At 41.9% G+C, this 144,179-nt stretch overlaps 1 protein-coding gene and 1 long non-coding RNA gene across 4 annotated transcripts; one reads left to right on the top strand and one right to left on the bottom strand.

Annotated features, from left to right (window-relative positions):
- Positions 1-77,971: 77,971 nt before the first annotated feature.
- LOC122174675 (uncharacterized) lies at positions 77,972-123,591 on the bottom strand. 2 transcript variants are annotated; one of them, XR_010590998.1, is made up of 5 exons: positions 123,355-123,591; positions 90,025-90,142; positions 84,002-84,079; positions 79,196-79,286; positions 77,972-78,254 (listed from the first exon to the last, which is right to left on the bottom strand). It is a non-coding gene; the product is annotated as an uncharacterized LOC122174675 (long non-coding RNA). The 2 variants fall into 2 exon arrangements; XR_010591005.1 differs by lacking the exon at positions 90,025-90,142 and having other exon boundaries at positions 123,355-123,464.
- On the top strand, positions 114,807-143,749 carry E2F7 (E2F transcription factor 7). 2 transcript variants are annotated; one of them, XM_024102257.3, is made up of 13 exons: positions 114,807-115,118; positions 115,798-115,890; positions 119,998-120,276; positions 124,020-124,188; positions 127,337-127,624; positions 128,486-128,644; positions 129,542-129,679; positions 131,416-131,568; positions 132,042-132,126; positions 134,050-134,590; positions 135,579-135,852; positions 138,386-138,810; positions 140,488-143,749. In XM_024102257.3, the coding sequence occupies exons 2-13, from the start codon at positions 115,798-115,800 to the stop codon at positions 140,662-140,664; spliced, it is 2,781 nt and encodes a 926-aa protein (XP_023958025.1). In that variant the 5' UTR covers positions 114,807-115,118; the 3' UTR covers positions 140,665-143,749. The 2 variants fall into 2 exon arrangements, with proteins under 2 accessions (XP_023958025.1, XP_008162820.1); XM_008164598.4 differs by having other exon boundaries at positions 114,809-115,118; positions 131,374-131,568.
- The last annotated feature ends 430 nt before the right edge of the window (positions 143,750-144,179 follow it).

Genomic DNA, 144,179 nt, shown 5'->3' with positions numbered 1-144,179 from the left:
GCCTGATGGAAGATACATAACAAGTGCCTGAGGTGCAGTAGCACATAAAGCATGCCAGAAATGCTGGAGAAAGAGCTACAGGCTGTTTCATCAGGTCCACCACAGGTGGTCCTTGTGGGTCACATCAGTTGACCAGCGTTGTCAGCAAACTGTGATCTCTTTGATGAATTATTATGACAGCATGATAAACTTCCAGCTAAATGGATAATACACACAACCTTCAGCAAACCAAACCTGTCTGGGTAATTAATGTGCTTTTCTAAACATAAAAAAAAGGCTTTTGATCTTTTAAGAACCAGCAAACAGAGTAGAAAATGTAGCAGCAGATCAAAATGGGACAGAGAAGGAGTCCTCACATAACTGAGGACACAGTGGTAACACAAAGCTGGAAAATGGTCATTTACTCCCTGGCATCATCTTAACTTGAAGGACCACAAACTGCAAATGAAACCATCCTAAAAATGCCCCAGCACCAATTCAAGACAAAGAATGAGCTGGCAAAGCAATTGCCACCCCCTTGCAGCTTCTGCCAATAAGGAATCTTATTGCCAATAAGGAAATGTATGAATTTCAAGTAAATATATCACAGTACGGGGGGTCTGGAATTACAGTAGTGTAGGACTAGAATTGTAACCCAATGCTGCTTTGTAGGAAGATTTCAGAATCTGTAAAATGTGTCAGATGTAACAACCTGATGGTGGAAGCATGTGCAGTGGGTTGCCAGTTCAAATGACTGGTATGGGAACTCTGTGCTAATGTTTGGGAGCAAGTCGGGTCCTTTTTATAGGCTTTTCAAATTAAATTAGTTCTTGTGAAAGGCATTGGATTTGTGACATTGTTTTTTAGTCATTCGCAAAACAAACACATCACAGGTCATGCCTGCTAACACTTCTCAAATGTCAGTAATGAGGATCCCCAGTCAAGCTTCAGGCCAGAGCATGTTATTGAGACACTTGTTGTTCTCCTGCTGTCCATATACAAGGGAAAGACACCCATGCTCTGTGTAGCATTTGATTCCACTGATCACTAAATATTCCCATCCAATCTCCAACAGGCAGTAGAACAGTGGTACCCGTATAGTGGAACATTCAGGGGGGCATGTGGTGAGGCCTGGGCCAGCTCCCATGGGGGGTGGGGAGGAAGCACCATCCAGCCCTACTTTGCCTCCAGACCAGCTCTGACCCCAGCTGCAGCTCCACTCTGCCCTCAGTCCAGCTCTGCCCTCATTTCCTCTCAGACCCCCAGGCCAGCTCTGCATCTAGCCCCAGCTCCATCCCTATTCCCAGTTCTTCCCCCAGCTCCGCCTTCAAACCAATCTCCTCTGCTGAGGAAGCTTTGGCTGTGCAGTAATGGGGGTGGGGTTGACAGATTCCATTACTGGTAAGAGATGGGAGTGACAGGAAAAGTTTGGGCCCCACTACTGTAGAGATTAACAGAAATGCCCTGAGATGGTTTGGGTTCTTCCTCTTAGACCAAATCCAGAAAGTTATTAAGGGGAACTGTTCCTCCACCACCAGAGTCATCCCCTGTAGAGGTATCACAAGGCTCAGTCCTCTTCCCACATTATACCATGTCTATATGCAGGGCCGGTGATGTGTGTGTTGGGTCCCATTTCTGGACAACTGGTGAGCGCCTGCAGCCTGTAGAGGGGCAGGGCAAGGAGATGATGGGGGAAAGAGGCAGTACCAGAGCGGTAGGGTGGGAAGCTTGCACAGAACCTGCACACACTCTATCCACCGCCAGGCAGAACTACTGCCCCTCCCATGTATAAGGAACGAATTCCCATACATTTGTAGGAAAAACAAAAAAAAACATCCCATTCTAGATACCAGTACTCTAAATTTTACAGTACCTTCCATCGAGGGGCTTCAGAGTTATGATGCACGGTGTTCAATACTGTACTGAACTGTACTAAAATTCAAAGAAATCCAATTATTTCCTTTGATGTATTTTTCTGTACTGGGATGCACAGGCAACCAAGTTCTTTCCTTATGCTCAGCCTAGTTCCACAGGCCAACGCATCTTTGTACTTTTAAGGGATTGCAAAAGCACTGAAGGAAACTCACACATAATGTTGCAGGTTTCTCCCTCCCCTCTCCCTCAAGGATTTTAAATCCACTTCTTAGCAGGCGATGATAGAAAGACTGGCTGAATAGGCTAAAGGCAGGTTCTGTCCACTTGCTGTCTCTCTAGCAGTTCAATCAATCATAAAAGTACCTCACACTTTATTAAACTTAAAGCTAAATAAACCTGAAGTTAGTCCTCATTTTTCTCCCCCAACTCAAACTAACTTCTTTCCCAAGTGGAAAATGTTGGGTAAGCCTGGAATGTGATTTGAGAAGGGAATGAGAACACAGGCCAGTTCCTGCTGACAGTTACACCTGTGTAGCATTATTGACTTCAGGGAGAACAGATTTTTGCACAAGAATAGATTTTGGTCCCTTCTGCTTTTTCACACCTGGCATAAGCAGAATCTTTCATTCACTTTCCTCCCCTAAACTCTGAGCACTTTAAGGAAAAAAATAAGCAAGGTCTGCTTGATTTACACACGCAAACGAAACAGGAAGCTCTCCCTTCATTCTACACCAGCCTTAAACAAACACCAGACCTGATGTAACAAGGGTGTCACTACAGCAGCCTTGGCTGGACTGTTCTTTTGAAAGATCTTTAATGCTTCTTTTAAGATGCTGATTTTCAGTGAAGTCTTTTTGTTCAGGGGGACAGAGAACACAACAGGGAATAGCTCTGTTTTGTCAATGCCTTGTCATTCAAAAGCTGAAAGCTTTTAGATTAAGTTTGTTTAATGTTTGTACCATGATTTTGAAGAGCTAACATAGTACAGAAGTGCTAAATATTATGACTGGGCAACCATCTAAAGATCTGTGTCCCTTCTAGCTCTTACCTAGAGAAAGCTTAAAACAAACAAATGCAAACCGTGGGGGGGGGGGTGCACACAGAACTCATGCTTTAAAAACCTCGTGTCAGAGCTGCTAATCACACATTCTAGAATAGATAATACTTAGTCCTGCCATGAGTGCAGGACTCTGGACTAGATGACCTCTCGAGGTCCCTTCCGGTCCTATGATTCTATTCTATGATTCTAATTGTGGAAGAGCTTGGTGACAGAATGACCTGATGTCATGAATCACTGGAGATTAACTACATAAACTGGGTAACATCCCACAAAAAATATTTGGGTTCAATGTGAAAACAGTAATTCATTGTCCTCAGTCAGTGCAACACTGGGAGGCAGCTTTCAGCACCCACCAGCAGCCCTGCTGATCAGCTCCTCCCAGTGCCTCCTGCCCACCGCGGATCAGCTGTTCAGCGATGTGCAGGAGGTGCTGGGAGGAGGAGGCAGAACAAGGACAGGGTATGCTCAGAGGAGGGGTGGAACGGGGCGGGAAAAGGCAGGGCGGGACGGAGCAGGGGTGGGAAGAGGCGGGTGGGGTTTGAGGCAGAGCGGGGGGTCAAGCACCCCTGGGAAAATTAGAAAGTTGGCACCTATGTCTAGGGATTAGCAAGCTTCCCCATCAATACACTGTCACTGTGAGCTGTGGAGACCTGCACATGTTACTCTACAGAACCTGAGATCAAGTGTCAATCAGAAAGAGTCACTTGAGAGTGAAGTATCAGAGGGGTAGCCGTCTTAGTCTGGATCTGTAAAAAGCAACAGAGAATACAGGTATTCACCCATGAAAGCTTGTGCTCCAATACATCTGTTAGTCTTAAAGGTGCCACAGGACTCTCTGTTGCACTTGAGAGTGAGTTGCTGTCTCTCCTTCATTGGTTGAGCCTTCTGCTTCTGTTCTGTGATTATCCCCTACTGACCTAAGGGCAAAGTATCCCAAACTCAAAGTCAATAGTGGGTGATGATACAGCCCCTAGGATGTTTTGCAAAGTTACCCAGGCACAGCCAAGGCACTGGGGATGGAATTTCTGCTGAAATCAGCATATGCTGCCTTTGTGGTTTGACTGTATGATTTATACAATAATTAACAATTCTGGTCACAGCAAATTGTAATGGAAAGCAAGAAGAAAAACAAATATGATCACGTTGAGGTGAATGTGTGGTTACTAGGGAAAGGGAAACTGCAATTGGGTTAAATAAGGGCACTTTAGAAAAGTAAACAGAGAAGCCTGTTTCCAAAACCAGCAGTTTCTTGTTTTGGTTGTTGCACAAACCCTAAAGATGTCACCTTGTAATATAATTTCTGCAATGATCAAAAATAAATAAATAATACAACTAATATTTTGAGAGACAAGGTGGGTGAGGTAATATCTTTAATTGGACCAACTTCTAATTATTACTATTCTAAATATTACCTCACCCAGAAGATGGTCCAATAAAAGATATTACCTCACTCACCTTCTCTCTCTAATATCCTGGGACGGACTGCATATGCTAATATTTTGGACATATGTACTGTACACTTATCCAAGGATCCTTAAGCATTCTACAGACCATAGTGGATTAAGCCTCAAAGTAAGGAGGTAAGGAAGTATTATAATCTCATTTTACAAAAGGAAAAAATGGGGCACATAGTGGGGATGTAACATGGCCGACACTACTCAGGAAGTGTATAGTAGAATGAGGCTGTGACCATGAAGAAGATATTGGGGGGGAGGGTTAAAATCCATTCTGCTGAGTATTCCATAGCAGCGTGAGGAACCATGGTAGGAATGAAAAGACGGAAACAGTGTAGACTGAAGGTTTAATAATAACTTATTACGCTGTTTGTATTTTATGAACATGTCCCAGAATTAATATTTTTACCATGTTAGTGAAAAGAATAAAAGAACCATGCCCACAAACTAAGCTACAATATAACTTGAAATATACATAAAGAGTGAAATACCACTTAAGTTGAAGCTTATATACTATGTAAATTATTATTTGTATTATGGTAGCAGCTAGAGACTCCAACTGATATTGGGGCAAGGCACTGTACAAACACATGATGACACTCCCTGCCTCAGAAAGCTTGCAATATAAATAGAAAAGACAAACACGAATGAACAGAGGCACTAAGAAGTGAAGTGGTCACACAGCAGATCAGTGCCTGAACCAGGTATGAACCCAGGTCTCCTGAGTCTTGGTCCTAACCATAAATCCATAAAATTTGTAACTTGAAATTGGCAGGCAGGCTATATATGGTTCTTGAGAACCATTTGTATGGTTCTTGAGACTGGATATAATGATCTATACCTCTTATTGTGATCAAGATACCACACTCTGACACACAAAAGACAACATCGTTCATTTTCAGAAAAAAGCCTGGCATATTTAAAGAATTGCTCAGAGGTCATTTCATGAATGGAAAAATGTATTCATTATTATTTTAAGGTCTGAGCCATTTCTATTGATCTAACTAAACCAATCCTGAGTTACACAAAATATGGACATCCATTTTAAATGGTTAAGTCTAGGTAAGGAAGCGAAGCCAAAAGGAAGCAGAGTGCAAAAGACTAGAAAATTTTTCTTCTTTGGGATCTTTGGAACCTAGTTAGAAGATTATCATCTCTCAGGCTCTCGCACTGAGTTCTAAGAGAAATTCTGGCTGAAAATGATCAGAGTGGACTGTGTCTAGATATTGATGCATATTTTATTGTACCAAATACATGCCAGTCCATGATATGTTCAAAGATCTTTGAAATACTCTATGCAGAATACACAGAAAGATTATGTTTATAAAACATGGTTAGAGGAGAGCATACAGTTATTTTTGAGAAAACTAAAGATGAGTCATCTAATACGTTTATTTGATTTCCAGGACTAAGCACTTGCAGTCTAGACTTACAGCTGTCATTTTTTAAAATACTTAATCAGTCTGTCTATAGACTGTTATATTCTTATATCGGGGGAGGTTTCCAACTTTGGATCACAAGAAGATGAAACAGAGCAGGAGATACCAATATTTCAGAGATTTTCTTTTAGGGGAAGAGATGCAATGTGTCTCCAAGGCAAAGATGGGCTGCACCAACCCCCATTCTTTGGCTCTGTCACAGGAGGGTGAAATGAAGAGTTGATATTCCCTCATTCCTTCATGCAAAGTGAAGGAAGTACCTTCTCCCTCCAGAAAAGAGCAAGTTGTAACAAGTGCATATTAAAATATACACCTGGACCAAAGGGCAGTCAGTTCATACAACTGAATGTGTGCAGGGGTGTATGAATTTGTCTTGTCACTTTTCAACTCATTCATGATCCCCAGATATAGGGAAGAATTAATCAAGGTATCCAATCAACAACGATGTCCCAACATGGAGAGAGGGAGCATGGGATCATTCAGTCCCTTTTGATGGTGCTTAAGAGGGAGAATTCCTTCCCTCTTCCCCATAAACCAGAGGAGGTAAAACAAGTCATCTTCCAGCATGTACAAGAGAGCTAATTGTGACTTGAGGAGCTGCTTCTCCGGTCGGTAAAAAATATAGTCCAGCACTTCCTCAAAGATTTGCCTGTGTCTTTGTAATTTGTGTTAGCTGGTGCTGAAGGTTACAGTCACTCCACAGCAGACTCTATGAAACAGACCAAAAAGAGTTATTTTGACAAAGTTAGAAGGTGGTCATAAATAAGGTTAAAAATGGAAATTAGCTGAAAGCTTAAAGCTGCAAACAGATTTATTTTAAAAGTCACCTGCAGTCACCAGTTGCCTTACCTGGCTGGGTTGGTTAGATTAGTTCTCATGCTGCCTCTTGAACAGAACAGAGGCCACAGAATGCATTATTCACCTCCATGATATTCTGTTTTGAGCCTAATATGGTGTGTTATGGGGTAGGTGGCCTGTGAAGGACAGGCATCTGTTGACACCATCCAGTCATCATGTTTTAGATCTTCCAAGGGGGTCTTTTCCATCCAGCTTCCATTGGGTCAAAGTCAAAGATGATTCTTGCAGGGAAGCTGGAAGGCATGTGGAGAAGATGACCATACCACCTTGGAGAGCATTCGGTGACCATTTGAGAGAGAGGGACCTGTTTAGTTTAAAAACAGATCTTTTCATTGACTTGAATTCATATCTTTTTATGTTTTCGATCATTCAGAGATGCTTCATCTGAATGGTGTCCATTCAGGTCCTTATCTGGCAGGACTAGAATTCAGGCTTCTGTGTCTCCAACAAGAATTGATTATGATGCAGGAAAGCAGATCTCGAATCCTCACAGATACAGTAATTAAAAAGAGGAAATGCTTTTTCAAACATTTTGATTCTTTGTAAAACTAGCCAACTGTTCTGTTAATGATTTGGGATGTTAAACAGTAGGGATGGTAAAAGTTGCATAACAGTGGAGATTCTCTACCTCTCAAGACAAACATGGTCTTGATAATATGAATAAAGTAGCAGGTGCCTCCTAGAAAGCCATCTGCTTTCCATCCATGTTCTCACAGCTAGCCACAGGAGCTAGCCACAGGAGCAGCTCACATATATAGGGCTGCAGATTCAGGCAGTTGCTCACGTGCCCAAGCTTCTCTCCTTTGTGCCCATCATAGGCGTGCGCAGCACATTTCATTAGGGTGTGCACCCAGGGAGCCCCGCCCCAGCCCCCATCCACTCCCTCCTACTTCCCACCCCCTGACTACCCCCTTCTGGGACCCCTGCCCCTAACTGCCTCCCAGGACCCCACCCTCTATCTAAGGCTCCTTGCTCCTTGTCCCCTGACTGCCACCCTAGGACCCAACCCCCTACCTGTCCCCTGACTGCCCCGACCCTTATCCACACCCCCGCCCCCAGACAGACCCCCGGGACTCCCACGCCTATCCAACCTAGGGTTACCATTTGTCCGGATTCTCCCGGACATGTCCGGCTTTTTGAGTTAAAAATAGCATCCGGGGGGGAATTTGTAAATGTCTAAAAATGTCCGGGATTTCCCCCCCAAGTGGAGCGGGGCACAGCTGACAGGGCAGCCAGCCGGATCCTGCCACTCGCATGGGGCTCCGCCAGCCAATTTGTCTATGGTCGTACTTGTAAATATTTACATAATCCACCATTTCTTTAGATATCTTCCCTGTATAATAAATTCTGGAGCACGGAAGTTTATTTCTGCTTTTAATTTTATCATGCTCACTGCAGCAAAGATGGAGAATGATACCAGAGTAAGGAAAAACATTTTCTAGACTATCCAGCTATTTTTTCCCGACAATTTTTAATGAATTTTAAGGCCAGCCAATTTTCAGTTTAGTCTCCTCAAAGCCCCTTTACTAATTGTTGGCAAATGAGGTGCCCATGTTAGGAAGCACCTGTAGGTGTTCATGACTTGGCAAAATGGCAGATTTGCAAGGCCTTGTTTAACTAAGTCATTACCCTCTCATAACGATTTCTTAGAACATCTTAAGAAAAAAATGGGCCTGACGTAAAAGTAAATTGAGATAAACGTTTCTATCCTCTTTTTTTTAAAAAAGGCTTATCTGTAATGGCACAACTCACTAACACCAATTTGCTGGTAGATTTGCTGGCATTTCCACCATGAATCCTGTTTTTCCAGAGTTTAGAGAGTAAAAATTCCCTTTGGTTTGTAACTTGGCTATAATGTTGAGGTATAAGCACTTGCAAAAAATCAGTTTGGTCTTTAAGTGATCTGAGTCATAACTATTCTGTGGCCTCATAAAATTCACAGTGATCAGTTATTACACTCACTATACTTATTATAACAATATACATTTCACAGACATCAACAGTAGAAATTAGGATCAAAATCACAAACTACTACTACTTGTGCTAAAGAAAAATCTCACTAGCTGTAGTATTTAGGCATAAGTCTTTTGTGGGCTCATCACTGCTGGTCACAAACATAGAACTGGTCGAAAAATGGCAGAAGATTCTGCAAACTCTCTGGACAGATTACTTCTCCCATGACGCACCATGGTCTCTCGTCTTGGAGATGGGAAGCAGTGCATCCTGGGAGTCCCTGGGCATGATTTACAATGGGAAATGTAGTCCTATATGGGAGCCTGGTTCACACAGGAAAATGGAGACATGACACAACTGAACTACAGCTCTCATGCGGCACCACAGCAGCATTTCCAAATGGAAATATTTTGGTTTGGGGACAATCATTTTTTCAATGAAAAAAATCAAAATTTTCCACAGAAAGCAGACTTTCTCATGATTAAATTGTATTTTGTCAAAAACCTAATTTTTGGTCAAAAAAGAGTTTAGATAGAAATTTTTCAACCAGCACTGCAAATATTTGAGCAAATCTAGTGAGGCAATTACAAAGTGACAAAAGAAATATCATGGGATACCTGGCTTCGATTCCCTGTCCTGGTCTCACAGTTTCTGGTCTGGGCATTGTGCAGGAAGTGACCCAGCCTTTGGAGGGAAGCCGCCTCTTCAGCTGATTAGTACTAGTGCTGACAGGATCTAAAGAGAGCCCTATTCTGCCTTTCTCAGGAAGGAAGGTGGCTGCAACATGATCATAGAGAGTGGGTGTATATTGAAAGCATGGACTATGGAACTGCTCTCCAAGAAAGATAAAGAATTCCTGGAGGAAAAAGAGGAGTTTGCTAAGTTAAGATGCTTTCTGTTCTCACATAACTGAAGTTGCTTTGATCTGAATTTGACAAGTGATGTGTGTATTATACAACTGCAAGCACTTTGGTTTCTTACTTTAAAAAACAAAACAAAAACCAACTAGCCCAAGGGCCAAAATCTGCTCTCAGATATGTGCACGAAACTCCCACTGTCTTCAAATTATTAACTATGAAAAGTGGGAATGGACCATGAACATAAATTACCTGCATTTTCAGGATTTTAAGAGTGTCTATGTGGTTCAGATAGTAGGACTTTCCTATCTGGGCCAGGAGATTCTGGGTTCACATTCCACACCAGGGTTTTGGTTCATACCCAGTGCAGTGTTAGAATGAGCTGTTAAACTAAACTAATTGATGTTTGAATGAGCTGTTAAACTAAGGCTCATCCTTCCCCAGGGGTCCAGTGAAGTCAATGATTTTTTTTCTGTTGATTTCAGTGGAGCCAGGAATTTATCCCAGCTCCTAAAATTAGTCTTAGCTACATAACTGGTATTCTACCTAACAGCCACTTTCTTAGTGAAACTGATTGTAACATCAAATGCTCCGAATGACTTATCAATGAAATGGCTGCTATACAATCACTGTACTACTGGACTTTGTCTTGTAAATGAAAAATACTGTGTACTGTAAAACCAAATTATATCCTCTGTGCATAACATTATCCTCTCTAAATATTGTCTGAACAAATACTTACAGTACTTACGTTACAAATATAGTATTTGTAGCTCCAACAATCACATTGTAAAGTACTTAAATACATATTTACATGATCCATGTATCAGATGCCATAATCGTCCTTGGTAGTGTCGGCTCTCAGACTTCTGTAAGGAATGTTTATATTTATACACATTGCTATAACTTCCATATATCTTGTTGCTTTGATGAATTGACTTGCTCCTTGATGACCACTTTAAATTTAGAATCTTGACTTTTAGCTGAAATCTAAGCTGAAAATATAACATTAGTCCAAAAATATTATGTTTAACATAGCAATTTATTAAATCCTTTTTCAGGGATATCTTTCATCAATTGTAAAAGTCCTTCCAGTACATACAAAACCAAACCCTAATAATCCCATAGGAAGCCCCATTCAAGTCAATGGAGACCTATCTGTGTAGAGCAATTTGCAGCATCAGGGTCCAAAACATTTAGTGCTTGTAATCTGTTTGGTATATGCTAGAAATATAACAGTTCAAATTACTTATTAGAAACTTTCCTTTACTTGTGCATCTGACATATAATTAGTATGAATGAGTTTCAGAACACTGCTAGGCACACCTGAGTCTTTTGGTCATCTAGCAGTACCCACCCTATGGGGTGTACTGTATAAGATTTCACAGTCTTTTCAACTTGCATATAATTGGCTCTGGTACATGAGAGCAGATGCAGGGCTATTGTCACAGCTTTCCATTTATATGTTTAGGGTGAAATTCAGAACAGAGGACCAAGAAACCCTACTATAAGCCCTGGGTGAATTTCTCTCCACAACATTAAGCTCTCCTTTCTGCCCTGGTGATGTTAAACCTGTTCACAAAAAATAGTTCATCAAAAAAAAGGAAAGCTGGTTTTATCTTATCTTTACCCAGACAATGTACACAAGGCCCAAGATTCCATGTGCCACCTCCTCCACCTCACCTGCTACAAACTCCTATACTCTGCCAGCTGTGGGGGATTCAGCCACACAGAGGTGAGTATAGAAAATATACTCAGAACTGCTGCCTGTGTTTGTAGAAGTTCAGAAAGTAGTAGGCGGAAGTTCTCTGTCATACTGAAAGAGGGGAAAACCTGAAATATGTCTCAACAGGGGTCATGATAAAAGGGACATGTGGCTCCAATTCTTATCATAGAGCTCTGTCATGATAAAACCAGCCCCTACACAACAACAGCAGTGAAGCAATACACATTAGATTACCATTTCAACCTGAACCTAGTTTTATACCCACCTCCATCCATGAACCAGGGAACCGTGCAAATGGTGGGTTTGGCAGCATTGTCTAAGCTGGTCCTCATTCCCCCACCCTAATGATTTACACCAATGTGGTTAGAGCAATAGCAATGATTGACTACTAATCTTCCACTAAGACAACAAGAGATGGTTACCATTAATAATAGGTAGATTCCTATCCTGTACTTCCTATTTCTGTAAGGCAATCTCTGCCCCGCAACATATTTAAAAAACCCTCTTAGCTCTTCTCTTGTTGGGTGGAAGAAGAGGCAAAGTTGCTGCATTATCAGTAGAAAAAAGCATGTGTGTTTGCTGTTTTTATTCCTGTGCAATAGGACGGGGATAAAAATCTGTATTTTGTTTAACATTTAAGGAAATAATGGGTAAAACTTGAAGACATGTACCTTGTTTAGGGCAGGAGATACTCCAGCGCAGATTCCCACTCAGGAAAGTGTTCATTAAGCCTAGTGTATATGCATTTTTGTACTGATAGAACTATTTCGGGTAGGTTTGTGATTTTTTAACCAAAATAATTTTACTAGCACAACCCCTTCCGTGGATGCAGTTATATTGGTATAACTGTTACTTTGTCCTCTAAATATGTATAGTTTTGTTATAACAAAGAATTCCTAGAAATGAATCAGAGAAATTAGAGATGGTTTAGGTCATCTAGTCCATTCCTCTGCCAGCACAATATTATTTCTTACATTATGGTCCATCTAGCCCATTGTCCCATCTTCTGACAGTGGCCAATGCCAGATACTTCAGAGAGCAGGAACAGAAGAGGGACATTAAGAATGATCCATCCCCTGTTGCCCAGTCCCAACTTCTGGCAGTTGGACATTTAGGGACAGCTAGAGCATGGGTTGCATCCCTGATGGACCTCTCCTCCATGAACGTATCTAATTCTTTTTTTAACCGAGTTATACTTTTGGCCTTCACAACATACCAATGAGCTCCTTAGGATGACTGTATGCTGTGTGAAGAAGTACTTCCTTCCATTTGTTTTAAACCTGCTGTTACCCAGGGTTTTCAGAACCCAAAGAAGGAGTAATTTTACTGTCTTTCTCCAGGCAGTGTCACGAATAAAACAATGGGGACACAGTTCCTCTGTCTGATACATGATTGATACAAAACAGAGTGCTTTTACCTAAAACTACTTTTTTATTAGATCTTAAACATGCACACACACATATGCTGTTGCTGTAGGTTTCAAGGTATCTTAAACCTTTATATTTAACAAAGTTAAGATGGTTTCAAGGGATCAACAATTGATCTTCCGGGGGCCCTTCCTTCCATCCAACTGATGGGAAATTTTAGGTGTCAGATCCTTGCCGAAAGAAAATTTCCTCCAACTGCTCCAAAGCACAGTTTCTGACTAAACTTTTCTATAAATTTTCTCCAAACAAAGCGCATAACTCATAAAAGCCTCTAATAGGCTAACAATTTCCCTAACAACAGCCAATAACAATGCTTATTCTCCTTATCAGCAAAGGATTTCTAATCATAACAACAATAAACCGTACATGTCAGGGGCGCCTAAAACCAAGGTCAGCTGTCCAAACATTCCTTCTATTTTCATCGATTCTTAATTCCCTGTCCAACCTCCCATTCTGATTAGTAGAGCTGCAAACATGCAGTTGCATGGCCTTGCCTCTCAGGGCCTAAGATTATCCCTAGCTATGTGATATTTGTGTTTTAGCTGGCACTGGTTGAACATACAAAATGGCTGACTGCAGTACTGTCAAATTCTGGGGTACACTCAGGAATGTCAAATTCGGGGGCTACCCTACTGCCTATTAATTTCATTGGGTGAACCCCTGGTTCTTGTGTTATGTGAAGGAGTAAATAACACTTCCATATTCACTTTCTCCACACTATTCTTGATTTTATAGACCTCTATTATATCCCCCTGTCACCTCTTTTCAAAACAGAACAGTCATTGTCTGTTTAATCTCTACCACTAATCATTCTTGCCCTTCTCTGTACCTTTTCCAATTCTAATATATCTTTTTTGAGATGGGACAACCAGAACTGCATGCAGTATTCAAGGTGTAGTCATACTACAGACTAACACGGCTGCTACTCTGAAACCTGTCATACTATGGAGTTATATAGTGGCATTATGATATTTTCTGATTTATTATCTCTCTCTTTCCTAGTAGCTCCTAATATACTGTGAGCTTTTTTGACTCCCTCTGCACATTGAGAGGATGTTTTCAAAGCACTATCAACAATGATTCCAAGATCTCTTTCTTGAGTGGTAACAGCTAGTTTAGATGCCATCATTTTGTATATGTAGTTGGGATTATTTTTTCCAATGTGCAATACTTTGCACTTTTTAACATTGAATTTCATCTGCCATTTTGTTGCCCAGGCTCCCAATTTAGTGAGCTCCCTTTGTAATCTTCACAGTGAGCTTTGAACTTAACTACCTTGAGTAATTTTGTACTGTTTGCAAATTTTACAACCTCACTGTTCACCCCATTTGTCCAGATCATATATGAATATATTGAACTGCACAGGTCCCACTACAGATCTTTAGGGGACCCCACTATTTACAATTATCCATTGTGAAAACTGACCATTTATTCCTACTCTTTGCTTCCTATCTTTTAACCAGTTATTGATCCACGAGAGGACCTTCCCTCTTCGCCCATGACTGCTTGCTTTGCTTAAGAGCCTTTGGTGAAGGACCTCATTGAAGGCTTTCTGAAAGTCCAAGTACACTATATGGAATCACCCTTGTCCACATGTTGGTTGACATGCTCAGAGAATTCTGATAGATTGGTGAGGTGTGATTTCCCTTTACAAAAGCCATGTTGACTCTTCCCCAACATACCATATTTATCTATGTGCCTGATAGTTCTATTCCTGCTATAATGTCAACCAATTTGCCTGGTACAGAAATTAGGCTTACCAGCCTGTAATTGCCAGTATCGCCTCTGGAAACTTTTAAAAAAAATTGGCGTTACATTAGCCACCCTTAAGTCATGTGGTACAGAGGCTAATTTAAGCAATCGGTTACATACCACAGTTAGTAGTGCTGCAATTTCATATTTGAATTCCTTCAGAACTCTTGGATGAATAATACCTGGTCCTGCTGACTTATTACTGTTTAATTTCTCAATTTGTTCCAAAACCTCCTCTATTGACATCTTAACCTGGGACAGTTTCTCAGATCTGTCACCTAAAAAGAATGGCTCAGATATGGGGATCTCCTCCACATTCTCTGAAGACTACAAAGAAATCATTTAGCTTCTCCGTAATGGCCTTGTCTTCCTGGAGTGCTCCTTTAGCAACTCAATCATCCAGTGGCCCCACTGTTTGGCAGACTTCCTGCTTCTGATGTACTTTAAAAAATGTTATTGTTAGTCTTTGTGTCTTTAGTTAGTTGTTCTTCAAGTTCTTTTTTGGCCTTTAACCTTTATTATTCTTTGACACTTGACTTACCAGAGTTTATGCTCCTTTATATTTTCCTCCCTAGAATGTTTAAAGATTGCCTTTTTGCCTCTAACCACCTCTTTTGCTCAGCTGGGTTTGTGTGTGTGTGTGTGTGTGTGTGTGTGTGTGTGTGTGTTTGTTTGTTTTATTTGGGGTATACCTGGAGTATGAGCCTCTATTATGGTGTTTTTACATAGTCTCCATGCAGTTTGCTTGTGACGGTTCCTCTTAATTTCCGTTTAACTAGCGTCCTCATTTTTGTGTAGTTCTCCTTTTTAAAGTTAAATGTTACTGTGGTGGGTTGCTTTTGCATTTTCCTCCCTACAAGTAGGTTAAAGTTAATTACATTATGTTCATCATTATCAAATGGTTCAGTTATATTCACCTCTTGGACCAGATCTTGTGGTCCATTTAGGACTAAATCAAGAATTGCCTCTACCTCTGTGGGCTGCAGGACTAGCTGCTCCAAGAAACAGTCATTTATAGTTTCTAGACATTTTCTCTGCATCCCTTCCTGAGGTGACATATCAGTATGGAGATAGTTGAAACCCCCCCTTATTATTGTGCTCCCCCGTCAGGTGGTCAGTAGTATATTCTTACTGCTATTCTCTTATTGTTCAAACATAGAATTTCTATCCATAAAGAGTTTATGGTACAATTTGATTCATTTAAGGTTTTTACCTTATTTGACTCTATGCTTTCTTTCACATATTGTACCACTCAGTCATTCCTATATATTTTATACTGTATCCCATTGATTATCCTCTTTCTACCAAGTTTCTGCAATGCTTATTATATCAATATCCTCATTTAATGCCAGGCACTCTAGTTCACCCAACTTAGTATTTAGACTTCTAGCATTTGTACATAAGCACTTGTACATATTGTCAATACTAAGTTGCTTGCCTTCATGTATTATATTTAAATGGGACTCTACATTTCACTGTTCCTCACTAGCTACTACCTGTATTTTACTAGCTTTTTTCCTATCATCTTTACTAGGATATAGACTTTTCCCTTTCCCTTTTGTAGTCAGGAAGGCCAAAGCACAATTGGAGTTGCAGCTAGCAAGGGATGTGAAGGGTAACAAGAAGGGTTTCTACAGATATGTTAGCAACAAGAAGAAGGTCAGGGATGTGGAAAAAGCTGAAGTACTCAATGCTTTTTTTGCCTCGGTCTTCACCAACAAGGTCAGCTCCCAGACTGCTGCTGTGGGCAGCACAGTATGGGGAGGAGGTGAGCAGCCCTCAGTGGTGAAAGAACAGGTTAAGAACTATTTAGAAAAGCTGGACATGCACAAGTCTATGGGGCAAGCTACAATGCATCTGAGGGTGCTGAGAGAGTTGGCTGATGTGATTGCAGAGCCATTGGCCATTATCTTTGAAAACTTGCAGCGATTGGGGGAGGTCCTGGACAATTGGAAAAAGGCCAATATAGTGCCCATCTTTAAAAAAGGGGAACTACAGACTAGTCAGCCTCAACTCAGTTCCTGGAAAAATCATGGAGCAGGTCCTTAAGGAATCTATTTTGAAGCACTTGGAGGAGAGAAATGTGATCAGGAATAGTCAGCATGGATTCACAAAGGGCAAGTCATGCCTAACCAACCTGATTGCCTTTTATGATACCTACCTATTGCTATCTTTGATAACTGGATCTGTGGATATGGGGAAAGCAGTGGATGTGATATACCTTGACTTTAGCAAAGCTTTTGATATGGTCTCCCACAGTATTCTTGCCAGCAAGTTAAAGAAGTATGGATTGGATGAATGGACTATAAAGTGGATAGAAAGCTGGCTAGATTGTTGGGCTCAGCAGGTAGTGATCAATGACTCAATGTCTAGTTGGCAGCCTGTATCAAGCAGAGTGCCCCAGAGGTCGGTCATGGGGCCGATTTTGTTCAACATCTTCATTAATGATCTGGATGATGGGATGGATTGCATCCTCAGCAAGTTTGCAGATGATACTAAGCTAGGAGGAGAGGTAGATATGCTGGAGGGTATGGATAGGGTCCAGAGTGACCTAGACAAATTGGAGGATTGGGCCAAAAGAAATCTGATGAGGTTCAACAAGGACAAGCGCAGAGTCCTGCACTTAAGACGAAGGAATCACATGCACTTCTACAGGCTGGGGACCGACTGGCTAAGCGGCAGTTCTGTAGAAAAGGACCTTGGGATTACAGTGGATGAGAAGCTGGATATGAGTCAACAGTGTGTCCTTGTTACCAAGAAGGCTAACGGCATATTGGGATGCATTAGTAGGAGCGTTGCCAGCAGATAGAGAAGTGATTATTCCCCTCTAGTCGGCAGTGATGAGGCCACATCTGGAGTATTGTGTCCAATTTTGGGTCCCCCACCACAGAAGGGATGTGGAAAAATTGGAGAGGGTCCAGCGGAGGGCAACGAAAATGATTAGGGGGCTGAGGTACATGACTTATGAGGAGATGCTGAGGGAACTGGGCTTATTTAGTCTGCAGAAGAGAAGAGTGAGGGGGGATTTGATATCAGTGTTCAACTACCTGAAAGGGGGATCCAAAGAGGATGGAGGTAGGCTGTTCTCAGTGGTGGCAGATGACAGGACAAGGAGCAAGGGTTTCAAGTTGCAGTGGGAGATGTCTAGGTTAGATATTAGGAAACACTATTTCACTAGGAGGGTGGTGAAGCACTGGAATGGGTTACCTAGGGAGGTGGTGGAATCTCCACCCTTAGAGATTTTTAAGGCCTGGCTGGGATGATTTAGTTGGGGTTGGTCCTGCTTTGAGCAGGGGGTTAGACTAGATGACCTCATGAGATCTCTTCTAACCCAAATCTTCTATGATTCTATAGTTCTATGGTCGCTAAGGAATGGTCTCCACCCAAATTGTGTGCTCCTCCACACCTGTCAGCCCTCAGTCTAAGAAATCCTCTACATCCTTTTTAATTGTACATGCCATTAGTCTGGTTCTGTTTTTGTGTAGGTGGAGCCCATCCTTCCTGTATGGACTCCTCCTTTCTCAAAAGATTATCAAGTTCCTAATAAACCTAAAACTCTCCTTCCGACACCATGGTTTCATCCACACTTTGACCTTGCAGTTCTGCCTCTTTTTCTGGCCCTGTGTGTGGAATTGGAAAAATTTAAAAGAATGATACCATGGATGTTCTGGACTTTAATCTCTTACTTTGCAGCCTAATTTTGGCCTCCTTGACCTCCACTTTTCCCTATGTCGCTTATACCTACATGTGCCACAACCACTGGCTTCTCCCCAGCACTGCATATAAATCTGTCTAGATGTCTCGTGAGATCTGCGCCCTTCACATCTGGCAGGCAATTCACCATGTGTTTCTCCTGGTCACCACAAACCCAACTATCTATGTTTTTAATAATTGAATCCCCTATTATATTCACTAGAGCTTTGACTACATGATGAGCAAAACTGAAAATCATTTTTGTGGTTTTGGGAAAGAGTACAGAAGCAATAAATAGAATTAGGGAGAACATTGGATGGAACGTTTTCCCTTATGGTGTGGAATTATATATTACCATTTATCCTCTTTACATAAGCAATAAACAAATTAAAAACTGTTTATCTGTATTATCATGTTCTCATTCAGGGTGACAACACTGTTGCTTAGCCTGTTAACATGGCAGCCAGAAGTATCATTGAGGGTGAAATTCAGCCCTGTGCAGAGGGCCAGGCCAAAGAAGTACTATTTTGAGTGCTTAAGTGGGAATTAAGTGGTACATAACTCTTGGATGGAATTCCACCTCTTAGGTGTATGTGGACATATTATCCAGACAGAGCTTTGGAAGAAGTTTTTTTTTCTGTGACTAACGGGAAACAATTACTCAGGAGATGTAGTGTAGGCCAAAATAAAGGCAGACAGATGCAGCTACATCACTGCTCTGCTCTTACATATTGAAAAATCAGGAGACTTCCCAGGTTTGAGGTAAATGTTAATTGGCAGCTTTGGGAAAGTTCCTTTCATTACAAACACTAATTCCTTCTCCCCATATTTTCATGAATTATTAGACAGTTGTGATGACAGTGCTCTAGAAAGAGAAAAATGGGAAATGTAAAATAGTTTAGGGAATTAAAAGGCCTCCCAAAAGTGATCTGGAATCAGGGCCAGATTAAGGTTATGAGGGGCCTAAGGTTAATGAGAGCAAAGGACCTAAGTATGCAAAAAAAATTATGAAGTCATCAAACATTTATCTATATACATATTTATGTAAAATTAACAAGTTTATTCTACACTCACACACTCAATTCCTCAAACAGATACTTCTGAGTAAGAGGTAGCACAAGGGATGCTACGCTGTCCTTCTCTCAGGCCTCCTCCATCCTAGGTAGTGGAGTGCTCATCTGTATGAGGATGAACACAGCAACATTCCCCATCCTGCTCACCTCTTTCAACCTTGTGCTTCTACCCTCAACTCTCCACAGGGCACAGTGCAAAGCCAAGCCCTGTAGGTGTTTCCCCCAAGCTATGGATTCTACACCACATACCCTATCTCACTCTGACTGCAGTCTGGGAGGCAGCCAGCTTTTATTATGTACAAGAAAACCACTCAGGTGTAAAATCCACTGGAGTAGAGGAAGTAATAGTGGGGAAATTACATTGGATGGCATTGTATTTTAGACCATCTTGCTCTGAAAGCTGCCTCCCATAGCGTTGGGACAATATCTGCTTAAACTACACCCACGGCTGGCATGGGTTCCCGTGGTAACTGGATTTTTAGTGTCTGGTCACCAGTGTTAACCAGATACCTGACAGTGTGTTCCTGCAGCACGGGGAGATGCAGCAGGTTGCCAGTTGAGCTGAGCTCCTTCCAAGCCACAGGGCGCTGCTTTGCCTTTCCTGCTGGCAGGAGCGCTCCAGCAGGGCCACCTGAGCAAGCTCGCTTCCCCCTCCCACTCATTCGGCCCCGGACGCATCCCCTGCCCAACCAGTAGGGCCTAAAAATAGGAGGGCCTATGGTTATAGCCATATTAGCCTAATGGTTAATCCAGCCCTGCCCAGAATGCACGTAAATCAGCATTTTAAAAACACTTTGCCTTCTTGGGGACAGAGGCAGCCCTCAGAACTCCAGCCACTAATTCTGAATTTCAGACTTTTGGTCCTTAGTCAGTCTCGTGTGCACATGTATGCAGTACTCCGTGCAGTGGCCACCTGCCACATCAGATTGGAGTACTGACCAACAGGCCCCAAGTCCTTGGCCTGACGGTGGTGATTCAGGAGGCCGGGGAGGGGGGTTATTATTTAATAACAAATGTAATAATTCCTTCATTCCCAATGTTTGTTTTCAGTCAGGGTTGGAGGGAAATCAGTGGTACAGCAGCTGAAGAGGACTTTAAAGACAACCTCATCTCCAATGGGGATTGGGTGAGCAGGAACCACTGTGAGGGAAGTTGTGAGCAGCAGATTGGGAACCAGAGCCTATGGAGTGAAGTGAGAGCATCTGGCAGGACTGGAAAAGCCGGCTGGGTGGAGAGTGGAGGAGCAGCAAGCAGAGGAACTTGGCAACCAGGACCCTGAACAGCAGCTAGCCAGCCAGCACACGTTTAGCAGCTACGTCTGAATCTAGAAGAGGAATAACAGCCAGCTTGCCATGGGGAGGTGAGTGCAGGAGAAAGGCTGGGAAGGCAGAAAGGAGCTTCTGTGGTGAAGAGCCAATTCTCTTAAAAAATTATTGGTGAGATGCACACAGCCTCTTGGCAGCTAAACTGTTCCCAAGGCACCACTTTAGTGACATAGCAGGACTAGAGGGTTAAAAATGTAGGAAAGTTGCACACACTGGTAGTGGCTATGTGCACTCATTGGGTGGTTCCAGCCTCATTCACTCAGATCTGTTCATTTCCAGAGTCTTGTCAAAGATTCCCTCGCACTCCAAACTATCGTCCTTCCTTCTCCTTCAAACAGCACGGCCGGGGGATTACAGAGAAACCCTAGCTTGTTTTCACTCAGCAACAGCAAGTCGATCTCAGTATTGCAATCTACGAGCTTCATCTTCTGAGCTTATTCAACTCCTGTTACCTTTAATGAGGGTTTCAAGCCGCCCTGTGCATCAGTGAAAAACACTACCCCTGTGTGTCTAAGAGGCAGACAGTATGTGGCCCCATTCATTGTTTAATCTTTTCTCCATGGCACACAGATCAATACAGTTTAATATATGGATGTAGATCCTCCAGCATATTAGACAGTTCAGGCTGTCTTTACACTATTTTAATGCAATCTCCGGCATCAGTCCATTGGGTACACAGTATTACACTATTCAAAGTATTTTCTTAAACTCCAGATGAATAATAAAAAGAATTTAAGAGGTACTTCCACTGATAACCTTGAGCCCTAATGGCTGGTAAAAGGAATCTTTTTGTAGGGCTAGGTTTATACTATGTTTAAATGATTTCCAGAAAATGGCCATTCACTACTCTGAGAGACAGCAATAGCTAGGGAAAGAAACTGCCTTGACAGGCTTTGTCCTTATGTGTATGTCTTGTCCTGCCTGTGTCTTATCTATTATTCTGCTCTAGTTTTATTCAGTCCAGGTTTATGCCAGTGTAAACTCTGGAATAGAGCCCCATTTGAACAAAGTCTTTCAGGGAAGAAGGTTGGACTGGCAAATGGTAGCTACAGCCTCCCTTAAGATGATGGTTCCAAAAAGGATAAGGTTACTTACAAAGCGGGCAGGGTTGGATGAGAAGTGGTCATGGCCAAGATGGCAGGTTTCCCTCAGCAGCTTCCACCCATCAAGCTCCTATACAGGCCCATCATAAACTATAACATTTGCCCAACAAAATCCCTGCACAAAGGTAGAGGACAGTATTCATGGTCTGTGGATGACATCATAAGTGTTTACTGGATTTCAGGCCAACAATGTTTCTTTTCCTTCAGACCACAGTCCCTGTTGTCAGAGTGTGCTGTCATGTCAGCACCAAGTATCTATTAATACATTCTTCACACTATAGCAGGATCATATCAGCACGCTTCTCTTTAGTGCCCTACTGCTTTCTTGCTGACTTTGCCTCCTCAATGCGTGTTCCTAGCTCTGCCACTGACCTGCTGTGTGACTTTGGGCAAGTCACTTAACCTCTGTTTGCCCTACTGCCTTTTATTTGATTTGTCCATTTAGACTGTAAACTCTTTGGTACAGGGACTATCTCTATGTAGCTGTAGCACAATAGAGCCCCAATCACGGCTGGGGGCGATACATCGCATCTAGGCACTGCTTTAATTCAAATAAAAAAAAATTTAAATGAAGGAATTGTTCCTATTTTTGAATACTTCTTTCATCTAAGCTGTCCAACGTTTTCAGGCAATGTACATACTTATGAGACTTAAAGGGACTTTAACTAGAGGCCTAGCAAAGAAAACTACAATGTATCCATGAAAATTACTTTGAATTACTACTACAAGGAAGCTTAGGTAGAAGCCATAATGCAATAAGGTTAACCTCTCCTTTTTTGTTGGGGGGAAATTCTGGACAGAAAAATTATTCACTCTTCTGAATAACTTAAAATGTCAGTCTTTCATTTAACCTGCTTTATTTCAAATTAACAAGGAAAGAGGTTTCCATTTCGTGATCACAGTTGTTTAATGGGTTATTTTGTTTGCCTTCCTATCAGGTGGTGGCAAAAACAGCATTTCACAGCAAAACAAATCTGCATCTGCAGTTGTTTAGCAAACACTTTTGGAACCCAGGGGAAATGTTTAATATGCATTTGAAAATATGACCCTTTTCTTGCATTATTTCAGGATCTACTTCACGCTTTCATGTCAAAGATCTATTTATGCATAACACTGCTAATGCAATTTTCCAAATTGTGCCATAAATACTGATACATTTTGTTCAAAAGGAGGCAAATTTAATTTCCTGGCCCTATTCCCTAATTCCCACAGGAAAATTAGGTAAAGTTAGCTTTCTGCAGTCACAATTCTTCGTATTACCACACAAAAGAGAATGCTAACAAAAGGTCAAACTTGTACTATAGAAAGATCAAGAATTTTATTTCATGCCAATGTCAAAGTGATGAAAAAGGGCAGTGGACAAAGGAATTGAGCATTGCCTTTTACAGTTCCTGGTGATCCAGGAAATATTGAATGTGAATATAACTAGTTGTATTAATTATTAATTAAAAAATTTTAATAGAGAGATTTTGCTATGCAAGTGAACCATTTACCATTCAAGACAAGAAAAAAAATAAAGATAGAATACATTTAGCTCTTACACAGCATTTGATATTTTTCACAATAGCATACAAATATTAACTTCATTAGTCTTGCAGCATCTTTGTGACTAAGCATGATATTAATTCATATTCCATTATTTTACAGATGAAGAAATAGACACCGGGAACTTACCAGAGGTGGCCAAGCCCATACAGCAAGTGAATTAAACAGGTGGCATTAAAACTCAAAGAGTTCCTGGTTCCCAGCTTTATGCTTAGTCCAATAGATATTCCTTTATTAGCAGAAAAGCCAGCTAAGTTTTCTTTCTTTTGTTAAATTAGATTTTGCCACCCCACCATTTCCTCCTGCAATTAAACATGGGCTCCTCATCACCTTGTTTCCACCCATCTCCCACTCAATGATGACTAGGAAGAGCTTTCATCCTTTCATTTCTGGTACCATCATGTTGCTTCTTTGCATACAGAAATCTGTTTGCTGTGATGGTCAGAATAGCAGTGCATGGGTGGGTATGACAAGCAATAGTGTCCATGAGGGTAAAAGCAGGTAAACAGAGTTTACTCATTGCTCATTTGGGGAAAATGGATTTGAGTTTAGGTTAGTTTACCCACTCTTTTTAAAAAAAAAAAAGAAAAGAAAAAAAAACCACCACACCACTGACAGGTAACTTCTGCTTCCAGCACAACAACCTGCTGAAATACCAGCTCATGCTGATTTCAGCAGATCTTGTAATATAAGGACCTGACCCAATGCCCACTCAAGTTAGTAGAAGTCTTTATCCTAAGTAAAAGCAAGCCTGGTTAGTACTTGGATGGGAAGCCTCTAAAGGCTTGTCTGCACAAGCACACTGTTAATCCAATTTAACTAACCATGTGAATTTAAAGTGGATTAATTAACCTCACTAAACCCCTGTTTGGACATACCATTCAGTGCCTTAATTTGGTTTAATGTAATTAAGATTAATTCACATCTTTAGTTAATTTTGGATTCATTTTTCTAAGTGTCCCTGGGTAGACATGCCTTAAGGAAACCCAAGTGTTGAAGAAAGCAGGGTCAGCTTTTACGTAGTTGATACTGTTCCTCATTGAGACAGTCTGGGGCTAGGGAACAGTAGAAGGGCTGTCTTTTGGATAAGATATAAAGCTGAGGTTCTCTCTACTGTTGCAATGATGCAGTTGTAATTCTTAACTGTGAACTGAACATGGAAGCATATATTTCAGCAGTGTCAGGATTGCTGGGTTATTTTTTTCATTTTTAAACTATTCATAAGTGGTAACCTTTGTCTCCCCAAACACCCCTGAAATGAACCTTGCCATTGTGAGCCTTTCCTGCCTGGTCTTTATGCTGGCTACTCAAATGTGCTATTCACAGGTGGTAGCTTTTAAACAACATAGAAGAATGACTTCTTAAAGGCTTTTGTCTGCGAGTGTGGTGGTGCCAATGTATTGTTAACAAAATTGGCTCCCAAAAAAAAATCTATGAGGTTCAATTCAAGGGCTTACTATTCATATTTAAAGGCTTTAATAGTATGAAATTGTGCTTAAAGGAATGTTTATGAGTTTATATGTCATCACAAGATTTGGGGTTGGAGTTGCTTGCCATCCTTCATTACAATCTTGAGACAATAGAAGACAGTCTTCATTAGGGGCTCTTGACTCTAAAATGATCTCCCCTGCCACTTCAGCACATTGAACCAGGTCTCAAGACTTTCTGTTCACTTTTTGTTTTGTGGGTATGGATTATTTTTAAGTCTTTAATTTCTTGCATATATAAAGTTTAGAAAGAGCTGTGGGCTACTCCAGGATGTAAGATGCTGCATAAATATTAATTATGACTGAAACCGAATTAATTTTAAAATTTGGATCTTTCTACCTGGTGGCAGGGTGCCACTCTTAATCAATGGCGTACCCTGCTAGAATGCTCTCTCATCCACATACACCTTATTTAAAAGGCTTGAGAATACAATGCTCATCTTGCAAATGTGAAAAGAATCCACTAATCTCTTCTAGGGCAGACATAGGAATTAAATGGATAAATCTAGGAGGTGCTCCTGTGATTATCCATCTTGCACTTGGGACCCATACATATCATCTCCAAAATATCCCTGATCTCCACCAGTCCAAAAAGCCAAGGATCTTGACAAGATAACTTGCAGGATCAGTGCCCCATTCAAAGTTAGTTGCAGGGAATATGGACTCATGATCCTTTCTTCTCAGTACAAAACACAGCAAACTGAAGTCATCAAAAGCATATTGGATGGATGATCTGCAGCTTTGAAACTTTAAGAAACATGTTCATTACCGCTTGAAATTAGAGGAAGTATTAATGCAGAAGCTGTGATGATTACACTGCTCTACAGCCAAAATGCTTCTGAAATAAATGTAGTCAAACTTTACTAATTCTGGGTCACTGAGAATGAAAATGATGCTTAAAATTGTCGATTGGCTCCGGTTTTCAAGATATGCTATTGGGTCAGTATATACGACCCTTGACTTGGGAAATGGCGGAGGATAAGGGAGTTATAAAGGGAAGGGATCTCAATTTAAACCAGAAATGACTAAAATACATCTATGACTGGGTTTGGACAGTACTTGCTTTTTAGGCAAAACTATGAATGATGCAATCTGAAGCTGGTATTGCATCATACACGATATGAATTGCATCATGTAATTCTTAGAAGTCATGGATAATGCAATCATAACGAAGCTCACATCACTCTGCTGAACAAATTGCCCTATATCAGCTCTAGAAATCATACAGTGTCGTGCTCTTATTTGTCAGTGTTTGATTTTGCAAAGGGACGCATTTCTGTTTAGCCAAAGTGAGCAGAGATGCCTCGTACTTGTGTGAACAGTGCAGATAACTTCTGCTATGTTTGTGGTGAAGTGACTTTTGCATCACTAAAGCGCAGTATAACCACTATCGTTAAGAAAGCCTATCACCTTTATTTTGGCTGCAAAATTGGAGATCAGGACAAGAGGTGGGCCCCACACATATGCTTCAACACTTGTGCAACAAATCTTCGCCAGTGATTGAACAGGAAAAGGAAATCTATGCCTTTTGCAGTGCCAATGATTTGGAGAGAGCCAACAGATCAGACCAGCAATTGTTACTTCTGCATGGTGCCTCCAGTTGGGAAAGGTGTGTCAAAGAAGAAAAAGTGGACTGTGCATTCTCCAAACATTCCATCAGCTATACGCCCAGTACCCCACGGAGAAGGGCTGCCGATTCCTGATGCACCAGAATCACTCTCACTTGAGTCAGATGAGGAAGAAGATGAAACTTCTGGTCCTGAACCATCAATGTCACAGGACCCACATTTTCTCCCATCCTCCTCCTCTGAACCACACCTCATAACACAAGGTGAACTGAATGACTTTGTCAGGGATTTAGAACTACCCAAGAGTAAGGCAGAGCTGTTGGGCTCCAGACTACAGCAGTGGAATCTCCTGGCAGGTGATGTTAGGGTTTCCATGTTCCGTGACCGTCAAAAGGATCTTGTCCCATTCTTCTTCATGGAAGGTGATCTTGTAGCCTGCAACAACATCGATGGTGTGATGGCAGCCCTCAACATCGTTCACGATCCAGATGAGTGGAGACTGTTCATGGATTCATCGAAGACGAGTCTTAAAGCTGTTTTACTGCATAATGGCAATGTTTTGCCATCAATTTCAGGTGGTCATGCAGTCCATATGAAGGAAACCTATGACAACATAAAACAACTTTTGAGGTGCATAAACTAGGACCAACATCAGTGGCAGCTTTGTGGCGATTTGAAGGTTGTTGCTCTCTTGCTTGGTCTGCAGACTGGATACACAAAGTACTGCTGTTTTCTCTGCGAATGGGATAGTCGTGCAAGAGATTCCCACTACATCAAGAAAGATTGGCCACTCCGATAGTCATTGGAGCCTGGGAGGAAAAGTGTTCAGCATCCACCACTTGTTGAATCAAGGAAGATTTTGTTACCACCCTTACACATCAAGCTGGGTCTGATGAAGAACTTTGTCAAGGCCATTGACAAAACACAAGCAGCTTTCAAGTACCTCCGTGGAAAATTTCCAAGGTTAAGTGAAGCTAAGATAAAGGAAGGTGTCTTTGTTGGTCCTCAGATTCGTGAACTTCTTCGAGATGATGCATTTGACCATGCACTGCGTGGCAAGGAAAAGACGGCATGGAAAGCCTTCCAGTTAGTGGCAATAAATTTTCTCGGAAACAAGGCAGACAACTACAGGTTGTTGGTGGACAACCTCCTCAAGGCATACAAAAGCCTTGGTTGCAACATGTCACTAAAGAGACATTTTTTGCACTCTCATCTAGATATTTTTTCACCGAACCGTGGAGCAGTGAGCGATGAGCACGGCAAGCGATTTCACCAGGACATTGCAACAATGGAGAAACACTATCAGGGCAAATGGAGCCCATCAGTGCTTGCAGACTATTGCTGGACAGTGACAAGAGATGCTCCATTTAATGAATACAAGAGACAAGCCAAGAAGCGCCGAGTAGACACTGAATAGGACTAAAACTATGTACAGAATAGTGTTTTGCCTTTTGTTTCATAATAAATTTTATTTATATAACCCTTTTGCTGATTTTTAAAGTGTTACATAAACAGGACAGGTGAAATATCATGTAAAGCAACCATAAACACATGAAAAGACCTAGGTTTACAATTTATGATTAAAACGCTACTATCTACACAATATACATAGACATAAAATGTAAAAACTTAAATATCTTAGAAACAGTAGCCAGTTGTTTTAATTGTCATTTGACTTCAGCACATCAAAATACATAATAAATAGCACATTTTATCTCTGAAGCAGACGACTTCTCAAAAATTGTAGACCAGTATTATTGAATGTTGATATTTATGAAAACACTCTTCATTAATATTGAATTGTGTCATTAGCTCTGTACATTATGGTTTCCTATGAATATTGACATTCTATAATCAGCTACCTGGCTGCAACCTTGAGGAGTCTGAGAATGAAAATGGCCATTAACAGAGCTCTGATAAGCATAAGCAAAAAATGTGCGCTCCTCCTTGTAAACTCAGTGCAAAGAAACTTCAAAAAGGGTGCTGTCATTTGCATAGGGAGAGCATTACCCTTAGTACTGGTGTCTCTGTTCTCATGGTACACATTCAATCAACAGTATATTATGGCCCACATTTCCAAATCTGCCCACACAAAAGTGCACGTTCACTTTTCCACACCAATCTCTCAGTGCACACATGTTAATGCAGAAGTGCTCGAATGCTTTTGGGTTTGTTTTCAAAGCCTGGGCTTACAAGTGTGTGGGAGCATCTTAGGGCCTGTGTGACATGAGGACAAATGTTCACATCATAAAACCCAGGATTGACAATCTTGATGTCAATTTTAACAGAGATGCCCAGGTGTGAATGGGCACTAAACCATCCTCTGGTTTATGATCTCTCTCTGTGTCAGGGTTGAAGCACCGTAGCATTGCACTGTCGGGAAGCTTGCGCTGCTGTGGCCCACGTTATAAACGTTCTATGGATAATTAGAAGAATTCAGCCAATCTGGCACCTTTCAGGTGAACCACATTCTCAGGGCTTTTAAAGATATTTTATTAAATTAACTCAAATCGACTTAAATTATTTTCATGAAGGAAATTAAAGTGTGTGGGGTCAGATGCCACATATACATTAGACAAAGGGATGTCATCTTTAGCTAATTCCAAGAGAGTGGAGGGAAAGGGTTGCCAGCAGCTAGATGCTGTAGCCAATGCACAAAGACACTATCAGCTCCTGAATTTCATTCACTTCAGCCCTTTGGCAGGCGATTTAGAAAAAACCCACAGGAGCTGGGCCACCCAAACAGCAGACTAAGTTTAGCTGAATAAATGTAGCCCCTCCGTTATTATCATTAACTCTGCTTCTCCACTGTTCTTTTTGATAAGGGCCAGTGCCAATAAGCATTACAACTGGATTATTGTTTTATACGCTGCATGAAAGATGTGTTTAATGAGAAGAAATAAGATTAATCTAACTAAAATCAGTTTAAGGGAATGACTGCAATTGAAATTATTTGTAACAGTGAGTCTGAAGATTAATGCTATCTAGACATTGGGTGGTAGGGATGTTTAAATGCAGTATTCCAGTGAGATGTATATTTACTGTGGTTTTAAATGTTGTAAGAAATTATGCTTTTCCCTCCAAGCAATGTATACAGTTTCAAATGTGGTAGCTTATCTTACTTCAAAATGGAGACAGAGATGATCCTGTTCGGAATAAAACAGTGGTTCTCAAACTTCATTGCACCGTGACCCCCCCCCTTCTGACAACAAAAATTACTACATGACCCCAGGAGAGGGGACTGAAGCTCAAGCTTTCTGCCCTGGGTTGAGGGACCAAGTCCCAAGCCTAGGGGCTTCAGCCCTGGGCAGAGGGCATGTAACCTGAGCCCTGCTGCCCAGGCTGAAGCCCTTGGGCTTTGGCTTCAGTCCCAGGCAGTGGGGCTCAGGCTTCAGCTTTGGCCCTGGGCCCCAGCAAGTCTAATGACAGCCCTGGTGACCCCATTAAAACAGGGTCGCAACTCACTTTGGGGTCCTGGACCACAGTTTGAGAATCCCTAGAATAAAATACTGTGTTCTTTAATCAGGTTGTTTTTATCAGTTAGCCATTCTGCAGGATTTCCCCACAGATCCCAGAATGCACCTGCAATTAGAGGGCCATACCCTCTGCCTCTGTTTGTGGGTCTGCAAACTTGCATGCATTGGAGCCACTGCACATTTCTACTGAAATTACTTAGGGAAGTCAATGAATGGGGATTTAGCCTTCTATTAATTCTTCTGAATGTTCCAAGATACAATATCGTTTTCCAGCAATAATATAATGTAGAGTATGTGACAGGAAATACTGGGACCCAATGACAATGAAAAACAGTTTTGTTCCAGCTATAACAATCACCTGAACCATTAGGAAAAACAACACATAATGGGCTAAATTCCTTCCTGGCATAACTCCCGCGGGGCTTCCACACTGAATTAGATGACTGAAGTTCTTTTTCAGATTGTGAAACCAATTAAAAGGGGATATATAACGTATCTCGGTGCTACTAAAACTGATCCCCATATTTCCATCACATAGTAAATATAACAGCACCTTTCAGATAGATGATTGGAATTGATGGGAGTTTCAAAAGTTTAATAGCAAATGAAATTTAAAATTATATATGGGTGAAAACTGCTTCTCACCATGTGATCTTTCAAAATGCTACACTGAGAAAGGTGGGTTAGGTTTTCTTTAAAAGTCCTGCAGTAGTCGAAGAGTTAAATTCCACACTGATTTAAACTATTCTATTCCACTGACTTCAATCAGTAAGAGTGAATCCAAAGGGATTGTCTAGTATGTAATTTGGCCCTTCATGTTTAGGGCTAGCAATATTTGGCACAAGTAAGCTCCTGACAGCTAATGCATGCAGTGGTGACCTGTTTAGGGGATGACAAATAGATCAGCTGAACTCTCTGCATATTTTACAAGTTGATGCTTCTAGTCTCAGTTGTTTCCAATGGAAACCACAGACTTCAATTCCCCTGGGTTGGGGAAGCAGGGTGCCTGAAATCACATGCCACATTTTAGCAATTTGGAAAGTGACCTAGGTCTCACAATTAATGTTCCATAACTGGCAGTTGTGTTCTGATCTGACAAAATAAGGTTTCTTTAGTGCTTGTTATAAAACATATTCAGGTTGACAAGAAAAGGGAAAAGTGTGTCCCCTGTGCAGCAGCAGGGGACTGGCAGTCTGGACTCCTGGGTTCTTGGCCAATCTGTGCCACTCATTGAGTGACCTGAGGCAAGTCATTCAGCTTTTCTCTTTCTCCATTTACTGTACTATTGTAATAATCACCTGCCCAGAGCAGTGCTGTGAGATTTAATTAATGTGTGTAAAGTGCTTTGATGTCTTTGGATGAAAGGCACTCTGTACATGAAAAAGAGTAACAAAAATTAGCTATGACTATTTATATTACTACTAACCAACCACCAGCAACTATTTCTTCTCTGTTATTGAATATTTGCAAAAAATAGCCAACTTTGTTTGCTGCATGGTCACCTGCACTGGACCAACCCATTTTAGAACCTGTTTCCTGGACTTGTTTTTCTGTCCACAATAAGCGAAGAGCAGCGATCTGTTTACTTTTCTCACGATATTGCACATGACCTCCTTTTCCCTTAAAACAATGTACAAATTCCCTACCCCTCTTTCACCGCTAACTTTCCATAGAGAACAGTGATTTCTATTGTTTGTGAATTATATTTGCAAAAACAAATGGAGGAAGACATAATGCAAAGTTTCCTTACCATGATAAAGTATTATAAACACTTTAAGGGTAGCTCGGTAATCTCAGCTAACACTGAAGCAAGGTAAACTCAGAGGGATATTCATCAGTTATTAGTAAGAGCTGACTGAGGCTATCCAATTAAAACTTGGTGAGACTTGATGGATATGTCAGTCCAATCTGCAGTGAGTCTTTTCACTTATGCACCTTTTGCATCACAGACTGTATCACCAGAACTACTGTGATTGCCATTACTTATTTGGTGCAGCATAGATGCTCAAAAGAGGTCATGACTCAATGACTATGAAAGCTAAAATACTCTCTTCACCTGATAGGTTGGACTGAGAGTCCAACCTGAGTGTCACAGGGCCATCAACCCCATCTGGCTGCTGCCTCAATTTCCCTCAGTTTCAGGGCTGATCACCTGCCCACATTCCCCACCATATGTGGGCAACTGGCCTGAACTCCACCCACCCAGGAAGCACTCACTGCCACATTCCAGTCTTTTTCCAGGCAGTTTTATTCTTCAAATATAAATCTTAGGCAAAAACATCAAACAAAAATAAATTCTTCTGCCCACCCTGCGCTACAGCTCCCAGAGACTTTTCCCTTTACTTCTCTTAGTGCTGGAAGGAGGACAGACCCTTCCCTTTCCCTCTAGTGCTTCAGGGCCTACTGCAGGACCCCATCTCCCTCCCATCACCGATCTCCAGTCTCAGCCCTTTATAGCTCTTCCTTGCTGGGTCTGATAAATTTGACAGGCCTAGCCAGACAGACCCTTGGGAAAGGCTAGCTACCTTTAAAGGGGCACATCACCCTGTTACCCTGAGATCAGAGTACAGATTACAAAACCTGCCATTAGTAGACACTACTATCACTACAATATATTTTAATTAAGATTAAAGAAAAAAGGAGAGAGGGGATTGACACATCTGTAGAGAGTGGAAATATGACTTCAACCTGAAAAACAGAGAAACTGGATTTCTGACTATTTCACTCAGTTTGTTTTATCAGTCATCAGGCTATTTTATTTGGGGAACATCACTGCATTCTACCTATCTTGTAAAACCAGTAGGTCCTATTGCATGTTTTAGAATAGTGCATGCTACTGGTAAGTGGGCTTTTCTGCACGTTGAATTAAGCATTTGACACTATGTCGCTAATAGATTTGCTGGGCAGGCTTTATTAGCTTTTCAGTCCCAGACCCCTGGCTTGAGCTGATTTGGGTGTGTTAGATTGTTTACTTTTTTTTTATTTAAAAAGTGGTAAACCCTCATTCCCCACATGCCTTTGTCCTGAGCCCTGGGTAGTTCTTGGTCTACAGAATTCTAATGGCAGCTATCACCACACATCCTAACCTTGGATATTGTTATGCAGATGTTACATGGTATTCTTGATGTCCCTCCAGGCCTGATTATGCATGTATTCTCACAGAGCGTTTATGTGCTGTGGATATATTACATCAGTTGACCTCCTAGGTCACTATAAAAAACTCCAAACAACAAGAGGTTTGGTGGTAGACTATAGCTCCCATACAAAAATGTATTGTGACTGACTCATTTTCTTCAGCTATGAATCAGCGGTAAAGGGAGAGTATGAAAACTTTATATATAGCAAATTAGCCAGAATACAAGGCAAATAGGTGAGATTTCTCTTCTCCACTTACAGCAATTATATTAAATCTATACTTCACAAGATCTTGATACTGCAGCTGCTTTAATTAATGCTTTTGCCACTGCTTGTATTGATTATTACAATTCTCTGTTTGCAGGTCTCAAAATGTAGCCTTTAAAAGCTTTTCAGTACTTTAAAAATGCTGCTGCTGTCTCTACTGCTGGTGCATATGATCTCATCAAAGCTTAAAAAATTGTCTATTTTTCTGTTATATAGTCTGGTTAATTTTCAGGTTTCAGGGTAGCAGCCGTGTTAGTCTGTATCCTCAAAAAGAACAGGAGTACTTGTGGCACCTTAGAGACTAACAAATTTATTAGAGCATAAGCTTTCGTGGACTACAGCCCACTTCTTCGGATGCTGTAGTCCACGAAAGCTTATGCTCTAATAAATTTGTTAGTCTCTAAGGTGCCACAAGTACTCCTGTTCTTTTTGTAGTAATTGTTGTTGTCAGAAGGGGGTGGCGGTGCAATGAAGTTTGAGAACCCCTGCATTAGAATGTGCTCAGCATAACTTTCCTGACTGTAATTTGTAAACCACTGAGATTTTTCTAAGGATATAATAAATTATAAATAAAGACTCCTTGGGACAAAAATTTGATATTTAGCTAAAGGAAAATTGGATATGAAGCTTTGCTCTATTTCTATCCATGTTATAAACATGTTACTGTACTTGATGCTATATGAATATACATTTTAAACATTAGTGCCCTCCCTAGCAATCATTTATCAGTCCAATAAAAACCAGTAGTTCATTATGTTACCTTATGCACTTAATGGATGCCTAGCCAAGGCCCTTATCTGGCAGCTGGCTCAGCACGGATGAGCTCCTGCAGGTAGCTGCATTAAAGTCAGTTAGGCTCTGTGTGGACATGGGAATCCACCAGCTCGCTGCTGGACTGGGGCCCAGCACACAACTGGTCTGGAAAGCCCACATCCACAAAGGGACTCAGGCATCCAGCCACTGTGATCCACAAAACCACTTCTTAGCTGCTGCGTAACAGGAGGGTGACTATGTGCATTGCTACCTTTCTCTAGGCATCTGGATGCCTATCTCCTGCCTAAGGCTCAGTGCAATCCACAACCTGGGGGAAGCCAGGCAGAGGAGCACCTGTCCAGTAGGTTTGCTCTGGAAGGGGGGCAGGACTTAGCATACACCTCTGATGTTGGCATCTCCCATTGGCTAGCTTAGGCAGCTCCTTGCCTAGCAGACTGGCTTTTGGGGCTCTCATTCTTCAGCGCCTGTCTCTCCTCAAAGATTGTATAGGGAACCCAGTCACCTAACCCAGGCTTTGTGGATCCACTGCTGTTCCAGTGATTTCCTAGCTGCCTATAATGCTAGGCATCACTACGCCTAAGGGCTTGTCTACACAGCAGGGTAATGTGCTCTATGGGAGTGTGATTTCTAAAAGCACTAATGCATTGCGCATTATTTGGTCTGTGCAGACCCTTCTGGTGTGCACTAAATGTTCCCCACTGCGCTTTTACACAGTACTGTTTCAAACAGCACTATGTTAAAGTGTACCAGCAGGGTCTACACAGATCAATTAATGTGCAGCATATCAGTGAGCTTTAGAAATCGCACCCCTGTAGTGCGCATTACCCCACCATGTAGACAATCTCTAAGTCCTTTGTGGATCCAGGCCTAAATAACTAAGGTGACTTAACTATCAGTCTTTTATAGATTGATAAAGAACTGCGATGAAGAGCTATATTATAGATTGGCAGTGGCCACTATATAGTTAATTCTAAGTCACATCTTTAAATCCCAGTGCTAGCTTCCACACACAAAAACCCAACTCCATTAATTTTCATATGCCATGTCTCATTGAAGGTTCAATTTTTCTGGAGAGTTTGGGAAAAAAATCAAAAAAGAAACTTTAAAATCATGTTTAAAAATGTCCCTAAAGGTTTTGTCCTGCTGCCTCCAAGTATGGTTTGCTTTACTGGCCTTGCTGAGAGGAAATGCTGTTTAGTTGTTAATGGGTGTTGCAGAGAACTAATTTAACTATCTTGTACATAGACCACATTTAGAACCTCAATTCTCTGTGCGTGGAGATTCTCTGAGATAGGTGCTGGAACCAGGACCTGGCTTGAAGTGGTTTCCATCATATACAGGGTTTACAGTTTGGTTCAATGGCTCTCAGTGCCCCCACTATACAAATTATTCCAGCACCCCTGCTCTCTGAAGTCAATGCACTTCCATGGGGCACAGTGTTGTGTCAACACAGAGTGAATTTCAGGATCAGGGCCTGAGATAGGCAGAAAGTAGTCAGAAGTAATAGGAAAATATGGGGGAAACAAGGAAAAGAAAATGCTGCATCCTTCCAGTTTAAGGCACAGTCACCTCTGCACAGATAATTTCTCTCTTCTGGCCTAATCAGGACAGAATTTGAGGGTGGCTTTCTTCAGCCTGTTCTGAAAACAAAGGATGCTTTGCTGCCTCTGGGGGAAAACCCTAGCAGTCCTTAGCTTACAAAGATGCTTTTAAGCAGTATACTAAAATGATCAGTTTTCCAATTCCTCCTTCCTGCTAAAGTCTAGGGCTAAAGTTAAGAGTTTCCTGACCCAGTTTCATAGCTGCACTGGCTAGAGCAGATATATAAAGAAGCAGCACAGAGATGGGCTTTCTGATTCCACCCAGCATTATGAACCTGGGAAATAGGCTCAGGAAACTTCTAGGTCTAGTCCAAAGTGGCTTCAAATCAGGATCATTGGAGTGGGGTATGATACCGTTTAGACAGCTAGACCTTCTCCCACGTAGGAGGGGTGGAGAGCTGCATGTGGATCTGAAAAACAAAAAACCCCACAGTCCAGGTCAGCATGGGCAATGGTATCATAGGCTGGAGGAGGCTGTGCCTCCCCAAACAGCCTGGTGTGGCTCTGCCCATGCTCCCCTCCCCAGCAGTTCCCTGTGCTCTGCCCTGGCCCAGGTTGGCTGGGGCTGGCCGGCCTGCTGCAGGGAGTCGGGATGGCCCATGCCACCTGTCCACTTGGTGCTGGGACCGGGGGCTTGCCTCCCCCAACAGCCAGGTCACTGGCTGCCTATGCAGGTCAGCTGATGAAAATATGCATTATTTTACTCATTGATCATGGAAACTTACATGCAAGGGCATAATAGAGGAACCTTTGTAATTTATTTTATCAAAAGTAAATAGCAATCAAAATCATGGCCACATTATGAATCATTGACTACAGTAGGTTAAATGTGTTATTAGCTAAGTCAGTATTGCCAATGCCAAATGTTCAAAAATCAATGAGATTGGCTTAAAAATCTTGCTCTCTATACAAAATATGAATACTGTTCTGTTTTTTGAGCCTCTAAGGATCATATTTTCAAGCTTGTCTCTGCAATCATAAGGACTAAAAACTTTAAAAAAATCAGTTTCTTAGGTAATGACAAGACTGCAGGAGCAAGGGCTTTCAGAGAAATACCAAATATTGCGAGGCTTGTGATAAAATGGTAATAGTTGGCAAGACTGCTTGTGTAGAGCCAATTGTGTGTCCAAGTAAAAACTAGAATAGTGCCAGCAGCAGATGAAGTAATGTTTTTAATTAGTGCTATATAGGCTCACACACGAATGCAGGGCTAGATACCTCATTCACTGGGTGCAGACCACAACAGTCTAATCTAGAAGTCCTTACTGAGACAAATCTCCCAACCAAGTCAATGGGCTTTTGTTGAAGTGAAGACTGTATGGTCTAGCTCACAAACCGAAGAACAAAAATATCAAATACTCATTCACATCCAGGGTCACCTCTCAGGCAGGCCCTTCCCTTATTTTAGGCATATAGCCTTCTTTCATTTGGAAAGGAAATAAAAATCCTGGGACCCAATTTCCTTACCTGTCCTGAGGAATACAAATAACTCCCATTAAATTCAGTAACTTCCATACAAGTTATTCATACCCTGAAAGGGGAGAACCAAGCCTCTGTGTTACCTTTATTACTATAGTTAAGAAACGAAGACTGAATAAAAACCCATTACCTTGTTCCTCAGGCTGTTTTTTCAACCATCATTTCAATTCCAGCAGCTGTGCAAGGTGGTACTGTAATGATTAAAATGGTAGTGATGGTGGTAGGGACAGTTGTGATTTTCGGTAACATGGAATGAGGGCTACATTTTATAATCAGCTGCTATTAGGTAGTAAGAGATTAGTGTACTGACAAATGCATAATGAACCAATAGACCATCTGTTCACAAGGCTACTGACAGAAAAGCTCAGTCTAGACTCACTCTTGCCATATGGGGTTAATTTACTATTGGATGTCCTAGATATGAAATCCTGCCAAAAGGAAAACATAAGTGTGTCTGAAAAATAGTGAATACAAAATATTTTTTTCTACTGCAGCTGTAGCTGTGATCACTGACTTTAACCAGAGCAAAGAGGATTTAATGTATATTACAATGGTGTAGGTGCACTGGATATGTCAGAGCAGATGAGACTGTGTACTTAGGTATATCTCAGTAGTGAAATTCCTTTTCAGGAGACATTTAAAGCTCAGAATGGAGCAAGGTATAAAGGAAAAGAATATGTGATAAGGATGATCTTTAAGAGGAAGAAAAGCTCAGAGCTTTGAACTGTTACTGTTTGGGGGACATAAGCTTCTAAATTAAAGTATAACATTTTTAACATGTATCTTGTAGTCTTGTCCCTATATTTTAAAGTGACTTTAGTGCTTGTGAAAGGTCTGGATTGTTAACCCAAGTCTATGATAGATAAATAAAAGGGTCCCTTGTCCTGTCAATCTAACATGTTACATGAGGCTTAAATTCACTTTAAAATAATTTAAGAAATCAGGAACTTGTTTCTTTGTAATAAAGAGACTAGGCTTAGATGGCCAAAGCTTTTTAAAACTGGACCTCAATTAGGATTTGAGCATATGTCTGACTGTTTGATATAACATGGGTAACAATCTTGCACTGTAAGAACTGGAGTAAAGACCTAAGTCTCCCCGTTTCTCAAGTTCTGTACTGAACTTTTTAAATGATTGTGACAAGCTAACCAGTTCCCATTTCATACAAGCCAGGTTCTGGCCACTGCTCAGGCAGCATAGTGCAACCAGGAAGCTACCTGGGAACCCCCAAGAGGCACAGAGATGGTACTACACTTCCTCTATCTTCCAGCCACCCCCTGCACCAGTGCAGGGAGAATGGCCTGATAAAAGGGGTGTGGCCAGGAGCTTCTGCTCTCCAACTATTTGTGGCTGCTGGAACAGCCCCTCAAGAACCATACGCAACTGGACTGAATTTAGGCAGCCCTTGAGACTCTTGTTAAGAGCTACCCAAAAAACAAAAAACCTACTATCAACAGAACCACCTAGCTATTTAGGGGCAAATCCTCTAACTTACACCCCTGCTGAACCTTCCTGAAGGCTCAACATGGCCTTTACAATACAGAGGACACCCCATCTACTAGATTATTAAATTACCATTTTAGCCCTTTCCCTGCCATATGGCTATTTAGCACACATCCAGACATGGCAACCTTGTGGACTTCAAGGTGTCTGCCATGTGACCTTACATTTAATTGCATTGCCGCATGGTGCCTGACAGCATACCTATGGTGACACTAAGATGACAAACTTTGGGAACTACAATACTTAGCAGTTTCCCCCCTCACTAAACAATGTAAGGCTCCTATAGTGCTGGTATGCAGCCTTCTTTAATAAACAGTGGTTTTTTAGAAATAACATCTGAAAAAATAAAAGCTAGTACACCGAAAGAGTGCTGCCTATAGAAAAACCTCCACCACTCCTAGTGCTTCTCATACATTGTATAGACCTCTCATCGCCTACCCCGTGCTTTAGTCTGTACTTCCGCAGGGTTCCAAACCCAGTAATATGTATGTAAGCCACTCACAGCCATGCAATTTTTAATAAACCATTTATTAGCTAAGCATAGACTGATAACAAAGACATCTATGCTGAGAAGACTTCCTCTTTTGAACTGGAATTTGCACAGCTCAAATCCCATTTCCTCAATCTGCGGATTAATGTCTATATTATCTGTGTATGAAGGCAGATCTACTCTGTTCGCACTGCAACAAGGGCCTATTTTCCTCATATACTCAGAATATACATGTTTGTGCATATTTGTAGCAGGATTGTACTGAAGGCCAGCACAGCTTGACTTGTGTGGGGGGCGGGGGGTGGTGGAGAATGCTGCATATTATGTATTTACCATTAAAAAGCCCCCATGCTGGGTATTAGACATTATTTCTCTCATACTTTATATGTTGTAAATAGAATATGAATGCTGTACTGCCTCTTTGAATTATAGCTAGAAGTAAGGCCCTGCAGAGAAAGAGATAAATCCATCTTACAAGCTAACCTACTCTGAGCTGGTGCCATCTTCAGCTGAGCCTGTTTGTTATGCTTCCCTGGAATTAAGACATGGTATTTGTATAAATTTGGAAACACGCCTTTGCCTTATCTGGTTTGTAACTTAGCAACCTCTAATTTAGGTTTCTTGCTGTTCCTAATAAAGTAGCTGATAAATCTAGTCAAGCTCTTACAATAACTTTGAGGGGAGATAACAAGGGAAGTAACTAAATACATTGGTTGCACCCATAGCCACATTCATTTGGCTGATATTTACCTTTATCCATAGAGACAAGCACAAAATACACCTATTGCCCAAAGTCAAATTGAATTGGCTGAGTAGCTTTACATTAGCAGACACCACCTGCTGGAAGGAAGGCAGTGATTTGTAGGCCAAAGAAGTTTCATAGGACATGATCTGTCTTGAGAGACCATGATCTTTGATTTTGCTCACTTAACTCAGTTAATTTGGGGGCCTTTGTATTTGGAGAGGGAGCTAAACAGAAGTGAAAATAAAAGGAGGTGACAAACATGAACACAGATTATTGTGATGTATAGTATATTTTCCACAATGAGCTGACCCCATTGCGTACCTTTGGGCACTGCTGGAATCCTTCTCTCATCCACAAAGCAAAGCCAATTTTAGAAAACGAGACCTCAGAGTTCTCTGTAGAGTGACAAAGCTACGAATGACACATGTCAGAAGTGTTTGGCATGTTAATTACAGAATTGCATCTTTTTGAAGGGTATTTGGCATAGTGCTAAAGAATTCCTAGTCACTTACAGAAAGCTGTAGAACCACCTTTTCTTTATTTGTTTTCTTAATGTGTCACATTGCCTGCATCTTCCTGGAACTGAATACTGTTGTAGTGTATCCCCTTGACAGAAGAGAGACATTTGAAAGGCAGGGATGCTTTGAGTAACAAGCATCTTGTAAGCTTTTCCAGGTATTTCTAGACACTATTCCCCCCCCCCCCTCTTTATTCTAAACTGTGGATTTGTTTGTTTCTTTTCAAGACACTTTCAGATTCCTTTCAATCTAAAAAGCAAAAACTGAGTTGAGGTAGATTACAAAAGAGTAATTTTATTACTAACTTCCAGAGGGGGAGGGGGAAGGAAACTGATCACTGGTTCATACATTTAGGCACATGTTTTCAGCCCAGAGGGAGGGGAGTTGCTATCAATGTTGATAGTTCCCTTTACAACACAGCACAGCCCTTGGGGTGTAGATAAGCGTCATGTATTCTGGATGAATATAAGCAAAGACAGTTAGGATGGAAAAATACACATAGAATTGATTTACAAGGATGATAACGTTTATCTTTTCCTTAAGTCTATTTATGGAACAGCCATGCAACCCCATGCTGCCATCTTGTTACCTCTCAGAAAGTAAGCAGAGCTGGACTGGGTCAGCCTTGGGATAGAAAACATTGAATGGGCACCCCCAGTTGTTACAGGAAGCAGCCCAGGTGATTGGACAGGTGATTTCCCCATATAGTCAGTACTGAATCTATGCTCTAGAAAGCTAGTAAAGGCCATTATGGGGTAGCCTTTTGCATGAAGCATAAAACCAAGGTCTTGATCACTTGTAGTCATTAAAAACCCCAGAGCACTTAGGATATATGTCTTTACTGCAAGCTGCCTGGAAGTGTAATTTAAGAGGTCGAGTAGACATTCACATGCTAGCTTTGATCGAGCTAGCACACTAAAAATAGAAGTGTAGTCATGGCTGTGTGGGCAGCAGGATGAGCTAGCTATCCTGAGTACAGTCCTGCCCAGGACCCTAGGTTATTGGGTGGTTAACCCATCCTGCTGCCCACAGTGCAGCAGCTACCCTTCTGGTTTTAGCACACTAGCTCAATCAAAGCTAGCATATGAATGTCAACCTGAGCTGGAAATTACACCTTCAGCGCCAAGTGTGGGTGTACAATTATTCAGAGCGTAGATGTTTTAGTGCTTGGGTCCTGGCTAAATTCTCACTGAGAATTTTAATGTACATATTAATGTTAATAGACTTAATGCTCTCCTTACCTAACGCCTTACCTTATCCTTCACTTTCTGCTTTCAATGGCTGTGCAGTGTTGCTGTGCACTATTTAAGTGCAACTGCATTCCACTTCAGTCCCCTCAAGTGGAACTTTTTCAGTGCCAGTTATTTAAAAACAAATTTTTAAAAACCCTCTTTTTAATTGTAAAGTGAGCAAATTTGCTAGAAATAACTTGGGGGGGGAAGGAGAAGAGATATGGAACAATAAGATGTGTTTTTATAGTTACTTTTTTTAGCCTCACTACCTTCCCTGCTATTTCCTGTGAACGCTAAACTGGAACTAGAGGCACATTCCTGCACTCCATAGTTAGACAAAACTCCCATAGACTAGTGCTCAGAGTAAGGCTTGAAGGATCAGGCCTGTCTGATCACTAGCTCAAGGGCCCCTGTGCTTGAAGAGGATACACTGAGTGAGGTCAGGCAGATTTTTCCGCTGCTATCATCTTCCAGTTTCACAGATTGTGGATGGGGGAACTAACTTCCACCAAGGGTGCCTTAGGAACTCCACCTGTGGGCACTGCAGAGGGGAATCTCCAAATGAGCATAATTCCCAGCTGCTCTGGTCGTAACTGTGGCATTATTGTTAAGGTTTAGAGTCACTACTCTGAGTGGCCAGTAGGGGCATAGAGCAGAGAGGTAAGAATCTGCTTAAACAGGGAATAAAGACAGTCTTGCATTCACCCCAACCATGGTGTTCTGGGTCTCTGTATTTGATCCCATTCTGACACCATGAAGAGATTAAAGACCCAACAGATCACAGAACACCCTTGCAAAAAGGGGGAAAGGAAAATGGACAAGTCAGAAATCTCTATGAAACCATATTGGGTGACTTCCAGGGAAGTTACCATAAACTGAGATATGTTGTTGAAAGGATCCAGACTGGTTATCTCTACATCAGTAGAACAGGAAATCCTTGACTACACAAGGGAAATCAAGACATTACCAAATGCAAGAAGAGAGCTGAACAATTGTGTGTGTGAGCTGGGATGAGCTAACAATTACAAAAGAGTACTCAGTGAGGTGATTTTTTGCTTGCATTGGAACTAATCCACCAGAACCATGAATGCCATCTGTTGTACCAGGGAGGCCATGGCAGAAAGTTGGGACTGATGTTTTCTATCTTTCAATGACTGATTATTTCTCAAGATACAGTGTCAGGCTGCTCAGCCCCATAAAGTGCAGTTGTGGAGAAGATAAAAACCATTGTCACCTGTAAGGGGTCAGACTCACCCCTGCGGCACCTCCTGCTGGTCATCTGGGGAATCAGCTCTGTCCAGCCTGGAGTACCCTCTGCAGGCCAGTGATCCACCTTGTCCTTTGCACTGGCCCCCAATGTCCCTCCCAGGACCCCAGTGCCTGTTGCTCTGGGTGCTGCCCCCTGGCAGTACCCACACTCACTGGGTCTCCCCTCCCAGGTGAACCCCCACCCACTAACCCCTACCTCACCTCAGGATAAGGCCACTGCCAGTCACCAAATAGCCCCTGCTCTCTGGGACCAACTGTAGTATCAGCCACTCATCACAGGCAAGGAGGGTTTGGACCCACTGCCTTGGCCTACACCTGGGTTGCCCTCTGCAACCCCCATACCCCTTAACCTAATGCTAGGCCACAGCCTGGGGCTTTCCAGGCTGGGGCTCCCCAGCCCTGCTCCACCCAGGTACTCTGTCTTAGCTCTATACAGCCAGGCCCTTTTTTCTCTCTGAAGGTAGAGAGAGACTCCTGAGCTCCCAGCCTCTTTATACAGGCCAGCTGGGCTCTGATTGGGGCATGGCCCAGCTGCAGCTACTTCCCCAATCAGCCTAGTAGCTGCTTCTCCCAGGGCTGTTCCAAACCCCTCAGGGCAGGAGCGGGTATCCACCCTGCTACACACCCATTTCGGGATTCCAGAGCAAGTTTTCTTTGACAATGGCCCTCAATTTCCCTCGGAGACCTGTAAGAGGTTTGCACATACTTATGATTTCACTCATATCACATCCAGCCCTCAGTTTCCCCAGAATAACAGTGAAACAGAACCTGCAGCTAAGACCATAAAACAATTTATTTCTAAATCCTCAGATCCTCATCTTGCCCTGTTGGCCTTCTGGTCAACATCTCTAGCAAATGGATTCAGTCCTGCGGAATTGTTGATAGATGAAAGTTGAGGACCACTATCCCATATGTCCCTTCCCAATTGGAACCTGATTAGCCTGAATTCCTAGAGACTACAGAAGAAGGATGGTCAATATAAAACCTGTCAGAAGTGGGACTTTGACAGGGACCCTTGAGTCAAATCCTTGAGAGTACTGATTCCAGAAGATCACATTGTGGTGACAAATGCTCAGGAAAAGGGGACAGTGTAGGGATGTGCCAGATCCCATTGATCCTCCTTTCTTTGTTTACTATCAGGAATCATCCGTTGGATTAGGTGTCGTCTTGTTGCATCAACAGATGGACCTCCAATACACTCCGATTGCTACCCTGAGACTGAACCTGTGAACAACATACTACCTTCCCACATAAAACCGCCAGCATGTCCTCCCTGCAAGGAGATACCCAGCTGGAAACAGACGGCCCTCTGTATTCCTGAAGGACTACATAAAATCTTGGGATTTCAAGAAAATCAGAGGATTAGTAGCAGTATGTCTTAAAAGGGCAGAATAAATCCCTGACACAAGGCTGAAGGGTGAGGCAGTCTCCCTGTCCACCACAGGGCTGTTTATTCTTGTTTCACGTTGCTGTTCCATTTCTGTTACATGTTGTTTAATTAAAAGTTTGGGTAAAGGTTTTATCACCCTTTCCTCTTCAAAATGGGGGATGTGGTGTTAGTTGTGGATGTTTAGAGCCACTATTCAGAGTGGCCAGCAGGGGGTAGAGAGCAAGGAGGTAAGAGTCTGTGTAAAGAGGAAATAAAGACAGCCTTGCATTCACCCCAGACACAGTGTCCTGGGTCTCTGTATTCTCTACACCATGTACTGCCCAGATAGCACCATCAACCTTTTGTGCTGTACTGGTCCTGGACAGAGAGCAGTTTGTAGCCGTCACCTCCTCCCCTTGCAGAATTTCTGCTGTCAGGCACATTGTGGGAAATACTGTCTTCCCCTCACCTATTTGGTTCTAGATAAGAAGAAGTCAGGTGTTGTGTTTCATCAGCATTTACAGTCTTCCCAGTGGATTGTATTCCAGGATAATACACAAGGTGTGTGCCAAGTTAAAGGACTATGCATGAAGAGGTGCATTTGTAAGAGTGTTTGGAGGGGAGAGTGACACTCCCCACTGATAACTAGAACTTTAGCTGAAGGTTCAGGTAAAGCAAATTTTCCATGTTCACACTAGACTGCAAATGCTTGCTTGTATATAACATGTAGTCACATCCCTTTCTCCAACTTCCCACTTACACAGCCTTTGTCAACCTGGGGCCAGGAAGGGTTCCTCAATCTGCCTTTCATCCTATTAGTTTCAGTGGGTGCCAGGGAAGGATGATGATTAAAGCAATTGGTACTATTTCCCCTGAAGCCTGAGTGTATCTGTCGCACCTGCTTTTGGATCTCATTGCCCTATGGTAAAATGGAGCATGTTCCTACTACTTGAATTTTTTTTCATGTCTAGGAACATATTTCATATCATGGCTCATTAAAACAGAAGCAATGCAGTGTCCTGCGTACAACATGCAAAGCTCTGTAGTAGACAAAACATTCCAATTTCTGTGTTCGTCAGCAAGATCTATTTAATTAATTTTCTCTTTAAGGGGGAAAAAATGGTCTGCAGTATAATGACATAATTGTCTCTGACAATATTGTCAGTTTGGGTAGGCGCAATATTGAAAAGGCAAGCTGGAACTGCAAAATACAAATAAGCAACACCTGAGAAATGTGGGAGAATAGGAGCGTGAATATCAGCCAGTTGCATGGTCCAGTTACCAGATGTCTGTGTGGGTTGTGAATTTAAATATCTACTTTGGTTTGCTCAAGTATATAATGCCTTACTCGAGTTAGTGTTTGAACATGTGCTTTTTCTTCCCATATGTGGGCTTTTGTACTGTGGTGCCCTTTAGAAATGTGCCTATTTTAAGTAAGACAAACAAATCATATTTCCTCAGTATCTGTAATACTCCCTTGAACTTCCTTAGAGTCACTATAGGGATTACTGAGGCTAAGCCCTAATACTGTGCGCTGATTTCAGTAGGTGGACCTGTAATAATAAATAATAATAATATCTAGTCCTGATTATAGCTTCTCTCCCCTATAGATCACAAAGTGTTTTATAAAGAAAGTCAGTATCATTATCCCCACTTTGCAGATGTGGAAATCAAGGCACAGAGAGAACTTGCTCCAGGTCATACAAGTGAGTGACAGAGCTGGGAACTGAATCCAAGTGTCAGTCTAATGCTCTATCCACTAGACCACATTGCCTCTCTGACCTGTGTGCCAGTGTTGGGTCCCATTAGATAAGCAAGAGAGCTGGTCAGTAGAGCTCCTCATAAGCTCAGAGATCTGCCAGCATGAATCAACTTACAGGGGGGCTGTAGTTTTCTAAGGCAATAGGCAAGTTTTTAATGTCACTGCTGATAGGCAATAATGTCACCACTGCTATACTCTGGCTGGTATTCCCTGTTTAACTGACTCTTCTTTTTTTCATATATCTGAAATAAGAACAAAGGAAATTGAGTTAAAATGATTGAGTTATATTGCAATAGGATTCTTTTTACCAAATGTCACCAAAACATAACTTGAGAAAACAAGGCTGCCAAATGGCGACAAGCATCTCTGCTGTGGCTTTTTGAAGACAATGATAATTACATCACAGATGATGAAGTTGACAAAACACGTGATCACAAAATGCAAAATACATGCTTATCTTTTCAAAGCAGTAAGCACAAATCCATTTAATTTTAAACTGTTGATGATCTAGAGCATTGTAACTTCATATGCTCAAAGTCACTAAGACATTTTCATTTCTGTTGATATAGAAGCTTCCTTTTGCCAGTTCCTTATTGAAAAGAAACCAAAATAAAAAAAAAATCTTGAAAAATCCAGATTTTTTTTTTTACAATTGACTTTTCCCACCACCGTACAGTTAGCAGTGGACACATTTAATCCAAATTTCTATTTGTAGTTCCATAAAATAAGATAGCAGGCAAATTGGAATTACAATATCAAGCAATACTTTATAATGTATTTTTACAATACCTTTTGTAAGCTTGAAAATATTATTACAATTCTGTGGCTGCCTACGCCTTCAGAGTTGTCACTGTGCTGCACCCTAGTCATGATAGTAGAGGCAATAAAACCAATACTCTGCTGCTCCAATAGCACAGCCCCTTAATGTTACTCTCACAGATGAGATACAGTTTTAGCTATCAGTACCTCAGTACTGTATATGGTCTTTCACACACTTGAGGAGTTCTGATTCCACCCAGTAGAGGGCAGTGGCATACCAGCCAGTTCATTATAATATTTTAATCCATTATCCATTTTGTCCCTTGCTGTTGGGGACAAGGGGGGAAATATTTATTTTGAATACAGTTGAAATTAACATTGCTGGGTTTGTTTTTTTAAAAAACTCCAGCTGATATTGCCCCTTATCATATAAAACTTGTGGGCTTCTTTCTTGGGAGCATAATTAGGACTAGTGTTAGTTAACTGCTGGGGAGCTGCACTATTTAATAATCATACAGCAGACTGGTTAGTTTGAGAGACAACACCCTTTCCATTAGCTGCATGAGTACTCATCTTGTACGGAATCTGTTCAAGCTTCTGAAAACATCTAGTTCACACCGGCCAGGCTCAGGGGTTTAACATTTGTTTGCCACCCTGGTACTAGCAACAGAAAGCCTGTCCTAGCTTCTTTAATTCCTCAAAAATAACTCAGATAGATCACTAGGTTTGGAAATACTTTTCACAATTGCAGAGTCAGCTATAGTTTGTCAATCCTGGTTGTTCTTCTCAGAGGACAGCAACTAACATGACTCACCCAGGCTGATTATGTTGCAGTTTCAGCCAAGCGCTTCTTGGCTCAGAGCAATGCTGGTGTCCGCACTGGTTTTGCTGCCACTGATACAGATTCTCACATATCCCCATCTGCTCTTTCAGCAATAAAGATATCATTTTTTCTCCTTTATAAACAGGTATCTGGGTTGTCTTATTTCAAGTACATTTTTGACAGTTTCTCCTGTGCCTCTCCTCATTTCTCAAACCTATAACAATTGCTCCCCAGTGGAGTAACAATTCTTGCAGGCTTCCAAATGTGACTCTCTGTTCCCTGATAGATCTGTTGTCTGACTCTCACTCTATCCTTGTTGTCTGTCATAGTGAAACTATTCTATTTGCCTTTGCTACACTTGAAAGATTGGTATTTGCTTAGGTTTGAGGAACTGCTCTTGTGGGAAGAAGAGTCCTTGTTCATCTGCTGATTTGTATTTCTGCTGAGATAGCCAGTCCTGCTCCTGGTGTATTTCTAATCTCCACCAGGGGCAGATAAGGATCTTTGTTATGTTTAACTTGAAGAGATTTTTCACTGTCTGAATGGCACCAGCAGTTATCCTGTTACTGTGTGCCTCTCTTGGCAAGGAGATGTACTGTGCTAATAAGTCTTAGCAAATTCCTGAAATTCTGCATGTGGGAAGTGTGGTTTGTTAGCAGCACTCAGAACCTGTGGCATGCCTTTCCTTGTCAATTGTGCCTTGGCGTGGATACACATACACACACAAAGCATTACACTTAAATACATAGGGACCACTTGATGGTTTTATATTCAGATGATATTGGGATGGTCACAGTGCCCATAAGCAACAGTGATCATCCCACATGAGTAACCTTAAACATTTGTTCCAGACTACAACCATTTATGGTTTGCTCTTGGCCAATCCCTAACATGATTAACCATCAATTAATTTGTTCCATCTCTTTAGGACAGTCGACATGAAATCCCCAGTCTCTAATCAAAGGGGTTGTAATGATACAAGATGGATTAAGATTAACACAGAAATGATATGCACAAAGGCCCTGATCCACAAAGCTGCATAGGTATCTTAGCCCGAGATTAGGTGCCTAAGTCCCAGGTGTAGGCTCCATGGCCATCCACAAAACTCCCATTGAACACTGTCGGTGCCTAAACTTGCTTGACACCTACGTTTCCAGGGTAAAAGTTCCCTCAGAGCCGAAGCGTCTGCCTCTGGGCTTGTGCGTTGCTGCCTTACTCTAGGCGTCCAGACACCTGTTTCCCACCTAAGTGCCAGAGCAATCCACAAACCTGGGGAAGAGAGTCATTCACTTGCCTGTTTGACACGCAGGGCCTGATCTGGTAGGTGTGCTCAGAGGCTGCCTGCAGGACTGGGTCTATTGCATGAGGGAGAGCCAGGTTCAATTTCCTCCCACCCCTCTGTCTGATGGGGAGAAAGGATTTGCACAATCAGGAAAGTGCTCTAATCATCAGGCTAAAAATAATAAGATGGGCACCACCTCCTCCTCCAGCCATGTTGTGTGCAGGGAGGCAGACGCCTAACTCATTCCCGCAAGCAATTATTTAGGCATCTAAGCAGCCTGGCTCCAGGAGAGAGGTTCATGTTTGTGGATCACTAAGAGATAGGTGTCTCCTTGCAGCTTGGACTTCAGCACCGATCCCTGTGAGAGAGGTGGGGCTTAGCACAAACCCCTCCAATCAGCATCTCCCATTGGCTGCTTTAGGCCACTCCCTGCCTAGCATGCTGGCTTTTGTGAGCCATTTTTGAAAGCACCTCCCTTTCCTCATTCATTATATAGAGAGTCTAGATGTCTAACTCAGGCCTTGCAGTGTTGTTTTTGTGATCTTCTAGGTGCCTAAAAGTTCAGTACTGCGATGCTGAGCATTGCAACACCTAAGTCCCTGTATGGACCTGGGCCAATAATTTTGTGCCAAGCTAGCCTGCCTCATTCCTATTCATAGGAGAAAATGAGAAGGTAAAATATTGCTTATGAGTGAATCCTTTCTTCTCCCTCTGATCCTTTTAGCCAGCAGCCTATCAGAGATATTGGGCCAGATCCTCAGCTATTGTAAATCTATGTAGCTCCATTGACTTCATGACCTCTTACACAAAGATATATCTTCCAAGGAGTTATGTTATGAAATGTCCACTTTTTATGTTCCAGACTCACTCGGGATTATTTTCAGTGCTTTGGCTGAACAGCTTTGGTTCCTGTTTTCCTGTAGTCTTGTTAACACTTTGAAGCTGTTTTGAAGACATGTGTAGTATTCAGTAACTACTTCCCAGCCCCCCTTCACATCTTATTTCCAAATAAGTGTGTCCCCATTGCAAGATCTTTCTTCTCTGTGCGGTAGCCCAAGAGGAGTCGTGCTTTTTCATGTTAATAGTCCTGGCTGGACATTTCAGCCTGAATCCAACTCACTGTCTGCCTCACATCTGAGTTTGAAGACCCAGAGCTCATCTTCCGCTAATTCTCCCTACATCACCTCATTATATCAAATATGGATTGAGAGATTAATGCTGATCTGTCACACAGTCATTTTCCAGCACTGACCCTCAGGGTATTTTAGACATACTTGGAACAAATTTTGCCAAACAGTTTATCATCCCCATAAGTCTCTATAGATCTGTTTTCCTTTGTGAAATGATCACTGCCACTAGTGCTTTTATTTTAGAGGGGTTCATGTTTGTGGATCCACTCTATTGACTCAGTGAATTTGTTATGGCTTCCCACCAACAGTCATTTAGAGCCCTTGTAACTATTTACAAGCTGTATTCTGGTGGCACCACAAGGTAATTAAAAAGGTGTTATTGATTTATTTGGTTCTGGAGACATATCTATACTGGACATTGTTTCTGTTAAATCAATTATTCCTATTTTAGATTGAGAGTTGAGTGTTTTTCTTGCTCTCCACAAAACCTGTTTAACTATTTCATTGTGCTCTTTAGGGTACCTAACCTACATTAGGTCATACATTATAATTTCAGCATCTTGTAATCATCCACGTCTGTGAAGTTTACTCTTTAAAACACCTTGGAAACTCTAAAAGTAATGCTAATCAGCATTTGCTTAAATTTATAACAGCCAAATGGTGTATTAAGTCATTAGCATAGAGTCTGGCAGGCAAAGTTAGATGAATCAAGATGCACATTCTGCATCTAATGCTGAGAATATTTTTTCCTCTGAGACCTTAACGGTCATTTTAAATAGAATACATACTTATGGATTTATTTATTTCATATGGATCTATACATATGATTTTTAATTGACTTTTCAATTGCAAATATTAACAGAGGCTGTAGGGTATTCAATATTTTCAGTAACACCCAGCTTTTGCATAGTATCAAATTCTCCTTTTGCTTTATTTGTTAGAGGAAACAAATCTTTCTATATGGATAATTCATTGGTGTTATTGACCTCTCTATTATAATGTGTTACAATACTTAAGGTAATTCTATATTAGACCTCATAAAAGATAAAGATGAATTGATAACTGAACTAAAAATTGTTGGTTACCGTGGCACTCTGTACTCATAAGCAGCATCCTGGAACCCCCATATTCACCAATGTCATATGATTGCGATATGTTTCATACAAAGCATGCCATGTAAGATATTATATGAAAAGTCATGATCTGCTGAAACCCCTGGTTCTGGCCAAATGTGTATATCGCTAGTGTGTATAAAGTTATGAGATTGAGCTGTATAGTTGTTACTGAAATGTGCTGTAAGTTTGCCAGTGGCATACAAAGGATCTCTGTCCAGATGGGTGTTGACCCCCCATTAGTCAACTGTATGATTCAACTATGCAAGCACCACCCAATGGAAACTGCTCAATCACTGTGGCTCGGGGCTGCTTGTGGACCGTGATTCAGCAAAGCCCACCAGGACATGCCTGAGCTAGTGTCTGTCAGGCACATATACCAAATGTATATACAGTTACAGCATGAGGGGGCCTTTCTCCTCCCCCACCTACACTGTAAGTGACTGAGATGTTGAGAAGACGAAGCTCATCTGAGGAGACTGGACCAGGATTCAGGGGGGAAGTCTGTGCATTAAGAACTGTAACATCCAATAGGATGAGACCATTCCTTGATCTAAATACTGCCTAGTGTAATAAGGTTTAAGATTTAGATTATGTGCTTATTTTTATTTTCTTTGGTAACCACCTCTGTCCTTTTCTCCCTACCACTTATACTCACCTAAAATCTATCTTTCTGTAGTTCATAAACCTGTTTTATATTTTACCTAAAACAGTGTATTTTGCTTGAAGTGCTTGGGAACCTCTGTTCAGTGTACAAAAGGTGGTGCATGCCCTTGCTGCATTAAAGGAGGGGCGGGCTGGGTAATAAACTTTGGCTGGTCAGGCTTCTGACCTGGGCAAGACAGTACAGTTCCGGGGTCCTAGGCTGGGGACCTGGGGGAAACTAGCTGGTGCCTTTCTCTGTGTGATTCATGAGAGGCTTTGGATGCCTTCATGCAATCTGGCTGGATCTGTAGCTTCACCTGCTGTTGTGCTGAGTGATAACAGCTCCCAAAGGGGTTTGCTGCTTGTCACTAGCAAAGCATTGTGAGAGACAGCCCAGGCTGGAAAGTTAAGGGATCACAGTAGTCCAATAGTTCCAGGTTGTACCCCAGGGATCCCATCACAGTTCCCCGAAGCAAATGATAATGCTCCAATTGTATTTTCTATGCACAAATAGATATAGTCCTGAGCGATAATATGTATACTTGATGCTTTAAAAAGGCCAATTTCCCAAAGCTGCAAACAATTATGAGCAAAATTGAGCGGGAGAAAGTATTTAAACAAAAATGTGAATGATAATTGAAAATAGTTTAACCTGCCCAAAAATGGAGGAGAAAAAAAATCTGTCCTGGAAAGGTAAAACAGCAATAAAATACATAAATAAATAATAAAATAACAAACAGAAAGAAGGGGAATCAGCAGTTAGGAAATGCAAATAATGATTAAGGGAAACCAAAAGTTATCAGTGAAAAGTCTACAGCCAGTAGGTTTTAAGAAGGAATTCTTTATATGTATCAGGAACAAATGAAATCCCTAATAATAGTGTAGGTCTGATACTAGACAATGATGGTAAAATTATCAATCATAATGCAAAAAAGCAGAAGCAGTCAATAAATACTTCCATTCTGTATTTGGAAAGAAGCAGGATGATGTATTCCTGTCTTACAGTGTTAATTAAATCTTTCTGTTCCATCAGTACTTAGGCAAGATATTAAATAGCATCTGTGAAAGTTAAATGTTTTTAAATCTGTAGGGCTGGATAACTAATATCCAAGAGTATTACAAGAATTGGCCAAGGAGTTCTCTGAGTCACTAATGTTCACTTTTAACTAGGGCTGCCAATTAATTGCAGCTAACTCAAGCAATTAACACAAAACAAGTTAACAAGATTTTTAAAGAGTCACAATTAATCCGAATGTTAAGCGCACTGTTAAACAATAATAGAATACCAATTTAAATTTATTATAAATATTTCGGATGTTTTTCTACATTTTCAAATATATTGATTTCAATTACAATACAGAATACAAAGTGTACAGTGCTTCCTTTATATTATTTTTATTACAAATATTTGCACTGTAAAAAAGATAAACAAAAGTAATAGTATTTTTCAGTTCATCTTATACAGGTACTGTAGAGCAATCTCGATCATGAAAGTGCAAATTACAGATGTATAATTATTATTTTTACATCACTGCACTCAAAACCAAAACAATGTAAAACTTTAGAGCCTACAAGTGCACTCAGTCCTACTTCTTGTTCAGCCAATCGCTAAAACAAACAAATGTGTTTACATTTATAGGCAATAATGCTGCCTGCTTCTTATTTACAATGTCACCTGAAAGTGAGAACAGGCATTCACATGGCACTGTTGTAGCTGATGTTATAAGGTATTTATGTGCCACATAACCTAGAGATTCATATGTCCTTTCATGCTTCAACCACCATTCTAGAGGTCGTGCTCCCATGCTGAATTTTAAATGGAATTCTATTATTGTTTAACAGTGCAATTAAAACTGCAATTAATCACAACTATTTTTTTAATCTCATGATTAATTGCAATTTTTTAAATAATTGACAGCCATACTTTTAATATAACTTGAAACGCTGGCAAAATTTGAGAGGACTAGGAAAAGACTATAGGCAAGTTAGCCTGACATAAATCCCAGGCCAAGTCATGAAAAGACTGATATGGATTGCAATTGGTAAAGAATTAAAAGAGGACAAAATAATTAATGCCAACCAACATGATTTTATGTGGGGAAAGTCATATCAAACAAACTTGTTATGGTTTGATATCACAAATTTGATTGATTAAGGTAATTGTGTCAACATAATAGGCTTAGATATGATATTCTGATTAAAAGTTTGCATTATGCAATATTCACACAGCCCATTTCAAATTGATTAAAATCTCTTTAATTGATAGGTCTCAAAAAGTCATTTTAAATGGGAAATCAGCCATAATGTGGATATCTGTAGTGGAGTCCTGCAAGGCTCTGTTCTCAGCCCACTGAGAATTCAATATTTTTATAAATGATCTAGAAGAAAATATAGAATCGTTGCGTGTATAATTTGCACAGGAGATAAAAATTGGAGGACTGATGAATAATGATGAGGATAGGTCAGTGACACAGACTGACCTGCATTGCTTGGTGAGGTGGGCTCATTTGAGCAACATGCATTTTAACATAGCCAAATACAAGATTATACTTCTAGGAACCAGGAATGTGTCAGGGTCCAGACCAGTTAGGACAAGCTGCTGGCCTGCTCTCTGAATAATTTAACTGCTAGGCAACCAGTGAGCCCAGTCCCACTGCCTTGGAACTGAGGGAGTAGCCATCGCCCTGACTGGCTGCCGATTTAGCATCCCTGCTTATAAGCCTGGTCCCTCAGCAGATCAGTGACTGGTCAATGTGTATCATGCCTGCTCCCACTCTGGCTTTTGGTGCCAATCCCTGGCTCTCTCTCTAGCCTTTGGCTCTGGCATTTGGCTTCTGTCCCTCCAGTACTGACCCTTGGCTTGTTCCTGGACTCTCCCCACCTTGAACCCAGTTCTAACCCATAGCCTGAGTTCTCATTTCAACCACTAGGTATGATTGCCCATGGCCCAAATGGCTAAAGAATGTAGGTGACACTTATAAGATGTGAGGGGCTGTATCCTGTAAAGTTGTGACTCTGAAAGGGCCTCGAGAGTTACAGTAGCTAGCAAACTGAACACAAGTGCAATTCTGTAGTTCAGTGTAATTCTGTAGCGGAGAGAGTGAATGTGATCCTTGGATGGATGGATAAGAGAATACCCAGTAAGAGTAGGGCTATGCTATTACTTCTGCATATGGGATTGTGAGACCATTACTGGAATACTGTGTCCAGTTCTGGTGTCCATACTTCAGACAGGATGTTGAAAAACTGGAAAGGGTTCAGAAAAGAGCCACAGGTTCCCAGATTTGAGGTCTGGGAAACATGCCTTAGCTTGAGTTTCTTTAGTCTCACTGGTATTTAGTTTATCCAACAGAAAGTTAAGAAGTGATGTTATCATGGTGTAATAGTACAACATGACATAGGGAAGAAATTTCTGATACTACACAGCTCTTTAATTCAGCCTGAAAAGGCATGATGAGATCCAAAAGTGAGAAGCTGAAGCTAGACAAATTCAGACTAGAAATAAGATGTATATTTTTAACAGTGATGGTAATTAGCGATGTGGTGGATTCTTCATTACTTGTAGTCTTTAAATCAAGACTGGATGTCTTTCTGAGGGAAAAAAAGACTCTAGGTCACACAAAAGTTATGGGCCTGCTGTAGAAATTGAGTGAGGTTCTTTAGTCTGTGTTATGCAGGAGGTTGGACTAGATGATCATATAAAGCCCATCTGGCCTTAAAAACCTATGAATTTGGTATTATTTTTCTTTGAAGCCATCTGAGAACTATCCTAGAGTGCTTTTTTGGTTTCTGTATTCTCTGTCTGAGGCTGTGACACGACAAACATCATTTTTATTTACTCTGTGGTTAGGCAGGTTTTCAATCCTAAATCAGTAGACCTGCATAATTTCACTGAAATTGCAATTTAACTATTATGTAATTAGTCTCTATTGTGAAATGTAACCAGTACAACTCCACCATTAATGTTTAACTGCATTTACCTTTCTGAAGTACTTCATACCTATAAAGAGCTAGTCAGAAATTTGCTTTTCTCCAAGCACATGGAGACGCTTGGTTCTAACTGTACAACATGGCTTTGATAAAGGATCTCTTCCATTGCTGGAGTCAGAGTGTCATGCTGTGGCTGGGGGAGAGAAGGAAAAATGTCCTCTGAGGTTTCTACCAAACCAGAAGGGGCTACAAACACTGCAGCTGGCTTCATAACATAGACCTCAATAAGGAAGGATTCGTGTCTCTAGTCAGCTAAAAAAATACTCATTGACTCCAATGTAGGCTTCATGGGGTCTTCAAATTTGGACCCCTGGAAGGGTTTTGTAAAACGTTATTTGAGACAGAAACTCTAAAAGTTGTGGCTTTTTTCCTTCAGACTATAGTCACAAATGCCTTTCTACTTCAGTGTTGAGTTGATGTCAGTCCAGCTCAGGTTTGCGTTTCAAGTCTGTGAAGATACAAGCTGAAAGAAGCTTTGATATAGTTTTGAAGCGAAAGCCTTTACACTTGAGATTGTAAATTGGTTGGAACAAAAAATTGTTTAAAGTTGATCAGTTACAACAAATGCTAGAGCAGACCACTTGGGCATCTGTAGTTACCTGTCTGTGTTTTAGTTACCCACATTTTGAGAGGTTTGTGTCTCTTGTAAAAATTTACATTCAATATTAATGGTCATCTTCCCACATTTAAGTTCCTTTGTACTGAAATAAATCAAACTCTTCCTTAGAAAGACTTTAATTGCTAGCTTTCCTGTTCCACCCCACATTAATGGCACAATATATTCCTTTGTTGTTGTTTGTTTGTTTTTTGTTGCTACTTGACATTTTATTTTTGTCATTGCATATCTTATGTACAAATAACTAGGTTTCAAACAAATGCAATGTGGACAGGGCCGGCTCCAGCATTTCTGCCACCCCAAGCCAAAAAAAAAAAAAAAAAAGCTGCGATCGGCAGCAGCAGTTCAGCGGCAGGTCCTTCGCTCCTAGAGGGAGTGAGGGACCTGCCGCCCCCGAATTGCCGCAGGTGCCACCCCTCTCCCTTGGCCACCCCAAGCACCTGCTTGTTAAGCTGGTGCCTGGAGCCGGCCCTGAATGTGGAAATCAATTCATAGGCTACATCTACACTACAGGGGGGAGTCGATTTAAGATACGCAAATTCAGCTACGTGAATAGCGTAGCTGAATTCGACGTATCGCAGCCGACTTACCCCGCTGTGAGGACGGCGGCAAAATCGACTTCTGCGGCTTTCTGTCGACGGCGCTTACTCCCACCTCCGCTGGTGGAGTAAGAGCGTCGATTTGGGGATCGATTGTCGCGTCCCAACGGGACGCGATAAATCGATCCCCGAGAGGTCGATTTCTACCCTCCGATTCAGGCGGGTAGTGTAGACCTAGCCTTAGTGACCTTAAACTACAGACACACTCTCTCTGACCTTCCTTATGTCTCTTGAGGCTCAGAAGTTTTCTTTGCAGCCCTAGCCCGGCTGACTACCTTAAAACACTCTAGTATGTGTTTAAATCGAGTGATGGACCTGAATCAACAGCCTGGATGTGAACATCACTGAATTTTTGGGGAGCAAGGGTGTGTTCAGAATCCCAATCCAAATGTAGCCCTAAAATGAACTAAAGCAGAGCTCCAGTTCCAAACACCACTCTGGCCGTGGGAGACAGGGTGAAGTGAAATCCATATATCTGCAGCTCAGGCCCCATTTTATACTGGTTCTAATCTGCACTGTTATGGTAAAATGTATGAAACTAAGGGCCCAGTCGTTGTGTAGCCAAAATTCTCATTGTCTAATAGGAACTTTTGATGCACAGGGAATTCTAGATCAGACCCACTGAAACCATTGAAGCCAGTAATCCTACTGGCTTCAATGAGAATAGCATTAGACACTAGATAGTGGCATGTGACAGAGGCTGAGTCATCACAATTTTCTTCTAACACTGAAGAAAGAACTTTTACTCAGCCCCTCCCTCTGCTATACATTTAAAGAAACAGTACACAATCTCACACGTAAAACATAGGGCTGGAGTGGAGGTGGACCCCAGACCTGTAACAACTGTTAGAGCAAGAGGAAAGCAAAAGTTGGCATGAATTTAAAAAATATTGATATTGTGAGTCATTTGTTTTTTGTAGACTTTAAATCAATTTTTAAAGTAAAGCTCACTTCTGGGTACCTTTGTTCAGTTTCATGTGGCTGAAACTGAGGATTAACATCTGACAGATGAATCTGAGGGTTTTGATCACATGTGCTTGAAGTTGGCAGCCTTTCTCAAAGACTGAGGCAAATTACATCACCTCCTAGGAAAGAGCAGCTTGCAAATGTAGGCTTCCAAGCAGCCATTGTGTGCATGTAGTGTAAGTTCACTGCTATGAGTCTGAGCTGCTTTGGGGGATATTTTTCTTCTTTCTGCATCCATACCTGTAAATTGTGTTGCATTTCTCTGGGGCAGGCAAGATGTTCTTGGTGATATTATTAAGTGTGACCTGTGGCAATCAGAGGTAACAAAATAATAAAAACCACAGTACAACTAGTACTGTATAACCCAGATGATTTATTTTATTTTTCTTCAGAGTATTACAATACTTAGTACATGCTCTGTTTGATAAATAACCACATTTTTAATGCCTTAGCAAGGAAGTTTCTTTCTATTCTTGATTAATAAAATTAAATGTTATTACTGGGCGAAGTGCAGAGAAAGGGTATATTTTAAAAGTTATCTGAATCAGCAATTATGCAATTTAGCTCACTTCAAATCTATATTTGTCTATTGATTCATTGGAGCTTTACACAACTTCCATGCCATTTATAGGAGTTACTTGCCACATACATTTCCCATGCATTGCTATGAGAAAAAGCCCTTTTGTACGTGTTTGGTCAACTGTGTTAATCTGCAGTGTAAGGAACTGCTCTTATGTCCAGTGACCTGAATGGGAGTTTTGCTACCAACTTCAGTGGGAGCAGGAGCAGGATGTAAACAGGGTAATTTCCTACCTTTCCCTCCCTTGTCTCCCAGCTTAAGTTGAAAATTAATTTAAAACGTTGTCAATTTGGCACTGGTATAGATCCAAATAATACTTTTCCTTTATTTGCAAAGCATGTGTCACTTTTGTTTTAAATACGTCTGAATATTCTTCACATATATTCTTATGTTTAAAATCATATGTTCTGTCAAGGTTTAACGGGGAGTAGCTGCAATAAAAGATTCATGATTATTCCTATGTATATGAATTAGATTCATCTTTATATAGGTAAATACATCTGTGTGATACCATAAAACAAATGTAGTACATGTATACTTCCTTCCTGGATGGCACAAAACATTATTGGTAAATTCTTGGGTAAGTATTTGCTATTGAGGAAATCAAACATTCCTTATACATTTAGGTCTTTGGTGAAGAAAGATTGTACAGAAGTTTCAGAAGAATCGGTGTCTGCAGCCCACAACTCATACCACAATCCTATAGTAGCAAACCATGTGAAAAAATATTTTGACCAGTATCTTCAGAATATCTTTTAACATTTCTCCTCAATTGCCATGACATGCACCATACACTGTGTTCTGACAAATACATGTGATGTAAAAGGATAAAATGAGCACTAAAATCTTCAGCTTCGACTTATCCATAGATAGAATTCTAACATTTTACTTTTTTCAAGGAAAAAATAATAATAAATTCAAAGAATGGCACTTTCCATGAGTATGGATGAGCAAGTAACTTAGGAGTGAATCAAAGCCAGAGAGTTGCATTAGGTCATTATGTATAATGGAAAAATGAACTTGTACCTCTCACTGTGAGCCAGCCAAACCATACAAAGAGCCACCTCGTTTTCCTCAGAACATGAGAATATCCAGATAATAAACTAAATGTTTACTTATTCACTCAATAAATACATTGACAAACAGCAATAAGATTGTGACACAAGCTTAGTAATTCTTAAAAAGAGAATGTATACCTTAAAAGCAGCTTTAACTATTTTGATCATTGCAATCCAATTTTAAAATCTGGGTACCTTATGAGATAGGATGCCCCTATAGCACTTAGTGAAGATGCTACCTCGACCGACAGGAGAGCTTCTCCTATCAGTGTAGGTACTCCCCCTCCTCAAGAGGTGGTAGCTCCCACTGACATAGCACCAGGGCCGGCTCTACCATTTTTGCCGCCCCAAGCAAAAAAAAAAAAAGCCGCCCAAATTGACGGAGCAAAAAAAAAAAAGGATGAATATAAACAAACAACACAAGCATGTAGGGACAAAATTAGAAAAGCCAAGGCATAAAACGAGATTAAACTAGCTGGAGACATAAAGGGTAACAAGTAAACATTCTACAAATACATTTGAAGCAAGAGGAAGACCAAGGACAGGGCAGGCCCATTATTTAATGGGGGGGGGGGAAACAATAACAGAAAATGTGGAAATGGCAGAAGTACTAAATGACTTTTTTTGTTTCAGTTTTCACCAAAAAGGTTAGTAGCGATTAGATGTCTAACATAGTGAAAGCCAGTGATCCTCAGGTAGGATCTGAGGCTAAAATAGAGAAGGAACAAGTTAAAAATTACTTAAACAAGTTAGAAGTCTTCAAGTTGGCAGGACCTGATGAAATACATCCTAGAATACTCAAGGAGCTGACTCAGGAGATATCTGAGCCACTAGCCATTATCTTGGAAAACTCAGGGAGGACAGGAGACATTCCAGAAGATTGGAAGAGGGCAAATATATAAAAAGGGCAATAACAACAACTCAGGAAATTACAGACCAATCAGCTTAACTTCAGTACCCGAAAAGATAATGGAACAAATAATTAAGCAATCAATTTGCGAACACCTACCAGATAATGTGATAAGTAACAATCAGCATGCATTTGTCAAGAACAAATCGTGTCAGACTAACCTGATAGCTTTTTTTGACAGGCTAACAAGCCTTGTGGACAGGGGGAAGCAGTAGACGTGGTGTATCTTGACTTTAGTATAGCAGACATCATTCTGGGATGTATTAGCAGGAGTGTTGTAAGCAAGACACAAGAAGCAATTCTTCCGCTCTACTCCACGCTAATTAGGTCTCAACTGGAGTCTTGTGTCCAGTTCTGGGCACCACATTTCAGGAAAGATGTGGACCAACTGGAGAAAGTCCAGAGAAGAGCAACAAAAATGATTAAAGGTCTATAAAACGTGACCTATGAGGGAAGATTGAAAAAACTGGGTTTGTTTAGTCTGGAAAAGAGAAGACAGAGTGGACATGATAACAGTTTTCAACTACATAAGAAGTTGTTACAAGGAGGAGTAAATTGTTCTCATTAACCTCTGAAGACAAGACAAGAAACAATGGGCTTAAATTGCAGCAAAGGAGGTTTAAGTTGGACATTAGGAAAAACTTCCTAACTGTGAGGGTAGTTAAATGGGTTTAACTACCTGAGGCTGTGGAATCTCTGTCACTGGCGGTTTTTAAAAACAGGTTAGACAAACACCTGTCAGGAATGGTCTAGTTATTACATAGTCCTGCCCTGAGTGCAGGGGACTGGACTAGATGACCCCTGAAGATCCCTTGCAATCCTACACTTCTGTGACTCTATGTCCTACTGAACATTTTGCTTTGCAACTGGATTCAGTGTTGTTGCTATATTTCCACACTAGTGGAAATTTTTTTAAAAAACACATTAGCTAGACAATAGCACTTCATCCCTCTACTTACTTTGTCAAAAAAAATGTGCTTCTTTCAAATATTCAATTAATCAAAATGTACTAAGAAGTTAACAGTAGCCAAATCCTGAAGTCCTTTTGCAGACAAAACTCTGACTACAAGTTTTGAATATGTAGGGATGGCAAGATAAATGGACAAATTGGAGAAATGGTCTGAGGTAAACAGGATGAAGTTTAACAAAGACAAATGCAAAGTGCTCCACTTAGGAAGGAAAAATCAGTTTCACACATACAGAATGGGAAGAGACTGTCTAGGAAGGAGTATGGCAGAAAGGGATCTAGGAGTTATAGTGGACCACAAGCTAAATATGAGTCAACAGTGTGATGCTGTTGCAAAAAAAGCAAACATGATTCTGGGATGTATTAACAGGTGTGTTGTGAGCAAGACATGAGAAGTCATTCTTCCGCTCTACTCTGCGCTGGTTAGGCCTCAACTAGGATTGTGTCCAGTTCTGGGCACCGCATTTCAAGAAAGATGTGGAGAAATTGAAGAGGGTCCAGAGAAGAACAACAAGAATGATTAAAGCTCTTGAGAACATGACCTATGAAGGAAGGCTGAAAGAATTGGGTTTGTTTAGTTTGGAAAAGAGAAGACTGAGAGGGGACATGATAGCAGTTTTCAGGTATCTAAAAGGGTGTCATAAGGAGGAGGGAGAAAACTTGTTCACCTTAGCGTCTAAGGATAGAACAAGAAGCAATGTGCTTAAACTGCAGCAAGGGAGGTTTAGGTTGGACATTAGGAAAAAGTTCCTAACTGTCAGGGTGGTTAAACACTGGAATAAATTGCCTAGGGAGGTTGTGGAATCTCCATCTCTGGAGATATTTAAGAGTAGGTTAGATAAATGTATTTCAGGGATGGTCTAGACAATATTTGGTCCTGCCATGAGGGCAGGGGACTGGACTCTATGACCTCTCGAGGTCCCTTCCAGTCCTAGAATCTATGAATCTATGATAATGGCCCCCAGTCTTCATTAGAAGCTCTGTCTCATGCATTCACACTACTTAGAGCAGGTCTACACTAGAAGCAGTACATCGGCACAGCTGTGGCACAGCTGGTGAAGACACGCTATGCCGATGGGAGAGCACTCACCCATCAGCATAATTACTCCACTACTGCAAGAGGCAGAAGCTATGTCAGCGGGAGAGCATCTCCCGCTGACATAGTGCCGGCGTGGACAGCGCTTAGGTCGCTGTAACTTGTGTCACTCAGGGGGTGTCTTTTTCACACCCCTGAGCAACATAAGTTAGATCAACTTAAGCAGTAGTGTAGACCTGCCCTTACACTAGGAACTGTAGGGATTGGTCTTATTTCTACACTATGGCTCTCATTTAATTTGTGTGTATGCATTTTCCAGTACTGAAAGCTCAAATTTGGCATGCATACAACCCATGGAATTGCAAGGGCATAAATGAGGGTAGACTTTTAAATATTTGTTGCATTCAGGTAACATACAGATATCCTCTAACAGCCTCAGACTGTAACCTAAACTGAGTAGCTTAGTATTTTGTTTACATTGTAATTTTAGCAGCAAGTTTAGTGTCTGAGGTAGAGTTTTACTTCTTTAGAAATTCTTCATACGTTTCATTCCTTGAATGGTCAATGGATCATCACTCCATTTTCAATGCCCAATTGTCAATCACTTCAGTATTTCATGAAAATATGCACCTTTGTTCAAGCAGCAATACATAAAGGGCTGGATTCCTCTTTCTTTTTCTCCTGCGTAACCCCACCAATTTTGTACTAGTGGGTGTGATTCTGCTCCACATGTAGAGACATTTTGGAAGGCCCCCTCTCACCTCCACATCAATCCCCAGAGATACCAGAGTGGGAGTGGAGTCTGCCTCTGGAGAACGGCCTGGGTGGCTAAAGTGCAGCTCTGCATCCATTGCCAAGGGGAGAACCTCTTTCCTCCAGCATGAAGCCATGTTCTGTGGGTGTGGAACATTGTCAAGCTATACAGGTTTAGCTTGGCTCCTCACCCATTAACCTGGTAATCCAGCATTTGGCCTTTTGCATGTACAAGTCAAGTTAGACAGAGAACAGTTCAGCCATATAAAGATGTGATTGTCTATCAAGCCGGCCACCTGAATTAGCATTTTATAGTCAAGGCAAGTGAGACAATTACTGCTAATGTAGTTTAGGTACCTAAGGCTACATCTACCCGGCACACCCCTTACAATGGAATGAAGGGTATGTGTAGCTGCACCCCGCAGTGAAAAGCAGGCTGAGTCCGAACTGTGATATGCAGGGCTCTGGCAGGGGGAGGCGGCGGGGAAAGAGTCCGCCAGTGGGACACCACATTGCCAAAAATAGCAGTATAGATAAGGGAAGGCATTGGTTGGGAAAGCAGAGATCTGGGTACATACCTAAAGAGTTCAGGTGTGTCTTTACACTACTTACCTAAGCAGTGCTTCACCATCTACACTGGGCTAGAGGAGTGTAGTGTATGTACTCTACATGATGCCAAAAGAAGTGTGCAGTGTAGACATACCTTAAATTTTGGCTCTAGGGTGATCCCCAAAACTTCCATCATACCCTGTAGGCTCCTAAACTCATGTGGTGCCTAAGTTTTCATGGTAAAAGTTCCCTCTGCACTTAAGTTACTTCTGCCTCACTCCAGGCATCCAGACACCTATCTCCCACCTAAGCCCCAGAACAAACTGCAAACTAGGGAAAGGTAGGAGTTTGGCTGCCTATCTCATGTACGGGGCCTGATCTGGTAGGCAGCCTCTGAGCATGCCTACTGGATCCAGTCCCATTCAGAATATGGCCAGAGAAGCAAGAGGAAATGATGGTGATGCCCACTTTATAGCTCTTAGTCCACTGGTTAGAGCATTCAGTGGGGATGGGGGATACTCAGGTTCAGTTCCCCCTCTCCACTACAGCAGGAGAAAGGTTGGGGGGGCCCTCTTTAAATCCTTTACAGAGAGTGCTGTAACCCCTGAGCTATTCTAATGTTGGGTCTCTCTCAGCCTCTCCTGCTGAAGATGTTCCTCTGTGGATAAATAATGAACAAGTGATTGGAGCGGTAGGACTGGACCTGGTTTTTCCACATTTCAGGTGGGTGCCCTAACCACTGGACTACAGAGTCACTCCCATTGACTATTGGCAATAGCCCACTGACTATTTATTTATTTATTTATCTATCTATCTCTCTATCTATCCACAGTGGAACAGCTTCAACAGGAGAGACTGAGGGAGCCTCATATACAATACCCCATTACTCAGTGGTTAGAGCTCTCTCTTGAGAGGAGGGAGACACCTGTTCAAATCCTTTCTTCCTCTGCCTGGGAGGGGGGAATTGAACCTGGGTCTCTCACAGCCCAGGGAAGTGCTCTAACCACTGGCCTAAAAGTTATAAGGTGGGCACTAACACCACAGAGTTAGGTGCCTAGCTCACAGAGAGGGAGGGACACCCACCCACACCCGCCATTGGTTTGCTTAAGCAGCAGCTCACAATCTAGAATGCTGGCTTTTGGGATCACATTCTTAGGGGTCTGTCTCCCTGTCCCCATTCATTGTACAGGGAGCCTATGCACTTAACTTGGGTGTGTGGATCACAGTGTTGTTCCTGTGATTTTTTCCCCCTAGGCCCTTAAAAGTTAGGCACTGAGATACTCAGTGTTGGAATGCTTAAGTCGCTTGTGGATCCCATCCACTGTAATTACCAGAGTGTGACTATGTAGCCACACTGCCTCCCTGTGTGCCCTACCTCCACTTCCCTCCTCTTCTTCAGCTGAGCTGTCTGGCCTCCAGCCTATCCTGGGTAGGTCCTGTAAAATTTCCACCCCTTCCAAGATCCCAAAGTCCAAAATAAACACACACAAATGTAAACTTCTCCACCCCTCCTGAACTCTGCAGTGTCCAGGTAACAAATGCTTCTGCTCCTCCTGGACTTGGGTAAGTCTAAGTCAGTCACTGGTAGCCCAGGCAATCACCTTGGATCAGGCCTATCCTTCTTCAGCAAGGTCCTGGTAGACAGCAGTCTTCATCAGTGTCTGGGGCCTGCCAGCCTTCTCTACCACAGTGAGAGTTTAAGATTTGCTTTCCTTTCTAGCCAGACTCCAAGTGCGATGAGCTTCTCCCTCAAAGTCTGGCACCTACTTCAGGTGTCATAGGGTGGGACTGAGTAGGCCTCCCCAGCAGCACATTAATCTTTTCCTGACTTGTGCTGGGTTTATACACCCATCACACCAGGTCTTACACATGCAACAGGGGCTCAGGGCAGCTGTGTTTAAGTACTCTGCTGAATCCCAGGTTGATATTTACAAATTATTTCCATGCTCCATTGGTATTAAAGTGTTGGGTTTTACACATTGAAATTAAAGTGGTTTTTGAGTTCAAGTATAGAATAGAGCCTGTTGTACAAGTTATTTGCCTCTTTTCAGTCTCTCCTCAATCTAATAAACCACATCAAAGAAAATAAAACTTAAATAGATAAGTGAGTGCAGTGGGTCAAATTTATGTTCAGAAATTTTAGCTGGCAAAGAGATCAAATAAAAGCACAGAGCACTGATATAGTAAGTGAGAAATTATAGTTAATTGTACATTTATATTAAAATTGTTTTATTTCATTGTACTAAATTACTTCTATTTTACTACATCTAAGGGCCCTTTTTGTCTACATAGATCTCCATAAACCTCTCAGCCTATAGCCCTGGAGAGATTACTTGTTATCCTGGCTGATTTCTTCACCAGGAAGAGTCCCCATAAAGGTGAATTCAGACATACACAGCTGCCCAAATTCACCCAGATTCCAGGGCAAAGAGTCAGGGAGTGGCTTTAAAGAGCAATGTGCAGGGATACAATGGGCATGCTCAATGGTAAGTTCATCTACAGCTGCCTGAGAGTCATCCAAGGAAGAGAGACTTAAGGAGGACCTCATAGGCCCTCTCCATGCCCAACATCTCTGAAATGGAGTTCAGGTAAGGAAAGGCACCTGGGCCCACCACACTAAAGGTCCCCCCACATGTCAGTGATCTGGAAGCAAGAGGAGGGCTCTCCTCCTACACCTCAAACACAGGAGCACCAGCACCATTAAAGTAGGGAGCAGCTCCCCATTGAGGTTATGCATACGGTTTTCTTTTTATCTGTAGCAAGAAGCTAGAAGAAGAGGGCTAGAGGCTCTAGGCAAAAGTTCTACAGCAAGCCAGAGAGAGATGAAGTAGCTTCAGCAATAATACTATTTTCCATTGTCTAATAAAATTCCTTGCTAAGTGCTATAAGAAAGCAACTTATCCTTTAGCATTGTTACAACAGCATCTGCTGCAAGAAAAAGTCTGTAGGAGGAAGCTAAGTGAGAAGGGAAATTCGGTGAGGTCCCCAGATTACTTTGGTTGGGGGCAGGGTTTGTCCCCAGAAGAACTAGCCAGGGTTTCTACTCTCAAGCTTCAAATGCCTTGGGAAGCACAGGGTCATGGAATTTACTTTCTCTATTCTGACAGAGTCAGTCTATTGAGCCTCAGGTCATGGTGCAGAGACCATATGTTTCCTTGGGGTTTTGCAAGGGGGAAGGGCAATGGGCATTTTGGTGTAGTGTTCATTTTATTCTGGAGTGGAGATTTTTTCCTGTTTCAATTTGTATTGAATGCGTTGGCTTTTAAGAAATCGTACACAGGAATTGCCATACTGGATCAGACTCCTGCTTCCTAGTTTACTATCTCAGAGACCAGCACTTTTAGCGGTAGGTGCAAGAAACCTTATTCTACAGATCTAGAATAAGCAACCCCCTATGAAAGTCTCTTCCTTAACTCCTAATAGTCAGAGATTTGTTTAAGACCCGAAGAAGGAAGAACTTTCTGGACATTCTCATCCATATAAGTATCCACTCCCTTTTTATATCTTGCTAAATTCTTGTCCTCAATGACATCCTGTTGCAATGACGTCCACAATCTAGTTACGCATTGTGTAAAAAAATATTTCCTTTTTCTTTGGAGCCCAAAACATTTTAGCAAATGAAAATGTCTGTGTTTTCATACAGCACAAGAGTTTTATAATTGTCTTGGTAAACACAGTAATTTTCTTAGTGGCGTAGAAAGTGTTGAGGTTTTTAGTACAAAAACTGCTTGTCAATGAAGAAATGTTGGAAATGATACACTATCGTTGTCAACAAACAGGGTTTGGTAAAACATTTGTCCCCCTATGTTAAATTCTCAGAACTGATGTTTGAGAAGCTCTAGTGACTCCGTGCTTTGGACAAGGGGCTAGAAATTTGGCCCAGGAGTAGCCTGGAAGTTAGAGAGGAGACTTTTGATATCCCTATGACTATCCATCTAAATGTGGAATTAGAGTTGCAATTTGTACATGCACAGAGCTTTCTACGAGTCTGGATGCTAAAAATCTCTGAACATTTCATTGAGCATGCTCCAGTCTAGAGCTTCAGGGTCAGTGCTGAAATTTCCCTGCAATTGTTCCTCCCAGTCATCAAGGCTCACAGCACCTGCTTTTGCAAGGTACAAGAGGACAGGCTCTTGCCACCTCCCACATCCTTTCTACTGTTCCAGGACACAGTAAAAAGTGATCACTTATTTCCCCCTGACTGATGACAGGTTACACAAAGCTGCACAATATTTGGCAGCTGTGTGTGGGCCTTAGGAACATGTGCTGCACTAGGAGTCAGAAGTAATGAGTTCTAGTCCCAGTTCTTGCACTGACTAGGGTTAATAAATCTGTATCTGTCACAGCAAACCCTCACACCCTTATCTTATGATGCAGGCAGGTACCATTGTCCCCATTTAAGAGGATGGTAATGGAAGTCACATGACTACTTTTGGCAGAGATGGGAACAGCTCAGGTTTGTATTATGGCAGACCCAAGTCGTATACGTGCCTTGGCTCTGCATCTGTAAAATGGGGACAATATTTTCTTCAGAGTGGGGGGATTGTAAATGTAAGTTTACTAATGTTTGTAAAGCATTTGTACCACAGAAGATCCCAGGAAGAAAGTACTGTATCTTTCAGTGCAGGGTGCAGTAAGGCAGACATAGGCCACACACTGAATGATGATAAAAATAAATATTGAACAGCTGCTCATTCATTAAGCATCCTATATACTGAATGAAGCAGAAGTCCTGTGGAAAAGATAGTCTTTAATTACATGATCACGTGCTATCATAATACATACACACAGAGTGCCTAAGATTATAGGGGCAACTTTATTTATTGAATGTCCTGATTTTTTCAGTGCTTGACTTTGCAAAAGTAATTTTATTTCAACATTTTGTCTCTTTGTATGTATACACATACAAAATGTGCATGCACCTTCCACTGCTATCAAGAGATGATATATACGTAACCAAAAGCCCAGATAGGGTGATACTTCAATTATTGACTTTATTGTGTTTACTGTATAGAAAAATAACTGGTATCTCAGGCAGCACTGTGTAGTAAGTGTTGGGAAAAAATCATTTTACAAGAAAAATGACAACTATGGTGTGGGTAATAATCTGGTAGCTGAAAAGGTTACCAGATAACCAAGCTATTCTGCACAGAACCAGGATATCTTTATGCATAGAATGAATGAAGGCTGCTTCTCCGTATTCTCTATACTGTAGCCTGATTTTATAAGTTTGTAATTGCCTGTTTTGGTTATGTACATTATGAAGCATAATTACTGGAGGGTACAGTACATCTTAATATATGTGTGGCAGTAGTTCGAGTTCTTGGAGAAGACTGCTTGGGGAGGAGAGGTATAGAAGAGGAAAGAATTGATGATCACATTTTTCATTTCCATTATGAACAAACTTGATAACAGCCACAGTGTTTGATAGACTGCCTGTGAACAGCTGATTTACATTTCTGCATTGTTGCATGTGTCTTGCCTTGGCTGTCTGCCATAAAGAGTATTGTCCAATTCTCTGTTCCCTGGAGTGTGCTTCCTATCTCTCTGCAGTTAGAGGCACCAAATCTTGTCTTTTATGTGACATAGCATCTACAATCTGTCAAGACAAAGCTTTCGAATATGGCTTTGCAAGTTAGTGTCAGACCCAGAATTATGATAAAGTTAGTTTTCTCCCTTGCAGTGCAAGTTGCTGTTGCTGCTTAGGGCACCAATTAGAGCTGGCTTACATCTCTTGGTTAAGTTAAAAAATCCTACCCAGCATTTAATTACTGTGAAAAAATGTGTATGTATAAAAGTACTAACACATGATCTTTGTAAGCTATCAAACATGCTTAACAGTTACAGTGGGACAGCACAGATAAGGCACAGATCTGGGAAATAGATCCAGGGTCTGTTCCCAGCCATGCCACACACTTTGGTTAAGTAATTCCCTCCCCCCCATGTACTTTCTTAGTTATTTACACCTGTGCAAAATGCAACCTTATCAGAGTGGCACTGTTTTACACCTACTTTGCTCACTGGGAAATGGCTACAAGGAGTGCTACACAACAACAAAAAACCCAAACAAATGACTCACACAAAAACAGTCCCTCTGTAGCAGTTTCTCCACCTGTAAAAATGGAATAATACTTACCTCACAGAGATGTGAGATTTAAAATGTATTAATATTTTAATGGCTTCAGATTTCCACATGGAAGGGGCTATATAAATGCATGATTTCCATACTTTACCCAGAGAAAGGATCTCTTACAAAGCCTTCCAGATGGCTTGCCCTTATAAAATTCCCAATATTAATTAGCTAAGGATTCATCAGTGAAAGATGAATACAATTAAAAGGAGTCACTATCAAAATTAAGCTCCATATTTGCCTTGCCTTTTATTCTGTGTTTAGTTACATTTTGTAATATGTCATTTAGCACCTCAACAATAAATTTGCTAAGAGGATTGGCCAAACAAGACGTAGTAAGACAGTGTGTGTGCATGCATGCACAGGAGAGAAGATGAAACCATGGTACTGAGAGAAAAACAGGGTGAGGAAAATAAAGGCTTGTATTTTAATTTTACACTAGTCCCAGCCATAGGTCGGGGTGGCCAACCTGTGGCTCCGGAGCCACCTGCGGCTCTTCAGAAGTTAATATGTGGCTCCTTGTATAGGCACCGACTCTGGGGCTGGAACTACAGGCACCAACTTTCCAATGTGCCGGGGTGCTCACTGCTCAACCCCTGGCTCTGCCCCCACTCCAGCCCTTCCCCCCCCCCTCAGCCTGAAGTGCCCTCACTCCTTTCCCCTCTCCCCCCAGAGCCTCCTGCATGCCACAAAACTGCTGATCAGGAGGTGCAGGAAGGGAGTGGGAGGTGCTAATCGGCAGGGCTGCTGGTGGGTGGGAGGTACTGGGAGTGGGAGGTGATCGGGGGGCTGCTGACTTATTACTGTGGCTCTTTGGCAATGTACATTAGTAAATTCTGTCTCCTTCTCAGGCTCAGGTTGGCCACCCCCTGCCATAGGTGAAAGCAGAAGTTGGAGGAAGAACTGGAACTGTTCCAAGACTGTAGTGTGAGAATGTGTGGGTTGCAGTGCATCAGTAAAACTCCATTTTATTTCTATAAAGATATTATGAGTCTACATCTGCAGTTATCACTTGCTAGGTGATAACTCTTACTTTTGAAATATTTACAGTGTTACTATAGTCAAAAACTCTCAAGGAGCTTTTGCTCACCATTTTATTCTGAAGTGGAATTTCTCCCCTTTCTAATTCAAGTTTGGCTCAGATCAATACTTTGAAAATGAACATGCCCAAATATTGAACTGATCAAAATCAGGATAAAGAAAGGTTGTGTTTTAAGACTACATATCAGCTCCATGTCTGTCCTAATGTTTTAATACGACACTGTAGTAATTTTATGAACACTTTAAGCGACTTGGTCAGTGAGGAGAAGTTCTTGGGGGTGGGGTAGTAGAATGTTTATGATTATACCTCTAGTGCTTGAATTCAGTGGGGGCTTACTCTGTGTGTGGAAGTGGCACAATGGCTTCCCAAATGCGAACAGCCAGGTACATGATTGAAAGACAATTACATCCTTCTAGGCTGAAGTGACAGCTTTTTTTGCTATACTGAGAGACCCGAGACCAGCTAAAAAGTCCCTTGATCCCTGCAAAAGGGGTTTGAGGAGGGGAGTGAGAGTCACCTGGGGTTATCCACTGACTGTCAGTGAGCACTGACAGGGAGACAAGGGGACAGTGAGAGGCTCTGTGAAAGAATCTATAGGGAGCTAGTCTTATTAGTAAGGTCTCCATGTGGATGAAAAGTAGATATCTAGGAAGCAGGATTCTGTATAGGCTGTTTAAGGTTCTCTGAAATGCTTTTGTTCTAATAAATACTTTGTTCTAAGTAGGCTCTTTGGTCACTAATTACCACTATCATTGACATAAGTCAGACCTGCTGAGCTAATCATGATCATTATTAGGGGTTGTAACCCAGGGCCCAGTCTGAGTGGCAGAATCATGTGATTCCATCCCAAGAGACAAGTAACAGCTCAAGGCCTGAGACTTGCACTTAGGGGGTGCACTTAGAGACCAGGAGGGGTCAGAGGTGCAGTTACCTCAGTAAATGTGACAAAGCCCATCTCCATTTATAAAGAGAATCAAATGGGTCCTTGCAATTCTTGCATAATTAACAAGTATTTTAAGCAGGGTTTCATCAAAATGAATTGATAAAAAAAGAAATTAAAAGAAAATTGTAAGGGAAAAATCACTTTTCAAAATTTCTTAATTCTAATTTCTAAGAAAATGCCAGTCCTCTTAGTCTTTCACTGCCCGTCCCCTTTTGTCTACTGGGAAAGTGGGAAAACAGTTAAAGTGGGGGAGTAACACTTTCACTTTAAAAACAAACACTTTTAAAAGTAACAGTTTCTCTCCAGTGTTACTTTTTAAAGTTACTTTAAACTCTAACTTTATTTTGACTGTAACACTGTCTCCCACTTTAACTCTCCTTAAGTAATACAAAGTAACACTACCCTCCACCAGGAGGGATGTTTCATCTTCACTTTCTTTCTTTTAAAAATTCTTTTCCCTTCCTCCCCCCAAAAAGTGTGGAAAGCAACAGAGAGGAGAGGGATTTCATCATATTATTTTTTACTGCCACTACCTTTTCTAAGGAGGGGGGGGGAGAGGAAGTAAAAAGAGTGGGATTTTTCCCACAAAAACAATTTTCATTCAAATTTGTATGCATTTTTTTAAATTCATTTTGTTTATTTTTGGCAAGAGGAAGGGACCGGTTTTGATTGGTCTAGTTACACAAGAGGCCATCAAGTTCTTCAAGACTTCAACACTTCTCATTTACATGCTGCAGCAATATTATGCAGTATTTACATGTTCACAACATTGTACAAATGAATCTCCTGACTATTTAAGCATAAGTTGGCAGACACTAAAGAGGTGTATGGAATTTTGATCCCTGCTGTTTATGATTTAGAGTTGGGTCAGAACCAAAGCCTTGGATAACACACACACTCACTCTCTTAATTAATGTTTGGGTTAGATTTGAAATCTGGAGCCAGTTTTGAAACTTACATCTGACTCCTCTCTAGTGAAAGTATTTTAATGATAGTATTTCTGTTCTTTAAGATCACTGTCAAGCATGCCTTGTACCAAACAGAAGAGACAGAAGTCTTCTTTATATGACTTATATTTAACGTGATGTATACATAACTGCATCTCTAGTCCTCTAGCACATGCTGACATATAAATGCTAATGGTTTGATGTAGTGGGAAATAATGCCACTGCCAGGGCTAGGTATCTTCAGCAGAGAGGAATTAAGTACAGGAGAGCTTCCATTCCAAACTTCTAATTGACTTTTTGAAGCCATAACCCCTTGTATCTATAGCAGTAATGATGTTAGAAGATTGGTGCAAGGACAGTAGAGAGACTCCAGTACAGATTTAAGTGAATGATGGAAATACTTTTATCTTTTAAAGTCTAAGCTGAAACTCTTATGTTTTTTATTCTGGTAGCCTACTGTCCTTAGAGAGAGTTGAAAGCTGATTAGGTTTATCATCAGTCTAAAATGCTAATCAATTTAAATTGTTACTTTAAAAAAAATTGGTAATTTAAATCAGCATGTAGCAGACAATTTGTATATTACCCTGAAGCCAAGTCATTTGTTTAGTCAGGGAAGAGATGGTCCTGCTAAATATGATTCACTTTTCTGCTGTTTTAGGTGAACAGCTTTTGTCAAAATCATCAGTGGCACAAGCCGTTTAGTTGGCATGGGGCAAAAAGTTGCTTTGAAATAGTGAATGGCTGCTTAGTTATGTAGAATATAAGAAATATCTAACAGGTGTAAGGAGGAGCAAAATGAATGCATAAGAAGGTGTTTCCATATACTATTTTGGGAGGACTATGAGGGAATGAATACATTTTCATGTATAATATTTTCTTTAGAATGTACATATGGTTTGTAAATAGTAAATTTTTAATGCTCTATTTCCAGAGTTCATTCTTGTGGCATCTGGGTGCTGATGTTTACATACTCTTGTGATTGATATTGACTAGGCTATGAATATATATATATATATTTTAAAGCTGCCTTAGGACTCTTGCAAGGTATCAGCAAAATCCTGGAAACTAAATCCTACTTTATTCACAGAACTTCTGCAGCATGGGAAAAAGCAAGGCAAGGTTCCCCCTCTTTGCCAATGTCTTAACCCTCACCTGGAGGGAATCACTTCTGATTTGAGTGTAGTTTTTTCTCTGTGATCTGTAATTGGCCTGTCTGCTGGGATGCCTGCAAAGTAACAATTACAGCAGTGTTTTTATACTCACTGCTAATTGGTGGGGCTGGCCAGAAAAAAAAATAATAGAAAACTGAGGTTTCCAAATTTTTGTTCTACTGCAGAAAAACCAAGACTGTGCAGGGGGAGGTCAGCTTGAGGCTCCACCAATAGCTGAGTGCCTATGGCACTCCCCTAGAATGTAGGCAACCCAAGTATAGGTCCTTGCTCCACCCCCACTGAACCCTTTCAGGGGTTCTAGAGACTGTTTTGCTGTTTAGGCCTTAGGCAGTTTTGAAAATTTCTCCCAAGTCCCATTTTCAAAATGACTTAGGCTTGAAAGACCCATTGACTTGAACACCTAAGTAACTTTTGAAAATGGGCATTAGGTAGTTCTGGAAACTTTACCCATCAACTACATGAGAAAGTTGCACTTGTTTGACATGTTTTTAAAACTGATTTAAAGTGATGCAAACACTTCTAGGCACTTACTTTGATTTTAAAGAATGGTCTGTTGCCGTTTAGCTCTATTCAGGAATCCTTTTTTAAAGCTAAATGAAAATAAGCCTGGTTTAAATGGAAGTAAGTGTCTTCCCCGACTTTGGCACTGGTTTATCTAAAACAGTTTTAAAATAACCGCTTTAGTTGAATTGGTGCAACTTTGTATAAACAAGGCATTCATGGCATTACAAGTGTTCACACACAAGAGCAAATTCAGTGTAAATCTCTGGTCAAAGGAATTACACTAGTGAGAGTCTGGAGACATTGAGAGCAAAAAGGTATCCAATTATATCTGATAGCGCTTTATATTAAAAGAAAAGCCTCCAACACACATCAAAATCTTAGACTTAATAAGAGAACACCACCTCCCTCTCCCTGTCCCCCTACCCAATTTCTCAATGGCACACTTTGCACTTTCGTATCTCAACCTTCTCTTAAAAGGGAAGCCAAAAAGTTCCTCCAAGGCACCCTGTCCCCTCTGTATTCCTCATCCTGGCTATAACAATGGACAGGTTTGGCTGCTACTGTAGCCTTACTAGAGAAAAACCAGTGTGTGAAGAGATGAGTAAGCGGATATTTATTTGTGAGAGGATCCATTCAAGTGATGTTATTTATCAGTGTCACAAATTTCTTACTAACTTTTTGCTCACAGTTTGGATGTCTCAGGTTGTTTGTGCAATAACTGTACAACAATCATCGCTGGATGTCAGGCTGCTAGTTGGTCACGTAGGTATCAAAGAAATACACATCTCAATACATATCAGACCAGAAGAAGGATGTGATTAAGTCTGGTGGACTGTGAACACTAGTTTGTATCCCCTGGAAGTAGACCAACATTATATAATACAGAAATGGCTTCACTGGGTTATGTAAAAAGTAATTCAGCATTAATTTCACCTGTGTGGAAAATTTTAATACAAGGAACACCCACCTCCCTAGTTCCAAAGTACAGCAGCATTGTCACACTTGTAAAAACTGAAATGCGGGTATATTGCTGGTTGTAGTTGCAAGTGTGTATGTTCTGCTATTTCTAAGTCCTACTTCAAATAAGAAAAGGTTAGAGTGGTGTTCTAAAAAACTCAAGCATAGAGCATTCTTGTGGAGGGGACTATGGGAATAGATAGCAATACGGCTAGAATTGCTATATTTCCAGTAGCATTCTACAAGGAGAAATATCAAGGGAATGTGTATAATTAATTGGTGGGTTTTGGATACTGGCATTCATCCTCGTTTTATATCATCTGAAAAATAACCAAAAATGGTGGCATCAAAGCAAAATTGGATGTCCATATTTTACTTTACTTCTTCAAAGATATTAAATTAATCCCTCTGCAAGTCTCACTTCTTCCACAAAGCTCTTCAAAAATAAACTGTGCTAGATTCATATGCCACTGTAGTCTCACTCCAGTACCCTCACTCCCCTGCATGCACCCACTATTTTTTTCTTTGTAAGATTGTAAGCTCTTTGGGGCATAGGTTCAACCATGTACAAAGACTTGGTAGAACCAGGGGTGAGAATTCACAAGGACCCCAGTACGTGGAGAGAAACATTAACAGAGAATGTTATTTTAGGGGGTAGGTGGGGATTTAAAAGGCAAACTTGGCCATCATTCCACCTCGCCCAACTGTGTTGCACCTTTACCAAGGTGTATCTGTTGGAGCAGGATACTGTGAAGTGCTCCATGCAAGGGAACCCATTTACTTCAGTGGGATTTCCTCACCCGGTGTCCACAGAAACACATTCCTTGGTTGTTTGTACAGAACATGGTTAGGGTATCTCTATGCTGGAGAAGTAATTTCTAGCTCAAGTCGACATACCCGTACTAGCTCTAATCAAACTAGCGCTCTCAAAATGGAAGTGTAGCGGCCACAGCATGAATGGCAGGAGGAGCTAGCAGCCCAAGTACATGCCTAGGATCTCAGATGGAATCCTAATCACGGTGGTTAGCCCCTCCCACTGCATTTTAGACCAGAATCAAGGTTAGGCATAACAAATGATCAAGTCAGGCACAGAAGTGGGCAAACAGATCGAGGAGCATAACTCTGATTTGGCCTTTGGCTGCAGATTGATGCCACTTCATGGAGAATTAAAGGCAAATGATTTTTTGTTGTCTCTTTGTATTTTTTCTTGTGTGCTGATGTTATGGCATAAAGAGTGCAGATGAATAAGCTGCACTTGCATGACTCTCTTATGGAGCCTTGAAATGTCCAATAGCACCTATAAAAAGGAGGCAACTGAAATTATCTATTTTGATTTGATAAACAGCTTCAAATGTTACTTATCAGTCAGTCTGCAATGGCCTTTCCTACACAGCATTTGTCATCTCAACTTACTTCATGCATTTGGGCAATGCTGCCTTTGGTTTAGGGGCATCAGAGAAGAGGTGCTCACATTCTGCAATGGTCTGGAAAAGAGACTAACCTCCACAGGTGAGGAAAGACTGTTTAGGTGACTTTAAAAAAAAAAAAAAGTCTTTGTCAAAGCATGTACTTTAAAGGACTTTTTTTTTTAAAAAAAGGTGAATTCTGGAGCTATACCTGAGTTTTTTTACATGTATTAATCATCTTTCAGTGCTGTAGTCCCATAATTTAGCTCTCTATCACCCAGTAATTGAACACACCAGAACACCACTTAGCCTTTCATACTGGGTTCTTCCACACTTGCATTATATGTATATATTTATGTAACAGCATGGCCTCCCACTACAGAGAACTAGCTACATTATCAGATTCTTTGATAAGCATTATACATTATTTGAAAGAGTGCAGAGGAGGAACTGATGTAGATTCATCTAGAGTGTGAATTTTCTACTAGCGCTTTTAAAAGTGGCATGGTGGTAAGTGCCACTTTTACAGTTCCTGTTTTGCTTGTATACGCAATTTCAGTTTTTATCTGAGCATCTCACTGGAAGTGTCCTGACATGTCTAAGCTGACAATCATTTAGTTACAAGGTGGGCGGGGGGAACTTAGTAGATCATATTACTTGTAAGTAAAACTGGAGGAAGTAGGAAAATATATGAACTTTTTGGCAAGTTAGAAATCACATTTTTGACATATTTCGTTTATATTTTTTCTTTTTGACTCTTGATGAAAAGAGATTTCAGGCCCATAACAGGTATGTATTTAATGAAAAATACATTGTGTTTAAAGAGAGGAAAGTGGAAGCAGTGTATCAGCCATTTAAACAAAAGCCAATAAAATAAATTATAGAACTGACAGCAGAAGCAGCATCAAACTGTCACGTTATTTTAGTTCTTATCACTGTAATATCTTCTGAACACCTGACATGCATTAACAATTTCTCCTCAAAACATCTCCCATGAGATGGTGATAATACTACTTCCCTATTTGACAAATGGGGAACAGGGACACAGTAAATTGTCAAAAGTTATGCTGAAATATGTGGCACAGCTGGGGAAAAGAACCCAGATATCCTGAGTCTATTGCCTTACCCATATAAACATCATCTCTGGTGATTAAAGCACAACCCCTCCATTTACTGTGTGCAGGTGACTGTCAAAGGCAATTACAAAAAGAAGAATAACTTTTAGAAATAATCTGTCAGTGCTATAAGGAATATTATAATAAAGATCTGACAAAACCACAAGGACAATGCACACACACCTCTGCCACAAAATATTAATTTATTCAAGACATAACTGTGGTAAAGTGGACACCAGTAAGTTCAATAAATGCATTTAGTAAGTATGACGACATTTTAAGTGAACATCAGACAACACCAAGTAGATTCAAGATGTTTCCTTGAACTCCATTCCTGGCACTAATGCAGTTAAGTGAGAGGAGTATGTTCCACTCTCTAGTTAGGGCAGTACAAAATCCATGGCACAGAGTAATTAAATAAGCTATGCAAGGAGCCATCCACAAGCTTCATTATAGGGACTGCACCCAACTGGAAAGGAAATTTTAAAATAACCTAAGCATGTTCTAATCATGATGGCCTAGCTCCTCCCAAGCCCACAAACAGCTCCCACCCTCTCATGGAGAGAATCAAGGGCCTAAATGCCCCCCCTGTGCTATTTTTAGTGACTTATCCAATTAGAGTACAGAAACAATACCATAGGAGAGAAATAGCAAATAGCAAAATCTGTTCCAAAGCAACTTTTAGGATGAAATTGTTGAAATACTTTGAACCAATTACAAGTGTACAGATTCTTAAGAGCCAATCTATTTGCAAATAAAAAAGTCTGAAATTCAGCAATTTAACAAATTATTCAACCAGCACTATGGATAGCAAAGCCTTCTGTATACATAAGGCACTGATATTTAAAAAAAGAAAAAAGAAAAAACAGCTTGAGTCCCTCTCAGTTCATAGCTAAGCGATGCAGAGGGGATTTGAAAAGCTGCCTGCCTCCTCTTAGACTACTCCAAGAATATATTTTGGATTTTTGTTTCTTCATATGAATTTTAGTGATAAAGAAAAGTGCTCAATTGAACTCCCTGAAAACTCAAGTCCCCTGCTATGTACATAGTAAATGCTGCACAAGAATCTCCACAACCACTTGCTTATAATGTGCCTTTTCCCTGTGCTAGAGGGAGCACCTCAAGGGGAAAAAGGTTCATGCACCTTTAAATCCTGGGACTGCTGAAACTGCCAACTAACCACCAACTCATTTTACATAGATCAGACACACCACAGATGTGAGTCACTCTTGGTAACCACTAGTCAGAGCTGACTCGGAGCCTCTCACCTCTAGGTTACTGATCTATCGCTCATTACCAATTCCCTGACCCATTCAGTCCCCCATGAATATCATTTGTGGGTGCAGAATGCAGCACTGAAAGAAATCCAATAGCCACAGCTAAGATTAGAGAACTACATCATCATCTTACCTAGCTCTGGTCTGAAGGATGGTACTTGCACTATCAACATATCCAGCTTCTTTTGCAGTTTAATCAAAGCTGTACCAAGGATGAAAAGGAGCTGTGACAGAAGAAATAGAAAGGTCACTATCATCCAAGACCTTTTCCAGATTTCCTGTTAAATTAAATAGGGTACATCTTACAATGTAGTGGTTTTTAATGCAGTAATAAAAGAAACAGTGAGGTATGTTACCCCTGACTATGGCCTGGTCTATCAAAATAGAAAATAGAGCAGCACTGTACTGGGGCAAACATTTATTTAAGTGACTTTGCTCCAAGCCTTATTATCGATATTTGCTTTCTCCACTAGTGTTGCTTACCACGAAATTTAAGCATAAGTAAGTGCCAGCACTTTCAACCTCTCAACTGTTTCTGCAGAAGGCAGCTGTGATGTCACTAGTACCAGTTTATGGAATTCCTGAATGTATCAGGCAAGAAGAGAAAGCTGATAAATAGGTGCTTTGCCCCTTGTTAACATACATCTCTTGATCATCAGAAGTGAAGAGAAATTATATATATATATCAATCAATCACACACACACGCCTGTTTAAGGTTTTGGTGAAATATAGCATCAGTATTTCCATTACTGCAGTTTTATTAGGACACACCAAGTAGTTACTATGGCCAACAGTTCTTCACAAAAAGATTAGTTATTTTCCTTAAACTAACATGGGCTAAATTACCAAATTACAGTAACTGTATCATGTGCTTAAACCCTCCCTCCCTCCCGATCAGCAGGCCCTCTATAAGCTTGTTGACAGGATTTTGGGTCCAGATTTTTAAAGAAATAGGAGCTTAAATTTATGCTCCTAGCTCTGTACAGTCTGGGCTGACAATGTGGAAATACCGGTGTCCTAAATGTCAAAAATGAAGAACTATAGGAAAGGAAGGTAATGAGTTAAAGATTTTCCACTGTGAGGCCTTCTAAAATTTCTAGCAGTACTGAACTAAGTGAGGTTACATGTGGTAGTAATGAAACAAGGAGTTTTTATGCTGGCTGTAAAGTCTTAGAAATAAGAGACATTTTGGAAATTCTCTGTTTGGATACACACACAGGTGGATGTCTGTCTATTTTTTCCCTTTTTCAACTTTTCCAAACAGTAGAGATGGCAGAATAAGGCACATCATTCATATATATTTAAGGTCTCCACTAACATTTTCACAGATTTAATGTATAAAAGGTAAGAGGTTTACATCCAAAGCAACTAGATAGGTTTACTGCCCCAAGGAAAAAAAAAAAAAAAAAAAAAAAAAAAAAACCAAAACACACTTTTCTTACCTTCACTGCCTCCTCCTGCAATGTGTTACTTTTGCTACAGACTCCCTGGGACAAATTCATCCCAAGCACAACTACATCGGCTTTGACATCCTTACCCCAGGCATCAGTTTGCCTCATTATGTAATTACAGATGACAACATTGTCCAAGTTATCTGAAGACCAGGTCACCCTTCAAAGGTGAAGAGCGTCCATTGGAATTGATGGAATTATATCGGGGATGAATTTGGCCCATGTTGTGAAAATATCATGTTTTCTTCTCTGTTAGATTGTTATGCAGAGTCATAACTTAAACAGTTCCATCTATTGTTCCTTGAATGGAAATTAAGCTACCTTTTTTGCCTTACTAATAGCTCATGTAGGAAAAGGTAATCATTGTGTGGAAGTACGGAAAGTAAAGTACCTTTACAAAAATAAGTTTAACCAAAACACCTTCTATTGTTTTCAGTCTTCCCATTCAGACAATGCTCATTTAAATGCAATTGTGATACAGTATGTAGTATAGCTCATGTCATTACTAAGAACAGAATCTATGAAACATAAGAACAGCCATATTGGCTCAGACCAAAGATCCAGCTTGCCCAGTTTTTTCGTCTTCCAACAGAAACTAATGCCAGATACTTCAGAGGGAATGAATAGAACAGGTAATCATTGAGTGATCCATCACCTGTCATCCACTCCTAACTTCTGGCAAACAGAGGCTAGTGACTCTCCGATCATGTGGTTGCATCCCTGACCATCTTGACTAATAGTCAATAATGGACCTATCCTCCAGGAACTTATCTAGTTCTTTTTTGAACCCTGCTATATTTCTGACCTTCACAACATACCCTGACAATGAGTTCCACGGCTTGACTGTGTGGTGTGTGAAGTAGTACTTCCTTTTGTTTGTTTTAAATCTACTGCCTATTAATGCCATTGGGTGACCCCTGGTTCTTATGTTATGTGAAGGAGTATATAACACTTCCTTCTCTACACCAGTCAAGATTTTATAGACTATCATATCCCCTCTTAGTCGTCTCCTTTCCATGCTGAAAAGTCCCAGTCTTTTTAATATATGCTCATATGGAAACTGTTCCATGCTCCTAATAATTTGTTGCCCTTTGCTATACCTTTTCAAATTCTAATATCTTTTTTAAGACAGGTTAACAAGAATCACATGCAGTATGGGCATGGATTTATATAGAGGCAATATGCTATTTTCGATCTTATTATCTATCCCTTTCTTAATGATTCCCAACATTCTCTTCACTTTTTTGACTGCCACTGCACACTGAGTGGATGTTTTCAGAAAACTATTCACATGACTCTAAGATCTCTCTCTTAAGTGGTAACTGTTAATTTACACCCCATCATTTTGTAGGTATAGTTAGGATTATGTTTTCCAGTGTGCATTATTTTGCTTTTATATACATTGAATTTTATCTACCACCTTGTTGCCCAGTCACCCAGTTTTGTGAGATCCCTTTCTAACTCCTTGCAGTCAGCTTCGAACTTAACTATTTTGAGTGATTTTGGATCATCTGCAAGTTTTGCCAACTCGCTGTTTACCCTTTTTTCCAGATCATTTATGAATATGTTGAATAGGACTAGGCCCAGTACAGACCCTGGGGGACACCAGTATTTACCTCTCTCCATTGTGAAAACGGACCATTTATTCCTACCCTTTTCTGTTTTTTAGAAAGTTACTGATCCATGAGAACACCTTCCCTCTTATCCCACGACAGCTAATATTAGACAGCCCTCCATGTGTGAACTCTTACCAGTTTCAAGTCACATTGTCTTCATCTCTGTGTTCTTGTCTGTGCCACATACTGCCCCTGAAACACACTCCTATCTTTACACCAAACAGCAACCATGCTTCAATTCAAATACCTTCTAAAAACCTATACATTTCACAAACCCTATCAAATATATTTAAGCAATGCTAGGCTTAAAATTATCTGCACCACTCAACTTTCACCAAGTACACCAGGGGGCCAGCCTGGCCCTGCAATTTACTACAGAATATAGTTCTTATTCCTGTGACTGGTCCCTCTGAAGTCAGGTTGTAGTGGGACTTCAGTGGCAGTCCAAAAGGTGATGAGCACTTCACATGATTTGGCCTTAGAATCGTGACCCTGGTAAAGATCTGTGAAGCTTGATTTTAAAAATATATATCTTTTAAAGATAAGGAAAATTTCAACTGGCTTCTGTGTTAAATGCCTTTAAACATACCCCCTTCCTCTTCCCTTGTTCATGCATATGCCTGTAATTCAATCACTGAGCTGATACTGATCATGGTGCTGCTCACCTTGTGCCTGCTTTCAGAACACAAACATTGATATGTGAACTAAAGCTGAGAAGTGCTGTATATTCTTTTCATTTCAAGAAATAAAATACTGTGTTATATTCGGAGGGTTTCCATCACAAAGAGAAACAAAAAACTACAGTCTTTCAATAGTTAGGATGGGAAGTAAAAAAGAAGAGTATATTCATCTAAAACAGGGGAATCCTGAGTCTCAATCTGAGAGTTAAGTCTTATTCTAGAACATAAAAATGATTCTCTCTGAATTCTAGTTACATTTAATCATTCATAGCTGGATTAGTGATATACCACTGATTACAGAAACTAAATGAATAATAAACTGTATTTAACAAGTGATCAGTCAGCATTTTTTAGTAATTAATGGCCCAGTCTTACAAGGCCCCCAGACACCTCCTGTATTGTGCAAAGCATCCTCAAATCCCAAATAGTCATTAAGGTTAAACGCCTCCCATTGACTTCAGTAGGAATTGGATTGGATCAGACCCTCAAAATTAAGGATAATCATTACATTGCAGGAAGCACTCTAGGCCTTGCAGGACTGCATCCTTCATTGCTACAACTATTGAATAGGAGGTCAATGAGAAGGTGAGTGCAATCAACATCTTACAGAGATGTGCTCTAATTGAATTGATATTGATGAGGTTGATAGAACAATCCAAAAACCTTCATTTACAGAGTCAGAGGTGTATTTTTTTAAATTACACTTGTTCATATTCTAAATTTCACTACTCTGTCTCATTTGCATCAACCCTGGTTCAGCCTGTTTTGTGAAGTTCTCCACATATCACTAGTTTCTCCATAAACAAACTTCAGGAGTCTCTGGAATTCTTCTGTATATTCCAGATGCTTAGTTTACATTTTCCCCTGTGCTATTCATAACCAAATATTGCTCACTTATTTGTAGCTGAAGAGGGAGCTAAATATATGGTAAGGCTAAAAGTTGTCAGGACTAGACTATTTGGTCTCTAAACATTTAAAGCTCAAAAATGCTTGTACAACTAAGACATGAATGTGGCAATACATACTCTAAGCTTGCTAAAAATGTTTTTATAATTGTAAGTGAATTTTAGTGCAAATTGAGAGTGCCATATTGTGACTTTATGTCAGGATAGTGAAAGCTATTTATTCACAGAATGGGTATTGCATGGGGAGCAACTAAGCTTCCCCCTGCAAACTTGACTCACACCTTACCTGGAGAGATTGCCTCCCAGAGTAGGTGAGGAGAGACTTCGGTCATCCTGATGATTCCATCCTGGACCTTTGCTGATACTGTCAAGACATCAACGCATTTTACCTGGGTCAGAGACTTTATGGAGACTAGACCTTGTTGAAATGTTTTGATAAGTTGAGGGCTGTACTGAATGCTCTCTTGCTCAAGATGAGACAGGTACTGGAGAAGGCCCCAGCAGCCAAGACGACCACAGCTATTTTTAGTCTTGCAGTTCCTAACACTTTCCAAAGGCCTCCTGGCTCATCCTACTCCACCAAAACCCTGCAGATTCTTGCCCCAGCTCACTCAGCGCAGGGAGGCTCTGCTGGTTCTACTCTAGACTCTTGACCTCTGGCGCTTCCCAGGCAGCTGACTTTCCTGTAATCTTCTATAGAAAGACCTACATCAGGTATTTCCTGTTCTCTATCAGACAGTCTCCTAAAGATGGTCTTGAAAGAATCCCTGGTACCACACTGCCTCGTATACCATGGCTCAAGCTGCAGGCAACTCAGTTCTGTAGGCCTTAACACTGTTTGGGTCCCAATATACTCCCAGTACCATGCTTCTCTCAAAGTAATCCAGACATTCTGGCTCAGTGCCCCCCTCCTCTTCCACTGCTATAGTCAAACTATCCCCTGCTGGCCTCCTCCTGAACAGGAGAAAGAGCAGTGGCAGATTCACACTCAGCTTACCCATTACTGCTCAGCTGTGTTTGTAGCAACCTCCATGGAACATGGAGGAACACAAGCTACAGGAAGGAAGAGTTTGGAGAAGGAACCAGGAAGACACTCTGTGTGTGCACATGGTTGGGAATGCTAAACTACAGCTGGAACAGCTCTGTAAATATTTCTTGAATAAAGGAACCAGTTTAATTTTACAGATAAAGCCCTTGGGTTATTACTCAGTATGCAGTACATTAAACAAGCCAATTGACTACCACTGGGCTATATCCCATAACATGTGCCTGGCCATGCCTACACTTATAGGACCAACTCCCTATTCCAAGTCCCCATAACTTTCTCCAGTATATGCCTACTAAACTGGACATGCCTCTAATCTTTAATATATATATAATTTTTCAAACTGATTGTATGTCAACAAACTCCATGAACCCACCAAAATTGAAACGTCCTAAAAAACCATAGGCATAGTAAGGAGTGGAAAGACTCATATGGTATGAAGGTGAGTATTACAGTGTGTTTTATCAAGGGTCTCTCCCTCTAGAAGTGGCATCCGTGATGTCAGAAATAATGTCAATGCTGGTAGGATTTTTAAAAATACTCATTACAGCCCCTCTGCCACTTATTGTACCTTAATGTTGAAACTGCATGCTATTTTTAGTGTTGTTTAGTGACACTTTTTGGACATATATTCAGAACAGCCCATAAAGGGGAGTATGTAAGATAATTGGTTCCTAAACTTTTTGGTTTACTGTGTGTTCTGAAGCCTCTTTCTACTAAGGAAGCTATTGAGTTTGCAGAAAGAGTCAGGCTTCTACTATATTTTCCAGGGGAAAATGACTATGCCATTAAGTCCTTACAAAATAGATTTAATTTATTTGAGTCAAAACTAGGTTTGGATTCTTCTAAAATCTTGAACAGAATTGGTTTTTTTGGTGGAGATAGTTCAGCACAGATCTTAAAAAAATAAAAGAAGGCTGCCTTTACCATCCTGAAATTCTCTCACCACTGCTGGTCACCCTAGGTCTGCAGAATGATCCTTTCCCACCATCTGACACCGGTTTCCCAAGCCCAGAAATGGTGCTGCACCATGTAAAGCTGTTCTGGGAACAACTGCAATAGCAGCTGTTTTTCAGTGTCCTCCTCATCAGAAGCTGCTGCTGGCTAGAGGAGCCTCAGTCATAGTTTTGTAACACTTTTCTAACACCAATACACAAGGCTATTTGAAGCAGGAGTGTTTTATCTGTAGCGTGAAGGGCCTAGAACCACGCACACTTTGGAAATCTAGAGCATCTAATTAGTGACAAGATGCAGACTCTAGGTGAAACTACTGGATTTATATTTCCTATAATGGTCCTAAAGCAACATGATGAACAAAGGCAAATATTTCTCAAGACAATTCAGTCTGAACAATGTTCCCCTTATACATAAACTCCCAGCCTGATGGGTCAGGGTCACAACCTGAGGGGAGGTTGCAAGGGGTCACAAACACTCCTTTTTTGTGGCTAGAAATAGCCGGAATGGTCCTGAAGCTTTTTTCTTCTGTAGCTTGGGATCATGACATGGAAAAGGTGGAGAACTACTACCCTAACATTAATAGAGGGCTCCTAGGAAACTCCACAACATTGACCTTACACATAGCCCAGTATTGCTAATCCCATGCATTTAAAAAAAAAAATCAAGAGAGTCAGACCTTCAAGTCATGAGTATGGCTTACAAATTTGTAGTTTCCGTTTCTTTTTATTTGCCTTCTGGTGTTGGTACTTTTTAGATTCATGATTTCAGAGAAAAGCCTGAAATAATGAAGGCTAGAAATTTACTTAAAAAAAAACCCTGAAAGCAGACACACTCAGTCACGTGACTACAGAAAATGGGTCTTTAAAGAAAAACACCAAATATTAATGAGACTCCCAATCACATTTTCTGGAGATGGCAACATTGGAGCCACCTCCTGGAGCACTCTAACGTCCAAGAATGGTAGAGCATACGTATGCCTCTCTCCAAAGGGGCTGTATGATCCCACCTTAGGACCAGCAAGCCCAGGGTCCTTGTGTTTATTTCCTCCTTCCATCAGAGCAATAGGGATGCTGCATCTCTTCCTCCTCCAAGTGCAAGGTATCTTGAGCCTGTAGCTGGTTGGCCTTGCATGTGAGCCAGATTCCTGGACCAGCAACAGCTCCTTCTCCTCCATGGCCCAACCTCCTCAGGCTCCATGTTTCAGATCACCCAGGTGAAGCAGGCCTTTGGGGTCCATGTCCTTTCTGTAGCCTCCTGCTGGACTCTCTGCTTAGTGGCAGCAAGCAAATGTTTTGTTTGTCCTTTATTCTTCACAGCTGTCACCTCTGAGCTGGTGACTGTGCAAGCTGCTTCTCACAGCATGAAGTAGCAGGGAGGCTACACATTTGCCTTGAAAAACTTTCTTCTCAGGGGATTCATTGCCAGGAGTGAAGACTACACCAATCTAATATTCGGGGGGGGGGGGGCGCGGGGGAAGAGTTCTTCCTTTTCCACAGAAGTTGAACAAAGAACAAAATGGCAAATGAAATTTAAGGTGGATAAATGTAAAGTAACGCACATTAGAAAAAATAACTCCAACTATACATACAATATGATGGGGGCTAATTTAGCTACAACTAATCAGGAAAGAGATCTTGGAGTCATTGTGGATAGTTCTCTGAAGACGTCCACGCACTGTGCAGCGGCAGTCAAAAAAAAAACAAAAAAAAACAGGATGTTAGGAATCATTCAAAAAGGGATAGAGAATAAGAGAGTATCTTATTGCCCTTATATAAATCCACATCTTGAATACTGCATACAGATGTGGTCTCCTCATCTCAAAAAAGATATACTGGCATTGGAAAAGGTTCATAGAAAGGCAACTAAAATGATTAGGGGTTTGGAATGGGTCCCATATGAGGAGAGATTAAAGAGACTAGGACTTTTCAGCTTGGAAAAGAGGAGACTAAGGGGGGAATATGATAGAGGTATATAAAATCATGAGTGGAGTGGAGAAAGTGAATAAGGAAAAGTTATTTACTTGTTCCCATAATATAAGAACTAGGGGCCACCAAATGAAATTAATGGACAGCAGGTATAAAACAAATAAAAGGAAGTTCTTCTTCACACAGTGCACAGTCAACCTGTGGAACTCCTTGCCTGAGGAGGTTGTGAAGGCTCAGACTATAACAGAGTTTAAAAGAGAACTGGATAAATTGATGGAGGTTAAATCCATTAATGGCTATTAGCCAGGATGGGTAAGAAATGGTGTCCCTAGCCTCTGTTTGTCAGAGGGTGGAGATGGATGGCAGGAGAGAGATCACTTGATCATTACCTGTTGGTCCACTCCCTCTGGGGCACCTGGCATTGGCCACTGTCAGCAGACAGGATACTGGGCTGAATGGACCTTTGGTCTGACCCAGTACAGCCATTCTTATGTTCTTAAGTTTGGTACTGGTAATATGGCTCCTGGCAGCCACTAATTAGACAGCTCAAACCCTTTGGAGGAGTGCGAGACAGGATGCCTACTAATGATGCTTCAAGCAGCATTAAGTTACTCGTAGCTGAGCAGACAGATGCTTAGGGAGGAGAAAATGCCATGAAGATTCTTTTTTGCCCCTGGTCCCAAAATCTTGTGGAGAGCCTGAGGTAGAAAAGAGAAAGACATGTCAGAGGCCTCCCTTTTGCTTGCTTATTTGCAGGATTCCTCTGGACTATGAGCCCAAGCAACAACCCCTTAGCACAGGGAAGCAGAAAGATCAGCTGGCCTGAGAGCTGGTCCAATTAAATGACAGGTTTCAGAGTAGCAGCCGTGTTAGTCTGTATCCGAAAAAAGAAGAACAGGAGTACTTGTGGCACCTTAAAGACTAACAAATTTATTAGAGCATAAGCTTTCGTGGACTACAGCCCACTTCTTCGGATGCATCCGAAGAAGTGGGCTGTAGTCCACGAAAGCTTATGCTCTAATAAATTTGTTAGTCTCTAAGGTGCCACAAGTACTCCTGTTCTTCTTTTTCCAATTAAATGGTTATTACTCAGGGGTAAAACTGGATTTAAGTTACTGGGCTGATTTTCATTTACACTCTAAGGTGCTTTACCCCACTTTGGCACTGTAAGAGGTCCTTACATGCAATTTACACTCTCTAAGGCCTCTTTACACTGCCAGAGTGGTGTAAAGTGAGACTCGATCCCACTGTCTCATGACACAATCTTGGTCAAGATTTTCAGAGTCAGTAATGATGTGAACCAAGATTTTTAAAGGTAATTAGGCACTTGGGAGCCTAAATCCCTCTTGAAAACAATAGTTCGGCTCCTAAATCAGTTCAGCAATGCAACACTGAATTCAGCAATGCCTCATGACCGTTCAAGATCTGGGCCTGAATATCTCAATTTTTGGGACTCCAACCTGAGATACCTTAAAAGTGGCCTCATTTTCCAGACGTGCTGAGCATCCACCCTTGGATACACAGTCCCTTTTAAAAGGGGTTTCACATGGGACACCCAAAAATTGAGGTACTTAAAGTCACTAGTCACCTTTGAAAATCTCAGCCAAGAGGTTTTAATTTTAGCTCTCTTATTGTTTCCTAATAGCCTCATGCACCTTACCCTCATGATAGCCAATAGTTCCTTGTTAGCTAAATTACGTTGCTAAGAAATAAGCTAGAAGAAAAAAAAAAAGTTCCATTTAATGAACTTGGAGACTGGCCTCTAGTTGTTTGAAGAAAGCTGCATTTTCTCTCTTTGAAGTACTCTTAAGTGCCTTGGTATATTGATCCCCACAGATAACAATAGCAAAAATTGGAGGTTGATACTTTGAAATTAACACTTTTCCTTCCACCTTTACATCACTGTGCAGCAGACTAGGTGCATTATTTAGTTCTGAAATCTAGGGCTTTCTGTGAAACAGCAGATATGGGCAGTCACAGAAGGCAGGAAAAGAGATTAGATATAGACCAATGCTCTGATCACATATGGCAACTGCTATGAGCAAAGGGTGAATTTTAAGCACCAGAGAAAAATGGTTCACAACCTTTTTAAATGAATCCTTCCTGGGGACAGATCAGGAAGGGTTCCCCATACCCTGCTATGCTTGCCATTAAGTATAAGCTCTTTGGAGGCACGGTAGGACTGTGTTCGTGTCTTGTACAACACAGAGAACATAGGTTTACTTGGTGTTGACAAACTTGCTCCTGTCTTTTCTGGATCCCTTGGTTTTTCTTTCCTTCCCGTTTCTTTTTTTCTGCCCCCTTTTAATACTTTCTATTTTGCTGTGTTCATTGTTTATTCCTCCTTCTCCTCCCCCCGCAGTTTAACAGACTGCTACATACTGTTCATGCTGGCGGGGCCGCTACTAGCGGCACTCCCTGAGCGAGAAGGCAAGTTTGGGCTTGCAGGCTGCTGGCTGAACTTACAGCTGCTCTGTCACACGTGGCTGCACCACAAGCCCTAAAGGAAGCACAGAGGAAAGTCAAGCAGGTTTCACATTGGTAAACTGACACACACCTAAGGAACAGCATATTTGCTACAGGAGGCAGGATGTGTCTGTGGTCAAGCTGTTCCTCCTGCCCCACAGCTCTTCTGCACTGACCCTCCCCTGAATTAGTCTCCTCCTGCCCCAGCGCTGGAAATACTGCACTGCATTAGAATCTCTGAGGCGATATCCACTCTTGGAGCTAGGTGTGTGAGCCCCAGCTTGTGCAGACACACTCGCACTAGCTCTCCTCACGCCAGCACGCTAAAGGTAGTGGCCTTATAGCAGCCTGGGCAGCAGTTGACGGTGACACAGGCTAGCTGCCTGGAATACAAACCCGCCCAGACCCCATGGGTACATACTTGGGGCAGCTAGTCCATGCAGCCACTTGTTGCTGCCCATGCTACTGCAGCTACACTACTAGGTTTAGCACACTAGCTTGATGAGAGCTAGTGCGAATATGTCTGCTTGAACTGGAAATCACAGTCCCAGCTCCAAGTGTAGATTTCAGGCTATGTCTACAAGGACATGTTGTAAAAATAGGGCATGGTATACAAAAATAAAAGTAATAATACCTAGCTGTTTTGATCAGCAGATCTCAAAGCACTTTACAATGGATTTCAGTGTCACTATCCCTGTTTTACAGTCAGGGAAACTCATGCAGAGAGGGGGAAGTGACTTGCCCAGCATCACACAGCAAGCCAATGACCAGGAAATAGAACCCAGGGTTCCTGAGTCCTGGTCTAGTGCTCTGTCCATTTGCCCCCAGTGCTTCCCTACGATTCATATACTGAATTTGTTTTCAAACCTTATTGTACAATGGCACTCTCCAGCTAGTGCAGTTAACTAGATAATACATTTACATAACAAAAGATGGAGTGAACACAATGGTCACTCCACTTGTCCGTAAATAGTCATATTACATTCTCGTTTGAAAGCGGTCAGGCCTGATGCTTATGACTTCCCGTTTATTTGGTGTTCTTTTGTTGTTGGGATAATTAAAATCAAAGTGCATTGGTTCTTTACAAAAAGAAAAGGCTACAGCAATTACTTTAAATGCATTGGCAAGATGTGAATTTCATTGCAGCTACCATCAATAAGTGCTGTTTCGACATACCTGACTAAAATGATTACATGTGTTTATTTTTAAATAGCTATCCAGGGAATCTGGAGAACTTATTCTATTAGCACTCTGATTGATTAGAATTTTTTATAGGCAATAAAACTGCCAACACTTTAGAGAGATAGTTTTTGGCTTGAAAATATATGCATATAATTATTTGTTGGTCCAATAAGTGGTGTAATATTATTTACCTTGTCTAAATTTATGTTAATATGGAATTGCTTAAAGTGCTGCATTAATTTATAAGTTGGGAGGCAGCTAACAATTAACAGGAAAACACGAGAGTACATGAGATACACACACAATTCCCCTTAACGAAGTGAGCAATTGCATACTTTAGCCTTCCAACTACAACGCTGAGCGTGAACGAGACAGATGACTGAATATTTCATAGATTCAGAGGCCAGCCAGAAGGGACCATTATGATCATCTAATCTGGCCTCCCGCATAAAACAGGCCATAGATTTCCACTCAGTAATTTCTAAATCAAACCCACAACTGTCACAAGAGACCCATACAAGTGTCAAAGTAAAAATAATAGGCACTGCCAAGTTTCACCAATCATATGGAGTTCATTTGGGGGCTTTAAATAAATAAAATAAATTAATAATAATCTGTCTACATACATAGGCGCTGACTTCTGCTCCTGCCCGTGGGTGCTCATCCCCTCTGTGTCCCCGGCCCCACCCCGACTCCACCCCTTCCATGAGGCCCCACCCCACCCCCATTCAAACCCCTTCCCCAAAGTCCCCGTCCCAACTCTGCCCCCTCCCTGCCCCTATTCCAACTCCTTGCCCAAATCCCCACCTTGGCCCCGCCTCTTCCCCACTTCCTCCCCTGAGCACGCCATGTTCCTGGTCCTCCCCCTCCCTCCCAGAGCTTGCTATGCTGCCAAACAGCTGTTTGGTGGCAGCCTGGTGGGAAGTGCTGGGAGGTAGGTGGAGGAGTGGGGACGTGGCACGCTCGGGGGGAGGCAGCGGAGGAGGTGGGGCAAAGGGGAGCTTGGCTGCCAGTGAGTGCAAAGCACCCACTAATTTTTCCTTGTGTGTGCTCCAGCCCCAGAGCACCCACAGAGTCAGTGCCTATGTCTACACAATGCCTACCACTCTGTCAGCCAAAGGATCACAAAAGCACAAAGTCTGCTAGCCCTGTCCCCTTCCACATTTACCATGGCTTATCTTCCTGTCCTGACACGCAGGGGAGAGCAGTTGATAAGGGCCAAGTATATCAGCTTTACATCACCCAGCTATTCCCTTCATGGGAATCCCCAGTTACACTAGAGGGCTACTTTGTACTGTCTGTGCAGCGCAAGAAGCTGCATGAGGAGGCAAGGATCTGATCCAAACTCAATTGGAATTATAAATCCCTTGTATATGCCAAGATCTCCACTACAATGGCAATAAAGATTTCCCTTAATAAAGGCAAGTGGGAGCTAAAAGCTGCTTGCTGAAGGAGGAAATTCAGGCCTATGCATAACAGCTGCACCATAACAGAGAGGTTAGAGGATGGTCTTGTATACATCAGGAAAACTCAGACCTTTAATTCACTGCTAGTGCTACCACCAGTGGAGCTGCTGTGGTGAAAGTTCTAGTCTAGATTCGTCTCAGCTGTGTTTACCACCACATGGTCTACCACCACCCAAAGTAGGGTTAGATATAGGGTGACCAGATGTCCCGATTTTATAGGGACAGCCCCGATATTTGAAGATTTTTCTTATATAGGTGCCAATTGCCCCCCACCCCATCCCAATTTTTCACACTTGCTATCTGGTCACTCTAGTTAGACAACACAATTGTAAGAGTACCCGAATCCTGTCTACATTACAGCATATGCTGTAAAGACTGGTGAAAAGCTATTAGTCCCAATTTTGTCATTGGAGATGAAGTCAGTTTGAGAAGGATGTTCTTCAGCAACGTGAGTGGAAGCAAGGAACCTGGATACATCAACACTGTATAGGTAACCTGGGCTCTGCCTCAGGTTTGAGCTCCAGCCCCTCTTCCATCCACACAAATCAGTCTGACTCAGGTTAGTAAGCACTGAGGACCAAGCTCCTAGAACCCGGCCAGGGGGTTGGGTCAGAGTCCAAGTTCTGCAGTAATTTGGGGCCAAGCCCTGCCATTTTGCAGCATAGACTCTGGTCAGGCTGCAGACCTGAATCAGAAGGCCCTAGTAGCACAGTATGCATGTGCTAGCATGGCTGAAAGACCCAAATCCAGCAACAGTAAACCCGGATTTACAATGCAGTTTGGATGCTCAAGTGCAGGCTTGACATCACCAAGTCCACAAGCCCTGGTCCCACAGATCTGGGTTTACAACACAGTGTAGACATACCCATTAAGACCAGGAGGAATTTCCTCTCCAGCATTAGTTTGGGAGAGATGATCTAAGGGGTGTGTTCATGCTGCTGAGTGACAGAACTTTTCATCCACCCTGACTGACTGCTATCCAACTTACTGAGTGGGATTCAAGGCAACTAATGTTTCAAAATTCAAAACACCAGGTTTATGCAGCTGGTTTCAGGGCAGAAGGGGAGAGAGAAATTTCCCCCTCTTTGTGTGGTCACCATATTATATTGGCTATAAAATGAAAGGAGGTCATTCCAGAATATGGTAGCCAGGCCTCCTTCATACTAATACCCCCGCTTCCCCATCCCATGATAATTATACTTTACATTCAAAAATTACTCCAGATCCCTTGGATTCTCCCACTTCGTTTCTTGTAAAACAAAAGAATTAGCCAAAAAAATATCTTTGAAGACTTTACATCTGTGGTTATTAAATATTTTTAAACCAAGTCCAATTTCTCATACAATTTGATAATACTCATTTTATTCTGACTAGACAGTCTAGAGAGATGTTTCTACAACTACTCTACTCAAGCTTATTTTGTACCTGCTCTTTCATAAAGTACAAGATACCCTCTTTCAATTAAAAACGATGTAAAAGTTACCCCACCCAGTAACTGACTTGAGGGTTGAAGGGACGTGAACAGCAGAATGGTTTCAGGGCACAAATCTTCATTCTAGATGATGTATGAGTTACATCAGGCTAAATCCATAGAGAGAGACTTGAGCGTTGCAATGCCCAGTGTTTAACCCTCCCCCCCCCCCCCCATGGAACCCTCAGTCTCAAGTTAAGCACCCAGGCTCCCTATACAAGGCACGGGGAGAGTTAGGTGCTTAAGAATAGGATCCACAGAAACCAGCAAGATGAGCGGGGAGCCACCCAGGCCAACTAATAGTAAACGCCAAGAAGTGGTGCAAGGCCAAAACCCTGCCCCTCAAAGGTAGTTAGCTACAGCCTGCCCCTCTGTCCCATACACATCCATGGCTTGTATGAAGTGGAACAGTTTTAACAGGAGCTTTAGAGAGCCCCATCCCGCAATGGCCTGGGGAGTACAGCACTCCCCTAGGAAGTGGGAGACTGGGTTCAAATCTATGCTCTAAGTCAGGCAGAGTGGGGATTCATCTCTCGGTCTCCCACCTCTTGGGTGAATGCTTTAACCACTAGGCCACAGGTTCTCAAACTGCAGTCAACAGACCAGCAGTGCTCCGCGAGTGCCATTCAGGTGCCCCGCAGATAGTTCCCTCTAAGGTGCGTACCTGGGTGGCTGCACACAAGAGAATGAAGGGCCACCCACCTAATTAGTGGAGCCATGCAGGTGGGAGGGGGTAGTTAGGAATAGGAGGTAGATGGGAGGGGGGTAAGGGAAGGGGGGGAAAATTTGGGACGTGCAGGGCTGTGGTGGCCAAAGAAAGAGGTGACTTTCCCTAGCTCCAGGGCTGCTGCTGCCAGGGAGAGATAGCCCTCCTTTCCAGCCCCAGCTCTATGGCTGCTGTGGCAGGGGAGAGACACCCCGCCCTCTTTCCCAGCCCCAACTAAGGGGCTGCCATGGCAGGGGAGAGAGGGCACATCCATCACATTAGAAAAGTAAGACTACGGATATTAAAATATGAGTTGTGCGCTTTTATTTGTAGAAAAAAAAAAACTTTAATTATTATTACTTTTTTTATATAGTGCTTTTATCCAAAGTGCTTTGCAATAGTTAGCTAACAGTACAAACAACATTTGGAAAGATCATTAAGTGGTCCACCGAGACACTCAGCAATTTTCAAGTGGTCTGCGAAAAGAAAAGGTTTGAGAACCACTGCACTAGGCTATTGAGTATCTGAGGACACACATGCCCTGGCTATCTTTTGTGCATGTTAGGTGCTCTCAGAGCATGCCTACTGGATCAGACCCAACAAGCTAGATAGGTGGGGGAACTTCTAGTTTGTGAACCCTGCTGGGGCTTAGGTGCAAGCAAGGGCAGCAAGCATCTTGGCAGTATCAGGATTTAGGTGGTTTTGCATATGCCCACCAGTGGGAACTTAGGTGCTTGGGGGCCTTTACTGGCAGAACCTCAGGTGTCTAGGGAATTTAAGCCCCTATAGTGTTATGCGGCAGCTGAGCAGTGATTTTGAAGACCCAGCGGTGCCAAATGTTGGCATTAGGTGCCTGAAGTGGCAGTTAGGTGGCTAAGTCCCTTTGTGGATCTCACCCTTAGTTCTGCCCAGCTTCCATTCTGCTGTTACTTATCCTCTGCTTTCTTGGACTCCATGAAGTTCATTGTGGAGGCAATGTTATTCCTATCAGCTGAAGCTATTAGTGTGCTCTTGTTGAAATTACTTAGAATACAGAAGGTTACTTACTATACTTTCTCTTCCACATCTCATGCATGTATCAATTCTGAACTATAGCATCATGGTTTGTCATTTGAGATGCCAACATGGACGGATACCATACTTGTTAAAAAAAAAGTCTATAAGGATCAACAAGTAGTGAGTGAGACCCATTTAAATTTTATCCTGTCAAATTTTCTAGCACTAGTTGCTTTCCAGAATCAATATCTGCTGACAGACAGCCATTTCATATATTAGCACATTCATGAATCAAGTCAAATTCTACTCAAAATTTGACACTACATACACGATCTTGAACACTTCAATTCAACACATCCATGATTGATATGGCTCAATGCATTTTTCTATGTATATATTTGCACTTATTGTGCTTTACAATTTTCAAAGCACTGTAAAAACAGTGATCTACCTACCTACCTACATGAGATGCAACAAACCTCTTTACCTACAAAGCAGCGTTCCTCCTCCCGAGTGAAAGGAATTGTCAATAGAGCTAGGTGGCATTTGTTCAGCTAATAGTAAATTTGCCAAAAATGCATTTCTAAAATGATTTAAGTCAACACCGAAAATGTTTTGTTCAACCCAAACAAGATTCCCCTCCCCCCCAAGCCCCGTTGTTTGATTTGATGAGAAAAACCTGAAAAAAAAAAATATCAGTTGCAGTTCAAAACAAACTGAATGTTGGGAGTTTGGCCACCAACCTGGGAGGGGAGAGAGGGGGGGGGGGGAAATCTATTACTCATTCAGCTCTAGTTATCAACAAAGATCCCACAAGGGAAAAACACTGGGTGCCTGCAGAGACACTTGGGGCTAATACCTAGTGTAGTACCAGAGTGACATCGTTCTTCGACTACGAGAAAGGGACCAAGAGACCTCCATTGGATCATATGAACTGGAACCATAAACTCCCTGAACATTAAATCTCACCAAAGGAGGGTCAATCCATCCTCACCATCATATCCACTCATTATACTCCACAACCGAACACAGCCACTCTATGAACTTCATACCCTCATATCTCAATGCCTGTACTTTGACCCCCAATTGGGGATATTGCAGATTATGTATTCCTTATGCCACCCAATCTTAAACCAAACTTTGCACCCTCGATAATATGTACATTATTCCCTGATAACCAGAAACTTCTATGCTCAAATTCGGTTCACTTTTTAAAAAAATATATAAACATCATCTTAATAAAAATTTTAAACAAGACCATTGCCATTGGGGAGGGAGGGAAGGGGAGGAGAGAGAGGCAGGTCAGCATTCAGGGTAGATGGACCAGTGCAACCTCAAGTAAAGGTAAGGAAAGGAGTGATTTGCACCAGTTGAACTTGTGTAAATTGAAGCTTTCTTTGTCTCTTTTAGAAATTTGCACTGGTGCAACTATGCTATCTGTAAAACTGGGTAATCCTCAGTGCAAACAAGACCTGAGTGTACCTGTTAAGTTAGAATTTTTGTTATTGCCATTTGCTTACATCTTTGATGTCCCTATATCATTAAGCTACCATCTTTTAAAAAAAAAAAAAAAAAAAAAAGTGTGTGTGAAATACCACTTGCAAATTTCTCCTTTTTGTGCACATTTATTTTGGGCCTTAACAGGCTTAAAGATTGGATTCACTGCAAAACAAGATCTGCTTGAAGGAATTTAGAAGAGAAGAAAGTTTGGCTGGGGGAGTCTGCATGGGACAATTAGGAATCAGAGGTTAAAATTAATGATTTTTTTTGGTGAGAAATGCTGATTTTTCAAAACAAATGTTTCATGGGAACATACCCATTTCACTGAAACTTTGGCCTGGGAAGGTCTCTCAGGCCCAGGATGGAATTGCTAATCAAATCCCACCTCTGTATGTAACTTCAAAAGGTCTCATCTGGGGGGCGGGGAGGGAAAGAGTAACTTAAAAAGGTCTCAGGTTTCAAACCAGGACAAAACTGAACATTTGAGATCAGGAAAAGTTTCACAAGATGGGAAAACCACTTTCCACCCTGCACTAATAAGGTTACACTGAAGGTAGGGGTTCTGGCTGGAATACAGAGAGGTTCAGAGGATGTCTCTCAAGGGGGTTGGGTTGATGAGGGGAAAGTCTTGTCCAGAAAGGGGGGGGGGGCAGCTTTACCTGGGCACCAGGTAGCTTCAGTTCCAACTCACCCTTGTTTCAAGGCTTCACGTTCCCCATTCCCTCTAAGCCAGGAAGCTCTGCCAGTACCACTGCAGCCCCTAGCCTTTCTAGAGTCCTTCACTCAGGACTCCTCCTACCCTGGTTCTTTGATTCAACTCCTTCCTGTAGAATCTCTTTTCCAACTTCCTTCCTTGGAGCTGTGCCACAATTTGAGTAGGCTTCCACAGTGCACTCTATCCAGGTACCAGCCCCATTCCACATAGCCTCCCTTTGTCAGGAATGAGGGCTCACAGCTGCCCCTGCCCACTCTAAAGGCAGTCTATAAGCACAGTTGAGCTATAGCAGGGCAGGCCACTTGCTTGACAACTCCACCTGACTGCTTAACAGCAAGATTTAATATCTGACTATCTAATACACATGTCTACAGCTATGATCTCTCTTGTGCTAGCCTTGTTCCCAGCTGTGCTCCAATCCTGATTCCAGCTCCAACCCCTAGGCCTGACCACCCCTACTGCAACCAGTAGGCCTGACCATCCATATTCCAGTTCATGACAACCTTAACCTTTAGATGCTCACACTTCAACACCTTGATTCAGGGCCTCCCACAACCCTCCTTCTGGACAATGTGCTGTGATTCAGTCAGGCTTTTACAGTCCCCAATCTCTTCAGAGTCTAGTGCCTAGTCCAGAGAGCCTCTCACCTTACTCAATACTTTCCTCTAATTCTTCTCTCTAGGATATCTGCCTTCTTTCCTTACATCAGTCAGCTTGCAGCTGGGTTTTATCATGTTAAGAAGGCAGCAGAGTAACACCTGACCCCATTACCCAGCTAGTTAGCTACTCCTTTGAATACTTCCTTCCTTAAAGGGGCTGTTTCAAGGAACAGAGATTGGCTGGTCCCAGGCTCCATGCCTTCTTAAAGGGGACAAATCACATTGTTACACTGTATTACTTCCATCAAGCTCACACACCACATCTGAGGAATCTCTAGCCTACATGAGTGGTCCTCAACCATGGGTATGCAGAGGTCTTCCAGGGGGTACATCAACTCATCTAGATATTTTCCTAGTTTTAAAACAGGCTACATAAAAAGCATCAGCAAAGTCAGTACAAACTAAAATTTCATACAGACAATAACTTGTTTATACTGCTCTGTATACTATATGCTGAAATGTAAGTCCAATATTTATACTCCATTTATTTTATAATATGGTAAAAATGAGAAAGTAAACAATTTTTCAGTAATCATGTGCTGTGACATTTGTATTTTTATGTCTGATTCTATAAGCAAGTAGTTTTTAAGTGAGGTGAAACTTGGGGGTACACAAATCTGACTCCTGGTACAGAAATAGTTCGTTCTTGCTTGTCTGTATATAATAATTGTTGACTTGTTATTAACAACTGCTCTGTACAACTACTTTGAGAGTGAGAAGCGTTAAAGGTAGACCATAGTCCTCATAAAAAGCAAAGGAAGAGGAAATGAAGTCATTCTTAACCATACCAATCCCAGTTAAACATGAAATGTGTTCAGTTGTAACTTGCTAGGTTACAGGCAGATTTTAAAAGGATCATATATGCGCATTACTAGCAACATCAGGTAGTTTTATTTTTAATTCAGGCTAGGAAGAAGGCCAACACACTGAGCCTCGTGACATACTCTGGGCAGCCCAGGTTGTGCCTGTTAGGACTCGGAGCATGTTGAAGAAGCAATTCAGTCAAAGCTTGCACTGAGAACATGAGGGGCTTTTTAAAGCTGTGTGATTGACTAGCTGACCTTTGCAGCCATTCAAGAAGAAAATGGCCCTGCCCTTTATTTTAAACACTGTCATTTCAGTGAATTACAAGCTGTGCTAGAGACCTATGGCACAGGCATATTCAGAGGTTTCATACAATTATCAGCAGTCATGGAGCTTTGGATAATTATTTTCACTTTTCACCTGCTCTACCAAAGCAGCTATAAGAGATTACTTTCATGCCAAGACTGAATTCCCCAAGGTAGCAGAAGCAGCTGATAGCACACCCTGCAGCTCATTCACACAATCTAGAGGGCTGTAGGAAAATCACACACTGCTGCAGCATAATTATGCAGTTTATAGCTGCAATGCCAATGGTAGTAATGGATAAGATCCTGTATCATGATTCCAAAAATACAAGCCCTTCCTTTTTACATTTTACTTAAAAAAAAAAAAAAAAAATCTGATCAAGATGATCATAGCAACAGTGACAGGGTGACACCTGATGATTCTGGGTTGTTGCAAGTTTCAGCTGAAGCTGTACTCCCATGATTTACGGTGCACCTGGCTATATGTCCGTTATGAAAATTGTAAGTAAATTTAAGTGCCTTTATAAATGTCAGAGTAAATTGCGGGCCTTGGTTTAGACCAAGATAAGTGATTTCCATTTCTGCTTTTCTCCCCCAATCAGAGAGTACTCTAAGGTTGGATGGAATTGCTGATGGAAAAAGGTGCCCTGAAGCAGAGTTAAGTCCAGCATGTGAAATTAAAACCAATATTTTTATCAAGAAACATGACTAAGAAATTATTTTAATGGCTTTCTAAATCATCCATTTTTTGAGAAATATAATGGAACATGGTACTGGTCTCACCAGCTTCATTCAGAAGGAATTCAATAATCACCTCTACTGGGCAACTGATCCAGATGTAAATCCTCCAGCAGCAATTATTGAGGGAAGGGTCTTTACTCTTCTTCTGAAATAAAGAGTCCAATGGTTAGAACAGACAAGACTCCGGTTGCCTATTCCTATTGCTGTCACCAGCAGATTCTGGGCATGTCACTTAGTTTAACTGAGACACACAGAAGCTATCTGTAAAATAGGTGTAAATACTTCACAGGGATGTTCTTCATGAAACTCACTGCACTGTATCATGCTTACATGAAGTACTACTTCACTCATTAACACTTGGCATAATTTGCAAATTTTTGCTCCATAAGGTACAATAAACTGTCAGGAATTATTTTATATTCTTTTCACTACATCCTCTTATTGGCATCTCTGAACATCTGAGTGAAGTGTTATACTGCCCTTAAGGGCACCTGAGTTGCATCTAAAAGACAGACAACATTAGGCAAGTGTATCTGCCTTTCAAAACACTTGGGCATTAGGATTATACCAGGGAGTTTTATTTCCTAAGATGTAAATATTGGTTGCCCCTTTTCAACTTGAATGGCTATTCAAAATTTGGGGCCATAGGGATGTTCTAGTTGAAAGTAGAAATGGATAGTGTCCTATTTTCTTTGATGCAATCTTCCACACTACAAGAAGGATGTGGAAAAATTGGAAAGAGTCCAGCGGAGGGCAACAAAAATGATTAGGGCGCTGGAGAAGCCCCATTGTGTCCTGGTGCATCTCCCTCTCCTTTTCCTGCTTGGACTCCCAGACCTCTCCACTCTTTCCTTCTCCATGCTGTCTGCAAGAGTCATCCTCCAGGCTCTGGTCTCATTCTCTGATGCAGCACAGGCTTGCAGCATCTCCTGGGACATGTCATCCCAAGTCAGCTTCTTTCTCCTCCTTATATGGCTCAGGCATTCCATGGTGGTGGAGGGAGGGACTCTCAAGACCACAATACCGTAGGTGCAGATACAACAATCAGAGGTATCATTGTCAGCGTATTCAATCACAACAGAAATCAAAACTTAGGACACTGTCACTCTCCTTGATCCCAGAAAGCTGTGAGCTCTACATTCTCACCTCTCCTTGGGATTGATACAGCACAGTGTCAGTCACAGCACTAGCCATGGTAGGTATAGCCCTTGGGGAGTGGGGGAGTTGGGGAAATTAGGTGAGGGGATAGCTCAGAGCCATGAGTATGAGTGTGGCTTTAAAGGGGAGGGATGGTTTTCTGTCCACTTGGATCCTAGGCAATGGAGTTTACAACAGTGACCAGAGCAGTCAGTGTATGGCATTATGAGACAGCTCCTGGAGGCCGGAATGTCGATGTAAATAATGCAGTCTCTACACTGACACAATAGTGATTTAGCTACATCGACTTTGACTCTATGCTGCTCGGGGAGGTGGCATTATTAAGTCAGCATAGCAGACATTTACAGCAGCAGAAGTGAAATTTAAGTCTAGATACATCCACAGTTAGGTTGATGGAAACTGCCTCGTGTGAACCTAACCATATTGTGTAGACCAGGCCTCAGGTCTGCCTTCATTTAACCCCAGCTTCCCCATCACCCAGTCAGACCAATACCCATGTGGGTGCTAGTTTCTGGGCAGAGACTCTATTGGTATGGAGATATACCTATCTCAGAACTAGAAGAGACCTTGAAAGGCCCCTGCCTTCACAGCAGGACCAAGTACTGTCCCTGACAGATTTTGCCCCAGATCCCTAAATGGGCCCCTCAAGGGCTGAGCTCACAACCTTGTGTTTAGCAGGCCACTGCTCAAACCACTGAGCGATCTCTACACAGCATCTGGGACATGTGATTCCCAGCAACGGTAGACAGATTTGTGCTAGCTCAGCTTGAGCTAGCATGCTAAAAATAGCTGTATAGATGTTGCGGCTCAGGCTAGCTGTCTGAGCTCAGACCCAATTTGTTGGGTGGGCTTAGACTCAAGCAGCTAGCCCTTGCAGCAATATCCACACTGCTATTTTAATGAGCTAGCACAAGTCTGTCTACCTGTGCTGGGAATCACACCTCCCAGCTGCTGTGTAGACATACTGTTTTAGGTGTGGCCCTTTAAGTGTTTCTTACGACTGTCTTAAGTGAAGGGTGCACTCACACCCAATCTCAAATTGGTTTGTGATCTAAGCAGTCATCAGTATCTCTCAGCATAACTATTTAAAGCCTCTAAGTTCAGACACAACCGGGTGAACATACACCTGCTATAATTTATTCTCTCAATTAAAATGAATGAGAACATACACAATATTTGAAGTATTTTAATTCAAGGTAGGACTGACAAAAATATACTTGCATGTGCAGCATAACCATAACATACTTGTTCTAGAAAGTGGAATTCATAAAACATCAGAGCTACCAGAATCCTACAGGTAAAATGGATTCTATTGTGGCATTTTTGCAGATGGAGAACTTATTCAACTCATTTTGTTGTGTTTTGTCCCTGTACACAACAAAGAACTAATCAGTACCCCTCCCATTAAGAGCTTACAGTAATCCTGCAATAGGCCTTCAAGTAGGCATAGTAGTGTGCCTGTGTGGATTGGACTGCAGGATCAGAGCCTAAAGAGACAAAGAAAAAGCACAGGAGACCATCTTGGAACTGCTTTCACCGTTTTATTTTAAATAGATGGGTAGGCAGTGTCAGTTCTATTGGTGTGGGCTAGTTTGTGGAAGCAGAGAGTTTTGGGGACAGATTTCAAATGAGAGGTGGGCACCTGGTATTTTGGGACACAGTGGATGTTCTGCAAGTAAATATGAAATCATTGCTGATAAAATTTGTAGATGGCAAAGATTGGTGGAGTGGTAAACAATGATGAGGACAGGACATAGTAAAATTTATTTTGAGATTAAAAAGATCAAAAATCAAAATAAAATGTTTCCATTGATCCAACCCAAAATTTTCAGTTTGTGAAAATTTAAGATTGCATTTTCACCCCAATTTATGGAAATCTCAAAATTTTTCAGGATGGTAAAATCATTTCCCACCCTACTTCTACAGGGGAGTAGTAAGTAGGAGTAGGGAGGTGATTTTACCTCTGTATATGGCACTGGTGAGACTGATAATGGAACATCTTGAACAGTTCTGGTGTCTGTGTTTTTAAAAACTGGTGTTGCAAATTGGTGATGGTACAAGAAAGCCACAAAAATGATGAGGGCTGGAAAAAATGCCTTACAATGAGAGACTTAAAGAGCTCAATCTCTTTAGCTATCAAAAGAGAATGAGGGCAAGTCTTCACTACGGTGCTACATCACTGTAGCACATCAGCATAAATTACTCCACCTCCACAAGAGGCAGAAGCGTCGGTGTGGACAGTGCTTAAGTTACTATAAATTGTGGGGGGTTTTCACACCACTGAGCATCGTAAATTACATCGACTTAAACTGTAGTGTAGACCAGCTCTGAGAAGTTACTTAATTAGTGTAATGAGTTGTGTAACGAGGCAGTGGGATACCCCACAGCCCCGCTGAGGGCCCAGCCTCCCCTAATACCAATGTGGGCGGAGCCATCGGGTCCGGCGCCCGCCCCTCAGAGGTCATGGCGCCGACCCGGAAGTACAAAAGCCCACCTGCAGAGCTCAGTGGACCACCAGCTGGCAGAGAGAGCAGACGTCTGTGGCTGAGCTCCCGCTTGGGAGACAGCCACAGGGCGCGACCAGCCTGCCAACTCACCAGGCCTGCCAAGCCTACCCCTTGCCCGGTACCCTGAGGAGGACTGGCCAAGCCTGCCCTGCTCCTGCTACCCCAAGGAGGAGCTGAACCTACCCTTCACTACCTACCCGGAGGAACCGATGCTGGTGGAGAGCACCGAGGACACGAGTATGGACCAGGTACCATACGAGGATGAGTGTGGAAGTAGCCCGGGGGCAGCCGACCCCAGTCTGGCTGCAGCACTGCCAGAGCCGATGTCAGTGTGTTGCGGCCAAGATCCCCACTGACAGCAGCGAGTTCCCGCCGCTGCTAGGGCCCCGGGCTGGGACGCAGTGGAGTGGGAGGGCCTGCGTCCCCCCCTGCCACCCACTCCTTGGGTGGCAGACTCCCCCTTTTCCCTGGCCTAGAGAGGCTGCGCTGCTACAAACCTTGACCCAGCCCCTGCTTAAGGGCCTGGGTTTCTGACTGGCTATTTGATTGCTGCCCTGCCCTGACCTAGGGCCTGGGTTGCTATGGACATTGCCTCAGCCCCTGCTTGAGGGCCAGAGCTCCAGACTGCGTGAGTACTGCCCCGCCCTGATTGAGAGCTCGGGGCTCTTTTCTGACCTATTGGCTCAGCCCCTGCTTATGGGCCTGAGCCCCCTAACCGTGCGTCTGCTGTCCCAGCCTGCCGCCAGACCAGGACTGACGGCGGACCTGAGCGAGGTGGTGGGATACCTCACAGCCCTGCTGAGGGCCGAACCGCAGCCGAGACTGCTACAAGTAGCTTCACAGGGAGAAAATACCGGGTACCAAAAGGCTCTTCCTCCACTAGATCTGAGATGTAACAAGATCCAATGGCTGGAAGCTGAAGCCAGACAAATTCAAATTAAAAATAAGGCACAACTTTTTAACAGTAAGTGTGATTAACCATTGGAACAAACCACCAAGGAAAGTGGTGAATTCTCTCTTGCCATCTTCAAATCAAGATGGAATGCCTGTCTGAATGTTGCATTCAATGAAAGCATAAATTACTGGGCTCAATACAGGGGTAACAGAGGGAAATATAATGCCTGTATAATACAGGAGGTCAGACTATGATCCAATGACTTCTGGCCTGAAAATCTAGGAACTTTTCTAAGAATAGGAGGCAGAATGGCAAAACTACAGTGAAGTGGTATTTGTTGTCAGTGAAATAGAAATGGGCCAGAGACAAAGGTGGTACAAAACTGAGGGGTACCTGTAAGTACCCATAGCTCTGTTTTCATTCTTGCCCGGGTTTATCTTGATTGTATTCCTCAAATAGGATATTTGTGGTTATTGAAGAGTTAAATGGTTTCACTATAACTATTTTGTTGTGTGATCCTTATAGCACATGCTGTCTTTAAGGTTACATTGGGACTTCCAGTATAACCTCTTTTTATGCTTCTAACTTTCAGGAAAAAAATCCTCCTTTTCAGCTGAAGTTTTCTACACTTGGTCTCAAAGGATTGAAAATGTGGGGAAAAATACCCCACTGTAAAAAAAAATTTTTCCTGGACCCAAAATTAAAAAAGCTGAACTTTCCAAGTGGCTGGGCCATAGAAAGAACTAGCCTCCAGTCCATTTTGCACAGTGAAAAATGTAGCACTTAAGCAACAAAGAGCAGTTTTGATTATTTGTAGTACAAAATGTTCACTACTTTTAGTGTTATTAAATTATTATACAGGAATGTATGCATTTTTTTTAACTGGAGTTTCATAGCTGAGTATGCAAACTTACAACCCTTGAATTAAAGTCAAAGCAGCGGAGACTGTATGCCCTTTGGGACAGAGATGATCTTATGTCTCAGCAGCAATTAGTATAATGGGGTACCAACTGTTATTGGGATGTAGAGATCTAATCAGGGGTGAAAGTAACTTAAGGGACTTACCGGTACGCAGGGCTGGGATCCTGAGCAGGCTAGGGTAGGGGGTCCCTGGGGCAAAAGGGACGGGGCCTTTAAATCCCCAGGCCCTTTAAATTGCTGCCGCAACCCCAGGGCTCCGGACCCTTTAAATCTCTGCCGGAGCCCCATGGTAACGGTAGCTGCGGTGGCGGCCGGGAGCCCCAGGGCACCAGTGGCAATTTAAAGGGCCCAGGGCTCCTGGCTGCCGCCGCTACCCCAGGGCTCTGGCAGTGGGGCTCCAGTGGTGATTTAAAGGGCCCGGGGCTCTGGCTGTGGTAGCAGCAGCCAGGAGCCCCGGGACTTTTAAATTGCCGCCATCGCCCCAGGGTAGCTGTAGTCACAGCAGCTGCCGGGAGCCCTGGGTCTCTAGCAGCGATTTAAACAGCCTGGGGCTCCGGCTGCAGTAGTGGCTGCTAGGAGCCCCAGGCCCTTTAAATCACTGCCAGAGCTCCAGGGCTCCCAGCCGCCGCCACTACCCCAGGGCTCCAGCAGTAGGGCTCTGGTGGCGATTTAAAGGGCATGGGCCCTTTTAAATTGCCCACCTAGGGAAGCTGCCCTTTGCTGGTACGGTCAGCTGTGTACCGGCTCTTGCCAGTACGCTGTACCATACCGGCTTACTTTCACCTCTGGATCTAATGCAATATGAAACAAAAGAAATAAATGAAAGTAAGTGTCTCTTTTCCGTAACAGAAACCTATAATGGAAAGGGGGCAGGGGGTTGTGTTCCCCTGTGTCTTTATGATGTATAAAAGGAGCTCTGAAAGGCTTCCCAAAAATTTTTTGGATTGTAAACTGTCCAGGGCAGAGCCTGGCTCCATAGTTCTACAGTATCCAGTACAGTAAGGCTTCAGTCCTGATTAAGACCTTTAGATGCCATAATATAAATAATCATTTTGATTTACTTTATATTAGATTCTTGAGTCTTTGTCCCTCCCTTATTCATGAAAGACCATAACCAGATGAAGAACTAGTACAGTCGGTTTATGACTGACACCAAGCAAGTGAAATCTGAATCAGAGGGAAGAGATTTTTATTCAGAGAGCTTAGAAATGTTTATTTTGTTAATACATTTAACACGAATGAGAAACAATTGTGTAAGATTATCATTGTTAAAGATTCAAGACCCTGTGAAAGCAGCAAGTTTGAAGAGTCTCATGATGAAGTACAAGTCTGATTCTGGATATTAGAGTTCTATTTCAGCCAAAGACTTCCTGTGTATCCTGGCAAGTCACTTGATCTACGTCTCAGTTTCAATCTTTAACAAAAACAATAATGCTTACCTCCCTCAAAATAATCTTATGAGGTTGTAAACATTAATGCATTTAAGTTATTTGTACTCTTCAGATGGAAGGCACTATAGAAATATTAATAAATTAATATAAGTGTGTATTTAAGTATTTCACTTGTAACAGAACGCTTTCTGTCGCCTCTGCCAGAGTACAGCATTTGTATTATGCTACCTATATATTGTATAGCACTGGCATATTTAGGCCTATCCTGCATAAAAGAGAATATATTTTCAGGGTCTGCAACAGGAAAGATAAAATTGAATTGCGTTCAATTAACATATTTCGGTTTTATTTTTCAGTAATCTACATGGCACGGCTCTAAAGAGCGAGTGTAATATAGGTTACATAGTAAAAATAGAAAAGTTACATATGCTCTGTGTGCTCTCCAGTCACCAAGAAATTTAAATAATCTTACAGAATGTTGCTTCTTTACAGGAGACTCAATACAGTGGAGGAGTCAGAAATGAGTCAGTGTTGCTTAAATTTAGCATTTGACTTTTATAAGCCTATCCTGTGTGATGTACTGGAATATTTGACATACATTGTAGATATGTATGGTGACGTAAGTAATTAGGAGAAGCATTTTTTGATATGCATGTTCACAGATACAATAGTTAATCTCTTGAGAGCAGCAAGATTGATTCAGTTGGAATATCTAGAAAACAAAATGTTATTTCACCCGGTCCTTGCTCTAATTTACATGTTAAGCAATAGTGCAAAACATGACTTCCTGGAGATGATCTGAGTTACTTTACTGAAAGTAATAACTATCCCTAGTAATTAGTTTACGAAATTATTACAATAGTGCATATTAGCCACTACAAACCTTTTCTATAGGCAAACAAACTTAGAAGCAAACTTACTACAACTTGAAAATGACTTGAGGCCTTCTGATCTTGGAAACTGGCTTGTCTTGAGATTTTTAATTTCTGTATAGCAGAAGAGAGTTGCACGAGACTGCTGCCACCAATATTTCCTGCTTAGGTTAGGGACTCCATCCAGACTAAATGGACACTTATGGGACTGGAATAGCAGCCATTGTTCCTCCATAAGCACTACCATTCCCAGTAATTGAAACACATAAGTGCATATCAAAGGCCATGCCACCATTCTTCCTCCCTCTCCAGCCAACATACACACAACACACTCCCAGGCTCCCCACTGCATGCACCAGCCTATCCAAGGCCTATGGAGACCACTTCCACAGAACACAGGATTGCAGAGTGTGGCTACTTTGACTGCACCTCTTCCCAATGTAGGGCTCCTGTGACAGAGGGCCTTTCTCTGACCACCCACAACCACAAGGGGCGGAATTTCACCCTGAAAGTAGGTTCCATTCTTCGGGTCCAATTCCACACTGGCAAATGGTTCATAAAAATCCAGTCCAGAGAGCTTATGTCAGCGGATATTTGCTCACATACCTCGTTTTCTGAATCACGCCATCTTCACTCAAGAGTTTTCCTTAGCTTACCAGAACACATTTAAGGATGGTCAGACTAAATAAAACTGTTTACTTGCACTAGATGTTATCCATCAGAAAGCATTCTTCAGATTATTTTTAAAAATGCTTTTTGTGAATCAAGAAAGACACGGAGGAGTTCTCTAGTCTGTATTTGTGGAACACTACAGGTATCTTGATATTCTGTCCTACTACCAGCACAAGAGATTTCATCTAGGGGTTAGTCAGCAGCATTGTACGTGTCCAGTGCATGAAGTTCAGTTGCCAAGATTAGTATGAGTGTAAAATGTTAAATAAAAATAAGTGATGGTACCAACTCGGATTTGAATTAGCCCTCCAAAAAATATTCCCAGTGAGCTTTAATATTAAGCAATTTATATTCAGACACATCTTTCCCTTAGAGCAGGGGTCGGCAACCTATGGCACGCGTGCCAAAGACGGCACGTGAGCTGATTTTTAATGGCACGCTGCTGCCTGCTGGGGTCCCGCTCAGCCCGCTGCCGACTGAGCCGGACCCCGGCAGGCAGCAGCGTGCCATTAAAAATCCTGCCCGACCCAATCTGCTCTTCTCCGCCCTCCACCTACCGCCCCCTCTGGCGGGGGAGGGGGCAGAAGCAAGCTTGGTCCTGCTGGTTGCTGCTGTATGGCAGGCTCCGCCAGCAGCTAAGCTTCCCCCTCCCCCGCCTCTTCCCCCAGCGTGCTGCGTCGAGCCCCGCCTCCTCTCCCTCCCTGCCGCTGATGGCCCTCGCGAGGGAGGGGAGAAGAGCAGCCCCAGGGCCCTCGCTGCTCAGACCGGTAAGGAGGCGGAGAATAGGCAGGGGGAAAGGGGGTGGGAGCGGGGCGTATCCCTCCAGCCCCATGCCGTGACCCCTGAACCCCCTTGCACACCAGCTCCCTGTATGCCCCCCATGACCCCATGCCCTGACTCCTGCACTCCCCACACATACCCAGCCCCCACCCTGAGCACCAAGTTGGCAGTGGGCTGAGCGGGGCAAGCGGCTGGAACCCCAGCTGGCAAGGGGCTGGCAGCCAGAACCCCAGACCGGCAGCGGGCTGAGCGGGGCCGGCAGCTGGGACCCTGGCTGGCAGGAGCCAGCGGATGGAACCCCAGACCAGCAGCGGGCTGAGCCGCGCGGCCTGCCGCAGGTCTGGGGTCCCGGCCCCTGGCCCCGCTCAGCCCACTGCCGATCTGGGGTTCTGGCTGCCGGCCCCTTGCCAGCTGGGGTTCCGGCCACAGGCCCCACTCAGCCCGCTGCCGGCTTAGGTGAACGGAACCCCAGGCTGGCAGCAGGCTGAGCAGGGCCGGTGGCTTAAGATCAGCATTTTAATTTAATTTTAAATGAAGCTTCTTAAACATTTTAAAAACCTTGTTTACTTTACATACAACAATAGTTTAGTTATATAATATAGACTTATAGAGAGACCTTCTAAAAAACGTTAACACGTATTACTGGCATGCGAAACCTTAAATTAAAGTGAATAAATGAAGACTTGGCACACCACTTCTGAAAGGTTGCTGACCCCTGACTTAGAGCAAGAAGAGACAATGACCCAAGTGTCTAATAAAGGCCCTGGTTCCATTGAAGATGTTACTCTGTTTTCTAACATTTTAAATGAGATACACAGGGTAGCCTATCTGGCTCTGACTCCCTGGTCTCACACCAGTCTATAAATGCTGATGCCTCTGTTTAATCACTTATAGATTTTAAGGCCAGAAAGGACCATTATGATCTTCTAATGCGACCTCCAGAATAACATAGGGCATAGAATTTCACCAAGCCATTTCTGCATCAAGCCCATAAACATCAACAAGCCCTTAAGCAACCAGAAGGTCATTGTTCTGGAACTATAGCCAATGCAGTTACACGCCAATTAGAAAGCCATTACTCTCAGTAAATTCACAGACTTTTGCCAGATTAGTAATTAATGTGCAGCTGTTTATGACTGATCAATAAAATCTATAGTTTAAGAACAGAGATAAGATATCAGGATAAATAATGGGTTTGTTAAATAGCACATTCATTTTTATCAGCCTTATAGGTAGGGTCCTACCAAATTCATAGCCAAGAAAAACACATCATGGACCATGAAATCTGGTCTTTCCCCGTGAAATCTGGTCTTTTGTGCTTTTACCCTATACAATACAGATTTCATGGGAGCGACCAGCATTTCTCAAACTGGGGGACCTGATCCAAAAGGGATTTGCAGGGAGGATGCAAGGTTATTTTAGGGGATCATGGTATTGTCACCCTTACTTCTGCACTGCCTTCAGAGTTGGGCAGCCAGAGAGAGGCGGCTGTTGGCCAGGCCCCCAGCTCTGAAGGCAGTGTCCCGCCAGCAGCAGCACAGAAGTAAGTACAGTACTGCAACCCCCTCTACAATAACCTTGTGATACCCACACACCTACTTCCTTTTTGGGTCAGGACCCCTACAGTTACAACACCATGAAATTTACGATTTTAATAGCTGAAATCATGAAATTTACTATTTTAAAAATCCTATGACTATGAAATTGACCAAAATGGACCCTGAATTTGGTAGGGCCCTACTTATAGGGGAGTGCAGCTCACTGCAAAGGATCCTCAGATCTTGAGCTTGCTTTCCCCAACAGCCTGTCAGAACCAGCATCTGACTAAAGTAAAGTGTGGTGCAAGATTCTTGTTTGGCCTGATTGTGAGTTCTTTCAGTTGGATATGCTCTGTGAGTCACTGCATAGACAGTGGCTCAGAGCTGTATTAGTTTACCTATTGGGTAGAATAAAGTTTTTCTTTTTTAAGTATGTAATTGCTGATATGAATGCAGAATTACTAATAATTTATCATTTTAATAAGATACTACCTTAGGTTGTGAATCACAAATTAGCATTCATTTTCCCATAAGGCACACAAAGAGCAATTAAAGAATTCCATGGTCTTTTTAAAGAAAGGAGTTTGTGTTTCATTCAGTTCAACAAACAATAGGGACCTGGGAACTTTTTCAGTAAGTAACCTTGAAAGGAGAATAGAATAGAGCAGGGTACCATTCTTGATAAGAATAAGTAAATTAAGGTATCATCTGTACAATTCAATACCATTCATAATCCTGTTTCCTAGTGATTAGACTTGTGAAATAAAGTTAAATTCAAAGCTCACTTCTGAGCAACAAATGCCATGTAATGACAAAAAATTAATATTTTACAAGTTATCAGAATTAGTGATTTTAATCAGATGTGAGAACTCCCACAAAAGAGTCACAAGTAACTCAAGAAGAGAATCCTTCTGGAAAAGAACCAAAAAAAACCCCAAAACAAGCAAACAAACAAAAACCACATGACAAGTGCATCAGTATGCTTGTAGCTAAGGAAGGAAAAAGGCTAATTATCTTACATACAAACTAAATATAGAAAACAAAATCACTAACAAACTTGCATGCTGGAGACTTCTTCATGAATGCTCTAAATGATCTCAAGTTTAGGAGAAGTTTAGATTGAACATTTTAAAGTTTACTGTACAACTGTACATCAGACATCAATTACAGTACTTTGTCATTTTCCCATCCTCTTTGAACTTGTAGTTGACATTGAGCCTCTACACTCTAGAAAAATAGGAACCACCCCTATCATTAGTTAGTGCAGCTCTCCCTAGTTTAATCTTTATGCATTTGGAGTGCCATCAGACTGAATTTTGGGCAATATACTGCCCTTGCCTTCTACTGATGTTAGAGACAAAGTTCTCATCTGTGCTTACTACTATATATAACCATTGATTAAAATTTGCTGTTATCCCAGTTTCTTTCAATGCTCATAGTACACTCATGGAGGCATACTAACTGTTTTAAGTTGTGCTCTGGGAACAATCACATGCAAAGTGCAACATCTTGTTAAGGTGAATTTTTCCAGGGCAAATAATTCTTCTGGTCTTTGAGAGGACAATTGGACATTTACTTCTGTGTCTCTTGAATGGCCAGAATCACTCCAGAGGAAGTGACCCATTCTATGAAGAATTTATGTCAAGACCTTTGCCTTCATAGAAGCATATGCTTATTTTAGCATTTAACATTTCAAACAGACTGGGTGAGATTGTGAGGAATTACCTCATGTTTAAAGTTCTAAGTACTGTGTTGTAGATTCCCCTCTTCACTCACATGTATCTGTTGATTGGACTGCATGGGGGTTAGACTGGATGATCCTTGCGGTCTCTTCTAACCCTATGGTTCTATGACTATGTCAATCAGCTAACATTGATCCTGTTCATAAACACACAGTTATCAAACGCAATAACCTGGCCTGTTTTTAGAGACTGGAGGCCGCTACACAATCTGGATCCTGACCCTCCAAGTTTGGGGGCATTTGAATCCAGGCAGCTTTGGGTCCACCCTCCCCCCCCCCCAACCCCAAGACTGCGCTCTCTTAGAATCATAAGGTTAGAAGGGACCACAAGGGTCTAGTCTAGCCCCCTGCCAAGATGCAGGATTTGTTGCGACTAACCATCCAATACAGATGGCTATCCAGCCTCCTTTTGAAAACCTCGGGTGAAGGAGCTACTATGACTTCCCCAGCCAGTTTGTTCCATTGTCCTAATGTTCTTACAGTTATGTTTTTCCTCTAATTTAATCTAAATCTGATATGCTGTAGTTTGAACCCACTACCTCCTGTCCTGTTCTCTGTTGCAGAACAAAACAACTTTTCTCCATCTTTTTATGGCAGCCTTTCAAGTATCCTATCCTGTCCCCCCGCCCCCGTAATCTCCTCTTTTTCCCCAACTAAACATATCCAGTTCTTTCAGCCTTTGCTTGTATGGCTTACATTCCATCCCTTTGATAATCTTTGCTGCTCACTTCTAGATCCTTTCTAGTTTCTCTACATCCTTTCTATACATTGGAGGACTGTGTCCAATTTTAGTCACCAGCCAAGGCCTAACACAATAGAGCAGTACTGTGTCACCTCCCATGACTTGCACACAATGCCTCTGATAATGCAACCAAAATTGCGTTTGCTTTTTTTTTTTTTTTGCAACAGCATCGCACTGCCGACTCATGTTGAGGTTGTGATCCACCTCAACTCCCAGATCCTTCTCAGCAGCGCTGCTGCCAAGCCAGTTATCCCCCATTCTGTATTTGTGCATTTGGTTTTTCTTCCCTAAGTATAGCACCTTACATGTTGAATTTCATTTTGTTGTCTATAGCCCAGTTCTCCAATTTATCAAGACACCTCTGCCTTTTAGTTCTATCCTCCAAAGTGTTTGCAACCCTCCCGCCAGCTTTGTCTCATCTGCAAGCCTGATCTTATCAAACTCCGCTGATCTTATCAAACTCCGCTATATAGTTGTACAGTAAACTTTTGATAAGATCAACTCCTAACAGTGAAGCGTCCAGTTTTGTTTCGGAAAGTAGGCGGATTTGAACGGCCTCCCAGCTCAGAAATGCAGAGGTGTCCCGACGGGTCAGGCGGATGGCAGCAGGGAGCGCGTCCCTAGTGACTTGAATTCCGGTGGCCGGGGAAGCGGCTGAACAATCCTCCACAGCAGGCAGAAAGCGAAGTGGCTCCGCGCCCCCCACCCCCGTGATCTCCGCGGCGGCTCCATCTGTTCCCCGCCTGGGCTCCCACTAGCAGCGCTCGAGCGGCCCATTCATGCCTAACAAAGGGCCGCCTCCCCCCACTGCCCAGCCCTCTGCGCCGCCCCGCAGCATCCCAGGTACCAAGGTGGGCGGGGGAGGCGCAGAGGAGGAGGCGGGGAAGGGAGCGAAAAGCGGCCGCCGCCGGAGAGAGAACGCGCCGACTCTAGCGCCAACTCTCCGACTGCCGGGCGGCGCCGCTGATTGGCGGGGCCCGCCGCGGGAGCTCCCCGGCCGGCCGCCCCTGATTGGCCGGATTGTAAAAGTGTGTCTCAGGGCGCCAGAATAGAAGCTTTAGCGCCGAGTGGCATCTCCGGGCAGCAGCAGCGGCGGCACGTTGGGGGGGGCGGCAGCGGCTGGGCACAGGGCGCTCTCCTCTCCCGTCGCTGCCCCCATGCACCCCCCGCCTCCCGGCTGCTCCGGAGTGCGTGGCGCTGCTGCGGGGGAGGCCGCGAGCGAGAGCCGGGAAGGGCTGTATCCCCGAGGTAAGTGCTGACGAGCCGCGGGGGAGGGGGCTCGGCCCCCCAATCCAGCCCCAGCCACTTCTTGAGGCTTGCCCCGCACTCCCCCTGTCGCTCCAGGCTGCCGGACTTGGGGGGCTGCTCTGAGTGGCGCATCCAACTGCATCAGTAGGTACGAGCCTCCCCTCCTCTCATGCCTGAGGACTTGGGGATTCGTGCCAGGGGCACCCAGGCAGCCCCCCTTCCTCCCGCCCGCTGCACCGGGAGAGCGGGGCTCCGCCGAGCTCTCCCCGCTGGGCCGGGGGCTGGCCGGCGGCTCTTCTGTCCATTCATTCAAAGCCGCGATTCCTCCAGGTTCTTTGCGCCAAAACTAACTGCCCCGCAGGAGACCCTGAGCGCTGCTGACTCAGTCGCCGCCGGCTCCCACCGAGCTGGGGTAGCTCGCTCAGCCGCCTTCCCTCCCCACCCGCTGCAGCCGTGTCCCACGGGGTTGATTTTACAGCATATCTGACGGAAAGGCTGATTCCTCGGGGCTAACGCTGAGAGTTTGTGACGGTCACAGGAGGGCAGCTACAGGCTGCCAAGGTCACCTTTTGGGGATGGGAGGGAAACTATAGATTTGCCTCTGGAAATCGCGGTGGGGTTTGTTTGTTTTTTAATGAAGTAATATCAAACTTAGCCTGTGCAACTTTATAACTTACAGATGGAGGTAAGTTGCTTAACACTAAAAGACTTGATCAGCCCAAGACACACAAGCATCGATCTGGCAGATGAAGATGGGGAAAATGCACAAAAGGTGAGTAAATGGAAACAGATAACACTTAACAGCGTTCTTGACTAAGATTTATGACCAATATTGCAACACCAACACCGAATTTTGTTGCAAAATGTGTTGTACCTTCAACTACCTTTGCTATTTTTTTCCCCAGGTGAATGGACTGTGGTAGGTTCTGAAAATGGTTTTAGCACATTACAGAAGTGTACTAGTACTTGTTAGAGATGAATATAACCTACTGGTCTGTGGCTATTTAAGAATACAAAACTGTTCTTTACAGGACTATTTATGTCTAGTTCCCACTGACCTTTGAGATAAGGCCCAAGGTAGTAAGTTTGCCCTCTTAAACACCAAGACTAAAATGTAACATCGTAATATTCTTCCCACTCTCTGCCATTTTAGTTTCCTTCCTTCCCAGCTCAGTTGCCCCAGCCAACATGTCAAGTTGATAATTTTGGGGTGGAAAATAGGAGACCTCTTGGCTTTTAAATTTAATGAAAGGCCCTTTTCCCCTCCACCCCCTTCCCCTTTCAAGGAAGTAGTCAAGAATTTAGTCAGGATTAATTAAAGAGGACATTAACAATACCTCCACCATCTGGGGAAGGGATTACAGAAAATCCTATGTATGAAGCCATATTGGGTAACTGTGTATGGAGCACACTGAGACACAGTCACATATGGTTGTGAAACGATGCAGAAAGCATAGGCTTAGGCCCAGCCAAAATAGTTTTGAAACAGGTCTAAGGTGAGTAATGAGGCAGATGCATCTGAAGATGTGCTTCCCATTTAGTCAGGAGCACACATTTAAATATCCCCTCCCCAGGGCATTTCTGTAAGCTTCCTGCTGGCTTACTATAGAGCATAGAATACACATATGTGCACTGGGAACTGGTTGTGTGCTTTAAAGGTTAAAATCTTACAGGTCTGCATGTTTATAAAAAGCTTTCAGGATTGGCAAACAACAATATTGCCAATCCAGACTCAACAGCAGCATCACAGCTCTAGCTAGCCTTTAAATAGATTGCCAGCTAAGACACTGCATCAATGTGACCATTTCACCTTGGCACTCTACTCCTGATGGAACATATTATATTATATGCACAAAGCTAGCAGACTTCCCATGTTTCAACAGAGATCTAATAACCGACAGCATAGTGAGGTCTCCTACTACCGAGACTTAATTTTACAAAGGATACTCCAGTAAAACAAGTATAAAACTATGCTACAGATGTCAAAATAAATGAACAAAACAGGAATAATGCCTCAGTATAACCACTTCATTTTACTTGCTAATATGCAAAATTCAAAAATCTTCAGTGGATCCCCAGTTGGTGCAATTTAATGAGGGTCTACCCAAATAAAGATTTTTTTTCCCATCTCCACATCAAAAAATGATGAATAACTATATGCTACAGTCTTCTTATGAACCAATACATTAACAACACACCCAGCACTGTGAGACTTGCCCATTTCCTATTCCTCTAAAGATTTTTTTATTCCTGTCTACATAACCAAAATTGTGTCTACCTGTTCTACATTCCCCTTGTGCTTTCAACCTGCCTTCTCTCCTTGGAGCAAGAGGCACTCCAGAATCTCTTCTTTTCATCTCTTCTGTTCACCTCTTTACACATACTATGAATCGATATGGGTAACAGAAAATTCAGGATCTAAAGATCTCCCAAGGAGCATATGGGACTGGGAAAAAGATAAACTGGGACAGGTGAGTCAGTGAGGAGGATAAAGATTTCAAGGGTAGGTAGTAGTATGTTTTGCACCCATTTACAGCTTCAGCCATTACTTATCACTGCTCATTGCAATGTTTGTACACCTGGGTGAATTAATGGGAGCTCAGTGGGATAACTTTCAAGTAACTTGATTGCTAGTTCTAGGTATCTGCTTTTGTTAAAACTACATTAGCACCAAGCATAATGAAAAACAGTTTTATATAAAGGTGGGGGGTTTTCCATTTTAGATTAAGTGTCGAATCGTTGCCACATTTGAAACCGCGAGAATATATTAAGTGGATTAACTATACTGAACATGTATACCAGGAAGCACCATGGCCCCTACCTTGAACCCTTTTTGTCAGTGTATTAAGTCACAACACTTATCTGAAATAAAAATATCTTTCTTTATATTCTTGTGGATAATCCAATTGGGCATTAAATATTTTATGTAATCATTCTGAACATTCAGAGCACAGTGCCTTTTCCTACTCTTTGGATGTCTGTCCTCATCCCCAGATGGCAAACTATGGAAAGCTTTCTATTAGGAACAGTAACATCTGGCTAAGTTTTGAACTCTAAAATCCAGTTTCTGCATTCCAATTAAATTGAATAAACTAGTGCAGTAGTTTAAACAAAATTCCATGGTGTCTCCTTATCAATTAGATATAATTCTCGAGCCACTGAGAATTGAACAGAGCAATAGTTTTAGCTGAAATTCATATAAAAACTTATGCCTTTTAGCTAGCTATTCCATCTTGTACACTTTTCTGTAAATTTAATGCCTTGCAGCACCAACAATGAAAAGGCGACTACTATTGTAATAATATCTATCCCAAAAATTCTATTATGTATATTTGGTTATGTTTTTAAAATTCATTTTGCAAATATTTTAAAACACCACTAGTCAGAGGTGCAGAAATTTATGATTGGTTCAGGACAAACACCAAGAACACTGCTTGACTGAGGGACCAGTAACTGTTTCAGGGTCTCATTTCTAGTCCTTATAGTTTTAAGAACACTTTCCAGCGGTACAAAGGCTTGGCTTCTAAGAACAGCAAGTTGTGAAATCTGATATTAATTTCTGGTTATCATTTTACTTTCTTCATCTCTTACCTCTCACTTCATCTGAGATTTCTGCAGCCAGTATTTCAAACTGCTAGATTGAGAAACTGAGTCATAGCATTTGAAAGCCAGAAACTGCCATTTTTAATCCATGTAAAGCATCAGAGAGAAGTTATTAAATGGTAATCAGAATGATTTAATGTCTGATGTCTTGTGATCTCTCAGGGCTAGAAAAGTTTTGGTAGGGCTTTAGTACCAATGGCTTTCTCTAGGTACTGGTCAGTCCAGAATCAGTGATCAGAACAGTAAAAGAAAAATCCAGTGGTAGCTGGCAGGTTCAGTAAACAGATTAGATCCATCAACGTTAGGTTAACTGTGTTTTATCTGTTGCCCACTGATAATACTCTGTTGCAGCAAAAGAAACCCAAGTAATATGGTCATATTTTTCTCATGCTCTCCATCCTGTTAGTGTAGGGTGACAAACCTGTTCAACTAGTAGAGTGGGGAAGTACCTATTGCTCAAAAGCCGCTTTTCCCGCTAATTAAGGAATGACATTGATGCCTACTTGAGTCAATCCATCTAAATAAGTTGAAAGTTGGTCTGTAACATGACTTTTGTGGTAGGGGGAACAGACAAAAGGGTAGTCACAGCCTCATTCCTGTGTAAGAAAAATGAGCATCAGATCATGTAGCTGGGGGTAAGGAGGAAATTCTTGTTCTTACCTTACTTTGAGAACAAGTCATATGTAGGTTTCTCCTTCCCAGCAGCTTGCTTGACTATAGTTAACACTTCTTTAGTTATATATTTTCATTGTTTTGAGCAGCAGATACTTTAGCAATTTGCTTCAATTAGGGAAGTGTTCCATCTGGGCTGAGTAAAGTGAAATCCCAAAAAAGCGCTTTCCATTATGGAGATTCCAAAATAGAATGCTATGTTTTTTCTAAGTGCAGTGTAACTAGTGAACTATTTAAGCTTCAGTCCAAATTCAGCCAGAAGACATATGGCTCCAGAGGATAAACTGGGTTCATAATTTGGACCAGTAGGTTTACAATTGTGGCACAGTTGGCTTATATGAAAAGGCAGAACATAGAAGTCTGACGGACAACAGGTTTGACTGATTGACTTCATCTTAAGCAATTCATGGTGGTATCTTATCTGCATTGTACACTGATGTATGGTATACACTTTGCTGCATCTGATGCTTATAAGAGCTGTGCTAAATATAACCTTGGGACTGTCGGAGCATGATGGCAATCATTGCCTTCATACGAACAATGGCATTGACTGGTGGATTGTGTTGCTTCTCTTCAACCCTAAACAATCCTCTCTTTTTAATAGGAAAACATATTTGATCAATCCAGAATGACCCCAAAGACTCCCATGAAAAATGAACCAATTGATTTATCAAAACAAAAAGGCTGCACCCCAGAAAGAAACCCAATTACACCTGTTAAGCTTGTCGACAGACCTCTGGCAGATCCCTGGACCCCCACAGCTAACCTGAAGATGCTGATTAGTGCTGCTAGCCCTGACATGAGGGACAGGGAAAAGAAGAAAGAGCTCTTTAGACCAATTGAGAACAGTGAGCAGAACGATGCTTTTCCTGATTCTGTACAGGTAAGAGACTTGACCTAATAAGCTTGGACATAATTGACAAACAATGCTCTCGACTTGCTGCAGGCTGACTAGTTGATTGATTTTTTTTTTAATCAAGTAATAAAATAACTATTATTTCCTCAGTCTTTCTGCCATTCTCCTTTACTAGGAGTAGAGAGCAGCACTATTTGAAAGCATCCTCAAAGATGACCATTTATATAGCAACACCAGTGTGCAAGCCATTTCAGACAAAGATCATCTTAAAAGCTTACTGTCCAAGTATTTCTTCAGATATTCAGAGACTGGATATGGTTACTTCCCCTCCCTCGCTAATTATATCATTTTCAAACTAAGGCCTAGCCACAATGAGAGGAAACTGCCAAGTCCGTTAAACAGATTCAGCATAATAGCTCATTTGGCTACTGTACAACTGTTTTAAAGACAGGCTAACCAAGTCTTGGGCATTTTTATAAATATGGTTTTAGAAGCTGTATACCTTAGCCACACTGGATTGGCAAACCATATTTATACCTCATTCAGCAAAACACAGCTCCACAACTAACAGTCAGGATGAGGGTAGTCAAAAATTACACCTGAATGGTTTCCTGATTAAGCAGGATTTTACATTGTGTTGTTTTTTCTGCTAGGGGATTCTGCTCCCCATCCTTCCTGTTTTTAAAAAAACAGGAACAAAAAAACCTCTAACATCTTAGAGCAGGAGGAGAGCAATTTCAGCTTTTATCCAACAGCAGTGAGCGCCTTCCTCTCCTCCTTTTGTTTCTTGCTCCAGGAACCACGAGCACCCCATTCCAAGTTACTGCTCATAAGATGCCCCTTTTGCCAGTGGTTCCAACATCAGCAACATGAAACTAGAATCTAATCACAAGGCCCTCGTTCTAAGAAAATGCTATTTTGTAGGCATAAAGGCTCACATAATTCTTTTGGATAGAGTATGGCACTGAACCTGTTTGAACAGTGGTGGGGGGGAAGGCCGGGCTGGGGCAAGCAGACTAACAAAAAGTTATTTGAAAGATCACTCATAACTTAGCTTTCAACAAGCAGTGTGTACAGAAATACGCTACATTAAATTTTAGTTGTTTCCTTCTCCAAAAGGATAACTGAAATAATTGCTAGGTTTGGTGAAGCAGTGTGGCCTAGTGGATAGAGCACTGGACTGGGACTGAAGAGTTTTAGGTTCAATTCTAAGCTCTACCATTGCCTGCTGGGTGATCTGGGGAAATCACTTCACCTCTGTGCCTCAGTCTGCCCATCTGTAAAATGGGGATAATAATATTGGCCATCTTTATAAATAGGGCCTTACCAATTTCACGTCCATAAAAAAAACATGTCACAGACCGTGAAAGCAGCCTTTCCCCACGAAATCTGATCTCCCCTGCTGCTGGTAGCCTGGGGCTCCTAACTGCTAGTCTGGCCATGCTGGAGAGGGGCAGGAGTTGTTCTTCCCATGCCTGGCTGCTCTTGGTGGGGAGATCAGACCTACCTCCAGAGGCAGCACAGAAATGAGGGTGGTACATCCTCACTTCTGCGCTGCAGCAGTCCAGGAGCTGGGCTGGGGGCTTCTCCCCACTCCACCCCCTCAACCCTCCCCGGTTCCTGCCGCGGCTCTGAGCTCGTGGCTTCCTCCCCCAGCAGCTCCTGAAGCTGGGGGCTTCCACTCCTGCTGGCTGCAGCTGGGGCAGCCTGGGTTCAGGGCCTTCTCCCTGCAACCCAGGCTGGGGGATTCCACCCTCACCACCCTGAGTCGAGGGAGCCCAGGCTCTGGACTTCTGCTCCCTGTTGCTCCAGCTGGAGGTTGGGGCACCCCCCGCCGCTCAGGACTTACACACACACACACACACTCCTGCTATGGCTCCAGGCTTCCTCCCCCAGCAGCTCTGGCCAGGGCTGGAGGCATCCGCCCCTGCCAACTGCAGCTAGGGCAGCCTGGGTTTGGGGCTTCCACACCCTTCCCCTCCCCAGGCTTCTACCCCCTGCTGCTCCAGCCAGGGCTTGGGGCAGCCCGGGCTCGGGGCTTCCTCACCACCACCCCAGCCACGGTAATCCAGGCTTGGGGCTTCTGCCCCCTCCCGAGCTCGGGGCAGTCAGGACTCGAGATTTCTTCCCCCAGGGCTCCTGCTGGGGCTCAAGTGAACCAGTCAGGGTTTCCACCCTGGGGCTTCTTCTGGGGCTGGAGCACCCATTTTTCCAGGAGGCCCCCAAATTGGCCATGGGGCCCTGCATTAATCTGTCACTGGCCTGGACTAGCACCTAGGAGCCACAGCTGGGGCACTCCTAGCAGCATGAGGGAGATCCTACCTACCACCACCTCCTGGAACCTCCTCTAACTGCAGGAAGCTCAGAGGCTGCTGCCTAAGCAGCACAGAAGTGAGGGTGATAATCTTGGGATGCCCCCACCCCCACAACAACTTTGCAACCCCCTCAGAGTCACATTTTGGGTCAGGACCCCCACAGTTACAACACAGTAAAATTTCAGATGTAAACATCTGAAATCATGAAATTGACCAATTTAAAAACCCTCTGGCCATGAAATTGACCAGTATGGACCCTGAATTTGGTAGGGCCTTATTTATAAGTCACTTTGACAGCCACTGCTGAAAAGCCATATAAATATTATTATTACACATTTAAAAAGTAGGTATTGACTAAATAGTAAAGTTGGTTTAAAATGGAGTTTAATTCAGCTATTGTGCACATGACTGCTTCAAGTATTCTAAACTTCTTCAGTTTAAACTTAAACTTGGAGCAAGTTGATAGACCATATGTCAGCTTTTGTTAAATTTACCCTCATGAACCAAATCTTGTCTGTAGAAAATAGATTACAAAACATTAGGTGAAAACTGCAGTTTTCAAACCATTTAAAAACCAAGGGCATTTATTCCCAAGCATGTTGCAAGGGGATTCATTACTCATGCTGCAGTAAGAGGTAGTTGAGATACTGCAAGTCTTAAGAGTAAAAAAGTTCATAGGCAATTGACATACACAACTTCACTCCAACAAGAGAATCAATACTTCAGAATTACTAGTCCAAATAAAAATTACAGTCAGTTCATTGTTTAGGGGCTATTGTAACAAACATACCTTCTTATATATACCTGAGGTCTCCAGCTTTCAGGAATACTACAAGGGCCTACTCATTCTTTTCCATAGGATTTTATTCAGTTAACAGCCTGCCAAAATGTTAAACAGCCCAAAATGCTGAGACAGCTGAATTTTATCCCCCAGAACTAGGATCACATGCCTCTGAGCTCTTAAAGTGATATACCCACAAATAGAGGGCTGGTGGAATTTCTGTGCAGAGGTTTTTCAGGAGCCCTCTGGTGGTTGGTAGACATCTCTGGTGAGTGACACTCCAAGGTGTTTGCAGAAATCCTCCTTTTTATGGTCTCAAAAGGGAATGTTACTTCCAAATAGGGTCTTATCATCTACTGGTGGTGGGAACATAGTTACACCTTTTGTGTCCTCCAACACCTGGCCACCATGGGATGTCCTTGTAAAAGCTTTCATAATGATCTCCACTGTATCTGGATGTTGGATAAAACAAGTTCATGAGTCAAAACATGTGACCCAGGTACTTAGAGAGAGAATCACATTCTAAGCCTGTATGAAGGCGCTTGGTTATGTGTATTTTATCTTTTGTAACAGTAGTCTGAGTTTGAATGTTAGAATCTGAAATCTTCCCTGTTTTGCTATTGTCATGCCTGTTGAAGCTCTACAATAAAGGAATAACATTTATTTTTCAACAGTATGATATGGTAGATGATGGCACAGTGGATGAATTTGAAAAGCAGAGACCCAGCAGAAAACAGAAGAGCTTAGGACTCTTATGCCAAAAGTTTCTAGCTCGCTACCCAAGTTACCCTTTGTCAGCAGAAAAATCTACCATTTCTTTGGATGAAGTGGCTTCTAGTCTTGGTACGTATGCCTGAAATAAATGCTGCAAGAACTGGACAACTTCAGTCTTTTAAGATATGTCTACCACATAAAGGCACTTAAAGTAAAATAGATCCCATTTAAAAGAACTGACCAATTCACAGAATACATTTAAGGTCTGATTTTTTTTTAATCATTTATTTATTTATTTATTTTGGGAGGTGCTGGATGCGCCCTTCTAGTTAAATTAAGCAAGAGCTGCAGGTGCCTAATACTTAAGAAGATCTCTACCACTACATTATTATATAACCCTATCATTTAAAAAAAATTGCAAATCACTCTGAGTGCTCTCATGGTGAACTAATCCTGCTGCTAAATATGTATGCCTATTTTTTTTATTTTCCAGCTAATTGAAGTCTGAGCAATAAGCAGCAGGGTTTATAAAGAACAAATCATACAAAAGAACTGTGGCGAATTTTTGGATAGAACTACAAATTGGTGGATGAGGGAAATCAGTAGGTTTTATATCTTGATTTCAATAAATCATCCAATACAGTAGCTTCCAGAATCTAAATAGCCAAATTGTCTTGGACGTGAACAATGTCTTGCACACTGAAAACTGGCAGAAGGACTGCAAAAAGGGGAATGATAAAAAGCAATGTGTTGAACTGGGGGGAGGCATCGAGTGGTGTGGTTCAGGGACCACACCAATGTTAGCTTTGGTCGTCTTTAACATCCTCTTTAGTTATCTGCAAGTAGTAAACTGCATGTTAACTAAACTTACAAGTCAGACTTAATTGGGAGCTGTTGTGAACCTCATCCAGGACAAAAAAATAATACAAAGGGACCCAGAGAGACTATAGAAAATAGAGATAGCAAAAATAAGACTCAGCCTGAATACATGCAAAGTATTGCATCTGAGAAAAATAATTCAGATTTATTTCATAGGAAAGAGGTAGCAAATTAGAACTTGCAGAAAATTCAGTGCAGTTTTTATATTTTGAAAAGGAGGATGGAGAGGGAACAGAGATGGGATTTCCTCCCTATGTAGCTCTGGTGAGACAGCTCCTAAAGTACTTTCTGAGGTGCCCAAAATTGACTTAGCAAAACAGAAAAGAATGCAGAAAAGAATAAATAATAGATAAGGACTGATTTCTATGGTAATCATTTTTTAAGAATTTTTTTAAATGAATTGTTGTTTTTAAGTATTAGAGTTAGCCCCATTTAATATGAAATCCCAGTGCTCTGCCTTCACGAAGCTGAACACATGTAGTCCTTCATTGCTAACTGGCAATGAAATTACTTGTTTTTTTTTTCCTTTTGAGGAATATTTCATTGGTGACTTAAAGGAAAGGAGTTTGTTTAAATGTACTAGTAGAGTTTGTGTCTTATTTAAAAATAGTGGTTTGTTTTCCCCTTTGGTTTTCATTTCCTATACCACTGCTGATCTTTGTGTAGCAAATAATAGCTTGAATGTAGATTTTGCCATCAATAGATAAGGCTGTATTCACACAGCTCCTGGCTAGGAAAAATCCATTTACGAGTCACAGCAGTACACAGTGCTTCCCAGGCTCTGCTCAGGGCCTATGGTACCTGGGCAGCCTTCATTAATAGGGTTCCCAATAGTTCTCTGGCCACAGATTAAAGCTGCACTTCTCTGGTTGCACCCATGAGAGACGACAGAGGTGCAAACACCATCTCCCCTCTCCCAGGGTTAAAGTGCCTGGGGTACAGTCTCTCCTTGTGATAGAAGTGTATGAGTCAAGCCTACAGGTTTTAGCTTAGATGTCTGTCCCCTCCCTTCCTGTTCATCTACAAATTCTTCAGCTAATATCTAATATCACTGCAACTCTCATCCTAAATAAATCTTGTGGGGGATCTGATCCTGCATTCCTTGTTCACCCAAAATTCCCACTGAAGTCCATAGGAATTTTAAGAAATGCAAGATCAGACTGCAGATGGAGACTAAAATTATCTCAATACATTACAGGGTGCATAAATTCTCACTGACTCTAGCAACTTAATCTTGTTTCTTCTGAACAGCTTCTTAACCTATTGGCAGAATACTGAGGATTGGGATCGGAGGGAGGGTGACAATGGTGCACTTTGCTAAAAATATGTATCTTGATCTTATTTGTTTTTGGGCTCCAGTGCCTGTGTTTGGTGGCAATGTCGGGCTGGGAATAATTGTACAAATATCTTGACAATGTGCCATCATCTCCTTTCCCATCAACATACCACCAGTATGCTGGCAAGCACTGGAGTTTTATGCAGCGAATCATGTAGGAGAGGGTTTATGATGCTGGTGCTCAAAGGAACTAGTCTTGTAAAATATGTCTATGTATGTATAGCACTCAGTACTTTAGTAGCACATTTAACTCAAAAAATCTCCATGCACTTTAAAAAACTAACAAATTGGAAAGTCCCAGAACCCACATTATTATCTATATTTTACAGATGGGTAAACATTAGAGAAATCTTTCAAAACTTCTCACCATACTAGTGCTTGTTCCTCTCCACTGCTGATAGCAGTACTGTGAGCCCTAAGGCAGACAGCTGTTGCCAGCACTTTGTCATTTAGACCAGTTCTTAGTGGGGTTAGATGACTGTTTAAAATGGTGACTGCAGGCATTGGCCTGGTTGTGTTCAGGCTCCAAACACTGCTAACACTAGTAGAGCTGAACCAGAGTTGGTACCTATGGGGAATTTTTGAAAATTTTCCTTTGTGTAGATAGGGTGACCAGACAGCAAATGTGAAAAATCAGGACAGGGGGTGGGGGGTAATAGGAGCCTATATAAGAAAAAGACCCAAAAATTGGGACTGTCCCTATAAAATCGGGATATCTGGTCACCCTATGTGTAGATGAGGTCAGAGATTAAAGTCCAGCTCTTGCTCCCATTGAAGACTGTAGGCCCAGTTCTCCATTGCTTTACACATTGTGACGTATTTGTTGGTGCCTGTAATTTACACAGTACTACACAAGTGCAAGGCAATGGAAAATCAGACCCAGTGGCTATACTCCCATTGATTTTAGTAGGAGCAAACTCTGTGACTTACCCAGGGAAATGATGAAAGAGGGAACTTGCTGTGAGTAGATCTTGTTCAGCGCGCGATTATACAAAAGGAGGAGAGAGTAGAAGCATGTTTTAAAATGGGCATGCTTTTAAGTCTCTTTCTTCCTTAAAACAGGAGTTGAGCGTAGGCGCATCTATGACATAGTGAATGTTCTGGAATCGTTGCACCTCGTTAGCCGTGTGGCCAAGAATCAGTACTGTTGGCACGGACGACACAGCCTGAGTCAAACTCTGAAAAATCTTCAGGAAATAGGAGAGCTCCAGAAGTACGAAGAACAGATGGCTTACTTCCAGCATAAAGAGCAGGACCTTGAGTATAAATTTGGAGACTGTAAAAAGGAGACCTTTCCGGATTCCCAAGACAGACAGTTACTTGACTTTTCGGAGGCAGATTGCCCCTCTGGTAAGCTGATTAACGGTCGAAGTGTACAGATGCAGTCATAGTGTTCAACATACAGTGTGGCTTTTTTCTTATTTAATTGATTTATTTTTTTTAAATGTAAAATACACAATATTGCTTGTGAAAGGTGCTGAATTCACCACTTTAGAGATAAGGCTCCTCTTTTTATTCACAGTGCAGGTACAGCACAGATGGCAGCAATTCCAGTCTTTTCCCTCTCACTCAGTGGCCTGTCCATGACAGGTCCCTTGAAACACGTATTAACTAGTTATGATAAACAATCTGTTCCACCTTGTTTGTAGCCGTGACACTCTGAGTAAGTTTCCAAGACCCGAAGAAGAGTTCTTTGTAAGCTTGAAAGCTTGTTTCTCTTACCAACAGAAGTTGGTCCAATAAAAGATATTACCTCACCCACCTTGTCTCTCTAGTTTCCATAACAGCCTTTTGTGAAGGACTTTGTCAAACATTTTGTTTCTCTTTTCCCCCCCCGTCCCTCCCCTTCTGGTAAATGGTGCTTTGTCCTCACCTATAACAGAGGGCCAGAACTTCCACTCTGTTACACTGGTCAAATGTTGGTATAAACTCCATGGCACTCAACAGTTATACTGTAATGGAGTAGGGAATCAGGCCCAGACTCCGTAACATTTAAAATCAATTTTCTACACTTTAATTTTTATTACCTTTTGAAGACGACTAAAATGCTGTTGTCCATCTGCCTTACATAATTATTTGCTACCTATAAAAAGATTTATGTTTTCCAACAAAGAAACACTTTACCCTTGTTGTGCATGAGAAACAGTCTTAATGCTTTCTTGTCTTTGATAGATAACATGCTAAAAGACTCTCATTTTGTTTGTAACGCAGCATCTGCAAACAGCAGAAAGGACAAGTCATTACGGATTATGAGCCAAAAGTTTGTCATGCTGTTCCTTGTCTCCAAAACCAAGATAGTCACTCTTGACATAGCAGCAAAAATACTGATAGAAGAAAGCCAGGATGCAGCAGATCACAGCAAGTTTAAAAGTGAGTATCACTGTTAAGAAATTGATTAATCATCCAGTCAGCAGGGAAAATGGAGGCACATTCAGATTGACATTTGAGATTTTTTTTCAATCTCAGACAGCATGGATAGAATCATCTGTGATTAAGGGTTTTTTAACTATAATCATAAAAAATACCCCTGCCCTAAATATTCAGATATACTAGTGGGGGGGAGAAGAAGCATTCAGCTGCACAACTTGTATTTTATGGGTGTTGTCATCCAGCTATATCATCATTCAATTCATCGGAGTTGTAGGGATTATAAAAACAAAAAATGGATTGATATGAGTTTTCTCCTATGCTGCTGCCTTCAGGATGGGATGAAATATTTTTATCAATCAATTCTGCTCCTGCTGGGGAATGCATCCATTGGACAGAAGGAAGAGAGGATGCTTTTCCAAAGTGACTTGTGCATAAACTGACATACTTCCTTTTAACCTATTCCCAAAAGTTACCGTGGCATTATGGCAGAAATTCATTAGCTTGTACAGCAGTGGTCCCCAAACTTTTTCTGTTGTGCCCCCTCCTTACCCATAATTGAACCTACCTGCCCCTCTCCCCCCGGGAGCGAGGGGCCAGAGGCCATGGCCGGGAACGGAGCTGCGGCTGGGAGCGGATCCATGGAGGGGGCTGGGGCTGGATGCCACGGCCGGGAGAGGAGCCTGGGAGCTGGGGGCCAGAGCTGTAGCTGAGGACAGAGTGGGGCTGGGTGATGTTCCCTCCCTGCCTCCCGTGGGGGCTGACTTGGGCCCCACTCGTCCCGTCCCCCCCAAAATGTTCCTCCAGGCCCCCCTAGGGGCGTGTGCCCCGCAGTTTGGGGACCACTGTTGTACAGGCATAATTACAGCATATTTCTTTACACTTTTGTTTACCTTTCAGCAAAGGTACGAAGACTGTATGATATCGCCAACGTTCTGACCAGCTTAGGGCTCATAAAGAAAGTGCATGTCACAGAAGAAAGGGGTCGCAAACCAGCCTTCAAATGGATTGGGCCTGTGGAATTCAGTGGAAATAATGGTAATTTGTGGTATTTGGCAGTTGGGAGGGGGAGGGTTGTCTGTTTGTGTATTTTTCTGGAACTTTCTTCCAGGGTGGATTGATTTAAACTGAGGCTTTCCACTTAGTGATTAAATCATCAATTTTAATAACTCTTCCTTTGTACTTCAGCTATTTTCTAAAGAAAGGTACATTCTCACTGGTTAATATAACCATTAAAATATGTTGATTTACAACTAAATAGAGCCTTTACATTCGATTTTGAACTTTTTTTTTTTTTTGCTACCTAGGAGGGTACACAATAATTATATACATTTATATAAACAATTATATAGCTTAATGTTGTCAGATTCTTATTAATTAATTGTACATTTTTAGTATGTTAGAAAATGGTGAATGATATATTGCTTATTTACTACATAATTAACTTTGTGCTCACGATTTGTGTCAAGCTGCATTAAGATGGTAACTGGAATTTAATTAAACACACAACCGCATATAACATTTAATTTTATTAAACAAAATAAGCCCTTAATACAGTACATGACTTAGTGTGCCAAATTTATAAAGCCAGACCTCAAAAGTTAATCAGGGAAAAACAAGTTATTTCTTTATATAGAAAAGCCGCCTTTCATGGGGGGTTTTTTTGATAGAGGCTCATGGATTCAGCATATTTTATTTTTTTTATTTAAGAGATTATAAGTTTAGGCCTCAACATATTTTGTATTAATAGCAGATTTCTTTTTAAACTGGTTTATTTTTAAAAAGAAAAACTTATAATTTAAATAACAAAATCCAATTTAAATACAAAATTGTATTTTATTTTTATTTAAATCAATTTTTTTTCTTCAAAACGATTAAAAAAAAAATTATTTTAAACCACCCTGCTCTTTCCCAAATTTTACATGGTTGTTTTCTAGTTGAAGAATGAGTCAGAATTCATTACCTTCTGTACCCAGAAACATGTAGTGTCTGAATTTCCTAATGTAGGTCACCTATCTAGGCAGCCTTTAAAATCGCTGCCAGAATGTAAGGGAAAGGGGAGAGATTGGAGATATTTACCGATACGTTTGGGTTTTGTTTGTTTGTTTTGTTTTTGCATGTTACACTAGTTTAAGGTGCAAGGCAATGGAAAATCAGTTCCTTGGGGCCACATTCTGGCCCATCCAGTGGCCCCCTTTGTGCTGCAAAGGGTCAATAAATCTGCCCGAAACAGGCAGCTGACTATTCCCCCTATATGGAGAATCACCTGGGTGGTGCAGAGCTGCTCCTCCGCCTCCTGTCCCCCGACATGGGGAGTTCGTTTCAGGAGATAAAGGGCATGGCCATGGTGTGCCTACATCCTGGCGATCCTTGGCTCCCAAAGTAGAGCCCTTATGCTGCTTTATTTAAGGAATGGCCAATCCTAGGATAAAGGAGAAGTAAGGGTTCATGTTAATGATACTTTGCCCCATCTTCCCATTTTTCTCCCCACAGCTGCTCCAAGTAGAGCTTAGATGTAGCCCAGGATCTTGAGCTATATACAGTCCTGGAGTGGGTAGGGGGGACCTTATCTTGTCCACTAGCTCGGACATAGTTCTGTGGTGTTAGAATAGTGTAGGGTTTAACGGGGTTGTCATCTGCTGTGTCCGTAGCAAAGCTCCACGACATGGCAGAAGCTACCATGACAACAGGTGTCCTTCAGGTGATAACTTTACAAAAAACAATTCCTTTAGATGATCCAAGAACTGATGTTCCAACATCTGCTGCTTTACCAGAACTGAAACGAGGGGCGTGTGCCCAACATCAAACCTGTCCTAATGGAAAACAGAGGCTCGCACGGCATGCTTCATTTAACACTGTTCATCCTTCTGAAGGGATCAAAAGGAAGGTCAGCTCTGAACCCAACAGCCCACATAGGGAGAGGCAAGGTAACTACCAAGAATTGTTGCTCTTTCCTAACCCATTGTGTCTGCCACTAGCAGTCACTTTCAGCGTTGGAGCAGTGCTCTTATTTTTCAGTAAATTTTCTGTTCTCTACACACTAGAAGTATGGCACAGACAGATTAAGATTCTTTAAATAGAAAGAGAACAGATTTTTATTGTCTGGTTCCTGGTAAAATGGAGTTTACTGTAACAATCCAGTTTATAGCACTTTCACACTTTAGAATTGTAAAGTGATAAAGCAATTACAGGTCCTTCCAGAATTCCCTGTCAATCGTCTGAAGCCTGCACGGTGCTGAGTGCTTCTTGCATGGAATTGAGGGTGCTGCTCAAACTGAATAGTGAATGTTATAAAAACATGCTGTGGTAGGAAAAACTGCATTCCACTCTTTGTATTACCAATATGAAAATGTGCTTAGTAAATCTATGTAATTAATTCAGTGTCCCATTGTTCTTTCAGCTTGCATTGTAGGTTCAAATGAATACTGCTCCAAAATGATAAATCTAGCAGCTGTCTGCAGACAGAAGATGGAAAAAGATACAAAGTAAGTTGGGTCTTAAAACTTGCAGTCTGCTCAGTTCCCTGCCCTGTGCATTTTAATTTAAGGTCAAATTCTGTACTTGGGATGGAGATCTATAATTTCCAGTGACTTCCATTAGAGGATAGAAATTGGCTCTCAGGGTGACTTTTGTTCTCCCTGGTAAAAGATTCACACCAACATGCATCACATTTTAACAGACAAATAAAACCGCTATTGAGATTTTTTCAAAGCAGTCTAGGGGATTTAGGCACATCTTCCTATACAATGAATGGACTATATATGTATAAATTTCCTGGAGTGTTTTGAAATTTTCATACGATATATTTATTGGAAGCTTAGGGCTACAAGCTCCCCTACCATGAGTAGGGCTCCGTGTCTGTCACGGAGATTGCAGAAGTCACAGACTCTGTGACTTTCCGCGACATCTGTGACTTCTGCAGCAGCCAGTGTGGCTGACCCCAGAGCCAGCCGCTCGGGTGGCCCCGCAGCCAACCGCAACAGCCATTACTTGGGCAGCCCCGGGCATCTGGCCCTGGGGACTGCTCAAGCCAGCAGCCAGTGTGGTTGGCCCCGGGGACTGCCTGAGCAGCGGTGCTGGGGGCGGCCAGAGCAGCCGCTGCTCCGTGGCCCCCAGCAGCGGTCCCAGGGCAGCCCCCAGTAGCTGTTGCTGCTGGCCCCGCCCCCCTATCAAGCAGTGCCCCCCCCCCCCCCCCTTCCTTGAACAGCGGCTCCCTGGCCCTCCCGCAGCAACAGTCCCCGGTAGCTGGTGGGCTGGCCCTGGAGTGCCCCCATCCCTGCAGCAGCCCCCTCCCCCCAAACCAAGATTTATAGTATAAGTCATGGACCGGTCACGGACTGTGACTAAATCATAGTCTTAACCATGAGCTTTTTCCACCCCAATGGGGCAAGAAAACTGCATTTCTACTCATTCTTCATTCTTTTGTCAGGGTTGTGAGGGTTCAGTTCCCTTAACCAGTCTCAGATGAGCTACCAATAGACCTGGGTCATCCACTGACAGGCCCAGGCCCAGAGTCACAAAGGTATTTAGCCACCTAACTTCTACTGTGACTTTGGGCCCCAGTACCTCTGGGCTGGTTCCTAGCCCTATGGCAGCCTGGTTCTTAAAAATAGCCCATGCGCACACTGGCTGCTGAATCCAGAACCTTTACGGGGGTTTTGGACTTGTGGAAGTGCAGCCTGAGCTGGTTGAAATTTTTGACACAAAATGTTTCATTCAAAATTTTGAAGCAAAAAATAGAATTTCCATCTTGCAATTGTGAAGAAATAATTCTTCCTCTCCCATTTAAAGAAAAAAAAATTCTCATTTTTTCCAATGGAAAAAGGGGGAAAGTTTTTAATAGCTAAGAAATAGTGGGATTCTTCCCACTAAAATGAAACAAAATATTTCTAACAAAACGATGAATCTTTTAGGGTTTTTAACCAACTCTCCACACAAGTTAATACTGACTTTACTCATTATTTTGGATCCAGAATATGCTAATGAGAGCAACTGTTTTCTCCCCATCTAAAAGGGTGGGGGTTAAACCCCACGGAGAAGCTTCTCTGGAACAAAGGGGTAAGCATGCTGCAGAGCTGTTCTGCTCCACTGCCAAATTCCAAACACCCTCTGCTAACGTAGGTGAGAATAACATGGAGCCCTTAATGTGTGGGCGCATGTTGTATCTCCCTGCTAGCACTTATTGAAAGAACTAAATGGTAGTACAGCAAAAGAATCTGTGAGTCAGCTTCTCTGTGGTTTGACATGATATGTAAGTGACTGATAAAGTGTTTGATAATTACTGCACTCTGTCAGGTAGTCTCCACACATAACCCCAGAGATCCCCACGGTTTTATTTTAAGGGTGGTTTATAGGGATGTCATTCTGAACTAAACACTTTTTTTTTCTCTTTTCCTTACATCTTTTAGGAATAAAATTTGTGCCACTGAAACAATCTTAAATTCATCGAGGAGCCCAGCTATAATCTCTCCTTTCTCTGTTCTTCCGGATCCTGGGGACTCTGATTTTTGCCTTAACCCCTTACCTCACCCAGTGTTTCCTGTTGCTCACTCAGACATGTCACACCTCTCCCTGCCAAATGGTATGAATGGCCAAGTTTTGCAGACTCCCACTTTGGTCTCTTCCAAAACAGAGAATGGGAAAACTGCTCTGCTCCCCAACCAGCCTTTTGTTTACCTCCCCTCTGCGTCTCTCTTCATGCTGTGTGGCAGTCCTCAGGAAAGTCTGTCAAGGGAGAACCTTCCAACTACAGGAGAAAAGTGCAACAGAAGCCCTGAGGGGCAGGCCTCACCCCTAAAGCCACAAGCTGCTGTATTTGCTGTTAACTATCACAAGCGTAGTTCCCAGAAGTGTGCATCTCTCTCCACGCCTGCAGCCAGCATAGAGCCAGCTGCTAAAAGGAAGACTATGGAGCAGAGTGATGTCCCCCTCTCACTGGTGCTACCCAAGGTAGGGGAGTGCATTTAATTGATACCCAGCTTTGTTGCTAAGGCTGAGAGCAGGGGAAAGATACTTACATTACTTGAAATAGTCTTTTCTGCAGATGAACATTCACTGCAGATACCTATTTAGAGAAACAAATGCCACCTTCCCGCACAAGTATAATCTGGGGGAAGAAATACATTTGGTGAAGCATTAATTGGGAGAGGTGTGCTGTGCCTCTGGTGGAAAAATGACTGCCTCACAATGAGGCACAGATCACCTGTTCCACAGAGCCATGGCCCAGATCAGTCCCTGCCACAGAAAAACCTGCGAGAGGGGAAGAAATCCGTGAGGATTCCTCTCCACATTGTCCTGTCACTGAAGCTGCCTCCAAACCTGGCAGTTCCACAGGAGACATTGTTCCTTCACACCAGCTCTTGTCCCAGCAGGGTTCATCCTGGCAGCATGGCTCATTCTACATGGCCACAGGAGAGGTGATCTGCATCTTCCCCTCTTCCCTGTCTCGCCTCCCGCTCTGTCCTCCTAGTCCAACTTCTCCTCTCAGCTGGATGAGTGGGTGGGGAGAAGATGGGGCCTTGGAGGCCAATGAGCCACTTTTTGCAAAGGGAGGAGGATCACATCCAGAGTCCACTCCAGGTGCTGAAGTAGGGAGCATGTCCTGGTCCCACGTCAGTGTTTGTATCTGAGTTGTCTGGGGCATCTACAAGGGATCTACAATCCTTGTTGAGTTTTTCCTTCAAAAAAAAAAAAAGCCCTCTCCAGGGGTATTTTTGCAAGAGAACTACATCTATTTAATAAGTCTAAGCATTTAAGATGAAATTCAGCCCTGTGCAGATGGCCCTCAAACCATGACTTCAGTGGTGCATAGGCCTTGTGCTGGCCCTCTGCACCAGGGTGAATTTCACTCTTCAGTCAAGGAAGGCATGTGAGAGATGGTAGCTCATATACTATTTTTTAATTTGGACTCTTCCTTCCTAATTCTGTTTTTGCTCAGAAACCTTTTGAGCCACCTGATGGAGAATATCCCCTGGGAAGCAGCTGTGCCTCTAATGTGCATCTAGGAGCTTTTCATCTTGACTTAGGAACTCCTGCTGCTGCTGACGAGGCTGCAGAAGAGGATACAACTAAACCTTTAGATTCTCAGGAGCAGGAAAAGCAATCTCGGAACAGAGACCTTGAAGATCCCTCACAGGGAAAAGAGCACATCTCTCAAGAAAATACCAAACAGCCCTTCTTTCCACAGTATCTCTATGTGCAGCCAGCTGCAGGTAAGGACTATAGATACACAGGGATACATTATGACTAAATGATGAGGCCTAAATTTGAACATTTAGGCATCTTAAGTGAGGTTCTTAAATCCAGGCACCTAAATAAAAGTGACCTGAATTTCAGAAAACCTGATCACCCACAAATCCCACTGAAGTCAATGGGAGCTGCTTGTGCTCATCAACTCTCAAAACTAGTACACTTTTTTATTTAGGTACCTAAATATGGATTACAATGAATAACCAGGGCTTCCCGTATTACCATAGTAACACACGTTACCCATCACAATAGTCCTGTTCTTTGGAACCAATATTGCCTTTTTTTTGTTGTTTTAGCCCTTATGATTGTAGCGGGAACCTTGAAAAGGAGAATGTATGTCTGGTCTACACCTAAAACTTAGGTTGACCCAGCTACATTGCTAAGGACTGTGAAAACTTTCCCTGTGTGATGTAGTTAGGGCAACCTAACCCCCACTGCAGACACAGCTAGGTCAACCTAGCTACCACCTCTCTAGTGAGTGGATTTATGACAGTGACAGAAAACCTTTTGTCACTGTAGCGTCTACACTACAGCAGTGTAGCTGCAGCTATACCACTGTAGTGTAGACGTAGTCTTAGCGTTTGGTGAAATAATAGCTCTAGCAAGTGTGAACTGCCTCATGTCAAGCAGGGCTTTGTGGATTCCACAGTCATGGAATCTATTTTTCCAGGATGTCATACACTTCAGCACTGCTGCTGAAGAATTTGTCCTATTGCTGTTGCCAGGCATGTGAATTCTCGTTTTCTGGCTCCCTGCCCTGCCAGGATCAGTTTGCAGGTGGCACAAGGGGTAGTTACTTGCATTACAATGTATGCTTTGGTCCATGGAGCTAGGCATCAGGGAGCCAGAGTTGAAGTCCGGCTTGTAGCCAAGAGTGTGGAGAACTAGAAGACTAGGCTGGTGAGTTAAGCAGCCTGGAGAACACTTCAGCAGCTGAAGTCCAGGGAATTGAGTTGCTCTCCTAAAGACAGTTACAAGCTTTCCCCTTTCCAGGCACCGGAGTGGAGTGTAGGGAAGAGGATTTTATGGCAAGAGAATAAGCTGCTGTGGAATGGTGAGGTTGCTCCCTTGGAATTTGGTCCCATTGTGACACTGAGTCAAAGACACGAGAGCTCCACATGGATACAGGTGTTCACCTGTTTGGAGCAACTTACAGGCTGGGGGCCTTACTTTGAAATGTTGATCAAGGTGTTCAGAAGATCCGATAAATTGCAAGCCAGTTCAGATTCTATTGAAGACAACGAAAGTCTTTCCATTGACTGCAGTTAGTTTGATTGGGCCCTTAACAATTGGATTTTTATAAATTTGTTATTTCTTTAAAGTAGGGCTGTCCAACGATTACAAAAATTAATCATGAGATTTTTTTAAAATCACAATTAATCACAGTTTTATAATACTGTTAAACAATAATAGAATACCCTTTATTTAAATATTTTTGGATATTTTCAAATACATTGATTTCAGTTACTACACAGAATACAAAGTGTACAATGCTCACTTTATATTTTTATTACAAATATTTGCACTGTAAAAATGATAAACAAAAGAAATAGTATATGTCAATTCACCTCATACAAGTACTGTAGTTCAATCTCTTTATCGTGAAAGGGCCTTGCAAGGTGGGGAATTACAGGTAGAACCCCTTAAATGTAAACAAACTTGTTTTGTCTGAGCGATTGGCTGAACAAGAAGTAGGACTTGCAGGCTCTAAAGTTTTTACATTGTTTTATTTTTGAATGCAGTTATATAACAAAAATAAATCTATATTTGTAAGTTGCACTTTCACAATAAAGATATTGCACTAAAGAACTTGTATGAGGTAAATTGAAAAATACTGTTTCTTTTGTTTATCATTTTTACAGTGCAAATATTTGTAATCAAAAATATAAAGTGAGCACTGTGTATTCTGTGCTGTAATTGAAATCAATATATTTGAAAACAGAAAAACATCCAAAATATTTATAATAAATTTAAATTGGTATTCTATTATTGTTTAACAATGATATTAAAACAGCTAATTTTTGTAATCGAGTTAATTTATTTTGAGTTAATCGCTTGAGTTAACTGCAATTAATTGACAGCCCTACTTTAAAGTTGTGTATAAGTTTTTTTTTGTTTTGTTTTTGTTTTTTTAAGTAGTTCAGCAAATTATTTCTATTAGTGGTGAAACAAGTACTAAGCTTGTGTATACAGGGTGCAGCTTATGGTTCTTTTGTTATTTATACAATAGCAAATGGTGCCTGGTGCATTACAGATGCTTGCAATCTAAAGAAAGAGAAAAAAATTTGAAAGGAAGATGAGGAAAGGTGGGGGTATAACAAATGTAGAGAGATTGAGCAGCTTTCTCAGGCATGTAGTTTGTTACCTTCATGTTTTGCTTTTTCCTAAACAACTTCACTTTCTGCTTCTCCCTTTTACTGAGTAACTGTTTAGTATGGTTAATGTCAATTAGCAAACTGCATTAACTCCTTAATCTTCTCTCTCTTTTTGGTTTAGGATTAAGTGGTTTTAACTTCCTGTTTTCTGCAAACCAAACCCCTGGTGCTGTTGGTCTGTCTGCAAGCCAGTTACCATCTCTTAGTGTTCCCTGTGTGGTAGTGCCGTCTACAGCCTTGGCACCCTTCCCTCTTATCTGTTCTCCAGCAATCACCAATCCACTTTCTTCTGCTCCTGCTTGCTCTTTTCCAAATACTGCGTCAACGAATTTCAGCATGCCTGGCCTAACGTCAACACCACCCGTCTTTATTGGCACCACAGCAATGGTGACTCCAAAGACCTCCAAAATACCTTCAATGGATCCACATCCACCATTTCCTTCTGCTGTACATTTGAGCCCTGTGCTTGGAAGATCTTGTAACACGGTTAAACTGGAATCCCCAGTTTGTACGGGGCCTCCAGTCACTCTTCTGAAACTACAACAGGTGAGGAATTAATTAAAGGGAGGCTATACAAAAGTGCGATCCTGGGTCAAGTGGCTGAGACTGAATGAAAGTGAATCGGTTTTGGAGTTATTTACTCCGCTTCAGAGTGTGTGTGTGTTTGTCTGTCTGCCTCCGAGAGAGAGGATAACAAACTCTGGCTACCATTGCAGTTAAATATTTTTTTAAAAACCCTGACAGGCTGAAGTGTAACGTTAAACAGATATGTGTATCTGCAAGTTTGCTAGCACCATATATTGAAGTAGAACAAATTATTACTCTTTCTCAGAAATCAGAGTCTGTGCTTTTCCCCACTGCTCTGATTGGTAAGGCTGTAAGAAAGTTGTGGGGCAGTTTGGGGGAGGGCAGGAAGGGTTTGGTTTAACACTTCGTTAAAGTTGTGGTTTAAGGCAGGCAGCCTACCTTCCAAAGCAGGGCAGCAGCACAGAAGCGATGATATGTGTCCTGCTTGGCTCTCAAAGGCAAGCACGACAATGAGGCAGCCAGATAAAATATGAGTGGTGTTGCAACCACATGTGCCAGGTTACAATACCCTTCACTCAAATTTGGCCTGGTCTCCACCTCCGCCATGACGTCTGTGAGTGACATTGCAACCTAGTTTACAAGTTCACGTTAATTTGGGTCACTCAAATTTGTGGTAACTATAAAAATTTGCGGTATGTGTTAAAAATTGTGCTTTCTGCAATAAAATTGCAGCCAGCAGTTTTTTTTGTTTGTTTGTTTGTTTTTTTACAGCCTTACAGATAGGCACTACCACTAAAAATCTGCATTGTGTAAAGTAAATAAATAAGGCAGGGGCAGTGTGGTGCAGAAGGATTCTCGTTTTAACTCAGACTGATCCTCTGGTTGAAAAGTTGTATGAAGTATAAATCCTCCAGGCTCCATCCCCAATCTTTTACTGTAACCACTAAATAATACAACCTCCTAGTGGTAGTGTCAGATTAGAGCGCTGAGCAAAAATATTGTATACAATGTATAGAGAAAAGATCTTAATTTAAAAAAATTAGCAGTGTTTGTGGTTTTTCTTGGGTAAAGAAATCACAAATACAAAGTCAGAATGGGGAGGAAATCAGCTGTGTTTCGTACTATAAATGAGATCAAACTGCATTCATTATAGTTAAGGCTACAATTTAGTCACAGGTATTTTTAGTAAAAGTCATGGACAGGTTATGGGCAATAAGCAATAAACGAACTATAAATACTCCTAATTAAATCTGTGAGGGGGTTGGGGGTGCTACTGGGGGAGGAGCTAGGGGCCACTGCTGGCGGGGGGGAGAGCCATTAAAATAAGTTGTATTTTTGGACGTTTGCGAACTTATGAAAAATGTGGTAACAGAGAATTCAAAAATCAGTCACAATATAACCACTAAAAAGAGTGATAGGTTGCATATCCAAGGAAAATGATTGTGTTATAAAGCTCTCGCTAAAGCTTTTTCAAACCAGATGTCTAGCACTAGGCACCTAAAATCCATATTGGGCAGTGAGGTAGGGAGGCACTTTAAACTAAATTTGTCTGATTTTTCAGTTGTGCAAATATGGATTTAGGATCCTAATTTTAGACACCTGGTTTGAAAACTGTCCGTATGTCTAACAAATTGTGTGTGTTCTCACTTTTGGATAAGACATTTCTGAGTTGCTTTGTTTCATTTTTATAACTAGCCATCATCAACCCCACTTACTCCGAAGAGCATTCGTCCTACACATCACGAGGCATTTTTCAAAACTCCCGGCAGCCTTGGAGATCCTATTGCATGGAAGAAAAATGAAGGCAACCAGACCAGAAATGCCAGTTCTGTTCAGAGAAGACTAGAAATCTCAAGTAGTGGCAGTGACTAATCCAACTCGTTGCAAAGGTGTGGTCATATTGTAATATGACTTCATAGTTGTTACAAAAGAAACAGCTATCGTATAACAAGAGGAGCATGTTAAAATGTCATCCCTATTCGCACACTTCCCTGTTGTGTATTTGCCCACTAGTTCTTTTAACTTTCTCTTTCATGAATCATCCCTATCACTGAAATATCTTTATTAATTGCTCATGTAATACTAGTTAGGATTCAAACTTTGTGTACGGTGCAACAACGTGAGCATCAAATTGCATTTATGGTTTTAATTTGAAAAATATCATATTGCTGTGAGGAGATGCAAAGAGACTTACTGGAGTCTCATGGAGCTTTTTTGTTGGTTTGTTTGTTTGTGTGGTGGGTGTTTTTTTTTTTTTTTTTTTTTTTTTTTTTAAATGAGCTGTCTAGCACTTATCTAGGGTGAGTGTTTTTTACATGTCCTTTACTTACCCTGAGTAAATCTGTGGTAAAATACGATAACCTCCTGCAGTTGTAAAAGCAGCTGCTTGCTGGGTTCCAATCTGTCAAATTCTGCCTCAGCAATGCAGCCTCCTGTTATTTATTTTGTACATTGGAATGGGATTTAGTGCAAAATGTTTGCAGCCTCAAAATAACAGATTTTCTCAGGGTATGACTACTTGAATATTGATTGGTTGTTGTACAGTTTTCCCTGCACTTGTTTTACAAAAGCCTGATAAACTTACAGTATGGATGAATGTATACATATGAAAAATATTAAGACCAAAATAACTGTGAATCTTAACTTTTTTTGGTAGTTGTGTTAATGAACTGTATTAGTCCTTGTCTTGTGTCTTTTACTGGGCAAAAAGTACAAGTTAATTGACAAATAGTCCAGAAGCTGGTTCCTAAATAACACCATCTGACAAATTAATTTGGGAATAGTGAACCTCTGAAATGTTGGTCTAGAATCTCTCTCTAAAGCCAGATTACACTGATGAGCAGTTAATCACAAGATTAGATCCAGTTTCCAAAGGGAATACTCGTGTGCATAACTGTTCACCAATGACAGTAGGGGTTTTTGGTAATTCTCATTAGAAATAATAGTTATCCAACTACATTTTAATATGCCTGGAGATTAAGAACAAGGATGGTCCCCCATGAATGGCGTATTTGAATACAAGTGAAAAATGGAAGGCTTTGTATTTAGGCACTTACGTGGCTAAATTGTAGAAAGAGGATATCAATGAGTGGGAGTCATGAATTTGGGAAGAGAGGGAGGTAGTTATCTTTATTCCTGGAGGGAAAGTAGGAATAAAGAAAGGGATATGTCACACTTAGCATTCAGAGTCTTCAAACAGTGGAAATAATGTAATGGTTAGTACTGATTTGAGATGTCTTTTCACAAACTTAATCTGCAATTGTATTTTTTCAGTCTTCTTTTTTAATATTATCATGTTATTTTGAGTTTTTATCAAAAATATGGGTAGCCACATCAGCTCTTCTTTCATGTAGTGAGAATGTGGTGTGTTTACTGGTATTGCTCTCTTGAGAGCAGACAGAGTCTAGTCTTGGGAGTGAAGGATGTTTTTGTGGGGGGTTTTATAATGAAATGTGTCCTTACAATATGGAATTTAAGAATGAATTTTAGTGGAGCTGGAAGTGGGAGTACAGTGGCCTTATGTTAGAAGTAGACCAATAACAGCCTTATAAGGAGGGAGTATTTTAATCTCTCTTTTTAAAAAAACCAACTTGACAGGAAAATTACAACAGAAAATTTCAGGTGTGGGAAAGGGAAACTTCACCAATGTTAAAATTTAAGTTTTATTTTTTACACTACAGTTTTGCAAGTTTACATGATTGTATTTGAATCATTTTTTCTTACACTCCCAATTATAAATTGCTTTCCAAGGTGAAATGAAGTCTGTAGCTAACATTAATATTGCCAAGCATAAATTACAGCTACTTATGCTGTGACTCTTCCTCAGCTACTATGCGTCAGTACCTGTTCAGGCTTGAAACAGACTGCTATTGTTCCAGATTGTGTGACTGTCTGGAGAGTCTACTTGTGAGCAGCATGTTAGTGAAATGGCGGTCTGGAGGGAGGAGGAGTGATTTAAAATATTAAGCCTTTTTACTCCACAGTTAAATCATCATTGCAAAGCCCATCTCATTTTGTCAGCAAGGCTGTTCCGTTTCATGACTGACCTAACTATACTTAAAAATACAGAGACAGAAAATCTTCAGTTTCCAATGTCTACTTCCACATGTTGACTTTTCATTAAAACACTGGGCCTGATTCTGATCTCATTTTCACCAATGTCAATCAGGCATAACTCTTCTGAAGTCAGTGGAGTTAGACCAATTATGGTGAGAGCAGAATCAGGCCTACTTAGCTTTTGTAATATACAGAGAGTGCAAGGGTTGCTATGGGGCTTGACACTGTCCCATTTATGTCAATGGCAAGACTCTCACCCAGGTAAACAGAAGCAGGAGTGAGACCACTGTGGAGTGTAAAATAACCCATCAAACCATGCTACCTGCAGAAGAATTTGCAGCATTTAGGCTGCTGCACTTGATTTGGAGTATTTCTGGTAGTCGAGGCAATGGCAGTCTACACTTCCTCTTCCATTGTGTTCAGTCAAACAAATCAGCAAAACTGCAAAGGTGAACCAGGATTTGAATTTGCACTGAGGAAAGTGCACATGCACGATGTTGTGCAGGGTTTGTGAAACCTTTATGTTCTGGTACAAGTGTTGGGGGGAGGGGGGGATGTATAATTTATATACTTGAATTTACCTACCAGGTTTACATTTCTCAATTTCTTTTGTAAAAGGTGCTATATCTGTATTTAAAAAGCTGTGTTTTTAATGTAAAGCTGCTTCCTCTTTGTATCATTGCACTGCTAGTTTTATATAGATATTAATTTTATTGCTGCTTGTAACTGTTCTTCACTGGTTAGACATTCCTCCTTTTCCTCCTATCTAGCGATGTTCTTTGTAGCTACCTGCATATAACTGTACTACAATCACACTGTTGTTGGGTTGCATTTTTTTTTAATACCTTTTAGAAAAATCTTAAAACTACAAAAATAATAAAAAATGAACTTAAAAAAAAAAGCAGAGATTGTGGAGGAGGTTTTTTTGCTTTTATCTATCTAAAATGTATCCAGGTTGCCCATCACTTTAACATCTGAGCACCAAATACAGTAACTGAGATCCACCTAGAGCACCTCAGAGTGGCTTCCAGGTTCAGCAGCTTTCCTTACCATGGATGAGATTCTCACCTCTTTTTGACCCCTGTATACTGGGTAAAAGCCCCAGAACAGTGCAAAGGGGCTCCAAAAGTCCCAGTACAGAAATTGAGGGAGACCACCACAGGCTGTCCTTCAAAAACTCCCTCATAAGGCGTGTATGTTAAGGGGCTATGGGCCGAAGAGGAGCGTCAGGGTAGGGCCACGGCACATGCAGAGATTCTGGGCAGCACTGGTGCCATAGTAAAACAACAAACTGCTTTGTGGGTCTGTCTAAATTATGCCAGAGGCTGTTC

This window comes from Chrysemys picta, chromosome 1, assembly GCF_011386835.1.
Source record: "Chrysemys picta bellii isolate R12L10 chromosome 1, ASM1138683v2, whole genome shotgun sequence".
Classification (NCBI taxonomy): domain Eukaryota; kingdom Metazoa; phylum Chordata; order Testudines; family Emydidae; genus Chrysemys; species Chrysemys picta.
Note: the sequence above shows the minus strand (reverse complement) of the source record. Positions and strands in the feature narration are given on the sequence as shown.

Bases quoted from the DNA above. Each gene is read 5' to 3' on its own strand.
- E2F7 (XM_008164598.4), top strand. From the start codon at position 115,798: ATGGAGGTAAGTTGCTTAACACTAAAAGACTTGATCAGCCCAAGACAC. The intron at 120,277-124,019 runs GTAAGAGACTTG...ATTTTTCAACAG, and splicing joins CTTTTCCTGATTCTGTACAG to TATGATATGGTAGATGATGG. The intron at 134,591-135,578 runs GTAGGGGAGTGC...GTTTTTGCTCAG, and splicing joins TCTCACTGGTGCTACCCAAG to AAACCTTTTGAGCCACCTGA.